At 41.5% G+C, this 135,577-nt stretch overlaps 9 protein-coding genes and 2 long non-coding RNA genes across 15 annotated transcripts; 6 read left to right on the top strand and 5 right to left on the bottom strand.

Moving 5' to 3' along the window:
- Positions 1-1,740: 1,740 nt before the first annotated feature.
- LOC132959696 (glycophorin-C-like) lies at positions 1,741-5,151 on the bottom strand. The gene is made up of 4 exons (XM_061032880.1): positions 5,022-5,151; positions 4,155-4,257; positions 2,745-2,789; positions 1,741-2,400 (listed from the first exon to the last, which is right to left on the bottom strand). The coding sequence occupies exons 2-4, from the start codon at positions 4,243-4,245 to the stop codon at positions 2,201-2,203; spliced, it is 336 nt and encodes a 111-aa protein (XP_060888863.1). The 5' UTR covers positions 4,246-4,257; positions 5,022-5,151; the 3' UTR covers positions 1,741-2,200.
- Positions 5,152-5,802: 651 nt separating this feature from the next.
- Positions 5,803-29,379, bottom strand: s100b (S100 calcium binding protein, beta (neural)). Of its 3 annotated transcripts, none has more exons than XM_061032620.1 (3): positions 29,367-29,379; positions 8,491-8,648; positions 5,803-7,859 (listed from the first exon to the last, which is right to left on the bottom strand). In XM_061032620.1, the coding sequence occupies exons 2-3, from the start codon at positions 8,626-8,628 to the stop codon at positions 7,713-7,715; spliced, it is 285 nt and encodes a 94-aa protein (XP_060888603.1). In that variant the 5' UTR covers positions 8,629-8,648; positions 29,367-29,379; the 3' UTR covers positions 5,803-7,712. The 3 variants fall into 3 exon arrangements, with proteins under 3 accessions (XP_060888603.1, XP_060888601.1, XP_060888602.1); XM_061032618.1 differs by lacking the exon at positions 29,367-29,379 and adding an exon at positions 9,058-9,205 and having other exon boundaries at positions 8,491-8,653; XM_061032619.1 differs by lacking the exon at positions 29,367-29,379 and adding an exon at positions 9,058-9,185.
- Positions 25,597-44,792, top strand: LOC132959527 (SH3 domain-binding protein 4-A-like). The gene is made up of 5 exons (XM_061032617.1): positions 25,597-25,799; positions 31,928-32,094; positions 32,785-35,135; positions 42,542-42,730; positions 43,249-44,792. The coding sequence occupies exons 2-5, from the start codon at positions 31,971-31,973 to the stop codon at positions 43,471-43,473; spliced, it is 2,889 nt and encodes a 962-aa protein (XP_060888600.1). The 5' UTR covers positions 25,597-25,799; positions 31,928-31,970; the 3' UTR covers positions 43,474-44,792.
- A 4,752-nt stretch (positions 44,793-49,544) lies between these two features.
- LOC132959704 (ADP-ribosylation factor-like protein 4C) lies at positions 49,545-52,636 on the top strand. Its single transcript, XM_061032886.1, has one exon. The coding sequence runs from the start codon at positions 50,091-50,093 to the stop codon at positions 50,673-50,675; it is 585 nt and encodes a 194-aa protein (XP_060888869.1). The 5' UTR covers positions 49,545-50,090; the 3' UTR covers positions 50,676-52,636.
- Positions 52,637-57,882: 5,246 nt separating this feature from the next.
- aox6 (aldehyde oxidase 6) lies at positions 57,883-71,125 on the top strand. Of its 2 annotated transcripts, XM_061032846.1 has the most exons (35): positions 57,883-57,978; positions 59,566-59,623; positions 59,736-59,832; positions 60,979-61,087; positions 61,570-61,696; positions 61,843-61,904; positions 62,060-62,137; positions 62,286-62,366; positions 62,463-62,607; positions 62,734-62,826; positions 63,048-63,199; positions 63,406-63,499; positions 63,589-63,698; positions 64,009-64,193; positions 64,265-64,427; positions 64,524-64,601; positions 64,726-64,895; positions 64,976-65,102; positions 65,458-65,580; positions 65,730-65,826; positions 65,938-66,062; positions 66,489-66,622; positions 66,697-66,784; positions 66,863-66,949; positions 67,039-67,230; positions 67,400-67,627; positions 68,282-68,377; positions 68,820-68,948; positions 69,034-69,108; positions 69,188-69,240; positions 69,322-69,436; positions 69,510-69,575; positions 70,174-70,362; positions 70,465-70,632; positions 70,812-71,125. In XM_061032846.1, the coding sequence occupies exons 1-35, from the start codon at positions 57,925-57,927 to the stop codon at positions 70,860-70,862; spliced, it is 3,999 nt and encodes a 1,332-aa protein (XP_060888829.1). In that variant the 5' UTR covers positions 57,883-57,924; the 3' UTR covers positions 70,863-71,125. The 2 variants fall into 2 exon arrangements, with proteins under 2 accessions (XP_060888829.1, XP_060888828.1); XM_061032845.1 differs by having other exon boundaries at positions 65,730-66,062.
- Positions 71,126-72,235: 1,110 nt separating this feature from the next.
- On the top strand, positions 72,236-79,457 carry LOC132959457 (eIF5-mimic protein 2-A-like). Its single transcript, XM_061032465.1, has 12 exons — positions 72,236-72,374; positions 73,570-73,643; positions 73,728-73,904; positions 74,683-74,777; positions 74,893-74,958; positions 75,266-75,401; positions 75,573-75,682; positions 75,797-75,967; positions 76,424-76,570; positions 77,497-77,635; positions 78,054-78,176; positions 78,715-79,457. Exons 2-12 carry the CDS (start codon positions 73,580-73,582, stop codon positions 78,744-78,746), a joined length of 1,260 nt encoding a protein of 419 aa, XP_060888448.1. The 5' UTR covers positions 72,236-72,374; positions 73,570-73,579; the 3' UTR covers positions 78,747-79,457.
- Positions 79,458-81,488: 2,031 nt separating this feature from the next.
- On the bottom strand, positions 81,489-83,764 carry si:ch211-246m6.4 (basic helix-loop-helix transcription factor scleraxis). The gene is made up of 2 exons (XM_061032891.1): positions 83,022-83,764; positions 81,489-81,920 (listed from the first exon to the last, which is right to left on the bottom strand). Exons 1-2 carry the CDS (start codon positions 83,703-83,705, stop codon positions 81,885-81,887), a joined length of 720 nt encoding a protein of 239 aa, XP_060888874.1. The 5' UTR covers positions 83,706-83,764; the 3' UTR covers positions 81,489-81,884.
- A 1,937-nt stretch (positions 83,765-85,701) lies between these two features.
- On the bottom strand, positions 85,702-113,881 carry si:ch211-246m6.5 (von Willebrand factor D and EGF domain-containing protein). Its single transcript, XM_061032791.1, has 33 exons — positions 113,610-113,881; positions 109,320-109,504; positions 108,912-109,140; positions 108,732-108,797; positions 108,092-108,324; positions 105,585-105,674; positions 105,335-105,476; positions 104,369-104,586; positions 103,110-103,183; positions 102,002-102,278; positions 101,695-101,897; positions 100,677-101,587; positions 100,365-100,501; positions 100,117-100,278; positions 99,925-100,029; positions 98,367-98,481; positions 96,268-96,530; positions 95,959-96,178; positions 95,688-95,825; positions 92,905-93,390; positions 92,556-92,726; positions 91,469-91,824; positions 90,878-91,388; positions 89,588-89,683; positions 89,398-89,493; positions 89,133-89,228; positions 88,922-89,017; positions 88,749-88,844; positions 88,549-88,644; positions 88,187-88,282; positions 87,371-87,466; positions 87,137-87,234; positions 85,702-86,563 (listed from the first exon to the last, which is right to left on the bottom strand). The coding sequence occupies exons 1-33, from the start codon at positions 113,740-113,742 to the stop codon at positions 86,543-86,545; spliced, it is 6,312 nt and encodes a 2,103-aa protein (XP_060888774.1). The 5' UTR covers positions 113,743-113,881; the 3' UTR covers positions 85,702-86,542.
- LOC132959631 (uncharacterized) lies at positions 96,814-113,401 on the top strand. The gene is made up of 5 exons (XR_009667051.1): positions 96,814-96,935; positions 97,317-97,454; positions 98,379-98,502; positions 105,328-105,508; positions 113,319-113,401. It is a non-coding gene; the product is annotated as an uncharacterized LOC132959631 (long non-coding RNA).
- Positions 113,882-117,409: 3,528 nt separating the features above from the next.
- On the top strand, positions 117,410-122,556 carry kynu (kynureninase). 2 transcript variants are annotated; one of them, XM_061032687.1, is made up of 15 exons: positions 117,410-117,565; positions 118,270-118,349; positions 118,595-118,789; positions 118,878-119,004; positions 119,079-119,161; positions 119,531-119,592; positions 119,688-119,759; positions 120,347-120,421; positions 120,508-120,654; positions 120,742-120,840; positions 120,921-120,994; positions 121,160-121,212; positions 121,574-121,659; positions 121,782-122,012; positions 122,092-122,556. In XM_061032687.1, exons 3-15 carry the CDS (start codon positions 118,621-118,623, stop codon positions 122,212-122,214), a joined length of 1,401 nt encoding a protein of 466 aa, XP_060888670.1. In that variant the 5' UTR covers positions 117,410-117,565; positions 118,270-118,349; positions 118,595-118,620; the 3' UTR covers positions 122,215-122,556. The 2 variants fall into 2 exon arrangements, with proteins under 2 accessions (XP_060888670.1, XP_060888669.1); XM_061032686.1 differs by lacking the exon at positions 118,270-118,349 and having other exon boundaries at positions 117,411-117,565.
- A 3,174-nt stretch (positions 122,557-125,730) lies between these two features.
- On the bottom strand, positions 125,731-131,174 carry LOC132959394 (uncharacterized). The gene is made up of 4 exons (XR_009666985.1): positions 131,157-131,174; positions 130,799-130,898; positions 127,798-128,800; positions 125,731-127,115 (listed from the first exon to the last, which is right to left on the bottom strand). It is a non-coding gene; the product is annotated as an uncharacterized LOC132959394 (long non-coding RNA).
- Positions 131,175-135,577: the final 4,403 nt, after the last annotated feature.

Below are 135,577 nucleotides of genomic sequence, written 5' to 3'. Positions count from 1 at the left end.
CCCATTGAGATCAGGATCTCTTTCACAAGGGTGACCTGGCCAAGAGGTCAGCAGCAGGTCATGTCAAAAGAAAAGTTACAATTATGCCGGAAAGGTGCCACAGGTCAGATACGAACCCGGGTCGCCTGCTTGAAGCCTCTGTGGCGCCACCACTGGGCTACCGGCGTCCCTACCTGCCTGCTTTTAATGCAAACAAATGTAAATGTTCGTATGCTGGTTTAGAATCAATATCTTCATCTCCACACATACACATAAAAGTCATCGTAACTGTCATCCAGGCAGTTTACTTTGTCAAACAGCCAAGCTATGAATCATTTTATTATGTAAAATTGTATGTTTCTGCATTTAACTATCATAAAAGTTGTTGCGCGATTACAGTTAACTTTAGTGCTGATAAATTTAAGGGTTAAGTTAAGTAAATACAGTTAAGAAGTCGTTTCTTGTCACCGCATTTCACATCACGCTCACACAGATTATAAAACAGTTTGTTTACCGGTTTTATATAATATCCAAATATCCTCTGCGTACATAATGCACAACAACTTTAAATTCCCTTACCAGAAATTTGAAATATCTTCCCGTGCTAACAGCTAAAGTTGTTGCTTATTTTCTTACATAAAAATAATCTTATTCATATTTTAAATCCTTTGTTATGATGGAAATAATTGCTGCTACAGGTGAGCTGCTGCTTAGCAGGGATGCAGCATGCTAAGCTAATGTTTGCTCTTTCACTGTTGATTCTGAAGGAAAACCTCCTGCAGTTAATTTTCTGCCCACTAAGCAGTTAGACGGCTGCTGTGGTGTGTGTTTGGGTGTGTGTGTGTGTGTTTAGTTTAAAGGCAGTTCATTAACAAGCATCACACGGTTTTAATTTGCAGCTTTAATAAGCCGATTAACACACACACACACACACACACACACACACACACACACGCAGACACATGCAGCCGGGTTATATTTACCCTGCTGCTCGGCTGTGAACGTGTTTAAATATTTAATGAAGTAAGGAGAGCTCGCTGCTGTTCCCATAACAAACACGATTAGATAATACTGTCACTAAGATCAAATTACTTTCTCTTTCTCTGCATTAACTCTTTATTTCTCCTCTTTGTATCACTTTTCTTTCACTTTACTTTATCCTCTGCCTTTACTCTCATGGTTTCTCTTATTTTTGTTGAAATCATCTTAAATTTAATGGATTTGTTTTATTTTTTTATCACTTTATTGTTTTCTAATAAGTCTCTGCTGTTTGTAGTGAAGTTCCGTTTTGGTCCAACAGCACCATCTGGCGGCCACTTGTGGTATTACATCAAGCTTCACTGTCAGGCACTGAGACATGAAATTTAGTAGATTTATGTTTAAGTTCATGTCCTAGTTGTTCCTGTTTCACATTTATACGTTAATTGAGTTAATAAATAAATGTTATGCATAAAAAAATACTTAAAGTAGGTGGAAAACAGAAGAGAAACAACAAAAATAGAGAAAAACAACAGAGAAATTGTTTGAGAAAGTGAAAGGATAAAACTCTCAGTAATTAAAGTTTTGTATGTCAGGAGAAACAGATAAAAGTAAGTAGAGTAAAATAGAAACATTTTGTAAATTAGAAATGTGTAAATTAGATTCTCAAACGAGCAAACACAATCCCATTTCTGATACCTGTAGTATATTTTTCAACCACTAGATGGAGCCATTAAAAACTTTTACTCACTGAGCCCTCAAAATCATACAAAAAGAAATGGATGTCTTTAAAAAAGTGTCAACTTTATTCTTAAAAATTGTTTGTAAAAGCTACACAAGAAGAGATTGTTTATAAAACCAAAGTTTTCACAGAGATATAACAAGACAGTAAAAATTATAAATGTAGGAAACAATTATGTAAGTGCTTTTTTTTCTTTCATCCTTTGTGTTTTTGCATGTTTTATTTAATCTAATTGTGTATTTTTTCTGACAAATGGTCACATTTTCCTCAAAATGAAAACTGACATTAAAAATGTGTAAAGCCAGAAAATCTGAAGATCTGATGTAGTCATATTCCATCTAACTGCTACTGAATTAAAAACTCAACATCAAAAGGTTTGTCTTGCTGCTGTTCGGCTGCAGCAATGTGCAAAGTTGCTTCGTGCAGCTTGAGGAAATTGCTTAAAAAAATAAAAGATTGAAAGCTTCTTTAAGTCCATAATTGACCAGTGTCCTCATGTCTCTATTCTTCTTCTTTGGTCTTCAGAGGTTCTTTGATTTGGAGCGCCGTATCAGAACCGACAAACTCCTCATCCTCGTCCTCATCGAAATCCTCGTCTTCGTCCATCTCGTTGGTGGCGTACGAGCCTTTGTGTCTGGACAGACACCACAGCAGCACGGCGACCATGCAGATCAGCAGCAGCAGCACCGCAAAGATGACACCTGAGAGAGGAGGACAGACATCAATACAGGTAATCATTAATTCTTCACATACTGTATGGAGTCAAATCCTTCATTTAGTCTTTGGGGTCAGGTGTGTCTCTGTTGTCAGGGTGGATGTTCTAATAAAAAAATTAACATATTCTTATATTAAATTCGCAAGAAGTTTAACAAAATCTGCAGTTTTGGATCCTACTTCCTTCCTCTGTGTTTCAATAAATAATACTTTTTGAAAGGAATAGGTTTTCTTACATATTAGCAAACCACAAATCAAAATATTATATTTCTGAAGATATTTATGCTGCATTAATGAAACGTGGGAGAAAAGAATAACATGAAGTTCTGACCTCCAATTAAAGCTGCAAACTCTCCATCGTCAGTTGTGTTTAGGCCTGTGAAGACAAACATTCATATCATCATTGATATCATTGAGCTCACACAGATGTTATTAAAAGCAGGTGTTATTTCTTTTTAAAGGTAAAAGTCAAAGTGTGCCGGGGGGGGGGGGGATTGCAGATTAAAAACAGACAGAGTTTTATTAACAAACTAGACCGACGCGTTTTGGCTTGTGGCCTTCATCAGGGTCATCAACTCATAAAATAAGTTGTAGTAAAGCTTCACATCGTCACATCGACATTCTCAGCCTGCAGATTATTCCTGCATTGAGCCGACACGCCCGTGTGGAGCTCACAGTTATGTTCACATTATAAAGTGAGACAGCAGCTGAATTCAGACATGTGTGGCATTCAAACACCCTCAGTCTATTTTAAAGACGAGGTGACAGACAGACTCACAGAGGCGGGGTTTAGTTTAGGAGTTTTAGTACTTTTAGTCGCAGCAGGGAGTGTCTTATCAGCCCGATGTCAGCAGAGGACCATGGGAAGGAGTGTGTGTGTGTGTGTGCGACGCCTCCAGGTTCTGTCACCGTGGAGATAAGAGCTGTCACACTGATACCGGCTGGACCTCGTTTCCACAGCGAGGCCAAGACAACAGCCGACTAAAATTTGTTTGTGTAAAAAAAAGCTGTCAGAGCTTTGAGGGTTTCATCGGAGCTCTTCCTGCATTGCCAGTTTTATCAAATCGAGTTAGACGGTTCCCAACCTAAGGCTGGGGTCCTTTGAAAGGGTCACCTGATAAACCTGAGGGGTCGGAAGATGATTCAAGGCAGAATGTTTGAGTCTCTAATCTTTATTATTTTGTGAAATACTGCAGAATTCGACACTTCAAACGATTAAATTTATCTTTTGTTGGGAACTTGAAAATGAAATTAAACATTTTTAAAGAGTTTCTAAAGCCAAAAAGTCTGTGAAGCACATTTTAAACTGGTTATTAATCATATTATTAGAAGTAACATCTGTCAGGTCAATGCAGGGCAGCTGAAAAAGCACAATATTCACTCAGAGAGGCTGTGGAGTGGAAGTTTAAAAATCTAAATCTTAAGTTTTAGAATACTTTGATTAACTACATGTAGTTTCAGCTGCTTATTAAACAGAAATTTAGTGAATGTTTAGTATTTAAAAAACAGAGAAGAGAGAAATCGAAAGACAGCCTCTCTAAGGGATCTGGTCCTGAAACTGAATCTGGAAGATTTATTTCTCTTAAACCTTCAGACAGAAATCAGTGACTTTCATTTATTTTTATTCACTGTCGGCTTCAGGTTGAGTCTCTTGTGTTGATAAAACTTCCTGTGATGGTAATTTAATCCTTTCAATTCAAATAACCTCACAGTTTACTGACTGTATTTCAGTTATTCGTACCGATGGTTACCACGGTCAGGTCTTTGGGAAAAGAAGTCGTGATTTCAGTTAGCGTGCTGATAGGAGGACCGGGGGGCACGGTAACATCCATGATGACGTCAACCTGTGCCCAAAAAGAAAAAGAAAATGAACAAAGTATGACAGGCAATTGATATAACTACAAGGAAGATGTAATAAGAAGTCTGTATTTTTTTACTTTAGTTTAATTTTCCTCCTTTAAATTTGCAGATTTTTGCAGCATCATCTTCAAAACAAACACAGTCCCATTGTTGAGAAGTCTGACTCGTGCAGCAGGTATTCTAAAAATAACTGTACCTGCTCAAAGATAACAAAATAATCTCTAGAATAAAAGCTTTAAGTGATGAACGTTTGCTGGATTTAGAAGTAAATATAAGAGACAGTACACATCATTGAAATCCAACAAGCAGCTGCAGGATTATAATTATTCCACACGTTCTATGTGAAGCATCAAAGTCTGGACTTTATATGAAGGATCTAAAGTTACTGAGTTTGTTTGTGAATCTCCAAAGCTCACCGTCTATAAGCTGCAGAGCTTCAAAATAATTGATATCTGATTTTTATTCTGTTCTAATCAAACCTCCTCAAAGATTATATCGAGTTTTACTCTCATTGCACAACAACTCTAGTCTTAAAGTTTGAAGTTCAGAAATACTGAAATGTAGGCACCACACTGAACACACAGCAGGATGCAAAACTTAACCAGCACGGTGTAGAAGACTATCGACAGATTGCTAAACATGACGGAGGGAAAACAAAGATGCAGCAGCTGCAGATAGTTAAATATCACAGAACGTTCAAAACTGAAATAAAACAAGAATAAAGAAAGAAACGCCCCAAAAAACTCACCAGTTCTCCAAATCTGAAAGCAGCTCTTCATTCACTTAGAACAAGAAGAAGAAGAAGAAGAAGCACAACAGAGCATATGCTGCACACACACACAGACACACACACACACACACACACACACACACACACACACACACACACACTCAGATGGGTGTGGTGTCTGTTCCCCCTCCGGCCAATCAAGAGTCTGACTCCACCTCTCTGATGTTAAACAGCCTGCAGATGTCTGAAAGAGTGCAGCTGACAACGCCTCTTACATCATCTGTTAACACACACGCCCCCCCCCACACACACACACACACACACACACACACACACACACACACACACACACACAACACACACACACACACATTATGATCCCTTGTGTAGGGTGTGTATACACAAGATGTCTTTAATAATTTTTACCTTATCTAAAATCGGTCATGTTCAGCATTTTGCAAGAGCTCTGGCCTCTGTTTGCAGTTTCCTACATTACCCAGAATGCCTCAAAACAAGAAGACAATACTGTTTTAAGATTGTCGTTTAGAGGTTGAACCCTGTAGAGGACTGAAATCCAAAAAACTAATTCTTATCAACAAGTCTGTCTTAGGTCTACTTCCTTCAGATCAGCCAGCAGAGTTGAGGGACTTATTTTCTCACCCTCTGTTCCAAAAGTCAGAGCTGAACTGGGGGAAAAGGCATTTGAGTTTGGAACGAGTTACAAAATGAGCAGAAACTTTACGAGCTGGTCTTGTTGGATGCTGTTAAGAGGATGTTAAAGTTCACTCCGAGTCCTTAAATATATTCATCATTTATTTAATTTCATATCAGCAACATCCAAACAAACCATCATCAACATTTCAAAAGACACTTTTCTGTTCCAACATTTTTAAACCATTTACATTTGTTTTCATCAAGAGGAGAAAGTAGATTTTTAATTCTAGCATTAGTCTACTTTGAATTGTTTGTCCAACTAAACTCGGCTCCCTGTAACGATGTCTACAAAGTCGTTAAACTTCATGATTACTTTAGCAGCTAGCTGGACTCTTAAATGTGTTATTGACAGAAACAGGAAACAAGCTGTCACAGAATCTAAACTCTTTATTAGTCACTTAAAATAAATGCAACATGTCGGAGAAAAAAACCCCACAAAGCTCTCACGACATCTACCAGTCATGTTTTCATTTTACAATACTTCTCAACGTCAGGATTGTTCTACAAAACTAGCAGCTGCAGAGAAAGATAAACTCTTAATTGTACTCGCCAAAGAAATGTCTTATTAGACTTTGAAGTTAGCCGTCAGAATTTTTAATGAAAGAAGATTTCTTCTCAACTTTAAACCCGAGTGTTTCATCTTGAATTGCCAAAACTCACAAGCCAATCAAAAGCAGCCAACTTACAGGTGACATTCAGCATCTGGTAGGTGATAACATGTTTAAACTGAGTAGTTGGTTAACTACCTAAAAGGCCACTGAGGTCAATAAATATGTTAGCTTCGCTCTTGATTCACTGGCCTCCTTACATTTTGAATTCTAAATTTTACAAAGAAGATCGTTACCGGTGATTACGTAACTTGCTGCACTTGAAGTATACGAGTTTTCTAAGCAACAGTTAAAAATATGAGTCTCTTAATGTTTATAACGTGTAGAGAAGACAGAATGTCATTTTGCCGACTTTTGACGCACAAATGAGCCAGATAGTTTATTTTTTTCTTTGCTTATTCTCTTTGTAGTCACACTTGGTCGAGCCGAAACATCAATCCAGTGCACACTTTACAAATTATCCAAACAGATTTACTGACGAACGTTGATTCTGCTAACGAGGCAATTATAAAAGTACAGAAACATCAGCTGTTCCTTTTGTTTTGTGGATTTCTCTGTGGCCAAACTGGCTCACAGAAAAGGCTCAACTCACAAGCCACTTTTGCAACCTTTACTAGCCGTTCAGAATTTGTTGTTAATTTAATTATTTACAAGTCACTTTTACATTTTGGTAGCCAACCAGATTTTTCAAGCCCAGTGCTGATAAGTAGTTTACTTTGATTTGAATTTTAATAACAAGCTTAATAACAAGTAGTCTTGCAGAGACTTTAAAATTAGTGTTAAGGATTAGCTCAAACAAACATGTACCAGCCTCTCCAGTGTTTGATAATCAATCTACAAATCACTTTACATATTTAATAGTCAACACAGCTTTTCAAAGACGGGTGCTAATAAGAGGTTCGATGACTGCCAAAGAGGATATTATTGGTAGCTGCTCGGCTTCTGAAGGGGCTTTGGGATCAGCCTAAACTCATTAGCCCATAAGAAACTTTTATCAGCCAATTTAATGTTTTTAATGAACTACCTCTGAGCCACATCTAAACTATTATATACTATATAAACACATAAAAGAGAATCTCTAAATCGTATCCAGTGCTGACCAATGGGATATTTTTGCCACTACAGAATCTCAAAGCCATTTGGAAGACTTAACAAACCATCTATAAAATCAAACAGAAAGAGAAGATTCTTAAAAGTAGATTGACTCTGAGCTGAAGTTTCTAACACTGAACTCTTTTCCAGCCACTGCTAACATTTTGGCTACAGGCTGGAGTTGTATTTTCCCACGCTGCTACACTCCTCTGAAGGCATCGTCAGCTTGTGCGTTGCTAAGCTTCTTCTTCTTCTTCATCTTAATTTACTGTAGCTCCCCCTCCGTCCCCCTCCTTTACTCGTCCTCGTGCTCGAAGAACTCGTGGCAACAGACGGTAACCACGGAGATGAATGTCATGAACTCCTGGAAGTCGCACTCGGCGTCTCCGTCCGTGTCCAGGCTCTCCATCAGGCTGTCGAGGGTGCTCTGGTCTTTCACATGCTGCAGGGGGGGGGAAAGTTCACATGAGGACGTTTACGGGACGGGATAAATTTAATCAATTTGGATTCATTATCCACTGAAAATATTGACTCAGGACATCCCATAAATATTTGATGGATTTTTGTCTCTGTGGATTAAAGTGCAACTGTTGAACATTTTTAATAAACAATACAAACTTTTGTGTACTCAGATATATGAAACAACCACAGGAGACTGTACTGCTCTCCTTAATATCTATTTATTCATGTTTTTTATATCTGCATCTTATAATATTTTAACGGTATTTTTGTACCTTTTTCTTCTTCTTAAACATTTCCCTTAAAATAAATAAAATTCTACCTAGATCTATCTAAACAACTGATTTCTTGACCTCAGAATAGAAACGCTCAGTATCCTGAATCTTCTCCTGATTGACACCGATATATTTTTTCCTAACTAACATATTTTTAAGTGATGTCAGATGAATGTATTTCAGTAAAAAATGAAATATTTGTTCCTAACTTGTAGTATGAAGTCGTCTGAAAGGGAAATACAAAAAAAAGACTTCAGGTATCTCAAAAAGACTACAGTGCTCTGTGCTCTTTCCATCATTTCTGACCTGTTTTGTGTTTTGTGTTTTTGTGTTTCTCACCGCCATCAGCTCGGGCAGCTCGTCATGGAGCAGATCCTTCAGCTCGCTCTTCTTCAGTTTGTGTTTGTCTCCTTCTCTCTCCGAGTACTTCTGAAACACCGAAATGATGGTCGCCATCGAGGTCTCCAGGTCGGTCATCGTCGTCTCAAACTTTTCACCTTTTCTTTTAAAAACAAAAGATCAAAATGAATCTCTTTTTTTCTCTCCATCACGGTCTGAATGCTGCTGTCAGGATGCAGAGAGAGTAGAAGGACTTTATTTTGTTATAAACTTCTTATAAAATAATTGACTTAAAGTTTTCTCCATCTTTAAGCAACAAGTACACATTAAATTATGACTCGGATGAACAAAAATCTTCAATGTGCTGCTTTAAAAACTCACTAAATGCACATTTTACCAGCATGACAGAGCAAAAAAAAAGATCTGCAATAACTTTAAACTCTGAGATTTAAGTTTTTTTCTTCTGTCATGGTTCTTCTAGACATTTTTAAAGTGTTTTTTTGTCCATAATGCATCCTCAGATTTCTTTGTTTTCTTTTCTAAAATGACGATCTTTGATGGCCTTACCTTGGTGTGAGTTCAGTCAGGAGGTGTGAGAGCAGAGAGTGGAGGCAGAGGATGGACAGCAGCAGGATTTATACTGCAGCAGGGTGCAGGGTGGAGGGCGGTGGGTGCTGATGTGGACGGTGCAGTGCTGAGGTCATCCAGCCTGTCCTTCAAACTGCTGACCAATCAGCTCTGTCCTCCTCCCCTCACTCCACTGAAACACAGAACTGATGGGACTGTCTGACTCTGAATGTCAGGAAGGATTAACTGTTTCAAAGAGAGTCAGAAGGAGGGGAACACATACGCTAAGAAAAGTTATCGTTCAGGAAACTAAACTTTGTTAAATGACCAAAATAAACATTTTACCTATTCCCAGTTTGGAGGTTTCACATGCATGTTTGAATCCACTTCTGTTAGAACATACCAGCTGTTTGTTTATTAAGACAAGCGGAGAGTGGTGCTGTGCTTCAGTCATTTTAACCTTCATCACAAACAAAGATGTTTCTGTCACTTCTTTTTGCACACACTTCTCTCACATCTTGATTTATTCCTGACTGGGTTTCTCTTTTGCACTTTGATTTTATCACTGCAGCAACTCAGCCATGCTTAAATTGATATTTATGGGGGAGCCGGGTGGCCTGGCGGTTGTGTCGCGTGCCCAATGTGCGGAGGCTGTGGTCCTGATTGCTGTGGTGGCCATGGGTCCGGGTCCGGGCTTTGCTGTGTGTCACCCGCCCCCCCCTCCCCTTTCTCCCCCAAACGTCTCCTGTCTCTCTTCGGCTGTCCTATCCAACGAAAGCAAAAATGGCCCCCAAAAAGACCTTTCTATTTTTTGTTATTTTTGCAACATTTAAGCAAAACTTGTGACATTTTTGTTGTTTCAAGACTACTCCCCTTTTTCTCTGATTAAACTATAAATGAAAAGAGGTGGATAGAAACCAGTTGTGATAGATGAGAAGAGATGTGAACATTAGGACTCAAGTTGACTTAAGTTGCTTTTTGTTGGATTCATTAGAGAGGAAAATAGATTTAAACTACAGAAGTTACATTTCTGAACTACTGGTACCTTTAGATTTTTTCAGTGATGGAAGAAGTTTTGCTAAAATCAAACCAAAACTCACAGAGGAGAGGAGTGGAAACCCTCTGGTTAAGCTGAGATGAAAACAGATGTGAACTAGTAAACACAAACAAGAAGAGTAAACTTCTGTATCCTCATACGTCGGTCATAAATCGTACACCATCTATCTGTTCAGCGTTAGATCGGGCTCTGCTACTCCTCGTTGTGTTTCGTGCATCTGCTGGGCGACAAAGGCTCGTTTTAGAGGAAGCGGCTGGCCGTGCATGTTAATGAAGACGTTCTTTTCTCTGTTGAAGTTGGCCAGACGTGTGCCCTCCTGCAGCCTGAGCAGAGCTCACAAACAGTAAATCTGCTGCGGACAGAGAGGCAGGAGTTCAGACGACCCAGAGCCAGATTTTTAATCCACAACGCTGTAAACAAACTTTCCTGAGGGAAAATAAACATTGAATTTAATCTGTGCCTTTACTAAAGAACATTAGAGGCACAGAAGGAGCTGAGTAACGAAAAGAAAGGGATGGGCGATCAGATCAAAAAGTGTAGATGCAGAGTGTCAGGTGCATTTTATGATTGTTATGTCAGTAATCTGCCAAATGTGCTGAATTCCCAGAATGACTTGGCATCCTCCAGCGCCCTCAGAGACCTCTGACATCCCTCCTCTCTGTGTATCTTCAGTCCAAGCAGCGAACAGAGCCGTTTATTAACATGATAAACCGTCTCTTTGTTTGGAGATAAATTCACTCCTCACGAGGAAAACCACAGACGACTCATTGTTGGTTTAAACACTGAAACTTTGTGCGCAGAAACAAGACGAGAGATGACCGAACATACTGGAAACATCCATCAGTCCTCTGGAGGTGTACATGTGCTGAATGATGCATAATACGTTTGTAAGTCAACAATTCAGCAGCAATAAAAGAGATAAAATCAGCCAAATGATCTATTTATTTTTACAATTTAAGTGAAGTTTAATCTGAAGCGGTCCTCATTTTAAAACTTCATAAACAGAGAGAGATGTAAAGAGTCAAAGATCAATATCTTATCTTTAATTTCACCTTCAGATTCAAAACGTCTGCGCTTAAATTCTGACAAATTGAGTCCTTTTTAAAAATGGTATCTCACAGTAGCACATAATTAAAGACCATAAAAAGTCTTAAATGAGATACATTCTTTGTTTGAATGTTTTTTCACATTTTTATTTCTGTCCTGGTTTGCTGCGTATATTTTACTGTTATGTTTTGTATATTTGGTTGAAGTAGTCGTAGATTTCTTTGATTTCAAAGTTTTGTTAATCATATTAAAATAAAGAAACAACTTCTAAACTTCAGAAGTGTTTCAGTTTTGTGATTTTGTTTTACTGAACGGTTTCTATTTGAAGTGACAACCATGAGAGATTTCACACTGCTCACAATCAGCCCCGTCTTTCTCCTCCTCTGTTGTGTCTCCTTTTAGCATTTCGTCTCCAGGGAGATGGCGTCCTCAAACGACCGTGGCGTCCTCGGAGTCCGGCCACTGGGACCCTGAGCTGAGCCGTCGCCTTGGCAACAGGTCAGTGCCCCCTGCCGGGCTTGAAAAGGTTTTGTCAGGGTGCCGAGTCATCACCTGGCAGCCTGTGTTAACCTGAGATTTTGTCTCCGTCTTCTTGTTTTTTAAACTTCTTAGTTTTTCTGCTTTGAAGCCAAAATAAGTTTCCTTTTTTTCACATATTGTGTTTAATATGGTCGACCACGACCAAATTCTCTTTTGGAGGAATAAGAGGCTTCAAAAGTCAAAAGTATTATGTGCATGTCTCCTGGTAGTTCCTGTAACCCACCACTAGAGGGCAGCAATTCATCAACCATTAACTCCCCAACATCCAAAACAAAACTTTCAACCCTTCACAGTGTCATAATTTTACCAATAAATTAGACGTGTCACATTTTATTCAAAATCATTATTAAAACTTAAATGACTTTTCTAACAGGATGGAAAAAGGGGTATCAGTTAAACCTGATTTACAGCATCAATAATTATCATTTCAACTGTGCTCAAAGCCTTAAAATGAGTCTTTGACAATTCGTATTAATCCAGATGTTCAGCTTCAGTCTTTGAAACCTTAAACAGAACATACAACAACAAACTAATGACACCTTGAAATGTACTAAATATTTCCACGGTTTAAGTGTCTCTATGATAAAAAGTCCTGAGATAAATCAAGTCTGAAATCAAGAAAATCCATTTGATTTAGGAAAATACTGAAAAAGCAGGTCAGAGAAATGCAGATGTTTTTACTTTATCTGTGAAAATGTGACTTTAGGGAGACCAAAAGACGAATAAAACATAAACTTAAAACAGATGTTTGCAGAAATTAATTAATTTAGAGCTTTCTGATGTTAAAGATGTGACGTCAAGGTGTCTTTATTTTAAAGAAAACATGACTAAAAACTAAATTAAGTTGTTTGAACCACTATTGATGATTTCACTTTGTTAAAAAAACATGTTGGAATCATAAAAAAAATGTCCAACAGATATTTCTTCCTGCTGCGACAAAAGCTCGGTTGAAATCAGGCCAGGTGGCTTCATGGTGCCCGGCCGGGTTGGAGTCTCCCTCGGCTGGATTACTTCCTGGCATCCGGTCGGTGTGCCTGGCTGCTGATCACAGCGTAATCTCAACACATCCTTAATCTTCCAGTCAGACCATGAATCCCATCTGGCTCTTTTGGTTGTTCACACCGCGGCGGCCGACAATCCGCCATAAACCTGGATATAACTGAGGAGGAAAGTGTTTTCTCGAGGGTCAGGGCGGCTGAGAGCGTTATTGTGGAGGGTATTACCTTGAGTTATGGCCGCAATCGAGACATTCAGGTGGTTTGTGAAGGTCGGCCATTGCTGCCTTGAGCTCAGAGGAGATGAATTCCTGCCTTCCTGTTTCTTGAAAACACTCTCAGGACAAAAACGACCATCTGTACACGTCCTTTTTTCTTGTATTTGCCCTTTGAAGGGGGATAATTCAACTTTTCTCTCCATTCACATACTTTTTATTTCGTCCCTGTGACATTCAGGCAGCGTACTCGTTGTACACACACTAATGTAAACACACTATTTTAAAGATTTAATTTTTTGGTCTTTATTGGAGGGACAGGACAGTGATTAGAGTCTGCAATCGGGGCGAGACAGTGGGGACTGACTTGCGGGGAAAGGAGCCACAGGTCGGATCCTGAGGACTACAGCCTCTGTGCATGGTGCTCACAAACTAACCACTAGGCCACCATCGTCTCAGAGCTGTGCTGCTGCAGAGTGGCCATCTCATGTCATCTCCCCCATCTCTAATCCCATAATCCTTTGCTGTCTCCACTCTCTCCCCCCTCCATTGGATTAGAGGCTCCTGGATCAGAGCGCTCTGTCCCCCCCCCCCCCCACACACACACACACACACACTTACCTGATGGCCTACATATCCACTTCCTGCTTCCAGTACGAGCTAATTGACTGACGGGAAAACACGACAATAAACAGGTTTAGAGGCTGAAACGAACAGACTGTGGACTAAATAAAGGTTTGAGATGAATCATTTAGAGCAACGACAACATCATCAACATCAACAGCATCAACACAGGATGTTTCGCCTCCCACTTATGCTTTAAATAGACACGTTAGTGAAGGACACAGTAAGTCGTTAGGACATTCCCTGCCTTAAAACATTTTCATTCAGGCACGTCATGATACCAGAATTTCAAACTTTGGTATGGTTGTGGTAAAAATCAAGATAGTGATTCCTGTTTCAATACCACGGCAACTAAAACATAGAGACATAGAAGGCGCCCAATACTGATGATGATACTTGATTTCTTGATTTTAATATTCACAAAATAAATATTCTCCTCAGATCTATTTCATGAGAAAGGTACAAAGGCGAGTAATGTTTCCATCAATACGTACCGGTAAACTCCCACACACTCTCTAACTTGCGGTACTAGACCTTCATCAGGTTAAGAGATTGTTAAAACGGGCAGGAAATCTTAGATAGGAAATACTAATAAAGATTGATTGATAATGATTGACTAAATATCTTAAGAGCTAGTTCATCATTAAAGGTCACATTTTAGCTAAAACACACTTCACCATGTTTCTCTAACACTAACATGTGTCTCTAGTCCGTCTACAAACCCCCTAATGATGAGAAAAGTCCATCCTCTCCGTCTTCTGCCTGCTCCACTTTTCAGAAAATGTGTGCTCAAACAGGCCGTTTGGAGATTTTCCCTTCATGACATCACAAAGGGCAGTAGCCCCTCCCCCAGGTGGGTGACACTCCCACAGCTAGGTGAAGCAACAGACACAGAAACAGCCTGTTCTGAGCAGGGCTGAAATAGAGGGGTTTATAGACATGATCAAATACAGGATCAGAGTGGATTTAGAACAAGAAACTTCACACACGTGTTTTGAGGAGCTCTGAGACTTATTTACACTGTTTGAAGAGGAGGAGAATATGTGACCTTTAAATCCTTTAGCATCCAGCATTTGAAGATTGTGAACGCCTCACGCTGTGAACATGTCGTATCATACATGTAGGCCTCTATGATACCAATATCTTTTTCTCTTTTCTCTGCGCTGAAATATAGCAAAAGAAATGAAAAAGAAAAGTCATGGATAAACATTGTAGACTCAGTTTGGTTACTCAGGACACAAATCTGGAGTCGTCTTGAGCTCATTAGCTGCTGTAGATGAGCCAGGTGACGTCACTTTAGGATAAGAGCGTGTGGGCTGAGTTCAAAACCATTTGGACCAGTTATATATCATTCAAACTTGAAAGTACAGTAAAAAATCTCAACATCTAAGTTATAAAATCTTGGCTTTTTGAGACCTTTGTGGACCGTCTTCTTCACAGTAGTTTGTTTTGGAGGATTATTTTGTTTTTTGGTTCAATAAAACAGAAAAAATAAGATGCAGATTCCCTCTAAGAGACCCTCATTAATTTAAAAGAATCCACCGTACCTGCATTAAAGTGAAATAATGAAGGGCTTAAACCAAAACAGAAGTACAATAGTAAGCCTGAGGAATAAAGCATTAAAGCAGAGACCCACCTTAAGGCCCTTATCATCAATTAATTTAAATCTAATTAGCATAAATTGTTGACAGCACAGAGAGCCTGGAGCTTTCCGGACTGAGCTGGTTGGTAATCCAGTCAACTTAAATTTTCAGGCAACAGATAAAACAAACCAACTTTAATAAATCAAGCAGGTATTATTCAAGCATCACAGCAGGAAGAAAACATCAGACACACTCCCTTTACGTTTTTTTTATAGTAAGCCGTGTTCAAGGACGTTGATTCAACAATGCCCATAATCTGCATCAAGCCAATCAATGCCACGCCAAACATCCTTGTTCTGTTTTTACCTTGATGACGACGGACGTCTCCGCCTCCTGCTTGTCTCCGTCAGACAAACAGTGTCTGGGTCATCAGAGCTATTGTGAGCCTGTTAGTCAATTGATTAACTTAATGAGACCACAGAGGGATCACACAGCTGAAGTACAAGCCGTCGGTCCAGGAATGAGACGTTGTGTTTGGACTAGCTCATTGTCTGGCTGAATGCTGAATTCATCTGTCAACTTACCTGATGACGCCCAGGTCAAAGATAAACCTGAGACATACATACTGAAGGTCCTGATATCACAGAAAATGGAGATGGGATTAGACTCATCTTTATTACCCTGACTGAAACTGTGACCATGTCCCGCATTTCCTCCTTGGATTGTCCCTTCAAACCGTTGGGGTTTTCTTTCTTAACTTTTTTAAGAAAAGTTTAACTAAACCGGCTCAAAATATGCAGAAGAACCTCTGAGATATTCCTTATTTTCCTCCCGTGTGTTCTTCTTCCTTGTCAGAACCTGCTGCCTTCATTACCCATAATGCAACTTCAGCACCGACTGCTTCAACAGGGAGTCTTTTGTGTTATGCTAGTAGAGGCTTATGTAGCTTTGAACTGCTAGCCTTAATTGTATATGGTCAAGAGGTCTGTTAAGATGACTTATTTCTAGCTTCATGTACACAGAGTTTAACATTTTTAACCTGAATTAAGTAACTTTCTGAGGCAACAAAATTCTATGTCATGTATGCAGGTACCCAGAAGAGACCCACAAACCCCTCTGCTCCTGTGCTTCACGCCTTGCAAGAGGATATGACATCATGTGGAGGAGAGCGAGTCGTGCGGCCACAGGTCAGTCGAAGCTGCTCCTCCAAGTCCAGAGGAACTATCAACATCCCTGTCACGTCATACTTTCAATCGCCTCCCTGTCTCCCTGCTCGTTCTCTACCCCTTGCACACACTAGCCCACACTCGAAGCGCGTCACCGATGACGGAGTTTATACTGTGTGTTTGTCGTTGGCCGTTGTGAGTAGTAAAATCACGGTGTTAAACCCGGCAGGTAAAAGTTAGAGATCTGCAGAAAACAGACAAAAATGGAACTATCTTTAAATGAGAAAATCTTTGTATTAAATTAAGCAGAATTTGTCATCCTAATGAAGATGCATCTTAAACATATGAGAGTCTGACACCAGGATACACTGAAATGCAGATTTATGTTCTGGCTCTAAACTAAAGGAAACAAAAGACTTCCTCCACAGTGTTTTGACAGTTTTGTATTGAGTTCACAGCGTGACAGCGACCACAGAGCTAATCTTTCCACCCCAAACCACCCCAGCACACACACACACGAACACACACACTCCTGACAAACACCATATGGTGAACACTAAGCTCCCGTCAGGTCGTAACACTTCTCTTCAAACTCTGAGTGAAGTCGGCTCGGGGCTGTCCGGACTCCTCTGAAGCTGCAGAGAGGATTACTGATGTCGAAGAGACCATGAGCTGCTCTTAATCGAGTAACAAATGTGACACAACACAGAGTTAAAATCCTGCTTTTAGGAGTATAAAGAATTTTAAACCCTTTTATTTTTTATCCTCAAAGACAGGATTCCCTCCAATTTAAATCTCTTATTGTTGTGCGTCTTGTTGATGCTGATAAATTCTGCCAAACACGAGCACATCTCCACTTTTTTATGTCGTGTTTTAAGTTTATAATTGAAGGATTTAGCTGATGTGTTTGAGTGTTTAAGCAAGAAGCAGCTCAGAGTCCAAGAGGAAGCAAATTAGATTATTTTGAGGAACACAGCGTTAACTTTAGGTCGACTGTTTGACTTTAACTTCTGTCCTGTCTCTACAATAGAGCCATAAAAAACCCCAAAATAAAAACCTTACATTTTTTTTAAAGCAGGTGAATAATCACAACTCTCAGATCGGACTGTTAAAAAGTCTTTATACGGCGGTGCAGGAATTTGTGCCAACAACACAGAAACAAACTGACTGTGACTCATTACTAAACAGAATATTTTATAGCATGTAAAGGATCTCTACTTTGACTATTTGAGGCTGAAATATAAAAAGCTGCACATTTGGCTGAAGCTTCCTTTCCATGAATGAACACTTGTTGGCGTCTCGCTGAAGGACGCGTTGTTGTAGTCGTCTGTGTTGCTATGTGACCTCTCTAACAGAAAGTGCTCCTCCGTCCTCCTCTGATGAGAGCTCTCAAACAGCTGCTGCAGGCGAGGACTTGAAACAGAAAGCAGACGACTCATTATGATAATAGGAAACTGGCTGAGGGATTAAAAAAGAGCTTGATTAACTCGTCCGTCAGTCAGGCAGCTCGGCCGTGAGCCACTTTGAAATCCTGTGATGGATGTGAGAATCAAAGCGTCCGCAGATAATCAAGTTCATGAAGAAGGTTTCTCCAAAATGTTTTCAATTTCTTCTTTTACTCACACAATCTGACAAGAAGAGCAATGATACCACTCATGGCATTTGCGATTTAACCATCTTGATTTTTTGGAGCCAGAATGGATCAAACTTTGACAGATTTCAACTTTTTGAATTCAAACTCTTAGTCTTTTAAAACCGTCCTTCACTAACAGTTACCTCAACGCAGACGAACCCAAACCACGGGAGTCACATACCTGTTTCAAACCCTCTTAAGCCTTACAGAAAGACAAGCACTCTGGGTCGGGATCCATTGAGGCATCCGTCCGAGCAGGAAAAGATCGTCATAGGGTTGAAAATATATATTTACAGTCTATGGTTTTGACTCTAGACTTGAATCTACAGATTGAGACTATAAACTTATGAGGAAAATCTTAAATGAAGGAATAAACCAAGTGAAAATTAGGCTCATTTTCTGAAATTCTCTGTAATACCGGGCGTCTTTTTGCAACCAGTGGAGTCGCCCCCTGCTGGCCATTAGGAGAAATACAGTTTTGAGTGATTTATCCCTCTGGGAAACCTCCAACTCTGGAAGATTCAGGAGGTTTCTATTTCGAGAATGTCAATTAAGTCGCCATTTCTCACTTGTTTTTGTGAAAACGATGTTTACTCCAGAGGTGAAACCAACATTTAACCTTTTTATGGAGCTTTATTTCTCATCTTGCGGTCCAAAGGCCGTTTTAAGCTTCATGAACTCACCCGGTTGAATCAGATTTATAAGTCTTCAGGAGGCCCCCTAAACTCTTCGACAGGTTTAAAAGCTTCTCAGACTCGTCCGTACTCGAGTTTGGCGACTTCCCGTTCTTGTATTGAAAGTCACCGGCCTCGTAAACCGTGTGTTTTGTTTCCTCGGTGGCTTCATCAATCACTGATGATAATTATGATCGATGGAGGAGGAGCTCGGGCAAGTGAAGGCCGAAAAACATTTAATGGAGGACAGTGAGGAGAGGTGTGAGAATAATGGAGATAAAAGTGAGTGAGGCAGTGTAAATCTTTTCTCAATTCATCCTGAGATTGTCGGGGAAAGTTGGGTAAACATTTAAGGCCATCATGAAGCTCGATCTGAGTTTAATGAGTAAATTAACGACTTTTAAATCAACTCTAATCCAGATCAGTGTAAGTAAGCTCTGCACCAACATCTCAAATTAACTATAAAGTTTAACTTCTCTTTAGAGTCTTTAATATCCAGTTTTATTGTCTTTTTAATGGTTCATTTTAGACAATAAAAAGTGTCCTCACCTGTCCGTCTCCCCGTAATCAAACATTTTAAACGAGACGTTTTAATAATGAACATAAATTATGAAGTACAATAATGCTCACTCCTGCAGAAAGTCGTTTAAATCTCCCCGACCTTTTTCAGCTCTCACACACGACTCAGCCGGACAGCTCAGGTTGCCATGGGAAACCTGCAGACAGAGGGGTTTGTGGGTAATTGGTGTTGGACTGAAGTGAGTGCCGGCGAGGGTTCAGGGATAATGACTGTACAGAAGGAGACCCTGCAGAGAGATGCAGACTAACATTACCTGTGCTCTCTCTCTCTCTCTATTGATCGATCACCCCGCGTCGTTTGTGAAGCTGCAGATGAGATTTAACTCTGCGGCTGTAAAGCTTTAAAGCTGTCTTTACACTGAAGTAATCACCTCCAACCAGAGTGGAAACGGTGAAAGACAAATTTCACCTTTTTATAAATGACTTTGATAAACGTTCTGAAAGCTGCAGCAACTTTTTCTCCAGACATTTTTGTATCCAAATCTTCACATGAAACTGTTTAAAAAGCTTGCAGAAAGACGTGACTGTTGGAGAACTGTTTCACTCTCGCTGCAGGCGTTTCTTTCCGGCGTTTTCTACTAAATTATTTTTAAACAGACTCTTTAAAGCCTCAAAACTAAGAAAATAGTTTGGAGGTCATTGTTTCGACCTTCAGTAGAAATCCTGCACAAAGACATCGGCATGGTGGTGTGGATTAATCTGTGTGTTTACCGTTTAAAACATCAAGAAATCTTTTGATACACAATCAACTCTTTTGAACTCTCTGCAGTTTATTTCTCCTCCTTGTCTTTATTTTCTATCCTTCAAACTTGATATTTTGCAAGCAGCAGCTCAGCTTTCTGTTGTGTTTTTATTTTTGCAGCCTGAAGCAAAGATAAATCTGACATCACTGGCTACTTGAGCTTTTTCGTAAAGTTGTCGAGAAACAGCTTAGAGTGTGTGTTTGTGTTGTGATCATTTCATGCTAGATCTGGAACCCCTGGTCCCATCGCTCCACCCAGGATGTAAAAACCCAGCTTCCTGTTTCACTCTGTGCACATTTGTTTCTTTAGTTCTTTATGTTAGCACCCTCTTCTCCACATCATGCTTTCACACACACCCATACGTTCACCACTGATGATACAGATCGAACAAACACCTCTTATCTGACCTGACCTTATATGCCCTGACCCACGAGCTGGGTTATGACGATACACTTAAAGAAAAGGAGAACCAGAAGAAGCTCTCATAGCATCTTAACTAGCTGTGTGTGACCGTAATATTAAATGAAGACTCCTCAAACTGGCAGTTTCCGAGCTAGCCCGCTTGCTTTGAGGTATTTTTGTCATGCTCGTTATCATTTTCTTTGGATTTGGATTTAGAAAATCTTTATTGTCCCCGAGGGGTAATTTGGTTTGCAACAGAGGTAGTCAATACATCCATAAAAACAGCACAATGACATAAATACATACATAAAACATAACTACCATGTATATCACCATGATGGGTGTGAGTGAGTTAAGAGACAAAGGACCAACAGTCCATAGTATAAGTGCCTACAGCTTATTTAAAAACCCAACAGCTGATGGAACAAACGACCTCAGGTATCTATTTGATTTTGACCTCCTAACATAAGTGAACCTCCGCCTTGTCGGCAGAAGTCTAAACTCTGCATGCAGGGGGTGCTGAGGGTCTTCCAAGATGGCCTTTGCCTTTCGAGTGGCTCTTACTTGAAAAACATGGCCAAGATCATTCAAGTCAACTCCAACTATCTTTCTATTAGGTTGTAAAAGATTGTCACGGGTAGTTAAGTTAAAAACCAAGTTAAGTTAGACCCTCTTTAACCCCGTTCTGAAGTCCTGATTGAGTGAACTTTGAGAAACGAGGATCGTTTAAAGCTTCAGTCGGCATCAGAAACATCCCTCAGAGCAGCTTTTATAAATGCAGAGCAGCACGCGTCCATCCATCAAACACATCATCAACAACTGCTCCGTCTAAAGGTTATTCTGTCTATTTAAAGGGGAACTATTCAAAGTTTGAATTGATGGAGCTATAAAATCTTCGACCCTTTAATAACGCACATCCTTTATTTTCGTCTCACAAGATGAATTTTTGTCATCTGGAGCTGCTGCCAAAACTTTTCACATCCGTTTTATGTGGAAAGACATCATCGGCGTCTGTTGATCGTCCTTTATCTCGTCTGAGTGTCCTTGAGGGGAAACTTTAAATCCCTCCCGCTCGCTCTCTTTGTGAGTTTGTGGGGATAAGAGCGGCAGAAGATGAATGCTGCAGAAACGTGTTTGGGGGCAAAGGATCCCGGCAGTGAAATGGTAATCATTTAGTAACCGGGGATTTGAGGGTTTAAGGATTTAAAGGCCGCCCTTCAGAAAGTAGCATCATTTAGTTTCATCGTGTCTGAGCGGGTTTCTCTGTGTCTTAAGAAGCAGATGTAAGACTCAGATTGTGATGGGATCAGGAGCACGAACAAGCTGCAGAAAAATATCCTAAAAACACAACAAAGCAGCTCAAGCCTTAAACTGACCATTGTCCAAGCCTCTAAAGGATTACTGCGGTGATTCATTGTGTGCATAATTGCAAACTTATTAAATTTATCGCCAGGAATTAACATTTAATCCTCCAAACTGCTGCCGTAGGACAGAAGAAGCTGCCGATTTCAGGTGTGTGTGTGGGTGTGTTTGTGTGTTTGCCTGAAGATACAGGCAGCTAATCCGCGGCCTTTTCCCGCTGCCACAGCCGAGGAAATGATGAATAAGTAATTTCCCGTGAACAGGTTGTGCAGCCTCGAGACGGAGTGAACGGACAGATGGAGGCGAGAGAAAGAGAAATTGGCTTGGGAGAGGAGAGGAGAAAAAAAGAAGCGCATCCTCTTTGGAAACTCAAGATTTTCTGCAATTTTATGGTGAGCGTTATTTTTGCTTTGCTGTACGAGAAGATGCAAGACTTATTGAGTTTGTTTGATCCAAGCTCCGAGGAATGCAGATGACTGTTTTTTTATTTTACTTTTAAATGTTTTTATGTTTCTACTTTTGCACTTGCTTGAACCTAACTTGCATCCGAGTATTTCAACACTGCAGTATCGTTACTTTGACCACTTTTCAACTCAGTCTGACATTTGGATGATTCCCACAGGATATCTGTCTCTGATGTTATCTGGGAACAATGAACATCCTCTCTCTCCACATATTGAGGAATTCTTCTGTTTACATCCAATCAGCATCTAAAATAAACCACATTCCTGCTCTCTCTTCTTCCCATAACCAACCTGGTTGACAAGTGAACGCTCGGTTATTCTGATGCAAAGCGGGCCGGGCTGATATCGAGGCTCCTTGATAAAGAATAGAGGGGCTCTTTTTTCAAACCCCACGGTTCCCATTCAGCCCTCATGAATAGACGCGTCAAATCCAGTCTGAGCCTCCAATAAGAGCTGAACTTTTGGGGCAGCAACGGACAACGCTCTCCAGTGAGTCGTGTTCAGCTGAAAACATTTTACCTCTTTAGACAACCTTCCATTTTTCTGTGCCAAATTCCTCCGGAGGCGTCTGGGTTATGACTCTGTACAAGATTTAAGGGATTACTTTTCTTAAAATGCTGATAGTCTTGGACCCTGCTTCACTTTTAAAACTAAAACTGCTCTAATTAAATTATTTTCTACCATAAATAACATTGCAAATCTCAAGCTTTGCAGGAAAAGGAGGGAGTATATATACAAAAGAAATACTGTATATATACAGACGATTTGCAGAAAACAGTTCTGGTCAAGACAGGTGACGAGCATCAAGCTTCTCGTCACCTGAAATAAACAAGACTTCAGAGGAAACATCCGAGAAATCTTACACGTATAAGTGAAGGTCCAAGGTGACTCCAGCCTGCTGAACGGATATCCGAGCTCTGCGCTGATCCCTTGTCACTTCATAAGTCGTCTCGCTGATATCCATCATATCCCCCTCGGCCCCCTGACTGCGCCGAATGAGAGACCATGTGCAGGGCGATCAGATAAATCAGCCCGCTTTCACTCTCCTAAAGCTGCTGTGGCATTCATCATGAAGCCTGAAAAGAAAGATATAGAAACGTTTGATGCTTTTTTGACTCCTGCAGCTACAGAGTTCAACGCTCAAACACAAGCTGAATGAAATAAGAAGTTCTGAATTAACTGCAAAAAGACAGCAACATGAAAGCTGAAAGTGAGAATGTTTAAACCTGTGTTGTTGCATGAGAACAATCTTTTGACTCTTTGCATTTATTACTCAAAATAAGAGCAGAAAACTGAAGGATGCACGCTAGAAAAATCTACTTGTTAAAAAAGGAAGGAGCTTGAGAATCAAATTGGATCCATTCTGACAACGAGTAGCTGCACTGGCATCTTCTTTTTACATGATTAAGTAGGACGATGCATTTGAATACCGGCTCTCTGTTGTCTTTCTCCAGCTGTTGCTCTAATTAGCCGCGTTGTTGGAAACTTTGGATGCTGCCTTTAAAAGCTCCCGCAGGCATGACTGTGGGGGGGAGAGAGAGAGAGACAACACACAAATGAAGCCTCTCTGCAAAGTGTGAGTCTGATTTTACAACTTCCCTTTGCACAGATCAGAGTGACATTATCCTTCAGCTCTGGTTGCTTTGCAGTTAGATATCTTTAAATATGCGATGGTAGAATTCGTCGGTGGCAGATAGAAGCATTGAAGGCTGTTTTTGGCTGAACTTGCAGGTCAAAGATGTCGAACACTTGATCATCTCTGTCAAACACGTGAAGTAAAGAAAGTACCAGAGGTCAGGGTTACAGCTGCCTTTAAGCGTGACCTCTTCTGCTGCTGTCTCTGCTGTTTGAATACAAATACCTGAAAATAAACCTGCTAACAACGCTAACCCTGACAGAATGGGCATGTTAAAATAGAAAAGTATTTCAATATTCCCTGACGAACGTCACCACACTCGTAAAGGAGGATGACAACTTTAAATTTCAATTGTTTTTCTTTTATTTCAACTTCCAGAAATAAAAATGAAACACCGCCTGTTGACACTGAAAGGAAATAAATCACAGGGTAAGATTTGTATCGCCTTAGTGAGCATCCTTTATTTTTCTCTCCTTGGCTGCATTTATTCATTTTGTCTCATTTCGAGTCATTTTGTCTTCGATTTGTCGTCTTTTGGAGTCGCTGTCAGCCGCAGAACATTTCCCCCCGCTCTGCACTGACAGCAGCGAGGAGGACGAGTTGTCTGAGTGGGTTTTGTCAATGAGATGAAAGAGGACGGTCTATTAGACTGATGAAAGCTGTTTGTCTCGGTGTTGAAGCTTTTTCTGTTGAGTGCAGGGGAAACCTTTTTTTCACAGACACTCATGCAGCCTTTTAAAGTGTTTTATAGATGCTGAGATTTCCATTTAAAGCATAAAAACGTACATTAGAAGCTCTCAACTTTAATGAATTCTGTGACGTTAGGTAACCCTTTCTGACCACTAGAGCGATAAATGAAAACATGACGTGTGTGACAACAGCAGTCGTAGTGCGCCTTATTAACAGATCCCAGTAGGGCTGGTTAAAAATATCGCTTCAGGGAAATCCTGAGATTTATTATTTCTGTTGTAATGACAGCCCTCACCAGTGGGGGCACTGTGGGTGCCGTCGTATTCTCCATACTGTACTTTTAACAAATATCAGAAGGTACTGTGATTGGTTATCTGGTTATTTCTGTCATCTATGCGTATTATTAAATTTGCTATCAAGGCATATTGATCAAAATTGAATCGAATCACGACCGAAAGAATTTAATTTTTATTGAATTGTGAGCTTATGGGAAATACCCAGCTCTAGCTCCAAGCAACTTTATTTTTAAAACCTGTTGTGTTGACTTAAAAGGTTTGTAAATGCCTTTCCTTGTTGTTTTTATGCTCATTTATGTATAAATGGTGACCATTCAGTTTAGTTTACCGCTCCGGGAAACATACGGTAAGTAACAACCGTAGATGTGGAGTTTGATTTATTTCTGTTATTCATTTTAATTTTCTGTTTTTAAATGAACATGAAAGCTTCCAAACGAGTTCAAAACAGCACCAATACAAAAAAAGTTAGTGATTGATTGTTAAATTGATTGATTTGTGTCTATTTTTGGTCATGAAGCAAAGATGAAGGTAGTTTTAGGATCCTTCACAGCTTTTACCAAACACAAAAAAATGCTGTTACGATTAAAAGTGCAGCATTTAATGTTCTAAATGTATTTAATGAAGTTTTAATTTGCTAAATACAAGCAAAATGTATTAGTACAGCTGTTAAAAAGAGAAATACTCAAGCTTAGTATAAACACCACAAATTTGTACGTTTGGCCCCGCCCCTTTCTCTGACGTCACATGCTATGCTTCAGCGGAGCCAGCTCGCCTTCAGTCCTCCCACAGACCGGAGAGGAGACGGACGGTAACCGGACCATCTGCACACCGTTTTAAACTTCTCGGACTGAGAACAACATCTTACTAAAAGCTTAAATTACTTTTTCCCCCTTTTTCTACTTTTTCATCTTTACCACAAATGAGGAGAGAAAACACGAGAAAAAGAAGACGAAGAAGAAGAAAGGGGCTCTCCATCAGCTCACCTTCCCGTCACTTCACACCAACTCTGAGGGTTCAGGCGATCAGCCAGGCGGAGGTCAGTTTACCACGCCGCCTAATAAACTCTGAAGTATGAATAATTATCTTTTAAACTCATTATTTCCTGAATTTATTCGCTGTATTATCAGAAAAATGTTCAGTAATTAATTCGGCTTTATTTAAAATGAAAATCCTCAGTCGTATCTCTGTAATATCACTTTGCTCTTTTTGATTTCTTCCAAGTTTAGCTCATTAATTATGCAAAATGTCCCCACTACGACTCCTAATTATGATGTAAACACATTTCTAACTCATTTTGAAGATCAGAGACTTAGAAAGAAAAATGTCAAAATGTTCCTGTAGTTTTCTGCTCCTCGTGCTCTAGTCATCGCGGCTAAATTTACACTAAAACCACTTTAAATAATCTTTTAAACCAAAAATGTACTAATTGTTTTGGCTAAGATGACAAAAAAATGCATGGATAGAAATTCGGCTTAATTAAAATAGAATAAAAATCCCATGATACACCTTTATTAATTAAGATTTAAGTGCCTCCACGGTCATTTTTAATTGTGTTATGATGTGATTTAGCGGCTTAACAGTGAGTTTGTAGTTTTTTTTAAATGTGCATTTTGACTTTCTAAAAGTATTCTTGGCATGTGTTATTATTCTGAAGTGCTGTCATATTGTTTGAAAGGCTGTTTTGGAGTCAATGTTGCCTAATAGTGAGCTTTATTGTTTTTGTCCAGGGGTTTTATGCTGCTTTATCCCCTTTGATATTGTTGTATACTGACTGTAAACAACTTAAGTTAAAGGCAGATTTCAATCAAACCCCATTTTCTTCTGCATACTTTTTGATATGTATGCATATTCATTCACACATTAGCTTTAAAACAAATCTGATTGGTTGCAGAAAAAATGTTCTGCAGCAGATTGAGATGAAAAAAAAGAAGACTGGAAATGATAAATTGACAAATGAGAGCGTTTTGTCAAGTGTTCGCATGCACGCGCCTGCACGCTCCTCCTCAGCTCGGCCAATAAGGTCATCTGATAAGCTGAAAATCCTCCCTCTCTATCAGCAGCCTGAAGGTTTAAAACACACACACACACACACATTGTCTCACAGCCTGCAGACTCTGTTTAATGAGACAGGGTTCTGCCTCTCCTCCTCTCCATCTTCTCAATCTCCATCATATTTTTTTCTGCTCTCTTGTTTTCCTCTTCCTCCCTCTTGTCCACCTCTGCCCATCACTTCCCCCCTTCTCGTTTTATCTCTTTCTCTTGTCCTCCTCTTTCATCCCTCCCCCTTCTATCTCCTTATTCACATATTCATATATATTTTTTGTGCTCCATTTCCTCTTCTTATTTTGCTCCCACTTCTGTTTACAATCCTTTCTTCTGATTCTTCTTCCCTGTTTCTTTGATTTGTCCTCATTTGTCCTCTCGTCCACACAGTTATCTCTCTCCTCCTCTTCTCTCCCCCGTTAACAAACACACAAACTGATTTGAAAGTGACACTGAAGACCCTCCATGCTCTCTCACACACACACAGCTCCACTAATACCCCCTCCCCCCCTTGAGGCTTAGCCGGAAAACCAGCGTGTCATTGATTTCTGTGTGAAGGTGTTCTTCATTTTGTAATTAAAGGACGCTCAGCAACACGCACAACAAGAGAAGTACTTCTACTTAAGTTAAAGTGTCAAAGCCACGGTGTAGAAATATGTCATACAGTTTAGACAGTAGGTACTGTGCAGAAAAAAGTTTTGACAACTTCCTCTGTGGTGCATTCAAGGACTCCAGAACTCTAAGTTGGGTCTTCTGGGTTTCCCTTTTATCAAACCAATTTTATGCGCTTTATGTAGGCAGAAGACGAGAAAATAAGTAAACAAGCTCAAGTCTATTTACGGTTTGTTAGACTGCATCACTTGTGCACATGAGCTTCATCGGCATTGCATCACTAATTTGTGTTCCCACTTTATATTTCAACATGATTTCAGCATCAGTTAAAAAAAGGTGCTGACATTTTCTTGGACTTATAAATAACGCCTAATGGGACAATTTCCCGCTTTCTCATTTTCCTTGAACTCCTCACATCGGTACATTCACAGCCAGTTTTCTGACATCATCTATAAATGCTCTTTTAACAGCGTCTCGGCTGTTTCCTCTGCCTAAAAGAGAGACATAGGAAGTGAAATATTCCATTTAAAGCACTTATTGTTAAAAACTAAGCTACCTGATGCCCTACGGTTGACCTGAGAGGCGTTCAAAAGCCTCTTCTTCTTTTCTCCCAGCTGAAGAATCTCCTTCAGCGCGCAGGTGGACGTGGCATAAAAAACGGAGCACTTAGCGGGCTCATTTACCTGAAGATTCATCTGGAGGGGAGAGATTGGAATATTTTTTACGGCTGAATTTCTCAGGTGATGAACAGTGGCGGTCAGGACATGGCGCTGCTGCAGACTAATGTACCTGATCACATGCCAAACAGGAACACTTAAAGTCCCTCATATTTCTCCCGGACTTTAGGGCGAGACATAAGATTACTTTCACAGCATGCAGGAGCATCTGACCACGGCATTTGTCTAAAAAATTGGGAAATTCAATTAAAAAATCCTCGAAAGTGGAGAGAATGCAGATTTAAGAAGCTACAGCCACATCTGATGTACAGAGTGAATAAAGCTCGACTTATCTTTGTAACTAGCAGGATTTTTTCTTCAGAGGAGGTTATTAAACTCATGCATGATTACATGAATTAAAAGAAACTTTAGCAGTTTGACAAACTACCAAGGACGTTCCTTCCCTGAAGTCACGTTCATTTCTTCTGTCATTCACGCTGCAGCATTGCACACTTAAAACAGACCAGCCCAGATGCATGCTGAGAGAAAAGCTGCATCACTCCAGGCCACAGCAGAGCGTTCAGTTCTGTACCTGACTCAATTAAACCAAAATGTGTGTTGTTTTGTCCCTGAAGTCGGGACTGAGTTACACCTGCAGAGCTGACCTTAAAGGAGTTTGAAGGAGACGTTTTGATGAATTTTTCATGTTTTCTTTGACTTCTGCTCGACTGAGAGGCCAAAAAAGTAAAAAGTGACGGACTGAGAAAAGCTCAAGAAACCCAACGTGTTTCTGCCCCTGACATGGGGACTGAATCATGCCTGCAGAAATGACCTGTTCAGCAGTTAAACGTCAAACTTTTCACGTTTTCTTTCACTTTCTGTGACTGAAGAAAATTAAAAGTTGAGTGCAGGAGTCAGAGAAGCTGTGATGTGTTATATGGACTGAACAAACTTAATGATCTAGGCAGGAGAAAAAAAATCAGGCAACAAAAAAGAGACCATATTTTAGAGATTTTTTCCACAGATGAATATTTGTGTTGTGAAAACATGAGTAGAGTTTGGCACCTCTTGCATGTTAAGATGCGTAGAATCAGCTTACAAGCCTTTAAAGTCATTTTTCTTTCACTTTATTTCACTAATGGGGAAGAATCTTGACTCAGACTGAGTCGTTGGATAGTTTGATGTTGGGTTGAGGGTCTTTCAGCTCTTTGAATCTCTTCTTTGATCTGGTATTTCTGCCCCTTTAAATGCTTACACAGGAACCTCGTCTATAGATTGAATATAAATGTAACATACTTTTGGTGTGAGGTTTTCACATGCAGGTCACATTCTCCGTCCTGTAATCTGCTCATTTCAAATGATGGAAAAGCGATAAACACTCGGCCAGCATATGGCTGCTGGAAAGGGTTATTATAGCTGCATTCATCCAGGGATTAGGACCGGCCGACTCTCGGCTAATTAAACTTTCGACTCCCCGGCGCCCCCGTCCTGACTGAAATGACTTCATAACACAAAATATTTCACCAGCTCCGATATTGATGCACAAGTGGGGGAGTAAATGTTCCACTAATGCACAAACCCTGCAGCGCTTGTTTTATATCCCCTGAAAGCTTCTTCTTGAAGCATTTCCTCTTCCTCTGTAAAGTTTCTCTGTTAACATGACCTCGATGCTGCACAAACTTTGTCTTTTTCTTCTGTGTCTTTAAATAATCAAGTCTCTAAAAGGTTACATGCAGGGTATCACAGCTTCTGTCAGCTTTCCTCATAAATTCCTGGGATAGTTTAGGAAAACTTAAAGCTTCCTGGAGGCTCAGTTTGCATCCGCAGCTTTCGCTGATCTGCATCTCCTGAAGAGTTTTCGTCCAATCCTGCGTTTTCTTTACTCCCTGCCTTGTTTCTGTCAGATCTGTCCTCACCTCCTGCTGCATTCAGGGACGCTCTCCTCATTTTTATATCAAAGCCGGTGACGCTGTCATTGTATGCCAGCTTGTTGTTGTTCACAGAAACGCTCCAGCTGCCTGCTGAGTGCTCCTCTTTTAGTGAGAGGATGGGATTTATTGATGAGGCGACTCAAGCAGGAAAATTAAATGTCACCTCGGAGGAGTTTGACTTGCTTTCAGCACGAGCTCCCAGGTGAACAGATGCAGCGGTTAGACAAGACTCACTTTGTCCTCGCTGCATGCTCTGCATCCCAGAGTGCACCTCAGGGAGAAGTTTCACAGAAATGCAAACTTTCTCTCCATGAATCTAAGCGTCACTGATGTCTTTTCACCTCTGACTATAAAGAGTAACTCATTGAGTGAAACAAACACCTGCATCTATGTGTCTTGTGAATATTCAGCTACATGTATTAAAGCTCTAATTAAGACACTCACTGAAAGGAATTACCATTACAGCCTCTGCAGCATATGTTGCTTTAATCAGATTAAAATGTCATCATTAGTGTGCAAATGCAAATGTTGCCGCTCTCCACGTCCTGCAGGAATAATAGAGTCTGATGTGACTGAAGGGAACAGAGCGTTTTACTGCAAAACAGCCTCATGCTGCCGCTCTAATCAGATCACAGGCCTCCGCTGACTTTGTCTTTTCACACAAATTGAATCACGGCTAAGATCTCAGGAGGAAATTGGAAACTTGGTTGACACAAGCAGATATGTAAACAGTTAAAACATGCAGGGCAGAGATGCAGATGCAGCCAGAGCAGTAAACAATGATTGGCTCTCTGAAGGCAAACAAGCTAGTTTTTATCTGATGATAGCCAATAGTTTCAAAGATTACATTTCTGTCAGTTCCTCCCCCTCTTTAGCTCTCCATATGGACTCTTTTCCTGCTCAAAATTAAAGCACGCTCATATGTGATTGGTCAGTATGACTTGGACTGCAAACAGAAACAGAAACCATTTCTGATAACACAGTGTGGTCCTGTTTCTTGAGATTCTTCTTCGCATCATAAGATCAGATTCAGAATCCGATTCTGACCACTTTATAAATCCCAGAAGAGCAGTTTCACAGCCTATCGAGTCGTTATAAGAATTCAAGACGATAGAAACAAACAGCTTCAGCAGCAGTCGGACTTCTGAAACGGGTATACAAGTGGACTGCTGGCTGGGTCTCACACTGTGGCAATCTATTGAAAAAAAAAAAGCAATTTGGCAGAAGAAATCTCACCTCAAATTGAACGTGTAATACCAGACTTTACACCCTCTAAAATCACAGCCTATTGCTAAATCAGTGGCCTACCTCACTAATCCGTCTTTTCCTGAATGGGTGCAGAAGCCTGCGGCCAGGTCTCTAAATCTTGTTAAAATCCTAAAACCTGAAGAGCAGATTAACGTCTGTAGTTTGTGAATAACATCTTAAAGAAATGTCCATGTTCAGGTGTTCAACAAATGTTAAATTGATATTTGAGTTATTTTTTGAAGTGTATTGCCTCTTTGTCTCTGTCACTCAGAACTGAAATCTGATTTGCTCTCATTTCTTCCTTCTTTTCGATTCTTCCCCTCCCTACATCATATTTCTCATTGTCTTTCTTTCTCAGCTCAACGCTCATGGTTTTTTCATTGATTTAGAAAAACTCTCCCTCAGTTAGCCGTCATTCTTTTCAAACCACAGCCTTCATATCGACTTCCTTCAAAAATGTAGTGACATTTTATCAACCTTATTTTCCGCTTTAACAGTTTTGACCTTTGTATCTGTTAGTTGTGCTACTGATCTAGAAAATTAAGCTTCCTACTCCGGCGTCGCCGCGTGAAGTCTCTCCAGATTTGATTATCAGTCGAACGCCCGAGTGCAGATGTGTTTAAAAATTGGCTGATCTTTCCAATCCTGAAATCCTTTGTTTGTTCTCCTTCCAGATGAAAAGCTGCCAATGAGAGGATGCTACAGTAAGACCCGGCCATGGCTGCCCATCGAATCATCAGAGTGACGAACAACAACCTCATCCTCCCTCGCTGTAAATCTGAGGGGACGCTCGTAGACCTCAGTGAAGGGGTCACCGGAGCCAGTCTCAGTGATGTCAAAGGTCTGTTCCGCCGTTCATTATTTTTCAACTACAGGAGAAAAACATGTTCTGAAAGGTCTTAAATATTTAATTAAGAATTGATTAATCAAAGTGTTTAACCATTTTTTCCTAAGAGGGAATATATATGTTGATTTAACTTTGTGCTTTTCATCTCTTGCACTTTTATATCACTCATTTATTATTCTTTCTGTGGCTTTTTCGCTTCACTGGTTGCATTCCATTACAGCTTTGCTTACATGCTCCATATACGCTAATGAGGTGAACTAAAAATAGTAAATTATGCATTGGATTATGCAGTCCAACTGCTCAGATATTTACCTTGTGATCTGAAAAAAATGCATTCAGAAGGATAGAAAATATGTTTTTCTCATGTCGCGGGAATATTTTGGCCACTCATTTTTTCCAGTTTTTAATTAAGCTTTGAGGTATTAAACTGAACTATTTTGAGATAAAGCTTTATGTCTGGTCTTTAGTTCCATCAACTCGTTGGTACAATTGGTCCATTATGTCTGAATCTGAAGATGAGATAGGCTCTATCAGTATTTTGAGTAATCAGCCAGTGATTGATTAAGTGCACTTATCTAAAGAAGGGCCATGACAGCCTCAAAGATACTTAACAATCAAGAAAAGAAAAATACCATCATTAATGGTTTATATTGGGATGGTTTCTAATGTCTTTCTCCTTTTCAGTGCCTTCTCCCAGTGCCTTAAGGCTGGACACGTCTGCCTCCTATGGCGCCGCTCAAGAAGTGGTTGCCATAAAGGATTATTGCCCCAGCAGCTTTACAACACTGAAGTTCTCCAAAGGTGATCGCCTCTATGTGCTGGACACGTCAGGTGGAGAGTGGTGGTACGCCCACAACAACACGGAAATGGGCTACATCCCGGCCGCCTACGTCCAGCCGGTCAACTTCAGGAACTCTTGTCTTAGCGACAGTGGGATGATTGACAGTCTTGGGGAAGTGTATGAGGATGGGTCAAGGGAGTTTGGAGGTTTGGGGGAGTGGACTGGGATGATGCCGAAACCCTCCCCTAATTATGTCAACAGTCCTGTCTCTGTGAACCCGTTTAACCATCCGCTAGATCAAAACTGCAAAGATACCGGTGTCAGGAACTCGGATCTTATTCTCTTTGATGCACTGGCATCACCATCATCTTGCTCCAACTTTAACACCAATACAATCATGACCAATGGGTTCAGCAACTGCCACATTAGCAACACTACCCCAACTAGCCCAAACCAAGACATTCTTACAAACCACCCCAGGGATAACTCGTTTTTCAGGAGTAAACGTTCCCACAGTCTCTCAGAACTGTCCGTCCTCCAAGCGCAGTCAAATCCAACCTTACCCTCTTCAGGATTCTTCACAGGCCTTAAGGCTCCCTTACCAGAGCAGTTCCAGAGCAGAGAGGACTTCAGGACTGCTTGGTTGAACCACAGAAAGCTAGCAAGGTCTTGTCATGATCTTGACTCGCTGGGCCAGAGTCTTGGTTGGGGTCAGACTCAACCGGTGGAGACTAACATCGTGTGCAGGCTGGACAGTAACGGAGGAGTTGTTCAACTTCCGGACACCCACATCAGCGCCCACATCCCTGAAGGCCATGTCAGCCATGGAGACCACCAGCAGATCTCAATGAAGGCCTTACTAGACCCTCCTCTGGAGCTCAACACTGACCACTGCTCCACTGTGAGCCCTGTGGTGGAGATTAAGCTCAGCAACATGGAAATAAAGTCCTTTATTACGTTGGAGATGAAGGTATCGGTAAATGTCAAAAAGGAAAGTTGTCGCACTGCAGAGTTGCTTTGTGTTCGGAGTGACTGCAAAGAAGGGCCTTACACACCTATTCCCAATGCATACATATACAAGGATACAGTCCAGGTGCAGTTGGATAGTCTGGAGCCTTGTATTTATGTGGCTGTTGTCGTTCAGTCACAGTATATCAGCCACAATATGACTGTTTGGGACCATGTACAGAGGAAAGTAACTCTCGGCGTCTATGGACCGAAGCACATCCACCCTTCCTTTAAGACAGTTGTGGCCCTGTTTGGGCATGACTGCGCCCCCAAGACCTTGTTGGTAGGTGAGGTTGGCAGGCAGGCAAGCTCTGCTCCACCCGTAGCGCTCCAGCTGTGGGGGAAACACCAGTTTGTGCTGGGGTACCCTCAGGACCTCCAGGTGGGATTGTACTCCAACATGTCCAACTACCAGGTGAAGACAACTGAGAGTGCAGGGGTGATTCAGGGATTTCAGCTCAAACTGGGGAAAGTTAGCAGGCTCCTGTACATGATCACATCACACAACCCCAACAGCATCTCAGACTTTACTCTCAGGGTCCAAGTCAAGGATGCCCTCGACTGTATCCTCACCCAGTTCTGTGTTCAAACTCCACCACCGCCACCAAAAACGGGAGCGAGGATTACAGGTCAGAGGAGGTTTCTGAAAAAGAAAGAGGTGGATAAGATAGTTCTCTCCCCATTGGCTGTCACTTCCAAATACCCAAAATTTCAGGACCGATGCATCACCAACCTTAAATTTGGCAAGCTAATAAAAACGGTGATCAGGCAGCATAAGAGCACCTATCTGTTGGAATACAAAAAGGGGGATGTTATTGCTTTGCTCAGCGAGGAGAAAATCAAACTGCGAGGGCAACTGCGGACCAAAGAGTGGTACATTGGATACTATCAGGGGAAGATGGGTCTCGTCCATGCCAAGAATGTTTTAGTTCTGGGTAAAGTCAAGCCCATCTATTGGTGTGGGCCGGACCTGACAACCACAATGTTGCTTGAGCAGATCCTGAAGCCTTGCAAATTTCTTACTTACATTTACGCAACTGTGAGGACGGTTTTAATGGAGAATGTGGGCAACTGGAGGGCGTTTGCAGATGCCCTGGGGTACGGGAATTTACCACTGAATTATTTTTGCCGGACAGAGCTGGATAATGAGCCGGAGAAGGTGGCATCGGTTCTGGAGAAACTCAAAGAGGAGTGTACGAATATGGAGAATAAGGAGCGGAAATCATTCCAGAGGGAACTCATGATGGTAAGCACAACATTTATTTATTTATATACTCTTTTACTATATTAATTTCTTGTTTTACAAAGTAATGATGCCATGTTAGATACATTAGTAGCTGAAGAAAATTTTAAACCGACCTGGCACAAGGTTGCCTTGAAGTTCGCTGTCATCCCTCTCATATAGTTTTTCCTTGATAAATCAACTTTTCTTGTTGCACCTGTGAGCAAGTGTTAGCATGAATCCTGAACATTTGGATGAAAGCTTTGCTTTTAGCGAAGAAAGGAAAACTAAAGGATTTTGAGGACGCTCTCTCTACTGCTTTAATGTGGCCTTAAGCCTTGTCCTTATTCAGTCACTAACCGTAAAGCTCAACCAAAGGGAGAAACTACTAAAGCCTACCTTTCTTACCCCCGACCAAAGCTTTCTTTTTCAACCTGACAATGCCCAGCTATGAGCACTATAGAGAGCTGAATCAGGTTGCTTTGATACAGAATTCCTGCAGAAGTAAAAATGTCAGCACAAGCCTGAATATTTACTCTGGAAACCTTAAAGGCTAAAGCCTAGACAGGGAAAAATTCCCCTGCTGGTCATTACAGAATACTCACAGGCAATTTCTACTCCTTTTGTTATTGTTCAGTAATCAATTAACCAGATATTTTTTACTCATATGGCACCAAAACTAAAGAAAAACAACACAAACTGTTACCATTTCATGACTATTTTCTCTGATTTCTCAGAAAAGCAGGGCAAGTACACAATCACTACATTGTCCTTGAACAGAATACAGTGTCCAATGGTTGAAATTACACAACTCCCCTCTATATTCCCAAATCATACATTTTTCAGAGAACATTAATGCTCTGCAAAAGGATTTACTGCACAGATAAATGTCAAAGAAAAGTGTCTGCCATTATCAAAACACTGACGCAGAAGCAGCTTTTCAGCCCAAATAATGTGCATTAGAAAGGGAGCATTTTTATCTTTGTCCCCAGATGGTTTCTCCTGTTTGCAAAGCGTTATTTAAGATGAAACAATAACACAAATCTAATTTCCTAAACAGTCAGCTGTCTGATTTGATTCGTGCCTCTCTGCTGCTTTACATCAACATGATTTCTTTCAATATGCGCTCACACACTGTGATGTGTGTTAACTTAGAGGATTTGGGTTCTTATGCTTAGTCACATGAATGGTAAACAACTTGCCTTACAGCCTGGGGTGGTAAGCAGTCATCACATGAAAAATGAAGGAGGGGGAGTTGATGGTTGGAGGAGAAATGCACAGAAATAAAAGTTAACATCTGCAGTTTTAGCAAAAACAACTCTGTCAAGCAAACGCACGCCGCCCTCGATGCTGTGTTTTTCTTCTCTGACAGCGCCGGCACCCTGGGGCCAGCAAAATTGTCCCGAGACACTTTGCTTGCCAGACGCCATTATTCAAAAAGTACTTTAGCAAAGTACTTTCTCCAAACACAGTTTAACCAGGGAGGGCTGACGAAGCGTGCATGCACTGTTGTCGCATGATCAGGGCAATTTCAGCCAGCGGCAATCGGAGCAGCCAGGGGTAAAATGCCCCTTGCTTTGACAGGGCAAAGAAGAGTGCTACTTATTTGGCTGTTCAAGCTTCTCTCCTTGCACTGTTTCCAGAGCAACTCACCTGCAATAGCCTCTTGCTTAATGCTGAAAGTTCTTTGAATTCACCCAAAAAATTCAAGGGAAAAGAGGAATGTTTTAATGCTGTATAGAGGGCTGTTATCCAGTCGGCTACCTTTAACTTCTTCTGAGGCTTGTAGTCGTACTCTGTGCACAAAGAGCCCCTTGGTTTTCTTATCTTTTAACCAGTCTGCATCCTTGACTCCTAAGACCTCTTTTTCATATTTCCAGGCTAATAGATGGAGAACACCCTCGCATGTCCTTCTATTCAGTCCAGTGATGTACTCTTTGAGCGTAGAAAGTCTTTTGTCACTTACAGGGACAAGGAAAGTGTCTTGTTGATCGTTGTGGAAAGAACTGTCCACGTGTACACTGGTTTACGGTGTAGTCTGCTATAATCTGAAATTTCTCTCTATGTTGCAGAAACAAATAAAATACATAATTTTAAACCCAGACAAGAGTTCCCAAGTTAAAGACATAGATGCTAAAACATGATTTCTTCCTACAGCTGCATTATGAGTCATGAAAAATAAAAGATAAACTGTGTTGATTAAAGTAATGGTAATTGTTTCAAGGTCCTCATGAAACAAACATGTTTAAAATTTGCAAGACTTTAACTGGCCTTCACTACAGAACTTAATTGTTTGTGTCATTTCAAGAAGCTTCCAAAAAGAAGAATTTCTATCCTCGTGTAAATTTGCAGACAGGGACCAAGTGCACTGATCAAACATACATTCAGTTTAGTTTTCATGCAGTTGAAGGTCATATCTTGCCATCGAGCTTTGCATTTTAGTTAAACAGCTAAAGAGGATGATCACTGGGCAGGTACAAACAGTTGAAACTTAAAGGTATAATAGTGAGTCATCCACATAAAGAGATACTGAACATTTTATTTTTCAAAGATGCAGCCTAAAGGTAGCATTTGTAGTGACAATAAAAGAGGCCCTAACACTGAACCTTGGGGGATGCCACTTTTAATTGATTCAAGGGGAAAAGGGCACTTTCCATGCCTCCTGAGAAGTCTCTTTCTCCCAGATACGAGGTAAACAGTTTTAACACAGAGCCCTGCAGGCCGACCCCAGCTCCAAGGATGTCACAGAGAACTGTGTCAAATATTGCGCTCAGATCAAGCACGACTAAAGCTGATTTTCTCCTGGATTTTACGTCTAGACATCTAAGACTTGCTGTATCTGCTGCAAGAAGTCGCTGCTCAGTTTGCTGATGCACTTGGGTTGTCAAACCCTCCAAAATGTGTGTGAATGTGTGTTTCACAACATTTCCCTCAGAGAGCAGAAAATTGCCATCAGGCCGCAGGAACAGGGTCCAGTGAGTCACACAGGCTTGAATTACTAAATCTTTTCCTCAAAGGAATAAATAGCTTGGCTTATACAATCGCTAGTCAATAAAACATTCCTACATTCAGAACCTCTGACCTCATTTAGCAAACATTCACTCTTCTATCTAAAATAAGGCTTTTTATCCGGTTATGCCTGGATCTTTTTCAGGAATAAACATTCCCAGATCCACTCTGATCCATGAATAAACACACCAATAAGAGTGTTATCAGGAAACACTGTGTTAGTATTAGGTACAGTTTAACCTTTTAAGTTAACAAACTACAATAATTAGAGTAATTAATACCAAAAATGTGTTAGAAAAGATTTCAAAGAAGTAATCTCAAAAGTGGAAGGATAGAAGGGTTGAATGGGAATCGATGAACCCAGCAAGAGAGTCTCGAGGTGGGGGTGTGCCTGGATGAAGTAGCTCCTTTGTCCCTCCTTCTGTAACGAGAGAGGTGGAGGCGTAGAGGCAGAAAAAATGAAATGGGTTTGTAGGGACGTACGTGAGAACTGATACAAGGAGAGAAAAAAGAGTTCAGACACACCTGTGTAGTGATAGTGCAGAAGCACAAGGTGCAGTCTTTGTTACTTAAACTAAGATACGATATCCTGGATTTTCTCAACTTTTTTTTATTTATACAGTTTCATGCTGATCCTGATGTCTTTAGTCTGGTTAATTATGATAAAAACATGTTTTTTTGTTGTATAGTTTAGATATTTTTTAAGTGAGTAGAAAGTTTGTGCAGCTCTCACAGCAGAGAGATATTTCAACCTTAACCCCGCTGGCTTTAATTGGCTCTCCGTCCTGTCTGATAAAATGAAAGTGTTGCAGCAGAACAAACACTCATGGTTTGTCTTCAGGGGGTGTAGCAGAGCTCATCAGGTCTCCACATCAGCCGACAGGTGTTCTCATGTGAAATGTGAGCTGGCATCGATCAGTAGGAGCTGCAGGCTCTTAGGGGAGCATCCGACACCGCCCCGGCAGATCTGTTAACGCCGGGGCTCGGGTTACGAAGGCAGAGGACAAATGAGAGCCGGTCCTTGTGCTTGTCATGAGAAAGGCTGAAAGGCCAGGAGAGTGTCGTTTAATAATATATCCATGCAGAGAGAGGCGGGGCCAATCACTCCTAAAGGCGACCCAATCAATCCACAGCTTGTAGACTCACAAAACTCAACAGTTAGAAAACAGCACAGCTTGGAAAATTACATTTCCTTAAAACATGCACCCCAACTGACATGACTGCTGCTGCAGGTTTTTGTTAAAGCAGAATTTGCTGTGGCTGAGAAACACAAGATCCTCTACAGCTCCTCCAAAAATCATAACAAGCCACAATGCTTGTAATAGATATACCTTTAATGTCAGGTGCAGAGAGTCCAAACAAATTTAATCCTCCTGTCAATTCCTGCTGTGAAACCTGGACCACAAAGGATGCATATGTGTGTATCTGAAAAACCTGGAAGACTTTGGAAATTTATACTGAGCGTAATCTTTTTCTGGGGACAGATATATGGATTTAATGATTTCTAAAGAGAGGTTAAAGGTTCAAAATAAAGATTAAAAAAAAAGGTTTGGCAAGGATTGTATCGACAAATTATTTACCATATTATAAACTTTACGTGGCTTGTTTTTCGTCTTCTGACTTTGCAAAACTTTAATTAAAAAATGGGACATTGAAGTTCATTTTATAGACTTGTCCTTGACGTGATACTCATCCAAACTTTAAATGTCTAAGCTCTGGCGTCAGAGTCGATGATGTTCGGTGCTTGAGACGTTTTGGAAGAATTACGGGTCAAGTTCAACTTTCTGTGGTCAGAATGAGCCCGAAGCGTTGGGCTCCTGTTTGAGGGAAATAACAATAAAGCTATCAAAGACTTTGTGATCATCAGAGTCTTGAACCGTTTCCTCCTGCCGTGTGAAATATTAGCATTTAAAACCTCCCGTCTTTTTGTGTTATATTTCTTCCTATGCCCCTCTCTCTTTCTCTTTTCCCTTTCCTACCTGTCAGTCTAACCCCCCCCCCCCCCCCCCCTTCCTGTTGAAGCTCATTTCGCTGACAGCCGCTCGCTCAGCTGTCAGCCCCGTCTGTCCGTCTGCTCCGGGGCTCCCTGCAGGTCGTCACGATCTTGTGTTTTTCAGAATTTTTTCCGGTCTCTCACCGAGCAGAATGATGTCTATTTTTAGAACAGAATCATCCTGGTAGTAAATAATGTTGAAACATCAAACACAAACAGGCTGGAAGCTGAGAAATCGATGTAGAGATCTTTATTTTTGTGTAGCGGCAGATTTTAAAAGAGAGGGCATAAAATTAAAAACTCTCCTAAATGTTGCATTGGTTGTCAACCTCCTGACTCGCTTCCTGTTACCTCACCGTGCCTCCTGCTTTAATCCTTTCCGGCTTAAACAACACGTTTAGCTCCTGATTTGCATTTGAACGCATCATGCCCATGTCAAGTGTTGAACCCTGACATGCGTTACTGTGTGTGTGTCTGTGTGTGTGTGTATGTCTATATTTAGAGCCTGTGTGAAGAATGAATCAGCAGAAGGTCAAAATGCTCGTTCACCAGGTGGTGAAGAGACATAAAGACAGACAGGGAGAGAGAGAGGTGTGTGTGTCTGTGTTTGTAAAGAGGTCATCCAGGTTAATTCACTTTATTGCAGCGCTGCGGTTCATTGTTCAAAAGATGAAAGATGAAAAAGAAGTAAAATACAATTTTAAAATGGATGATAGTAATAAATGTAAATGACGTGACCTCAGAATAATGAGGATTTTTCTGTCTTCTCTTTGAGTGAAATCTTAAACGTGCTTTTAACCGACATGCAGGCTGCAAAGTGCCATGTTTGAATCTATATGAATGTACACAGAGATGCTTCACCAGCTCCAGAAAACACAACCAACCAAAGTAACCTCTAAACAGATTTGTGTTAACACGTTTAGTCTCACGTTTATCAGAAGCTTTCTGACGATAATGAAGAAAGGCTTTGATTGGTCTGCTTCAGAAGATGTTTTTAGTTGTTTTAATCCACAAATTCAGCCCCAGACTTCTTTTATTCCATTCATCTTAGTTTGAGTGTTTCAGTCGTGTAATTAGAAGTCAAATACAGATTCTTAATATAAGTACAAGTTTCTCTGAGTGACAGGGAGAGAACTCAGTGGGAAATTTGGTCTTTTTGTTTCAGGTTTGAGTTTTTAGTGGACTCTATACTTTGTGTGTGTGTGTGTGGGTGGGTGTGTGTGTGCTCAGTGTTTCTTTAAAGCTGCAGCTGACTGACAGGTTTAGTGACCTCTTGAGCTCGATTCAGCAAAACTCCAGAATTGAACATATTATATTTTAATTTTTTGTCACACACACTTAAAGTGAAACCCAGTCCTTCAGCGTGAGTGTGTGGGGGTGTTTGTGTGTGTGTGTGTGTGTGTCTGTGTGTGTGTGTGTGTGTGTGTGTGTGTGTGTGTGTGTGTCTGTGTGTGTGAAGGAAGTATGAGTATAAAGGAAGAACTGCTCGGTGGCTGTTGTGCTTCTTTTCAAGAAAATCTTGCCCGCAGTGTGTTTTTCCAGTCAGCTGCTTTTAATGCTCGCTAGTTTTTAACCCTCATTTAACCGGGTCAGCTGAATGAGAGCGTATTAACAGCAGCGGCAGCAGCCTGAGGGACGTGACTGGGATTATACCCTCACATAAAGACGGTTGTTTTTGCTTTAGGAGCAGATTTTTTTTTAGCTTTTATGTTCACAATTCAGCACTGAAAACACAAACAGCAAATCTGAATGGGACTGAGGAGAAAAGCCTTTTCCAACCGGGAATATTTGAGGGATCATGTGAGGATTAACGTAAACTGAAACCACGTTTTCTTCTACACGAGTGTTGACTTTTAAAATCCTCATGTTAGCATTGTGATACAGTGCATATTTTTACCCCATGAAGCCTCTAAAAAGAACCCAAATGAAACCGTTTGAAAGGGAAAGATCTCTTTTTTGGAAGTGCTCGTCGTGAAGAGACATGAGGATTAACATTTTCTGCACAAATCTAAACTTTCATTCTTGTACAAAAGTGATTATAATTAATTCCATTTAGACTCGCTGTTTTTTTGACCTTCTCACCTTTCACAAATATGTGCAGATTAACGAGGCTGGAGGAAACTCTAAACACAATATATTCCTCCAAGCTTGCCTTCTATAATCTTCATGTTGATTCTTGTACCATGGGGGTTATTTTTTCCCCGATAAGCCACAAAAAAAAACAATCAAATTGAAACCATCTGATTCCACCAAGCCAGTTCCAGTGCCTAATCTAGCACCAGGTCTTTGTGTTTAGACAGCCAAAGATCTCGCTCTGACCCAGGGAAACCGGTTCTACTGTAGCACCAAGTCCCTGCTGGTCTACAGGACAGAACCGCTTAGGTAAATGCTAAATGGACTTGAGCTTGTTTATTCCTTCTCCTTTCAGGCGTTGCTGAAGATGGATTGCCAAGGTTTGGTTGCCAGACTGGTCCTGGATTTCGTCTTGTTGACAACAGCGGTGGAGGTGGCGTCTCGGTGGAGGGAACTGGCCGAGAAACTCGCTCGAGTGTCCCGACAGCAGATGGAGGCTTACGAGGCTCCGCACCGCGACAAGAACGGGCTGTTGGATAACGAGGTGAGAGAACGTGGAAAATACTGCAGAGAGTTTTAAAAGTCTGGAACAATCGGACGCAGGTCAGACAAACGCAAATGACTCCACAAACAGGAAAAAGACTAAAAAGTGATCAAATGTTTTAATGCAAATGTTTTAGTTTCAATGAGTTAGCTTCAGGGTACAACCATTAGGTTTTTGGGTTTTAGCCTTTTTATGTTTGAATTTTCTTCCTTTAATGTAAAAACAACAAAAACTGGAAAACTTAAAATGTGCAGTGTTCAAGGTGTATTTGTCTTTAGACATTATGAACACTTTATCTGAGACTTAATGTCATACTTGGGGTGTTGAAGTCCTACGTCTCTGTGCTGAGATTTGACTGAGCTGTGACGAGGATCAGAACTACAGCGACGCTTCAAATAATCTTATTTGGTCTATCAGTGGTGAAGAACCTCCTGAATTAAAACAATAAAAAGTTTGTCCAATCTGTTGCATGTTAAAACCTGTTTCTTTTCTCTGTCTCCGACCTCCATCCCCTTCAGTCCATGTGGAAGCCAGCCTACGACTTCCTCCTGACGTGGGCGGCCCACGTGGGCGACAGCTACCGAGACGTGATCCAGGAGCTCCACCTGGGCCTGGACAAGATGAGGAACCCCATCACTAAGAGGTGGAAACACCTGACCGGTACGATAATCCTCGTCAACTGCCTCGATATACTCAGAAGTTCTGCCTTTTGTCCAACCGGATACGGAGATTTTGCCGTTTGAGTGTTTTCATCCGACTTGGGGGAACCTTTTAAAGATTTGTCTTTGCCAGATCGTCATGACGATATTGGATTTATTACGTCTCGGTCCTCGGATTCTTCTGGGGAGTTTGGCTGACGCTGGAACATTCGTTTGACAGGAAACAACATTTTCTGTCAATCAAACCTTTGACCGGCTGATTGAGAATATCCGGAAATTCTCTGCGCTTTTCCTCCGCTGTGGACCTTCAGGTCATAATCATACGGCCTGTTTCCATGTTTGCTTCCCTCTTCCTTCTCTCTTTTCTACCTCGCCCTTTATCCGTCTCATTTCTCTTTGTCTTTCTTTTGTTATCTTTTTGTTATCCTTTAGTATTATTGTCTGAAGCTGTTTTTCTTTTCTTTTTAAACTTGCTCCGATTATTTCCATTTCTTCTAACACATCTCCCTCAGGACAACATCAGAAACCTCAACCGCTGCGGTACACAACCACACAAACTGTGAACTTTAAACACTTACACACCTGAGACTCAGCCGGGCGAGCTCACAAACTTGGCCTGTGTTTGCTGGCTACATTTTTACATTAGCGTCTTCTCTCTCCACTTCTGACATGCATGTTTTCACTGCCTATCCCTGGAGTATTTCTGCAACAAAGACACAGCAGACGTCTTTAAAACATCTGCAATGAAAACAGTAGTTTCATACAGTCAGAGCATTCTGTCAGTAATTAGCTTGCCAAAAACTATTAGCTGAAAGCTAACTTTTCATGTGACTCAGTGAAGTCCATGCAGTAAAGGTACAGTGTTTGTAGACGATATAGTTCTATTTTTTATACTTTCAATACGATACAGATGTTGATTAACCAACAGTGTTATTGTTGCCTACGTTTGGTTTGGATTGTCTTTGTGTGCAACTCGTTTCCATCGTGTTTCAGCCGCTCAATAGACAGAATTAGCCAGCCAGCTAGTTAGCATGCTAATGCTAAGGATTTCTTGCATTAATTTGTGCAGAAAGTGCACACCTCCACAGTGACGAGCTTACTTTATTTTCTTTTTTTTTTAAGGTGTATTTTTGGGCGATTGTTGCCTTTACTAGATCAGACCGCTGAAGAGAGACAGGAAACGTGGGGAGGAGAGAGTGGGGATGGGATTCAAACCCAAGGCTGCTGGAACGAGGGCTACAGCCTCTGTACATGAGGCGCACAAGATAACCGCTCGGCTATCTGGCGCCCCATGACGGGCTAACTTCCTAAGATTCTTTTCTTCTCTTGTAGAGACAGGACAGTGGATAGAGTCAGAAATCTGGACAGTGAGAGTGGGGAGTGACATGCGGGAAAAGGAGGCACAGGTCAGATTTGAACCTGGGTTGTCTGTATCCAGGACAACAGTCTCTGTATATGGAGCGAGCCCTCTAACCACTAGGCCACAGACGCCCCAACAAATTTAGAATTTTCTTAACTCTCTGACATCTCAGAGCCTAACTTTAAAAATGTCTCTGGGTTGATTACACATGGGAGATATTGATCAGGTGTTTGAGTTTAAATAAAGACACACTGTTCACGTCTTCAGAAAAGGAAGAAGTATCACAAAGTTTTCAGTTTTCGGTATTTAAAGACGTCTTTTCTTTGGTTCATGGGTTCAAATGTTTTGTCTTTCTTTGTGACCTCTGCAGGTTTAATCATTCAGCTTTGTTGTGTTTCTTGGTCTTGTTTTGTCTGCTGCGGTGTTCTTGTATCTGTTTGGAGTTCGGACAGAAAACATGCGAGGAGTTTCTTTATATTTGTACTGAACGCCGTGACGCAGTGACGTCGCACACCTGAAATCTGTTCAGAGAGTTTCAATAAACCTGAAACGTGAAAGCAAAGTGTCGTAACAATCCTTTTCTTTGTGTTTTTATTTTTTATTTTTTAATTGAATCATTATAATCATTCAGCGTATTTCAGGTCTGCTTCTTTTCTAGCCACCGTGAATCCACCGTCACTCCGCCTCTGCAGCCCAGACCGTCGATAAACCTGCAGCTACGATGACTTCAAACTCTTCTTCTGCTGTGGTAAGACGACACATTTGATTGTCTCCGTCCTCCTGGGTGACACTCGGCATCTCCTCGGAGTCCGAGTGAGACAGAAAACACACGTTAGCACGGGGTCGACCAATGATTTCCACCTCCATGAGGTGCAAATCACGTCTGGACTGGGATTCTTTCTGCACAAGAGCGTTCATTAAATGTTTTCCACTGCAGATTCCTTTGTGTAAACACACACACACACACACACACACACACACACACACAAAGAGAGAGAAAATATCCAAATATCACACATGAATGCACAAACGATCGTATGTGCTAATGCATGCACAAACATCACACATGACTGCACAGAAAAAATCCCTCTCTCCGTTTTGCTCTCTTTGCTCCCAGCAAGTCCTTCACACACACACACACACACACACACACACACACACACACACACACACACACACACTTCAATGTGCTTTAATTAAAGCAGATAATTATTCAGCCTCAGAGGACAGGCCACCTTGACAGAGTCGTCCTTTGCTTCTCGATGAGTAACCCTCCACATTCCTGCTCGTCTCTGGGAAACGACACCAAACTAGGACTTAAAGCTGAATGTTTCACAGTGAACGAGGCGATAAAACTCTCTCTTTAGTGAGGTTTTAATAACGTGCTTTTTAAAGGCGAGTGTGTAAATCGCCTCACACTGAGAGAAATAATCACAGGGAGATGAAAAAAGGTATCAAAGCCGTCTAACCTGGCATCTCTACAGGGATGCTGGAGCAGATCAGAGTGTTCTCATCGCCTCAAACAACTCCTCAAGAGCGTTGAAATCACCAAATTCTCCAGATGCATCCTGTTCCCATATCTAAGTGCACAGTCTTAACAGATTGAACGTGTCAGTTTGAGGCAATCTGGCCTGCCATCGCAGCATCACAGGTGTCATTGTGCTCCTCGTCTCTGAAATCAGACAAATGAGAGGAAATCGTTGATGCCGCACGCTTCTCTTTCCTGCGTGAATTCAGATCAAATTGGCCCGTCCTCGTCGTGCTTTTTGAAAAATGCGAGGCAGGTGGTGAGATGAAAAGCTTCTGGGCGAGCCGTCGGGTCCGTTTCATCTGCTGAGGATGAGCAGAGAGAGAGAGGCCAGGCGGGGCGGGCTTCACCTGGTGAATCTGCAGAATGTGAAAAGCTTTTCAAAGATGAAACGGCCCAACAATAAAACTCCAATATCTGCTTTTGTTTAATCACATCTCACACTGCTTCTTTTTCTTCTATTTCATTACACGTCGAAGTAACTCCATCACATGATCTGGCACATTGTTTACCTTTGAGATGTAATTTATTCAAACTATGGATCTCCAGGTTTGGTGGTTTTTAATGTTTATGATGATGTAAAGTTAGGATTAAAGGTTCCTCATAGGGTTCATGAAGTCGCCTCTCTTCTTGGGTTTAGTAATAAAAAGTGAAACCTTGGATCCTTCAGGAAAACCCTTCCCCATTTGTTCTGCAGTTCGATCATTAACCTCGCTGTGTTTTGCCTCTTTTTTTTTTACAGAAAGCTTCATTTAGTCCTCCCCTCACCTCCGTGTGGACGCTGTCTGCTTCATATACTACACTTCTGCAGTTGAAGTGGGACGTCTCTGAGGGCCGAGCAGATTGTTAAAGAACACATTTTGTTTCCTTTAACCTTCGTCCACATCTGTTAGCGTCTGTCGTCTGTTACCTGAGGAACAGAGGAATACATTAGAGGAGAATCAGTGAAGGAGCCTCGTGTTTTATGGATGAGGAGACACTCAGGTGACTCAGCCTGGTTAGAGAGAGAGAGGTGTGTGAAGTGTGTGTGCGCATGTTTACAGCCTGTTTAGAATGTATTGATCTCACACAGTCATTAGAGAGGCGATCGATGGAGGAGGAGGACGGAGGGAACAATTAGAGCGCTTTGATGACTCAGGTTGTGTCGTCGCCTGTTTGTGTGTGTTTAGAGGCCACTCTCCCCTTTGTCTTGTCTTGTTACTGCTAATGCTTCTTCATTTATTCTGCTGATTAGGGCCCATCACAGGTTTCATTTGTGTGCAGTTTGCTGAGGTCAACAAAGTAAAGCTACTAATAAAAACGCAGCTGCAGAGACTGTGAGACATGCAGGAGGTGAACAAGACTCAAGTAGAAAAAGGTAAAAAAAAAAACAAGAAGGAGCTAAATTCACTTTGTTCCTTTGGTTTTATGTTCACTTAGAGATTGGTGCATGCTGTCTTTGCCGTTCAAAAGGCAAAAGAAAGGAGGATTAAAATGAGGTCTGAATGGTGAATTTGTTAAGCCAGCTGTGAAATCTTCATCTGAAGTCATTGAAACAGTTTTTCCTGCAAATTTGAGGATGCAAGTTTCACCAAGCAAAGAAGAAGTTCACTGTCTGAAGTCGATGTTAACATACTGATTGAGACAAACATCTGTTCTAACCACATCAAGTGATGCAACAAAAAAGAAAGTTTAGGAGAAAATATCCATAAAGTGTCTTATTGAGAGGATGTTGATCGACAGTGTTGTCAGTGATATTTGGGTTCCAGCAGTAGCAGGACATATTTTCTTGTCGTCTTTTTGGTCCTTTATTTGTTTTCTTTCCCCGTCCACCCAGCCATCGATCCAGTTAAGGCATTAGAGGCTATTTGTCCGTCAGAGTGAAACAAACCAGACGCGTTAATTGGCTCTGCGTCGTGTCTGAAAGTGTGTTGCAAATCGATTTGAAGTACCAAACTAAATCAGGATATAAGTGGTTAAAAACGTGCGCACACACACACACACACACACACACACACACACACACACACACACACACACACACACACACACACACACACACACACACACACACACACACACACAGCGGAGCAGTACGAATGCCTGAATGTTCAACATGCTGATGATGCAGACTCTGCCAGGCAGAAAATGGAGGGAGATGATGAAAAAGCTCCATGAACTTATGAAATTATCTGTTTTTCTACTGCAGAGAAATCATTACACTGTGTCACCTGTAAGAAAACATTCACGTTTTGTTCTTTTGTTTTAAAGACAATATGTGTGATTCTGATGTAACAGGTGCAATAAAAGCAACAAGCAGCTGTCAATCAAACCTGGTGTGACCACGCCCACAACATGCCTGATCAGGGTAAGTTCACATTTATTACTTTATTTATGTAAACCTTTTTATCTCTTTCTAAACCTTTAAGACGTATTGCATCATTCTGATTCCTCGCTCACACATCTTGTTTTGCAAAATGTAGAAATCCTTAGAAACCGGTCCCCTTGGTGCAGAGGATTCTGGGTTAGATGATAGTATGCACATCAGCATCTTCATGAACAGACTCAGAGTCTTTTTCAAACAGATAAAAACAAACACTGTGGAAACTTGACTACCATGTATATGCAGCTTGATCTCTGTGGCATGTTAGATGAGATGAAACTTTAGATATGAGCCGCAGATATAAAGAATTATAAATCAATGCAATACAGTTTAAGACTCTCTGGGACACTTGGATAAGGAGTAAGGAGGGAGAGAAACATCTTCCAGGATGCAAAGACTAGCAGTAGCTTCTCTTTGTACCAAAATAATTCATTATGTAGTTTTTGTTCCTGATTCACCAAAGTCGCCTCAAAAACTGTAAATGTTTGAAACTCTAAACCACTACAACTTTCCTCGGACTGATGTGAAATGTTTTGCTGCCATCTAGTGGAAGAAATGAGAAACGTTGCATGAGCATGAGTGCTATGATTAAGCACCATGCAGCTACTTTAGAGCTGGGCTTATTATCTGGGCTGTGCACAGGCAGCATAAATTAATGTGAAATCCAAAGAAGAGAAGAAGAGAGACGCATATCAAATAAAAAATAATAATACAATCAATCCTAGCATCCTCTGTATTTATAAGAACCTAAATCTTTATAATATATTTACTATAGTAGCTTCTCTTATCTTATTGTGATGAAATCAGTGACCTACAGTTATTGTGTTAGTTCTCATATTTCACCACTAGGTGTCAGACTTTCTGCAGCTCCGACAGCTCGTGGCTCAGTGCGCAGAGGAAACTCTAAAACCACACACTGAATAACCTTCCTTCAGAATAAGACTCTCCTCTACTTTACTGCGGGTTTATTTGATAGAAGAGGCTTTCATTTTGTGGCTAAACCGGAAGTCTTATTTTGTATCGTCTACTTGAGCTTGATGCATTTTTCATGGAGGCGTTTGGAGGCTGATCCCCGCGTCACACTCCATCACGCTGTGTGTTACTACATGAAGGAGACACACACACACACACACACACACACACACACACACAGATGCAGAGGCATGATGTGACATTCAGCCGTGCGTAATTTGCGCGTTTGGACAGCTCTGCGCGCGGTAAAAGCTGTTTGTGGACACTCGGTGCTGCTGGAGTGAGTCCAGGAGGAGGATGATGATGCTGCGGCGTGTCTGGCTGCCGGAGTGCCTCCGCGCAACGAGGGGCTGCGCCCTGCCCAGCTGCTGAGGAGCGGATCAGAGGTGTCTGCGCGTTTATGGATCCCTCCTGGGACATTTAAGCGTCTCGTGCGGTGATATCAGGGCAGTGGGAGTCCCTCCTTCACGAGCTGCAAGATGGGGAACAGTTTCACCAATCTGGGTGCCTTTCAGTCTTTGCACATAGTCATGCTCGGTTTGGACTCTGCGGGGAAAACCACCGTGCTCTACCGGCTCAAATTTAACGAGTTTGTCAACACTGTGCCAACCATCGGCTTCAACACGGAGCGGATCCGGCTCGGCGGCGCGGGGGCCTCCCGGGGCATCAGCTGTCACTTCTGGGACGTGGGGGGCCAGGAGAAGCTGCGGCCCCTGTGGAAGCCCTACAGCCGCTGCACGGACGGGATCGTGTACGTGGTGGACTCCGTGGACGCAGAGAGGCTGGAGGAGGCCCGGACCGAGCTGCACAAGATCACGCGCTTCTCGGAGAACCAGGGGACCCCCCTGCTGGTCATCGCCAACAAACAGGACCTGCCGCGCGCGCTGGATGTGGAGGAGATCGAGAGGCAGCTGGCTCTGGCCGAGCTGAGCCCCTCCACCCCGTACCACGTCCAACCAGCCTGCGCCATCATCGGAGAGGGGCTGCACGAGGGCATGGACAAACTGTATGAGATGATCGTGAAGAGGAGGAAGAGCCTGAAACAGAAGAAAAAGAGGCAGTGATGGACTTATCTCTACAGACACTCTGCAAGTCTCCATATATATATTTATAGTGCTGCTACATGAGATCAAAACACAAATATTATCATTAGATTCTATATATGAATGTTAAAGGACAGAAAACTGCCCTGAACTCCATTTACAAACATCTTTTCTGCAGTGGAAGTAATCCTAAAATATAAATATGAATGAAAGCAATCATAGGGTAAAGGTTTGGCCTGAGTGTTCAGACTGTTTATTAGACGAGATGTCTTTAAAGAGCAGATCTCCATGAAGCTGCGTGTTGATGTGCTGTGCACACTGTTGACTGTAAATGTGATTAGAGATGCACCGGAGCGCAGGCTGCTGTGTAGAGCTGTGAGACGGTGTTACACCAAAGATGATTCCCCCGGGATGACACCTCCATCTCCTCCGTCCTGTTATTGTTTCGTTCTTCTCTGTTTTTGATTGATTTAGCAGGATTTGGAATAATATATGACGTGATGCTGTTTTTAGAAACAAGTAATTATACAGGGAAACTTTCTGTGGTCTAAGATGACGCATGTTCAGATTGCACTTTGAGATTCAGAGAAACCATCTTTGATCAAACCTCATTGGAGGGTTCGAGCTGTGCGGGCGACTGAATTTCTGCCTGATTGTGACTGTTACACTTTATCTATTTCAGCCTTAAATGTTCATGTAGCTCTCTGTTTGAAGCCTCGGTTCTCACAACAAGTTGCCAAAATATTTCTCAGCTTTAGTTTGTAGCTGCAGAATGCTTTTAAAGAGTTTTTCCATAGTTTTAACCCCGAGAGAGAGATTTATATGTTTATTGTAGTTACAGGATCGTTACAAAGTTAAATCATCATACAAACAGAAGAGGGAGACTAGAAGTTGCTGCTTTAGCGTCTTCAAAATAACTCTTTGTTCTAACAACAGCGTCATTTTGTAGTTTTATCTCATTATAAGACTTTATAGCAAATGAAGGAACAAAAATTGTGTTTTTCCTCGCTAACTTCCAAAAGAATAACACGTAGTCATCGGCGTAGAGAGAGATCGAACACAAAGCCCTGAAAAAAATCAAACTCAATACAATATTAAGCTTGCAGAAAAGTTCAGAAAAAGTGTCAGACTTTAGCATTTAGTCTTGAACGAGCGTACTGTTGATTGTTTTATGGACTGTTGTTAAATGTCAAAACAGAAAAAGAAAAACAGGATTGACTTCAGCTTCTTCAGCTCAGATTTTCTGGATTTGAAATGAAAACTGTTTTGTTTTTTTAGATTAATTTTAAGATCATTCAACATCTCAGAATGCAACGTGCCATACATATAATAACCACAAGGGGGCCGACCTGAGTTCAAGTTTTGTGGTCTAAATATAATATTCCGCACATGAACATGGCGACCTCTTCCTGCAGAAATCAGTCGAGCTGTGTTCAACGTTGCATGTCAGCCTCTACATCAGACGATGTAAATTATACCGTGTGGAGTTACAGCCAAGATACAGCGAGACCAAACAATGTACAACAAGCTGGAATGAAAAAAAAGACACAAGTATTTTTGGGATTAAACTCTTTGTAACTGAATTTGTGTGTTGTCTGGTTTCTGAAGCTCTAATGTGAGAGGGAGATTCCTAAAACATGTCAAACAAAGTTTAGTGTGATTTATTTTATTACTAACAACATGAAGTGAAACTAACTTAGACTTTAGTCAGATATCTGCAAACTAATCAGCCAACAGCGTGCTTATTTATATCTTTCCAAACAGTGTCTCTTTAAGATGTTTGAACCCTGGGTACATTTGATACAACTTTTTAATCCATCAATCTTTATTTGTTTAGATTACATTCATAACAAATGTTATCTCTTTGTTAAATTACAAAGACCCAACGTTAATCCAACATTCAGCAAAGTTACAGTGGTAAGAAAAACGTCTTTTTAAGAGGCAGAAATCTTTAACCCGAGTAACAGAGACTCTGGAAGACTTAATAAAATGAAAAATGCAATAATTTGATTTTACTTTTAGGCATATTAAAATATAATTAGACAAAGTTTTTCACATTCAAACTCATAATTTTGTTGATTTTTTCTGTAAATGTTTGCTTATTCTGGATCTATCTTCTGCAGGGTTAGATGAAACTCTTTTCAAACTTTATGATTGACGGTTTAAAAAGAGTTTCTAACATAAACTATAATCATGCAGTGAAATCTTGACAGTGTTTTTATTCTTCTGTAAATTAAGTTGGCTAAAATACATCTTTCCAGGACACAAATACATCTAAAGTAGAAGTTTCCCCTGCGTGTTGTTTACATGTCGTCTCCGTCTGCAGTCTTTGTGTTCACAGATAAATTATAATGACAGTTTGTGTAACTCCGAGTGGCTGTTGAGTAATCTCTGATGGAGAAACTGTTTTCTGTGTTTTGTGTTCCTGAAATAAGATTTCATCTCTCCTCTGGGATGACGTTGTTTGCTGCTATAAATCAAAACTTCTGCTTCTGTAGCTCGTAGACAAAAGGTCGCCGAGTCGAGTTCTGCCAGCATGAGAATCAAGTTTAAACAAACACAGAAACATTTGCAGCTTTGATTGGATCTCTGAGTGCTCAAGAAACGTCTGATAAGATCACAAATTACTCCCGTTTCTACAAGTAGCAAAGATTTAGATTTTCACATCAGGCCGCTAAAAGAGCCTCGTCATAACGTCACTGTGTGGTTTTGTGTGGTTTTATTTTGGGCACGATAACCCCGCTCCAGCCCCCGATGTAAGCGGTTCTTTCTTGTAGACCAGCGAGGGTCACCGGCTCCAAACCAGCACCGGTTTAAAGCAGACTTTAAGAAAACTTCCATCAAGTTCTTGATCTTGACCTTGAGGAGCTAAACTTCAGAGTCACCTCTCAGATTTAATGCTTCACTCATTTTCAGTTTAGAAAGCATTTAAAAAAGTTTTCCTTCAAATACAACCTCCATGTTTGTGAAGCAGAAACTTTAGACCTCAGCAGCTGCTGAAGAAATCACTGAGTTGTGGTTTAATTGATCTACAGCCGAAGATGTTCTCTGATGTGATCATTTTGTGGGCTTGTTTTTACAGTTTCTCCTCCGCACAGTCGAGTTTTTGTTCCCAGTTTAATCTCAGAGCTTCAGTGAAACAGAGGAAGACGGTTACCTTCCTCCTTTTCAAACCGCTGACGGAGCACACAGGTTTCTGCTCTGTCTTTGTCTCTTTACCTCCGTCGTCTCTGTGTGGGAGGCGTGAATGGGATTTTGTGTTTTTCATCTGTGTGTTTCTCCTTCACACTTTCAGCCTCACGTTCCTGCTGATGCTGCAGGAGCTTTGAAAACCAAAGAATGAGAGCGACGTTGACATGCTTTAAATCCGTTTGGCTGTTTGGACGGAGCTGAATGTGCACGACAGAGATTGTTTTATGTTTTTTTAAGGAAGTTTGGGAAATGCATATCGATAATTCTGCTGCGTAGAAAAACTTCTGTCCAATATCTGTTCTGCAAAAAGTTTTTATAATTGAGAACAAATCCACAGATTCACAAATATCTGAGAGCTCTGTATCGGCCTACAGATTTATAAATCAGTGGATTTCAGACTCTGAATGTCTCTTTACTTTGCAAAGACCTCTTCACATTAAAATGTAAATTCCTCATGTGTGCCACAGCTCCAGTTGGCTCTCAATCCTCCCTGGACTCCACACACACACACACACACACACACACTCTCTCGGGGCGGAGTGTGTTTGGGGGGTTTTGCAGCGCTGCGAGTCGGTTCAGGCGGAGGCTAATCCAGCTGTGTTTCCCACAGCGTCGAGGTGAACCGAGAGTCAGCTCTGACGTCACGACCGAAGCTTCATCTCATTATCATTTTAATTACAGAGAGAGAGAAACGAGAAACAGACGTCAAATCAAATCAAAGGTTACAAGCTGAAATCTTCTTTTCGTGGATGTAAAGATTCTTAATGTGATCAGATGGTTTGGGTTGAAGTAACAGGAGATGCTTCAAAATACCTCAATTTTATAAAACACCAAAAGCTGCTCTCAGTTTTCAACAGCCGTCTTCAAACCGACTCTTTCCGATCCCTCAGAACATTTCCCCTCGTGTTCTAAGTCTTTAATCGCAGAGTAAAGTGACTGTAAGTGGTACTTTCCTCACTTGGCATGTGTGAACCTGTAATCGCTCTGCTGGGTTACAGTTTGACTAACTTTCCAAATTCAATCAGAAGAGTCTGATGTGATTCTTTGAGGCCTCGTTCACAGCAGGAGATTTCATTCTGAGTTTCAGCACCGAGCTTTTTAAATCCGTAGAGACGTAGAGAGAAGTCAGAAAGGCAACGTGTCGTCTGCAAAAGATTTGATGAGGAGGGAGTCAAATCTGAGGTAAGGGAAATAAAGAAAGAGGAGGAGGAGATGTATCCGTCTTCTTCTTCTTCTTCTTCTGACGATGATGATGATGTCAGCAGATAGTCGACTGAGTCAGGAAACGATGGATTTATGTGACAGAGAAAAACAAACTCCCACATGTTCTCCTCGATCAGTGGACATGACACGTCTGGGTTTGTGTTTTGGTTAAGCTCGAGCAGCGCCACAGTTTCAACATTTTCACTGATGGATGTGACTCATTTGTTTGTGCTTTGATTTGTGCACAGATAGAAGCCGAGCCGCAGGACGATACAGACACCGTCTCCTTAAAGAGCACGTGAGAAACTCTCCCATGTTGTTGATTTCTGGAACTAAAATGTTGTTTTTGTGTTTAAAGTGTAAAATAACAGTTATTTGCATGTTTAAAGAAATGACTCCAAACAAAACCTTTCAGTAATGACTTACATTTAAAGGATAAGAAGAAGTTTAATGTCAGACTTCTTCTTAAATGTATTAAAGAATAACTCAAACATGATTCACAGTTCTTGATTCTTGATAATAAAGATCTCTTCATTTTCACTCCAAATGTCTCCTCTGATCTGCAGACCCTCCAGTGAAATGTTTACATCTGAGTCTGGAAACTGTTTGACCTGCAGCAGCCTCAATGTGTGTGTGTTTTGGTGCTTTGACCTTTGACCTGTCTGCTCTTTCATGAGCTGCAAACACGCAGCGATCCGTTCCAACACATCGACTTTCCCAGAGAAGAAAATCAACCTAAAATAAATCTCCTCTGTCCCTGAAATGATCATCCATGAGGCACAAAAAAAAAAAAAAGTGAAAATGTTTAAAAGTCGGACATGTTTGTTTTGTCTTTGAAGGTCTTTAAGGAATTATACCTGTGATGAGTTAAAGGAACCTGATACGGTGGGAAAAAGTAGAACAATTTCTGTTTAACCTGGAAGAGAAGCAGAGTAAATAAACATGAGTGTCATGCTGCTGTTTCCCACGCTGTGCAGCTTCATCTGGTTTCATATCAACACTGAAACTCTTTATTAAATGCCGATCTGCTGCAGCGGGATATTTTAAACACCCAGCTTTGTGTCTAAACTTTGATTTATTGGCAGGAATGACGCTAAATCCTCCTTTTGCATCACATTTATTGAAGCTTTAAGTGGAATAGATCAGATTTTGTAGCCTGAAGTGTTGTGGATTTAATTTACTCTGTGTTTTTTCATACTACAAATTATTTTTTAAAGCCTTTTTTGGACAGGACAGCTGAAGAGAAACAAGAAATGTTGGGAGGAGAGAGAGGGGGATGACATGCAGCAAAGGGCAAAGGTTGGATTTGAACCAACGGCTGATGCGATGAGGACCACAGCCTGTGTACATAAGGTAGGCTATCATGCACCCCATACTGAAAGTTATTATGATATTCTAGAAAAAGGAAAAAAATGATGTTATGTAGATGAAGAGAAGACCACAAACTGTGACTGTTTGCATTTATCATTTATATTTATTTATCTTGACAAAAGAAGGCTGAGTTTTCACCCAGCATGTTTGTGCCTCTTATATGATTTATGGAAGTAGCTCATTAACAGCTTTGAACTAAAATAAACGAACAAAAATGCTTTAAACTGAAGGAAATAAGTCATAAAGTCGCTGTTAGGTGGCGCTTCTTCTCTGCAGTCCTCGCCTTTGGCTCCATCTGGTGGTCAGGCTTATGTACTGCACCCTCAGTCTGACTTCTACAGTTACAGGATTAAGGATAATTATTATTAATATGAGGATTTAACGCCATCTGGTGGTTAGACTTATGTACTGCACCCCCAGTCTGACTTCTACAGTTACAGGATTAAGGATAATTATTATTAATATGAGGATTTAACGCCATCTGGTGGTTAGACTTATGTACTGCACCCTCAGTCTGACTTCTACAGTTACAGGATTAAGGATAATTATTATTAATATGAGGATTTGGCGCCATCTAGTGGTCAGACGTTTGTACTGCACCCTCAGTCTGACTTATTCTACAGTTACATGAAACCTTACATTTATATCTATTTTCTTTTTCTCCCCGGGGGGTAAATTGTTTGTTTCATTGATTTTTTATTGATTTCATATGTTGTGATGTGTCCGTTTTCTAAGAAATAAGACCAATACACCTGAACACAAACTGATCAGAGTTCAGGTTAATTATTATTGAATACACCTTGATGGCTGCACTGAGCGATATCAGCAGCATAAAAGTGAAGTTCTGTTTGTGATGTGTGTTGTTTACAGAGTGGGAGTCATTGACTTTTATAACAGCAGAAGACGTAAAAGGTTGAATTTAAGGACATGTAATCAGTTTTTTGCATTGAGAGTTAATGGAATTTGCACTTTGACTCAAACCTTTTTAAAATGTAGATTGTTTGTTTTAAACCTTAAACAGGTCACGTCGGGTTGAAGGTGGGCGGTTTTCTTCTTTTTTTATTTATGAAGTTAAACAGCGGCAACAGTGTGGGACAGGATGTATCAAAACATGAAAGCATTTTCACTTTTAAATGGTAAAGACCTCAATTTGAAAAGGTCACCAGAAAGCTTAAAAAATAAGCCTTGACAGCATGAAACTTTTTCTAATAAATCTTATTCTAAATAAAGAAACTTAAAACCCAAGTCACAGATTATTTTACTTATTTAAATATGTTTAAAAAGCAATATTCAAATCACTAAATGCAAATTCTCGTAATTTGAGAAGTGAAAAAAAAAATAACATCAATGTAATTAATAAAAAACAAATCATGTTTCTTTCCTTTGTTTTTGTCTTTCAAACGTCTAGGAAATGTCTTATTTTGAAAGTCTCAAACGGAAGTGCTACAGAATTATTCCGACTTTATTTTTTTTTTGTGCAAAAACTTTCACTGACATATGAAACATGTCGTCAAGAAGGGAAGGAGATACTTTGTGCTTCTTTATTAACGGGAAAAAGGTATATTTAACACATTGTTAAGTTTAAGTTAAGTTAACCGCTAGTCGTTTTGAAGCTGTTTTTTTTATCGCTAACCTCCGTCAATAATGAAAGTTTTCAAACTGTTGTCATCACTGTTACTGCTGTCAAAGTTATTCTTATGGTTGACGAAACGTTTTCAGTTTGTTTGGAAATTTAAAACGTTAAAAAAGTTCCTTAAAATTGATCGAAAAAAGTCGTAACGTAAGTGAGAGGTGTTACACAGAATTTTGTTACCTGTCAGATTTTGTGACAGGAAGACACTGATGATTGAAAACAATAAGAGTTTTTAATTTTACGAATCATATTTTTGGTAAAATCTGAAAAATACATTGTATGACGCAGTTTTATAAACTTTTTAAACTTAGGCAAATTATTCTGACAGTAAATTATTTGGGGGATAAAACGAATCAACCTCCTTTAACCTTAAATGAGATGTAAGTTTGATCTCTTATTTTGTCACTCAACTGTTCGTTTGTTTGTTTGTTTGTTTGTTTGTTTGTTTGTTTGTTTGTTTGTTTGTTTTTTTGTCAAAACCCGTATAATCCTATGGTTTAATTATGTAAATACTGTATTATTATTATTATCATCTTAATCTAATATAAATATATGCACACTGCTTCATGTAAATACTGTAGAGTTTTTGTCATTTTTGGAACATTACAGATGTGCTTTATAATGTGGACAAATATCTTGAGTCAATTGTGTTGTTCTTTTGAGAAAATAGTAGGTTGTATTTGCCTTAACTTCCAAAAGCCCTCGAGAAAACAAGGCAGAGTAACTTCACTCATCAGGGTCTTTGTCTTTGTACTGCAGCGTTCAGGAATGCTCAAACTGAGTTAAGGTCTTCTGCCTTTGTTTTGCTGCGGATCAAAGTGAAGTTACTGTTTTACTGCAGTGGAGTTAAGGTGTTATGCTTTTGTTTTAATATCTGTCATCAAGCACTTAATTGTGCCATGATCACTAGATTTCATGTATGTTATCATTATTTATCATATACTGATTTAATATAGTGATCAGCAACCAAGGGAGCTAACAAATGGAAGTTACTGCCTTTTGCCTTGGCATGACCTCTTATTATTGTACAGGCAATGCAACGGCAGAGTACCTTAACTTCCAAATAAGGGTCAAAGGTCATGTTTAAGCTCAACATTTTTATAAACATTAATAACCTCATTAAAAAGACAAAGAATTTCCACATTTCCAAGATTCTGCCTGCAACTCATTTGGCCGGACAACAAAAAGACTTTAAAGTCATTTTTCTCAGTTCTACACTCTGGCGACTTACGGTCTTTTGCCTTTGTAGGGCAGTATAATACATTATTATAATTAATTAATTAATTTAGCACTTTTTAAAACACTAAAAGACACTTTACAGAGTTACATTCAGACAAAACAAGTTGAAGGAAACAAAAAGATTAGCGATTAAAAGTCTGAAAAGGTGTGTTTGGATCAGGGATTTGAATCTCAGCAGGTCAGCACAGTCACAGGAATGTTTGGGGAGACAGTTCCTGTAAAGTGCTGTGAGGTATTTGAGTAACACATATTTTCGCTCTCTTTAAAAAACAGGTAACAGAGAAGCATGCCGACCCTGAGACCATGCTGTTGTCCTTCCTCAGAGAAAAGTGTATCCTTCAGATCTATTTTTTAAAAACTGATTTATTATCATATTGATGTGAGTGAGCATGAGCAGGTTTCAACCCTCCCTGCTTTTTTGATCTCCTTGACTGTGACTTCAGTGAGGTTAACCGGGACAAAGTCGGGCTGCGGTGGTGGAGGATGCGGGGCGTGCACGGTGATGGTGTCCCGATACCAACCTGCTACCAAAACCATCAAGTATCCTTCATTTGTTCTAAATACGAAACCAAACGGCAAAACACACTTCTGCTGCTTCTGTTTCTGAACCTGCAGCCACACTGTGTTTAAAAAGTGCCAAAGTTAGTATTTGTAAGAAATGGGTGCAACATAGACAAAAAAAATTGTTAATTTTTGTTATTAAAGAACAAAAGCCAAACACTGACATCACTGACACAGAGAGGGAGTTACCAGATGCAACACGAGAACAACATTTCTGTGGGTGCTGATGGAGAATTTTCCCTCCTGGCTCCAAACCAGCTCAACATCTGTCTCTTTTCTTTACTGTGCGGAGGAGGAGGAGGAGGAGGAGGAGGAGCAACAGGAGACAATCAACCCCGAACACACACAGCCAAATGAAAAACAGCTGCTGCATACAGACTACAAACTAAACTCTGAAAGTCTCTCTGCAGATCTCAACAGTATCAAACATAACCTTATAGATGTTCAATTCATGATAATCATAAGAACTAGGGCCCGACCGATATAAGATGTTTGGGGCCGATGCCGATATCGATGTTGGGGAGACAAAAAATCAGATACAGATATATCAGCCTATATATATTTCTTCGATCCCTCAAACACAGTTATCAAAAAACACTTGTGGAAAAGATTTATAATGAAGAGAAGATGGTCACTCAACTGGAAAATAACTGCGCATGTACGTGCATCACCGCTCGACAGGAGAGAGTGATGATTCTTGTTGTAATCCATACAGCGCCCTCTGCTGGTGACAGGGAACTGCTAGTGTAATACAATGAAACTCAAATGAAATGCTGTTTATCTGGTGGATAAATCGAGTCATATTGGTGCATATCTAAATGCATAAATGATAAACAGAGAAGTAACTGTTAACATGTCTTCTTTGAAAGCCACAGAGCAGCAGAATGGATTATTAAAAGAAGAGACGCACGACTCTTATTAGAGCGACCTGAATGACGACAGAGTTACAAAAAGTGATTCCAGAGGAGGCAGACAAACAACACAAAGACACTGACGTCGACAGTGACGCAAAGAAAAAGTCAAATAAACACACGACAACCATAACCAGACCCACGGAGACAGAATCACTGCGCGGTAACGCAGTGACAACAACGCTGTGACACGTTTCCTTCACCTCACCGACAGTCATTTCTCCGCCAACGCCTGCCTGCTGCCGCTCTGCCAGCTTCACGGAGCCGCCATCACCACGGTGGAGGGCATCGGCAGCACCAAGACACAAATCCACCCTGTGCAGGTGAGAACGCACCATCACCATCCAAAAAGCGTTTTTAGACTTTCAGGTCGTTTTATTTTGAGTAAGTTTGAAGATATGCTGAGGAATGACTTAAACAGGCTAAATAAATAAAGCATGTGGATCAAATCAGCTTATTAAATCACCTATAATCAACCTTTTTAAATGTTTTGTTCAGTGAGGAAATTAAAATCACAAAACTTTAATCTTCTCTCTGTAGCAGCTTGAAATCCTTCACTGGTTCTCCCTATCTGCACGCCTGATTTATCAAATAATTTGACATATTTTTCCTTCAAAGAAAGAAAGATTTCTCTTCCTAAGAAGTCTGAGTATTATTTATTATGATTTATTACATCTATCTGTGATCATGAGCACGCATTCAGAACAAAAACAGCATCAAGAATCCTTTTAATGCAGATTTCAAAACTCCTCAACAAAACGTTTTGTTCATGCAATAAAGGAAATGTTTGGTTCTGTGTTTGAAGGAGCGGATAGCGAAGGCTCACGGCTCTCAGTGCGGCTTCTGCACGCCGGGGATGGTGATGGCGATGTACACGCTGCTGAGGAACAAACCTCAACCCAACATGGACGACATCACAGAGGCTCTGGCTGGTTTGTTCACCTGAAATCTGTCGTACACATAATGACAACAAAGATAAATGAGCATTAATTCATACACTTGATGTTTTTGCAAACTGTCCTGACTCAAATGCTCGCTGCACTCAGCCTCGTCCTCATCGTCTGTGTTTGCTTTTCAGGGAATCTGTGTCGCTGTACTGGATATCGACCGATCGTAGACGGCTGCAGGACTTTCTGTCAGGTACAAAGATCACCTGGGCAACAAGTTCAACAATTTAAAGAACACCACAGCTGAATCTTTGTGACTGTTTCTGACACAAATCACGCGTTGTAGAAGGTTTTATGTCACATAAAGATGTGAAAATGTGATGATCGCTTTGCTGTGAATCCAATCAGGAGACAAACTGCTGCAAAGTGAGCGGAAACGGAAACTGCTGCCTGGATGGAGGAAATCAAACTGATGAAACTGAGCGAGTGAGTCTTCTTTTCTCTTTTTTTTATCTTTGAGATTTATTTTAAATTATGTTTGTCTTTTAGGGCTTTCACACTTTCAAATCTCCTGATATTTGCCAAATCATAGTGTTTGTTTTCTTCTTCTTCACGTTCTCATAATCTGCCTCAGGAGCCGCCACAGCTGTTTGACAAAGACAAGTTTCTTCCCCTGGACCCGACGCAGGAGCTGATCTTCCCTCCTGAACTGATCGTAAGTCATCGGACGTTGTTAACAACTTTCAGCTGCTGACGTTTGTCATTAGTGAAACACATGACGAAGACCTTTAATCTGAGTTTCTATCCACAGCTGATGGCAGAAAAAGGAACCCCACAGACCCTCACCTTTGACGGGGAGAGGATCCGCTGGGTGTCCCCCGTCTCTCTGGAGGAGCTGGTGCAGCTGAAGACGGAGAACCCCAAAGCTCCGCTGGTTGTGGGAAACACCAACATAGGTGAGCGGAGGGAAAAAACAGTTTCTGATGTTTCCTTTAAGGTTTGATGCAGCTGGTATTATTTGACGAGAAAAGAACTAAACAAGCTCAAGTCCATTTACCATCAAACTCCACTTTGTGTTAAAGGTCCAGATATAAAGTTCAAAGGCGTCTTCCATCCTCTGATAATCTCTCCGACCCGAGTTCTGGAGCTGTTTGAGGTCTCTCACACACCAACAGGTGAGTAAACTATCTTTAGAATTTACTTTTGATCATGATTTTTGATTTTAGGGACAATGACTCTGCTTTAAAGTTTAAAAAAAGACGCGTTTAAAACCTGATTTTTAAGACTCCTCTGCTTTTTTATGTCCCAGAGGTTCATGAATCTCAGCAGAAATTTACAAGAATAAAAAATATGCAGCCCTAAACTCACAGTCTTGTTCGTTCTGCGCTCTCTGCAGGAGTTTGGGTTGGAGCCGGCTGTACTCTGGCTGAGCTTCGGTCCCTCCTGGAGAAACTAGTTCCTCAGTTTCCGGAGGAGAAAACCGAACTGTTCCGAGCTCTGATCCAACAGCTGGGGAACCTGGGAAGTGTCCAGATAAGAAATGTAGCTGTACGTATTTTCAACTCCAGCTTTTCTGATATTTATGTAATCGAATGTGTTTTTAACTCCTTGACTTCCTCACTGATATTTTCTCGTTTCTTCTCCTAAAAAAAACATTTTGTAGAGAAATAAACCTCCACATGCTTTAGTTTTTTGACTGATTCACATTGAACTGACTTGTTATTGTAGAAAACTTTGATCTTTTTCTTATTTAGTCTCTTGGGGGTCAAGTCATCAGTGCGTATCCAAACTCCGACCTGAACCCTGTTTTGGCTGCCGGGAGATGCAAAGTGAGCGTCATTTCAAACGGTGAGTTCAGAGTTTAGTCTTCCTCTCAGAGAGAAGTACATTTAATTCAGTCCTCCTAACAATCAAATCTGTGTTTCTGATTCCTGCAGGAGGAAGACGAGAGGTTCCTCTGGGTCAAGATTTCTTTGCGAGCTTTTGCAAAACCATCCTGAAGCCGGAGGAGATCATCGTCTCCGTTTTCATCCCCTTCACCAGAAAGGTGAAAACTAATATTCTGTCTGGAAGTGCTCACATGTCAAGTTTATGATTCAAAATCAGCTCACATCACTCCTTTAAAAAACATTAAAAAAGGAAACATATGCATCAACAATCCTGAACATTTGACCTGATAACTGGTCTCATATCTGGCAAACTGAGGGGCCTCCAAAACGGCCATGTGGGGTTGCCTGAAAACTGACCAAACAAGGCAAAAAAGACAAATGTACTTTTCCTGAAAAGCCTATAAAGGAAATAAATAAAACGTATATGCAGTGAAAATGTTTTGGATGATACTGTCGTCTGTCCTGCAGGGGGAGTTTGTTCGAGTCTTCCGCCAGGCTCCGAGGAAGGAGATGTCCTTCGCCACGGTGACGTCGGGGATGCGAGTGTTTTTCTCGGAGGGCTCCAGAGTCGTTCAGGACGTCAGTATTTACTACGGAGGGATGGGAGCGACCACCTTGAGCGCTTCCAAAACCTGCGCAGCCATCGCCACAAGGTCAGAGTCCTTCTCTCTAAATATATTTTGAACTCCAAAGAGCCACTTAAAGGATCCTGTTTCTCCTTCAGGCCGTGGGACGATGAGACCCTCAGCCGGGCCTACGACGTCCTCCTGGACGAGCTGGTCCTCCATCCGTCGGCTCCAGGAGGAAAAGTGGAGTTTCGTCGCTCGTTGTCGCTCAGCTTCCTTTTCAAGTTCAACCTGGAGGTCCTGCAGGAGCTCAGAGAGATGGTAGGTCAGGGCAATCTCAGACATAATGCATGATGTAAGACGATAAATCCTGTCAAATATCAACACCAGAGGCTTACAAAGAGTTTAAATTTACAGAATGTCATTAAAGAAGAGCTCCCAGAGAAGATCCAGCCGTTACCCCGAGACATCCAGCCCGGGCTGCAGGAGTTCCAGGTCAGAAATCTGCTGTGAAAAAGTTAAAAAGATTTTAACTTTTAATAATAATAATTTTGATAATAAGATTTGACACCTCAAAGATGAAAAAACCTGACTGCTTCATCTTTTTCTTCTTCCTCAGCACGTGTCAAAGGGTCAGAGCGAGCAGGACCCAGTGGGACGTCCCATCATGCATCGCTCTGCCATCAGCCAGGCGACGGGCGAGGCCGTTTACTGCGACGACATGCCGCACACAGACGGGGAGCTCTTCCTGTCTCTGGTCACCAGCGCTCGAGCACACGCTAAAATCATGTAGGCAGAAAATGAACAAAGTAACAAAGATGTCCGACACGTTTTCTAAATGTTAATCCAAAACGTTTCATTTCAAACAGCGGGCTGGACGTGAGCGAGGCTCTGAGGCTGCCCGGTGTCGTCGACGTCATCACGGCCGAAGACATTCCCGGGGTAAAAGTGCGGGAGTCGTTTGGCTATCAGGAGGAGCTGCTGGCTCAGAGCGAGGTGAGCGAGTGTGTGCGCTGCTTTATGTTTGTGTGTGTGATCCACTCTGAGCTTTTTTTAGACATCTAGAGCTTCAAAAATAAACAAAATACAAAGAAATAAAAGACTGATCGCCCCAAAAAGACAGGACAGTGGATAGTCAGAAATCAAGGTGCCACCCAGTGACGATGAATAGAATCCTCACTTCTTCTTTTTTTGTGAATTTTGAAAACACACAAACAATAAAAAAATAAACAAAATGTGAAAAAGTTTTAAATTTGGTTCGGTCGTTTCATCATTTTCATTCATACTCGTTACATTAGCTGTGAGTAAATATCTAAACTTCAATTTTCTCTCTTGATGTTTTTGCGTGCAGGTGTCGTGTGTCGGTCAGATTGTGTGTGCGGTGGTCGCTGATACGAGGGAGCACGCCAAACGAGGAGCTTACGCCGTGAAGATCAGCTATGAAGACCTGCCCGACCCGGTGTTCACTATAGAGGTCTGTGGTTTAAATAAACACACACACGACTCACCATCAGCTCACAGGCACTCTGATACCCTAAAGGTGTGTGTGTGTGTGTGTGTGTGTGTGTGTGTGTGTGTGTGTGTGTGTGTGTGTGTGTGTGTGTATGTGTGTGTGTGTGACAGGAGGCCGTGGAGAAGTCGTCTTTCTACGAGCCTCGGAGGAAACTCGAGAGAGGAAACGTGACTGAAGCGTTTAAAACTGTCGATCACATTTATGAAGGTCAAATCTTCTGTAACCTTCAAATAAACGTCAGTGATTACAGGAAGCTTTACCTTTGGATCTCATGCAGTTTACCCGTTTGTCCGTCGTTGTTTGTGATTGTTTCCTCAGGTGAGGTCAAACTGGGCGGTCAGGAACATTTCTACATGGAGACGCAGAGCATGCTGGTCGTTCCTGTCGGCGAGGAGACAGAGTTCAGCGTTTACGTCTCCACTCAGTGGCCCTCGTTAATGCAGGTACACACACATTTCTTTTATTCCTCACTTCAACAGGGACACATGAAATCAACTTTGCTTCACAGGAAATGTTTTTCTATTGGTTAAAACAGCAGCAGCGTCGACTGATTGATTTAAAAAGACGTTGCAAGAATGTTGCATGTTGCGTGAAACTGGAGACAGGGACTGTTCAAAACCAGGAAGTGTTTGTTGTGTCTTTTTTGGACTCAGGACATGTAGCAGATGGTCACCCTGTTCATATGTAGACGCCATGCACTCTGGTGGTTAGCCGTGGCTAAAGGTTTGCAGAATAGCAGAAACCGCCGTCTTTGCTTTTTTTTTTTTTTTGACAGTTTGAGGACTCATCTGTGAAAACTTCTTCTCTCAGCTTTACCTTTGCTGTAGCTTCTAGTTCATAGCATTAAGGTGGACTGATGTTTACTGCAGGAGACAGTCGCAGAGACGCTGGGCATCCCGTCCAACAGAGTCACCTGTCACGTCAAAAGGTTGGGCGGAGCTTTTGGAGGGAAGGTCACCAAAACAGCCATACTCGCCGGTATCACGTCCGTGGCCGCGTGGAAGTGAGTCGTAGAAACGAGAAATAAATGAATCCATTTAATGAATGTGATTTTCATGTCTTAATGTTTCTCCTCAGGACCAATCATGCGGTGCGCTGCGTCCTGGAGCGAGGAGAGGACATGTTGATCACAGGAGCTCGCCACCCGGTCCTGGGAAAATACAAAGTACAAAAACACACTTTTTATTTCAGCGAGGTTTGGGTCGTTTTGATGATCCTGACAGGTTGGTGCTGTTTGTTTCAGGTGGGTTTCATGAAGGATGGAAGGATCGTGGCTGCAGATTTCCAGTGCTACACCAACGCCGGCAACGCGGTCGATGAGTCTCTTCTGGTCGGCAATAATCTGCCGTTTTTCATGTTTAACTTTGAAATGTAAAAAACTGAACGAAGAAAAAAATATGAATTGTCTTCTTTTTGCAGGTTGCAGAGAAAATTGTTCTCCACGTGGACAACGCCTACAACATTCCCAACCTGCGAGGCAGCGGCGCCGCCTGCAGGACCAACCTTCCCTCCAACACGGCCTTCAGAGGTTTCGGCGTCCCGCAATGCCTCTTAGTCGTAGAGAGCATGATTAACGACGTGGCCATGGTGCTGGGACGCCCTGCAGACCAGGTTTAAGTTTCTATCCATTCAAAACTCCCATTCCTGTTACCACATGTTTTAAAACGACCTATTTTGGTTGCAGTGATATCCAAACAGGTATGGATATCATTTGCTTTTTTCTCGTATCAGATGCTTTAATTTCTGGTCCCTACTCTCTTATTTTGAAATTCCTCCTCAGATTCGGGAGATCAACATGTACAAGGGGCCGTCAGTCACCCACTACAAGTTTGAGTTCAGTCCGGAGAACATGCTGCGCTGCTGGGAGGAGTGTAAGGTCAAGTCTGAGTACAGCGCCCGCCGCAGAGCCGCCGACCAGTTTAACCAGCAGAACCGCTGGAAGAAGAGAGGGATGTCCATCATCCCCATTAAATACGGGATCGCATTCTCAGAGAGCTTCTTAAATCAGGTCAGAACTTTGAAGACATAAATTAACACAATTTAAGAAGATTTGTGTTTTTTAATTTCTGCATGCTGGTTGTGTGTGTGTGTGTCTGTGTGTGTGTGTGTGTGTGTGTGTGTGTGTGTGTGTGTGTGTGTGTGTGTGTGTGTGTGTGTGTGTGTCTGTGTGTGTGTGTGTGTGTGTGTGTGTGTGTGTCTGTGTGTGTTTGTGTGTCTGTGTGTGTGTCTGTGTCTGTGTGTGTTTGTGTGTGTGTGTGTGTGTGTGTGTGTGTGTGTCTGTGTGTGTGTGTTTGTGTGTGTGTGTGTGTGTGTGTGTGTGTGTGTCTGTGTGTGTGTGTGTGTGTGTGTGTGTGTGTGTGTGTGTGTGTTTGTGTGTGTCTGTGTGTGTGTCTGTGTGTGTGTGTGTGTGTCTGTGTGTGTGTTTGTGTGTGTCTGTGTGTGTTTGTGTGTGTGTGTGTGTGTGTGTGTGTGTGTTTGTGTGTGTGTCTGTGTGTGTTTGTGTGTCTGTGTGTGTGTCTGTGTCTGTGTGTGTTTGTGTGTGTGTGTGTGTGTGTGTGTGTGTGTGTGTGTGTGTCTGTGTGTGTTTGTGTGTGTCTGTGTCTGTGTGTGTGTGTGTGTGTGTGTGTGTGTGTGTGTGTGTGTGTGTGTGTGTGCGTTACAGGCTGCAGCTCTGGTTCACATCTACAAAGACGGCTCTGTTCTCGTCACTCATGGAGGGACGGAGATGGGTCAGGGGATCCACACCAAAATGCAGCAGGTAAAGTTTAGCATCAAATATCGATTCATCCGCCGCTGAAAATAGTCCCCAACGCATTTCCTCATGCTTCTTTCAATCCTGGCTGTGGGTTTGTTGCTCCTAAAGGGAAGAACCAAACGCTACAGAAACTCTTTTGTACCTGCAGCTAAAGCACCACTCAACAAAACTAACTCAAGATCAGGATGTTTAACACTTTTGAGTGGGTGTCTGCGTAAGGACTTTGCCATGACCTGACGTATGTTTGTTTGTCTGCCCAGCACATTTACCTTTCTAGGTATCAATAAAGAAACTTAGAACCTTAAAAACGACATTAAGTTGCTTATTTACAAAACAACTGAGCCTCTTTTACAAGATGAAATCATGAATTTGTGATTTTTCTTTTGGTGACTTGAACCAAATGATAACAGATTCATTTTTTAACTCTTCTGTTTTTTTCTGTCAGGTTGCGAGTCGGGAGCTTCACATCCCGCCCTCGAAGATCTACATCAGTGAAACCAGCACCAACACGGTCCCCAACACCTGCCCGTCTGCGGCCTCCTTCGGCACCGACGCCAACGGCAGGGCTGTCCAGGTAAAGTCTCATTTTTCCTCTTTTACGCCCGGTTTAAACATTTTGAAATGTTAAAACTGAATTATTCAAATTTTCTTTCCCTCAGAATGCCTGCCAGACTCTGTACCAGAGACTTAAGCCAATCAGGGAGAAGAAGCCCAAAGGATCATGGGAGAGCTGGGTACGACTTCACGAGAAAAGGAAACATAAACTCTAATGAATGAAACAGTAAAAAATATGTTTTTATATTTTCTTCTCAGGTCAATGATGCATTTTTTGAGAAGATCAGTTTATCAGCCACTGGATTCTACAGGTAAAAAAAGAAAACACACACATTTGATTTATTTTTTATGTATCTATGGAGTTACGATGGTCGTCTCCTGTGCGTCCTCAGAGGTCCAGACCTGTACATGGACTGGGAGAAGATGGAGGGTCAGCCCTACTCGTACTTCACGTTCGGAGCGTGCTGCAGCGAGGTGGAGCTGGACTGTCTGACAGGAGACTACAGGGTCAGAAACCTCTCATCGCTCACATCATTTAATCTGCGAAATTATCCCGATATTCAACATCTTTGTCTTGCAGACGGTGAGGACGGACATTGTGGTGGACATCGGGAGAAGTGTGAACCCCTCGGTGGACATCGGACAGGTCAGTCCAGTCGCTTTTAAACTCTAAAGCCCGGATGAAAAAATGTTTTCAAGAACGGAAATGCAGAAGCAAGAGTGAGGAAGCGTCTCTAAAGGTCATTTTATTTACCTGTTTGGAGGCACACTTGGTAACATTTCTTGAAGTCAGTGCATAATAAGTGATCTGAAAAGGTTACATGTATCACCTTCTCCAGTTCTAGATGTAAAGAAAGCAAAAGAAAGTGAGCTTAGTGACTGATTGACCTTTATTGTCGGACAAAGTCTGGCATCACAGCGGCTTTTAAAACATAAAAATTAAACACAAACACAACATTCAGAGGCCTTCAGCGTGCTTTGATCTAAGATGGAGCTCCAGATTCATTTTAAACATAAGAGTGCTTCAGTCTGACCTTATTAAAATGTTGGACGCTGTCTCTCCAGTTTGATGGTCATAGTTCAGGGCGAGGTCAGAGACGATGCAGTTAGCCAGCCTGAACATGTTTTTTTTTTTTAAGGCTGATTCAGGACTGCTCCAGATCGAGTCGTTTTGTCATTGTGTGTTTCCAGAACACATTATTTTTGTCTCTTCCATTTTTTTGCGACCTCTGTCCCTCTCTCAGATTGAAGGAGCGTTCATGCAGGGTTTGGGTCTCTACACGTTGGAGGAGCTGAAGTTTTCCCCCTCCGGCGTCCTGTACACTCGAGGTCCGTCTCAGTATAAGATCCCCGCCGTGTGCGACGTGCCGCTTCAATTCAACGTTTCCCTTCTGTCAGACACGCACAACCCGCGCGCCATCTACTCCTCCAAGGTCAGATCCACACCTTTATCTTTAAATCCTTTTAAAATTTGTACTCTCCTCCTTTAAATGTATTTAAAAATACTTTTTCCTGATGATTTTCCGGTTCTGCAGGGTATTGGAGAACCCGTCCTCTTCCTCGGCAGTTCAGTCTTCTTCGCCATCAAAGACGCGGCGGCTGCAGCGCGCTCGGAGTCCGGTTTAGTCGGCCCGTTTACTCTGAACAGCCCGGCAACACCAGAGAAGGCCTGCATGGCCTGTGCATCCCCGTTCACTCAGAAGGTAAAAATACTGAGCCGGAAAAGAAATCAAAAAACCTCTAAAGTGTTGTTTTTTAAATCCTGTAGCGAGGAAAAAAGAAGCAACATTGTGATTTCAATCTGTTGTAAATTTATGATATTTCAGTCGTTCTTTATGTTCCTTTTAACGTGTTTTCTTTTCATGATGTTCTATTGTTACAGATTCCAGCCAGTAAACCGGGATCTTTCAAACCGTGGGCCCTAAACATCTAAACTTTACCGTGTTTTTACTTTTCTGTTTCTTCAAAATAAAGCTCGACTGAATGAAACTGACAATAACAACACAAATAAAAACACCTTTAGAAAATGTCTTTGAAGGAAGAATGTGCAGACAAACGTCTCCTTAGATCGATCTGCGATCACCTGTGTCATGTGATGTAAAAACTTTATTGGCACCTTAATTCACAGCTTGAGTCGCTTTAACTCTTCACCTTCTGATTCAATCACAGAATAAATGACTGAACATGTAAGATAAACTGTCTCTCTGTTTATTCAGTGGCAGTGCCTAACCTCTGAAAGATCATACCGAGAATCTAACAGCACAGCCAAACTAAATAGTCAGTTACTGTTTTTGAACTAACACAGATTTTTGTTTTTGTTGGCCGAGGATGATCGCTCATCGATACATCGCAGGGGTCACAGTCCCGTCCGTCAGAGAGGAGGCCTGAAGAAGAGAGGAGTTAGGGAGGAGAGTGACAAGAGAAGGTTAGGAGATGCAGGGAAGCAGGGAGGGCTGGTTAAATATAACAGGTCTTACATTTAGAAGAGGTGTTCTACAAATAGCATAACTGCTTAAGTAAAGAAATAACAAGAGGACGCCCTTCGGTTTACTGACGCTTCAGTGTCCATGACATGGCAGCCTGCATGAGCATCGACTCTAAAGAGGACGAGGCAGGGGGAGAGCGGTCTCAAATGTTTTGAATTTGGACTGCAGTACCCATTTTAAACAGTAGGTGTCAGAGTGACATATTGCTCCTTTAAAGTATCAGACAAAATATATTGATTTCAATTTTGTAAATTAAAAATGTAGCGTAAGTTATTGTTGTATTTTTAAATTACCTCATTGAATGTTTCTGTTAAATTAACCACATTAACCAAGGAGGTTTACACCAGACCAACCCCTTTTAAATATTTGTGAATATTTTGCATGTGGTCCTGTTATCTATGGCACCAATAAGGGGCTTGTCAGTCCATAACATGAAAATATTTTAGGACAACATGGATGCATGAATTGTATTCTTCATTTTTGTTGTTGTTTTTTATTTTATTTATTATTTTTATTGTTATTATTGATTGGGAACTTGCATGCAGGCTTGGGAACATATAGCCTCTGAATAATTTATGTTTAGAGTTTTTCCTTGTATTTTTTTTCCCATTGCCTGTTTCTGTTTTAATTTAAAAAAAAAACATTAAATAAAAAGAGAATAAAAAAAAAAATTAACCACATACATCACTTCCAATAAATACAGAAACAATAAAATTAGATTTTGTGCGCACAATATATTGTTTTTAACATTTTGAGACTTCAAGGGCTCCGTAGATACAAAAAATCATTTGTTTTTCCTATTTTGTGGAACGGAAATCCCCCCCTCGAATTGCGCATGCGCAGTGGGCGGAGCCTGCGGAAGTCCTGACGGGCAGGTCTTTTTGTTTGGACCGCTGAGAGAATCGTCACTTGTACTGATTCCCCTGGTTCACTACCGTTTTTTATCTGCATTAATTTCGGTGAGTACTTGTTTTTTCTCCATCTTTATGATATCTTACACCGCAGTCGAATCACAAAAACGTTAAAATGTCGTGTTTAACAGTTTACATTGATGTTTTAACCGCTGGAATTAGTTTTTTCTCTGCTTAAGCTTTGGCTAAACTTAGCTTTAGCCATACTCTCGCTCAAATACTTAAAGGCGGTGTCGTTATTACGTTAACGTTTTTAATGACACGTCGACAGGAGGCTGAGTTTTTAAGAAGTCAACACCTCATGTTTGTAATTAAAGTCTAAGCAGTTGTTTATCTTGTAATATAACCGATATTGGTTGGTAGTTAGCAGGCCCGGCTAACGAACACAGCTCGACGCATGGTGAGGCCCGGAGTTAGCATGCTGTGCTAACCCACAATTAGCGAGCTGTAGTTTGGAAAACCAGCGTGTTTTTCAAGCCAATACTTTTAATATACTGACTAATCTTACTCTTAAACATGTCTACGTTGAATACACATCCATTATGAGGCATTAACTGTTAATTTTTCCTGGTAAATCTCAGTAATCGTGTAAATCTATTGTTCCACCTTTTGTTTGATTTTTATCCTTTTGCTCTTTTGTCGGTTTAATTAAAATGTATTTTTGTATGTTTGAACGGATAATAGCTTTAAAATGTAGTGATTCCTTATTAAGAGTATAATACTGTTTAGTTTTGACTTAATTCTGTATGATGAAACATACTTTATATTTGATTTAAATGTTTAATAAAGATAATATATTTTATTTTTATTTGTAACCCTCAGGCATCAGATTAATTTACTACACTCTTAAATCATTAAAAACAATTTATTATTATAGATATTCTGCTTTTTTCTGCAAATATCTCAAAACTAGTAAAAATTCAATCATTTTGAGGATTTTAACCCTTTGAATGCCAGTTTGATTACATAATGCTGATGTATAAAAACTGAATCAGATTATTTTATTTTCCTTGGTTTAATGCTGCTGAAACAGAAAGGTACACCTTTGTCTTAAAACTGAATTGTCATACTTGGGTTATGCAAGGATAATTTATGATGACATGGTCGTGGATCTCACCCAAGTTACACCCAAACCCTGGAACAACAAAACCTAATGAAAGTGCACTCTGTGTACTCTTCTCTCAAGTGTCAACGTGCCGTCTGCTCAACTTCAGTTAACGCTAACTTTGTGTTCCTTTTTCAGGGTGTCTTTTATGAATAATCAAAAGCAGCAGAAGCCAACGCTTACCGGCCAGCGTTTCAAAACGAGGAAAAGAGGTTTGTATTTGCCTTTGTCCTTGATATTAAGAAAACACACTTTGCATTCTTCTTTCTTTTAACTCCTGTTTTCTTCTCCCACAGATGAAAAGGAGAGATTTGAACCTTCTCAGTTTCAAGAAAGTATCGTACAAGGCTTGAATCAAACTGGCTCTGATTTGGAAGCGGTCGCGAAGTTCCTTGATGCCTCTGGCTCCAAGCTTGACTACCGCCGATATGCAGAGACACTCTTTGACATCCTGGTGGCCGGCGGGATGCTGGGTGAGTTGTTCTCAAGAAATTTAAGCATTTTAATCTCGAGGGGGAAAAACAATACATGACATGAAAGGGATAGGGTGCAAACTTTTGAAGAGTGTTATTGTGACGAGCAGGTAAAATGTCTATAAAATGAACGAGTGCAAGATTTACATTTCTTTGCATTTATTTTGAACGGGCATTGTTGGGTACATGTCTACCTAACTATTTTTTTGGTGGCAGAAAAGCGCTGGCTGTGCGCTCGGGAGGGTTTGCATGAAGCGTTTGTACGCTGAGAAGAAAAGCGCTGCACGTCGATCCCGTCTCTATGACAGTCTGTTGACAAGGGCAGCTGTATAACCAACTTAAAAAAAAAAAAAAAATTGAGATCGTTTATTCCCCGATCAGACACAGAGCAGCAGTGAATGTGCGTACATACAGGATCCATAGGCTGCAAAACTACGGGGAATATCTTTTTTTTTAGCGCCGGTGCTAAAAAGACACTGGGCGCTGTGATTTTCCCCCAGGCGTGCGCTTTCTGCTGTGAACGCTCTCTCTTTGTTGAAAACAATTGAAAAAAAGACAAGGGCGCTCAGAAAAACCCGCCTCAGCTCCAGCTCTCAGCCTGTCATTAGGTTGACTGAAAGTTAGGGTGAGACAGCATTTCCAGCATGGCGGCTGCTGCCGATGAGCCTCCGTAGCCCCTTGCGGTAACAGATGGCCGAGGTTACTCAGTCTATGTTTTGTTATGAAAGCGTATATCTCATGTTCTGACTCATTGGTGTTTTTTTTTTATCTTGTGCAGCCCCAGGCGGGACTCTATCTGAGGACATGACCCGCACTGAGTTCTGCCTCTTTACGGCACAAGAAGACCTGGAGACCATGCAAGCCTACGCTCAGGTACAAATCATGGCCCGCTGCTTTCCAACAATCACTGAAAAACCACCACAGAGTATTCTATTTTGAGATTGTTTAATCATTAAGAGAACTTATTGGTGATTTTTCTCCCTTGTAGGTTTTTAACAAGCTGATCAGGCGTTACAAGTACCTGGAGAAGGGTTTCGAAGAGGAGATCAAGAAGGTGAGTGTTTGAAACAGAGACGTGCTGAACTTGTTGTGAACGTTGCGGTCTAAATATTTATTTTATCTGAGCTAAAAACTTGTTGTGCTGGTTTGACATGTTCAGCAACAACAGGCAGTGAAGCGAACAACAACCTGAACTTGATGGCGATAAAATTCAGCATGTTATTCTTTTAGGGGACAGACGAAACAGGTTTTCAGAAATTTCACCTGTGATCAACATGATCAGAATCTATAATGTTCAATCAAAGCGAAGATGTTGTGTTAACACACTCGTGTAAAATCTGGGCCCGTTTGTCTCTCTGTAGTTGCTGCTGTTTCTGAAAGGATTCACCGAGTCTGAGCGCAACAAGCTGGCCATGTTGACCGGCATCCTGCTCGGCAACGGCAACATATCAGCCTCCATCCTGAACAGCCTCTTCAACGAGAACCTCGTCAAAGAAGGTGAGCAGAAACTCGACGGAAAGACTTTGTTCAGCTATAATCTGCCTTCAGATAATTAAAAAAACAGCTCTTGTACTATCTTAGAAAAAAATGGGATTTCAAAGCGATTTATTTCTACATCAGGATTTTTTCCCCGTAATTTAACATCAACCTGTTTTGTCTTGTTTTTAGGAGTATCTGCAACCTTTGCGGTCAAGCTGTTCTCAACTTGGATCGCTGAGAAGGACATCAACTCAGTCGCTGGCAGTCTCCGCAAAGTCGGAATGGACAACAGACTGATGGTATAAAAAAACTGTTGTAATCTGAAATGGCAGAAAAATAAAGTTTTGGAGTTTTGTCCTGCTGATTCTGATTTTCTATCAGATATTTGAACTCTGACTATCTCTGCCCATCAGGAGCTCTTTCCTGCCAACAAACGGAGCTGCGAGCATTTTTCTAAGTACTTCACCGACGCCGGGCTGAAGGAGCTGTCCGACTTTGCCCGCAACCAGCAATCCATCGGTGCCCGCAAGGAGCTGCAGAAGGAGCTCCAGGAACAGATGGCCCGTGGTGATCCTCAGAAGGAGGTGAGGCTGCAGCTTCAACAACACCTACAGGACTGCAAATTAACATCAAACAGTCTTTTTATTTTCATCTCATTCTTCCACACAAGTTGCTGGTTTTGCATCTGCAGGATTTGGACTTTATGGGCTTTAATTCAGCTGTTAGACTTGATTCAGTTGCAGGGTTTAGGGTTATGTTGTTCCTCTTTGGCTGCAGATTTTGGCACCCTCATTGACGTAATTTCACTTGTTGCAATGTTACATAATTATTGTGTATGTGGCTGACGCACAGCAGCTCATGTTGTAAGTACCTAAGCGTCCAGTAACAAAGGAGGCCAAACAATGAGTCACTCAGCTGATTAACAACACTTCAGAACCATTTTAGCCACGTTGAAAACTACCTGCAGATGCTTGGTTGTTACTACCTGACATGATTTGGCTGCTGATGATTCAACCCTGCTTTCCGTTTTTGTTTTTTAGATTATCGTCTTCACCAAAGAGGAGATGAAAAAGTCCAACCTCTCAGAGCAGGCCATGATCAGCATCATCTGGACCAGCGTGATGAGCTGCGTGGAGTGGAACAAGAAGGAGGAGCTGGTGACCGAACAAGCCATCAAACACTTGAAGGTAAGAGTGACTGTAAAGCTGCAACAAGTTTCAAGACCTTCAAGGCACTTTAAAAAACAAAAAAGGACTCTTAATCCTCTTGTAATGGATCAACAGTGATTGGGCAATAATTGTGAGCCTTCCTGCAGGTCCTGACAGGTTTTAAAAAATGTTAAAGTATGACATCGTCAGAGCAGGATTGATGTTTATATAAAAAAAAAACAAGTTCAGATTGATTTACGAGGGCGGAGACGAGTATTCAAGATGTAAAAAAAATAAACTTTTAAATCAAATACAGGATACTTAGAGAGGGTTTGACTTCAATGAATTGCATTTCATACAAATTTAATTCAAAAACTGTCCTATAATACGTCTTTAATGTAATAGTTTTTAATGCGGAGGTTCCTGCACCAAAGTCATGGCATGCATCTCACAAAACAATGTAACCATACTCTGCAGCGAGGTAGACTCAAAGTTACAGAGGTGCTTAGTTGTCGCCAGCTGCAGCAGCATGTGACCTCCAACATGAGGCTAAAGTGTGATTTTAATTATCATCAGTTGCAACTTCTAAATGCAAACTGTGTGCAGACCTTTTTGCACTGCAGTAATTCTAACAAAACCTGCACAGTTTACGCCTCCAATTGACTTTCAAACTTAATAGAAGTTGATGATTGACCTGCCTGCCAACCGGGGTTTTAGTGATGCAACACAGAATTTTGTCAGCGCTATTATCACAAACATGAAGATTATTCAGGTCAGTTCTGTTCTAGGTGCAGCAGAGCTCAGAGCCGAGTGTTTCATGTTGCAGTTTTCACACTGCAAAACTGTTAATGTGGTGTTATGCAAGGTGTGAAAGTAGACACGGACATGAGCGAGAACAAAAAAAACAGAATACAACTTTTCAACAGGACCACAAACATAGCTTCCTGTTGTTTTTGTTTCTGCAGCAATACAGCCTCCTGCTGAAAGCCTTCACCTCCCAGGGTCTCTCCGAGCTCAGCCTGATGCTGAAGATCCAGGAGTACTGCTACGACAACATCCACTTCATGAAGACCTTTCCGAAGATCGTGGTGCTGCTCTACAAAGGTCAGTGTCACATCGGTCCATACCCACTAATCTAACAAACCACAACTTCCCGTTTAGGTTTTTTTTTTTGTGTCAATGACACCCTGTAGCATCTGATGCTAAGAAGTATCAGCATTTCCCTGATCTGATATTAAAATGTTGTTCTCATGCTCGGTGTCATTTAAAACAAAAACACATTTTCAGCCTCTTGTTTTTGCACAGAATGATTTGTAAGCTTTTAAAAAGGAAGTGCAGCGTTTGTTTGAAGGACTTAAAAATGCTTCGAACTTATTAACGTCTTAAAAAACCAGATCCAGAAGCAGAACTTCACACAGAGCTGTTACTGCTTTTTAACTGAGGCATATTTTAAGTCTCTCTAGCACATGTTGAAAATAACGTTTGCCGAGCTCTAACTCTCTCCTGCTCTCTCATCAAACAGCGGATGTGTTAAGTGAAGAGGCCATACTGAAGTGGTACAACGAGGCCCACCTTGCCAAGGGGAAGAGCTTCTTCCTCGAGCAGATGAAGAAATTTGTCGAGTGGCTGAAAAACGCGGAGGAAGGTAAAAAAAAGAAACACAAAACACCCACATATCTGTTTGACGTTCTCCCTGAGGCGCTAAATGTTTCCCACTGCAGATATTCTGACATGTCAAAGCAGGAACATCTGTGATCGCTCCCTCTCCGTGAGCAGCGATGAGGGAGTGCCTTTATAAGAGCGTCACCTGTGTGTTCAAATATGCTAATGTTACTCTGTTTAAAATTGCATTTAAAGAGACCAAAACGGAGCTTTCTGAGAGAGCTGGTTTATACAGGGTCACAAACCTACTCTGGTGCTTGATTCATGTTATATTTTGACCACAGCACAGATGTTTCATTTAGACCACAGGGGACTGTTTGGTAAATGGAAATATATCCTCTCCTTTTCCACCTTTTCAAAGGAGCCACAGGTCGCCCTGTGGACTATAGCCTCCCTTAGGGGCGTGCACACTAACCACTGGGCACCCGGCGCCCCAATATCTGATTCTTATTGTTTTCTGCAGAAGTCTCCAGTCATGACCTGATCTTAAATGTCTACTGCTTTGTTTTTCTCTCCTGCAGAGTCTGAATCAGAGGAGGAGGAGACAGACTAAACGCCTCCAACGCCAGACGAGCTTTCTTTTCTTTACTTTTTATTTTATTTTTTATAAGTAGCAGCAGGAGCAGTAAAATGTCTTTCCCCTTCTTTCTATTCTACCTCCTGTTACTTATTCTTTATCCCCTAAACACACATTGTTCCTCCTCTCAAACAGATTTAAGTGTTATTTTTAACTCCAGACAAAAGGGCTCGGTCCTGATTCGTCACCTGTTACAGGTCGATGCGATAAATCCTCCCCTCTTTATTATTTTGATATTATTTTATTATTATTGTCGTAATTGAGAGATGAAACATTCCATGTGATCTCGACGGCTGCCTCAACAAATCTGAACCCAGATTTGTTTAAAAGTTGCGTCTTTGTCGTGCGACTTCAAGGCCGATGGAAAAAAAATACACATTTTTTTTTTGCCAACGTTTTTTTTTCTTCATTTTAAATCCACCCCCACCCCCTTTTTTTTGTTTTTATGATTTTCGCCCAGCTCATGTTTCGGCTCCTATCGGGTCTTACACTTCGCCTTCTCTCTTGACTTTTCGGGTAAACCTGTACCGCGTGTCGAGGTGGCTCTGGTCGCGCCGTCAGAAGACACGCCCCCTCCTCCCTCTGTGAGATGCCTCGCCAGCTAATGGATTATTATTGGTTTCTACTTTCTTTAATCTGATACAAACCAATTGACTTTTTTATGAAATAAAGATTATTGAAATGTTACCACCCCTGTGTTCTCTGCGTCTTTATTAAATATTGTTTCTCTACGACGTGCTGCAGCTGCACCAAAATAAAACAGTTTGTTCTTTTATCTGTTTCAAACACGGCTTCTTTATCAGAAGTACAGAACGAGTGAATAAAGCTATTCTGAAGATCTATTTGCTAGTATTGTAGAAGTTGAGATCGGTCTGGTCTTTGGATTTGTCTCGGTCTCAGAGTGGGTGACTCCGGATCAAGACCAACACTGACCAGCTGTTTTTCAGAGGTATTTATGGTCTTGGTTGTGTCTCGACCTCGTCCTGCCTTGGTCTTGACTTTCTCGATCCCTAAATGTCTTGTTCTGGTCTAGGGTATGTCCCGGTCTGGGACTGTGGTCTTGACTACAACACAAAAATTTGCTGCAAGATAGAAAAATTGGAACAAAACTGAACTTGTCTTTGAAACAAAAACTCAAAAAGGTTTAATTTTGGTCCAGCTTTGAAACAAAGTTTGATGAAATCATGCTCATAAATGATCTCTCAAAGTAATCCAGTACAATTTCTGAATCAGATGATTGACTAAAAGTTACATCACTTAATGTATCCTTCCCCAGGACCTGATCTCCGCTGTCAAGACTTGGCCCCCCCTCCGACACCTTTGAGGACCGTCAGACTTCTTAAACGCCCCTTGAGGAGATAGAGCGGCTTCAAGAGAAGGTTAGAGCGAGAAAAGAAAACTGAGCGTCAGGGGGAATGAATGAAGAGAGGACGGTTACATGTTTTCATTTTTATTGTACAAAAATACATTTTTCTTCAAGCAGCTTCTCAGTTTTTTGTGATGTGCAAAGGACACAGTTGTCGGATATTCAAGTTTAAACAGTCGTGTCACACTTTAGATTTCGAGGTAGGCCTTCGTATTCAGAGCAGGTTTGAGGTAGTGTGCAACATTTTCCAGTGAGAGTTTTCATCTTTACCTGCTGCATCCATAGATGTCAAACGATCTGCGTGAATAACTGGTTTAGATATTCTCCTTTTTGTGCCGGGGAATCTCTCGTTCTTGTGCTCTCCAGACTTTATAAATATATTTTAAAGTGATACAGAGATTGTGCAAGATTGCAAATGTAAACATTTCACCACACCGTTGATGTTTATCATCATATTTCATCAGGCAAAAATCAAATCATCAGGAAACAGCTAAAAGATGAAAAATTAATCAATTTAAAGTAGCGTCCCAGTCAGTTTTTGGTTTCTGAATTCTGAACTTAATTGCTTATTTCTGGGGAAGTTTCAGCTTCAAAACTGGCTAAATACCCAATTGGTAAATTATATATTCCTGTTTTCCAGGTACATAAAAGCCTTGTTCACACCTGCACAAAACTCCTGAGGTTTTCACCGTGGAGCTGCATGTGTGAACGCAAAAAGACGTATTTCTCACTCAGATTTTATCCAGAGTTTCTACTGCCAGACGACTTCTGCAGAAAGTCAGAGTGAACTGATGTGAGAACGCCCCTGATCATGCATCTTCTCCCCAGAAAGCTTTTCTGCACACCATTTTCAAACGTAAACTCAATACTTCCTCTCATTCCATTAATTGGCTTTCAGAGCGTTTAAAAGTATTCACAGCTCTTTGCAAGTCCGTGTGGCGTCCTGAAAAGTAAAGTAAGGACTCAAGGATGCACCATCTGAATGTAAAGCTACGTCAAATCTTCCCCTGAGTTCGTCTTAAATTACTCGATTAAGCAAACCAAACAAAAAAAACATCCTCATGTAATATCCTCTGCTTAGTTCTGAGATTTAAAAAGGAAAGGGAATGGCGTTGTAATTATCGCTCATATGGCTGCGTAATTCTTCGATTTGAACGGTTGTTGCATCTTAAACATCGCAAACGTTACAGAAGTGCAGTTTGAGTAGTCGTGTAAGTAGAATAAGCGGCTGTGAAAAATAAGTTCACGAAACAGTTTCTGTGTGCGTTGCTGTGTCAGCTGTTCACCACCGGGGGCGATAGAGAAGTTAACAAACCGTTAAAGTGCTCCTGCATGATGCTGATATCTCTGACAGCACCTGAAGGCAGCGTTCATGTCCCTAAACTGACAGCGACCGCTGCAGGAGCTGCTCTTCAGTTTCCTTCATGGGACTGAAGGTGGCAAAGCTTCTTTTTTTTTAGGCGTTGGACATGAGGTCGGGGTGGGGGGTGGGGGGGTAGTTTATACTATTGGTGGGACTGAAATAGCCCCCCCATCAGGTGCAACTTTACACATGGGCTCAGGTTACAGCTCAACCAAAACACAAGAGGTTCAGAGGCACACGGACGGATGTGAACAGAAAGTGCTTCTCAGTGTTCAATCTGATTTCTACTCTAATCCAAAAATAAATAATTTATGTTTATGTACAAAGTCCTTCAGGTGTAAACAACACGGAGGTGGAGTCCTCGTCTGACCGCAGCAGCCTCACCTCACACCGCAGCCGAGTGCTTCCCTCCATCTCTGAGCTGTGGACGCAGAGAAACGGTCAGTTTTACCACAAAACACGGTTCAGTGAAAGCACCAAAGCATACATCCCAACAACAAACTTTATGATCTTAATTTAGCACCTTTCATCCATTTTTTCCTATCTTTATTTTATTGATTTATTGTTTTAAATAATTAACCGTTCATTGTTTTTACACCTTGCCTTTAAATACATCAGAAATTAATAATTAAGTCAAAGTTTTGATGCATAGCAGGGTCTAACAGTCCCTTAAAAACAACACACCTCACATGTTTTTTAGATGTAAAAGTATCCCTCATTCAGCTACCTGATTTACATCTTTTGTTTACATGCAGATACATCAGATTTCCGCTCCTTATATTTGACAAATAAAAGTTTGCAGAGCCGTGAAAGCAGTCAAGTTCAGCTGCTGTAAAATTGTAAATACAGTTGCTGCTTTGTAAAATGTCATTGTGACATAATATTTCTGATCTTGTGACAGTTTCTGTTCTATTAATAACTCAGAGGCGACGGCCAAACACCATCAACGACTGTAAACACGTCTGATCCACTTCTACACAGCTGTACTTAGGATTAAAAACGACCCTTAACTGGAAGTTTAGTCGTAAACATCACGTCAACGGATTTGTCCTCCCCTGTTATTATTTCAATTCCTTTTCCCTCTCTCTGTTTTTCTGTTTTAATAAATCAGATTTGCCATTCGTCTCTGAATTCACTGTGGAAGATTTGACCTAAAACTGCTAAAAAAACTTTTTAAATGTAGGTCCAATCAGTGTGAGGCGTGTGTCTGTTAGACTTATTTTAAACCTTTGAACCTCCACTGCATGTTTTCCTTTGGTGTTGTCAATCACTGAACCAACAGGTGCAGCTTTGGTCAAACACAAATCACTTCAAACTCTCCCAACTCTGCACCTGAACTTGTAATTCAAACATAAAGGGGAATCGTCCTGCACAGCTGGAGTGATATGTTCTACTTTCAATACAGATGGAGCAGATTTTTTATCTCTCCTTCTCTATTAAAAACATTGTTTGCACTCTACATGACAGTAAGAAGGGCTGAGTCGTATGTTGCATGCCGCTGCAGGTGTAAAATCCGTCTCACCAGTTTCCTCTGGTTGCTGAGGCAGAAAGTGCAGATGGGTCTGAGCGCGGCGGGGCCGTGCAGGATGCTCTGGTAGCGGAGGCAGGGCTGTCCGTCCAGGCAGTCCTCCCCCAGCAGCAGCACGTTGGCCAGGTGGGAGATGTAGCTGGAGGCCAGGCGGAGGGTCTCTATCTTGGACAGCTTCCTGTCCGCGGGCTCGGTGGGGATGAGCGTGCGGAGCGCCGTGAAGGCGGTGTTCACGCTGTGTGTCCGGTCCCGCTCCCGCGCGTTTGCCGCCTGCCTCTGATGGCTCACTCCGGGGAGACGCACGTCCCCACCGTCACTCCTGCGCCTCCGCCTTCTCCTCCGCCTCGTTACTCCGGCACGGGAACCGCCTCCGCTCACCTCCCCCGGTTCTGCGCGCGGGCTGCAGCCTCCGGTGGACTTTCCGTCGGAGCTGTCGCTATCCATATCGTCCAGGTCTGAGGTGAATCCGTCGGGCTGCGCCGGTCTCTCGCTCCCGGTCGACTTCATCCTGGCTCTGTTCGGCTCGGACTGGAGTAGCTGGGACCGTGCGGGCGCGCCGCGGCTGCACATCACTTTATCCTGAGGGTGAAAATAGCACCGGGGGGCCGAGCAGCTGCCGCCGATCCGGTGACCGAGGGGGTTTGTGCCGCCCGGCCCCCCGGCGGATCCGCATACCATTTCTAATGAATGACGGCTGCTTTCTGGGTCGGCAGCCCGCTGCGGAGAAGAGAGGACAGGTGGAGCCTAAAGGGAGGGAGGAGGAGGGTGTAGGGAGGGGGGGCACCTGTTGTGGTCTGCAGGTTTAAATTAGGCCTCCACTGATCTGAGGCTTCAAGGTCGATACTGACAACTTCAGGTCCAACATGCAGATGTTTACTTACAAGACAAAACATGTGCATGAATCATTTCGATTTTTTTTTTTTTTTTTCCATGATTTTTTTTTAACATAATTTTTTTTTGTTTGAAAATAAAGGAAAATCAGATTCAGATATTATTATTTCTGTAGTGATCAATATAATTTTCCTTTCATTCAAAACATGCAAAGAAAATTAAATCATTTTTTCTTTTTCAACAATAAAACGTGCTCCTCAGAATTAAAAATTCCATATTGCTAAGACTCAAATGATCTGTTTTATGTTTTTATGACAAATCTCCCTGGGGTCAGTTAAGGTTTTCTGTCAATCACACGAGAAAATTATCTCATTAATGATTATTTAAGACAATATTTCATAACCGTTTGTGAAAGATACAAATATTTTCAATAACATTTGAATATAATCCTTAAGTTTCCCACATGAGCTCCACCTCTGCAGCTGCAAAGTTAAAATTACGAGCCAATTTTGTACCATTTCATAGTTTTAAGTTTATTTTAGTTTTACATTTCTGCACTTTTTCTGTTAAAAGAAAACACACACACAGACACACACACACACACGTGGATGTTGTGGGTTACTAATAACTTGTGTGTGTATGTTTGTTTCCCGTGTGTTGGCGTCCAGTAAAGATGGAGGATAACCTTGTTGCTTTGGCCGGCGGCTCTGATCTTTCACTGAGTGAACAGTCCAGGTGTAGCCGCCTGTCCTGTCTCTGTGTGTGCCCATCAAGATACACACACATACACAGACGCACGCACGCACACACACACACGCTCCCCTCCTCCTCCACCTTGCCCAGTGCCATCTTTGGGGAGGGTTATAAATATCTCATGCGTGTTCATGTTCGTGTTGCATGAAAACTTGGAGCGACGTTAAAGCCAGGCTGCAGATTTCATTCAAATCAAATCCAGAATTTTAAATTAATTAAAACCAGCCAATCATGAAGATCAGAGATTTATACTTGTTGAGCTTTTAATTTCATCAACACGTCCTGTGCTGACATTTCTATTGTTGCCACTAGAGGGCGGTAAATCCTAACTGATCATTTTCAGAGCTTTCTTGCTAAATATTTTTCAGCCTCCAGCAACAAAAATATGTAAGACTGGTGATTCAAATGTTGCCTGCATGCCGGATAAAGCATGCAAAAGGTCAAAATAATATAGTTTGAGTTTGATTCATGCAATTTTTCTTGCTTAATTTAGAAATATCCTGCCCTTATTGAACTCTAAAAGACCTGATTTTAATTTATTTACTTGCAAACTGACAAAGGCTTGTAAAGAAATCTGAACAAGTATCAACAAAGGGCCGTTCCTGTTGCTCCAGCGTCACCGCTTATCGGTAGTAAAATAGTGAAACAGCTCAGTCGTTTTTGGCCCGTGCAGATGCAGGAGTCAGCGAAAGGCTGGAATCCTAATTGGTGCAGAGCTAATGCGGCCTCATTAATCTTTTAATCCCCGTTTCCTTGCCCTGAGGACCCCCGTGGCCCCGACCCGCTGGCCATGAACTTGTCTGGCCCCTGAAGCAAAGTCAAACATCAACAACCCAAAAAGCATGACCTAAACAAACTCTGTGTCAAAAATACAAACTTAGTGCAACTTCATCATCTTTTATTGAATCTTTGCTTTCAGGAGTTAGGAGACGACAACTGGTGGTCATGTTGGAGATCTTTGGCTACATGAACAGCTGTTAACAAAGGATTATGGGTACTAGAGGACTTCATCACAAGTGGAAAAACAAAAGGTAAGACTCTATATATGTGTTGTTGTTCAGAGATAAGAAGTCAGAAAAGAAACAGCACCTTAAAGAGGATATTTATTTGTTTTCTTACAAAAAAACCAGTAAACAAAGATTGAATAAGAAATAACAAAGATAATACAGTGATTAAGAAATATACAACAAGAAATATGCGACAATATAAAACAACCAAATAAATAAATACTCGTACAGAGGTTTGTGTTTGTGGTGTTGGAGCCTGAACAGGAAGTCATCTATAGTAAATATCACAACAGCTGCTTGTAAAGTTCGGATCATGAACCTTTTTTCTAATTTCATTTAGGAAGTCTTTGGTTGGAAAGAAGACATCCAAAGCGGTTTTAAAGTAGCTGCTTCGATGTGGTCAAACTTTGAGCACTTATCAATAAGACGTCGATGTTTTTGGTTTAGGTAAGCGTGACACTTTTGCAGACAGTATTGCATAATGTCTTTCGTACTTTGGAAGGTTGTAATCTCCTGCAGAGTGTGTGTGTGTGCAGCAGTGGAATCAGCGTCTCATTAGCTTAGCTTAGCACAAAGACTGGAAGCAAAGGGAAACTGTTAGCCTAAATCTGTCAAGCTCATCAGCTGCCTTGTACACTTTAATTTTTATCAGATAAACACACAGACCTTTGTTTTCAAGATTTACATTAAAAGATCTTTTGATGCTTTTCACTTTTATTCCCCCTTGATTCCAGATTTTTGTTGCTGCTGTTGCACAGATGGACTCATTTGTGGATACACAGACGATTCTAAATTTCACAGTAAAGAGAGTTCAGAGAGTTGTCTTTGGATGATGTTTTGTGCTGACGGTTGAAGGTCATCAGGAGGTTTGATTGAGGCTTTTTGAAATCCAGATCGTTGGTGTTTGCTGGTTTTATCAGAGAATCAGCCTTGGGAAATCGGGAGCTGCAAAAACACAAGAATATGAGGAGTTAAAATCACAGATAGACTGAAAATGCTTCACTTATAGATTGCTGCATCTCGCTATAACCGCTATCAAAGTCCCCATCGTAATACAGATGTAAAGTTTGTATCCTTTTCCTCCTTCCAGATACAAACACAACACGTTTGTTTGCACAGATTGGTTTTCTTTGAAGCTTCGCAGACTCTCAGTCCAAATGTATTTTGCACAGCTTTAGTTCGCCGCGCCTCCATACGTCCTCATCTGTAAGCCGTCAGTTCATGAGAGGGGATGCATTTTGCACGTGTTTCCAGTTTTCTTTGTATGCAAGTATGCAAGACTCACACATGCAACCCCAACCCAGGCCAGCTGGGGAAAATGAAGCAGTGAAAATAACTGAAATGTTTGTGTTTTTGCTTTCTGTAAGTTAAGACTCACAACTTGTATGAGTCCTTAATCTGAACGTCGAGAGTCAAACTGACTAAAAGTTTGCAGGATTTCTCGTTTGCATTGTGTCTTTAAGGTTTTGACTAACTCCGTTAAACTTTCAGAAAGGCTGCACGTTTAAGGATTGTTACCCTTTTTGAACAAAGTGAGCCTGAGAATCCGCTCCGGCAGGCGCAGACGTTTGGTCGGACACATCGGCTGCCGTAGAGACACTTCTGTTCACAGATGGCTGAGAAACGACACAAATAGAAAAGAACACGGTCAACAACAAACCAGTCCTGAGCAAAGCTGACATCAGAGGGATGTCCAGATATTTGTGTCATTTTTCATCAATGTGTTGCTGTGCATTTTGTCGGGATACTCACGGATCTGACACAGCGTGCCCTGCCATCCCGCGGCGCAGTGGCAGGCGTTTGCACCCACACACTCCCCGCCATTCAGACACTTCTGCAGACAGCTGCCTGAAAGACAAAAACCCTCGACATCAGAGCCAATCTCAAGGCACACGACTCAAAACATAAACCTAAACCCGCCCTGCAAAGTCAGAAACTTTGCATATACACTTTGAATACACTATAAACTTTGCACTACAAAATGTTCTGCATTCAAAAGACGTACGTTCATTGATTTGCTGCAGTCAGGACGGAGAGACTCTAAACCTTTCAGAAAAGTTGTTCCTTCATTTGTTTCTGAAGAACTCAAGAGTCATATTTTTGAATCCACCACAAACCTCTCCACAGCTCATGTTTCATACAGTTTACGTGCTAATTTGAGTGCTGAAATATGAGTTAACTGTAAATATCTCACTGGATGATGATCTGCTAAATGTTCTGTTTTTGGAGGTTTAAAGATGTGTCCTTGTCTCATGGTGGGCTTTCCAATATTTTTAGATTGCTTATAGATTAAATGATCTAACATGGGAAGGATAAATGTTTGCCTAAAACTCCCTTTAAGGATTTTATGGCTTACTTTATAAGTGTGTTTGTCTCCAGAGAGTTTCTGCACAGATAGATTTTTTTGTACATTTTGGACTTTTCCCTCTGAGAGGCCGTTGAAAGGCAGTTATGCAGGTGTTCACCCTGATGCATTATGGGATCTGACAGGTTGGCAGGGAGAACGACGAGGCAGTGAATGTAAAAATAAAATCTGTTCTGATCCGATTCTTGTATCTTGGCACTTACGTTTATCGCATCTCTTTCCTCGCCAACCCGACGGACAATCGCAAACATCTGGGCCGACACACCTGCCGCCATTCATGCACATGGGCTCACACACACCTGCAGGGAGGAAGGAAGAGAGATTTGCTTTAATAGTAGGAATTTAAAGCGTATTGAAGAAAGTTCAGAACCGTTAAGAGGACAAAAAAAATATGGCAGAGTTAAAGAGCGATGGCCGACGATGAAGACGGACATCAGGATGGAGGCTTAAGAAAGGAGTGAACATTCTAGATTCAAGAATCAAAAGACTTCGACAGTGTGAGATAATAAGGTGACAATGAAGAGAAACATGAAGTGGTCGAAGGAGGAGGAGGAGGAAGACTGACTTTTCTCGCATCTCCTGCCGGTGTATCCCTGCAGGCAGGAGCAGACGTTGTTCCTCATGCACAGACCGCCGTTCTTACAGGGAGGACTGCAGACAGCTGGAAGAGGAACACATAAAGATTCAGACTTCCTTATATGTCCCTGACTTAGGAACAACTCAATGATAGCTCAAATTACTCATTGACTTGTATGTAACATTTACCATTCTGACACTGTGCTCCGTAGAAGCCTTGAGGACAATCGCAGAGATTCGGCCGGACGCAAGAACCTCCGTTCATACACAAGGGAGAGCACAGAGCTGGAGACGGATGAGAGCATCAGTGTTACGAGGTTAGAAGCTCACAAATACAAACAGAAACAGAAGAACACACTCACCAGTCTCACATGAAGGTCCGGTCCACCCTGCAGAACATCTGCACTCGTCTGGAGAAACGCACTGGCCTCCGTTGTGACAGTGGCGGCTACAAACCACTAAAAATAACACAGAACACTCATTGTATCAAGCACAGCTAAATAAGGAAAAAATGATATTTAGAAAACAGTATATTTTTGGAAAAACAAGAAATTAAAGTAGCTGTGAACTCACTGGTCTCACATCGAGGTCCGACAAAGCCGTAAGGACAGGAACAAGTTTGCAGTCCCACGCAGGTGCCTCCATGTTCACATGGTAACCTGCACAGAGCTGCACAGACGCAAAGCTCATTCATGATATCCTTTACAAACATTTAAGAAAACTATCATTTACTTCCCCATGCTAAGAGATGATGCATAGATCTCTGATTAAACCACTGTGTCAAAAAACATCAAAAGCATCTACGATTGGATAAAACCGGGATAAAGGTGAAATATACCTTCCTCACAGGTCTCTCCATGAAATCCTCCGGGACACTGACACACACCCGGAGCGACGCAAACACCTCCGTTCTTACAGGCCGGCTCACAGATCGCTAAGAACAATGAATCAAAACATACAAAGGAAATCAAATGAAAATGTAAACCTGATAGACGTGCAGAGCGGAATAACAGCTGGTAGTTATTTACCTGTCTGACAGTCGGATCCAGTGTAGCCTGGTTTGCAGCGGCATGTATTTGGTGCGGCACACTCCATGTTCCTCCCACACATGTGTCTGCAAACAGCTGGAAACACAGAGGTCAGCTGATTTATGAGTCTGAGGGAACATTTACATCAGGATAATCATTTGCAAATAATCAAACCATAAATTGTTGCATAATGAACTCCCACCTACACAGAGTGGTCTAAGTTTGGTCTAAGGAGGAAGAGGAGGAGGAAGAGGAAGAGGAGAGGAGGAAGATGAGAGGAGGGGAAGAGGAGGAGGAAGAGGAGAGGAGGAAGAGGCGGAGGAAGGAGGGGAAGAGGTGGAGGATGATGAGGAGAGGAGAGGAAGAGGAAGGAGGAAGAGGAGGAGGATGATGAGGAAGAGGGGAGGAGGAAGGGAGGAGGAAGAGGAGAAGAAGAAGGAGGAAGAGGTGGAGGATAAGGAGGAAGAGGTGGAGGATGATGAGGATGAGGAAGAGGAGAGGAGGGGAAGGAGGAAGAGGAGGAGGAGGGAAGGAGGTGGAGGAGGAAGAGGAGAGGAGGGGAAGAGGAGGAGGAGGGGAAGAGGAAGAGGTGGAGGATGATGAGGAAGAGGAGGGGAAGAGGAAGGAGGAAGAGGAGGAGGAGGAAGGCAGGAGGAGGAGGAGGGAAGGAGGTGGAGGAGGAAGAGGAGAGGAGGGGAAGAGGAGGAGGAGGAAGGGAAGAGGAAGGAGGAAGAGGTGGAGGAGGCAGGGAGGAGGAAGGGAGGAGGAGGAAGGCAGGAGGAGGAGGGAAGGAGGTAGAGGAGAGGAGGGGAAGAGGAGGAGCAGGAAGGGAAGAGGAAGGAGGAAGAGGTGGAGGAGGAAGGGAGGAGGAGGAAGGCAGGAGGAGGAGGAGGGAAGGAGGTGGAGGAGGAAGAGGAGAGGAGGGGAAGAGGAGGAGGGGAAGAGGAAGAGGTGGAGGAGGAAGGGAGGATGAAGGGAGGAGGAGGAAGAGGAGAGGAGGGGAAGAAGAAGGAGGAAGAGGTGGAGGATGATGAGGAGAGGAGGGGAAAAGGAAGGAGGAAGAGGAGGAGGAGGAAGGGAGGAGGAAGGGAGGAGGAGGAAGAGGAGAGGAGGGGAAGAAGAAGGTGGAAGAGGTGGAGGATGATGAGGAGAGGAGGGGAAGAGGAGGAGGAGGAAGGGAGGAAGAGGAGGAGGAGGAGAAAGAGGAGGTTGATAGTTTTGTTGAAATTTTAGATGCTTTTTGTCTCCTGAATTCCTGATAAACATCAAACTGAAGACGTGCAGCCTTACCTCGGCAGAGTCGTCCATCTCCGATGTATCCTGCAGGGCACCTCCCACATGTGAAACCTCCATCCATCGCTGGGTCACACTGAACCCCAGGAAAACACGGTCTATTAGTGCAGGTGGTCAGCTGTTTGCCCGCTGTCGTAGCACTCCTAACCCCCGGAGGGTTGGAGGTGGCTCTTTGCGGCTGGGAGCTGCTATAGACCGTCTTTCCTGGCGATGTAAAGGTCAAAGCCGGGAATATGTGCAGCATCTCTGGACCGTCAGATCCAGGCTCAGCTTCATCTCCATCTGCAGAGAACTCCGACTCAGACAGCGAGTAGGACAAAGCAGTGAGGGCCGCCGTTAGTGGGAGGACTGGTTTTTGAGGAGTCCAGGGTTTGGCCTGGGCCGGAGACAGATGGTTGAGCTGGGGTGGGGTTGTCTGTTTGGACTGCGGACTTTTCCCCGACTGAGTTGACAAACGAGGAATGGGCGCTGTAACTCTGGATGAATCACCAGTCAAAGCTTCATGGGACTGCAGAAAATCAAAGCATAAAGATGTTTTTAAACGCTTATATAAAGACACTACTCTTGGAAGAGAAAAGGTCAACTCACCCTGGAGACTGTCACACGGGGAACCATCATATCCTTGGAGCTGGCGTTTGTCCTTGCGTCCAATCTGATGTCGGTGCTGTGGCGGGTGGTGTGAGTATTTGCAGTGACATGGAAGGCGCTAACATCTCTTGAAGCAGTGACCGCCTCTCTCCTTCCTGTCCCACCTCCCCTGCCGGAGGCGGGAACCTGCCTCGGAGAATTATCTCGGCTCGCTCTGGTGCCGGACAAGGACAGGTGTCTGATGCCGTGTCGGGAGGGCAAGTTCGGCAAGTGGAGCTGGGAGACTTTGCTGCTGCCTCCATACGGGGATCGGTTAGTCTTGCCTAATGTCTGCTGCTGAGGAAGGTGGTTGGATGCTGAGGAAAGACAGAAGGTGACGACAGTGAGGGCATCATCAGATTAGTAGCTCAACAGGCTAAGTCACAGTCGCACGGTTGGGGATGTGGTAAGGGCAACTCCAAGTGCCAAATTTGGAATATGTCTCATATGTGTTAAGTTTAAGAATAGCCCAAAGATGGGCTTTGGCCTTCAATAATGGCATATTGCTGAAAAAAGAGAATGCATTAGGATGTAAGGAAACAGGTTGCAACATGAACTCTTCATAATGTTATTGCAAACTGCTTTAAGTGATTCATGTCTTGTTTTAGACGGACTGACTCATCTGCAAAAACACTTTGTTCTGCCTTGTGACTTTCCAGGCAAACCAGTCAACAGTAAAGGGATTTAAGCTGGAATGAAACTGTCTCCTCTGAGCTGTTAGCAACCGTCTCAGTCTCAAAGAGGAAATAACCTTAGGTACATTTCTTTTAAAACTTTATGTTCAGGCAATGACTCAAAAGGCAAAAAGTACAAACAGTGCAGACGGCTCCCCAGCAGCCTTTAACCACTGTAGCTGATTTATCTCCTGCAGGAAGTGATGTTATTTCTAAACAAGACAAACATTTAGAAATGCATCAAGGAAACCAGAGAATCATAAGAACAAGTAGAAACAAGCGCCACAACAAAACTATAGAGTGGAGTCCAGGGAAAGGGCAGCTAGTCATCAGAGCTGCAGGTCCATTGGTAACAAAACTGAAAGATCCCTTACCCGCCTTGGCATTCTTCATGCAGACGCGTCCGTTGCCATGGAGGCCAGGAGGGCATCTCCCGCACACGTACCCAACGTGTGGCGGCCTGCGGTTGATGCATTGAACGCCGGGGAAGCAAGGCCTGCTGGCACACGTAGCCGACACATTCACGACCGGTGACTGAGCCGGTCCTGAGAGACACAAAGTAGGGATTATTTTTGTGTGTGCATAAATCCCAGTTAGTTTCTTCTGCATTGCTATGTTTCCAACAATGCAACTAAAACCAAAACTGTTCTTCTGTTATGTTTTCTCCTCATGTTTTCCTCAACTGTGCTGTTACAACGTCTTCACATTTCAAACATTGCTTACCTGAAGGTTGCCTGCCATTCACAGAAGGCTGGGCTACAGCGGATGTCTTGGTGATTGTGTTGCTGATTTTTGGTTGATCAGGCTCGGCTTGGTTTGGCGTCATCCCCGAGATGTTCTTGAAAGTGTCGGTGGTGGACGTGTACGGGTTAAATTGGATTCCTTTGGTTTGTCTCAAAGCACTGGTCTTTGTCTGCGGCACGATCGGGGTAACTGCTGCGATGCTTCTGTCAGATTCAGCTCTGGTCTGCGCCGGGTTCAGGCTTCTTCCTGGAATCTGCCTCCCAGTTGTGGTCTTAGTTTGTGGTTGTTTTGGGTCACTTTGTAGGCTCGACTTCCTTGAGTCATCCCTCGTCTGTTGGGAAATACCACTTGAGGTTTTCCGGAAAGTGTGTGTCTTTATTTTGTGTGGTTGGAGCAGAACATCTGGTATCTTGTAGACTGTGGTTCTCGAAGCAGATGTGGGGGAGACGGCGACAGGCCTGACAGCTGTTGAAGGAGGAAAGACGCAGATTATTTGGATGAGGATTGCCTTCATAATGCCTTTATCTACATCACCCACATGGCAGTGAACCAACAGCAAAGAGGTCAACAATTGAAGGCTGACTTTAACCATGAAAGTTCAAAAGGTTTCTCTTGATAAGACGGACGCCCAGCGAGAGATAAGACTTAGAAAACGACTTCTCATTGAAGCACGATTACCACTCACGGCCTGTCGACACATCTTAAAGCCAGAATCACAGCAGGAAACACTCATGATGACGACAGGCTGCAGACATGGCAGCCAGTCAAACCTGACTCTGATTTATCTTCGAGTTTCCACAGCCAACATTTCTACATGATACTAATTCAACAGACGCAGATTACATCGTCGTAAAACGTTTAAGTCCAGTGACTCTGAGTTATTGACTCTTGTGACTTTTTTTATATACTCAGACTAAATGTTTTCTGCCAAGCTGATTTGTCTTACACTTGTTTATTAGATGACGAAGAGTTATTCTCTTGTTCTTTAAGTAAAAGTTTCAGCTGTATTTGTAGATTCTCACAGACATTTGCCGTGTATCGCATGCTTTGCAAATCATATCAAACAGCAATGGTTAGCATATGTCTTGTATTCGATTTAAAGAATCTGCTCCGAGTTTGCTGTCTCTTTTCTGTGTTCAGTTTGAGATCCTTGTCTTTGATTTCAGGCTAAACTGGAAATAAATAAAGTTTCCTTGATTCCTTTGGGCCAAGCCTTAGCTTGAAGTTTAAATTTATCACTGTTGGGGGTATTTTCTTTTGACAGCTGTTGGCAGATGTAATGATACTAAGAAAAACAGATTTGCATTCAGAGCACTTAGATTAAATAACTTGCTCCTGATGCATAAAGTTAAGACAAGCCAACATCTTTTGCATGAGAGGATTAAGGAGTAGGCGGTTAAACAAGGGGGATGAGGAAATCCAAGGATTTGTCCTCATGAGTCTAAAGCTCAAAAGTGACAGTGACAATAAGTCATCATGTGAATACTTCAAAGCCTGCAGATAGTCACTAACCTTTAGCTGAAAACAAACGTGTAGAGAAACCTACAAATGTTGCAGCGCTGCACCGGTTGTCTACAGATCTATTGAGAGGTGTTTACTGCAGGTGTTTAACAGCTACCACCTTTCTGAATCACAGACGGTTAGATGTGTTTCCTCTGTGACTTTCTGCACACGTCTGCAAACAAACATTATCAAGCCATTAAGGTAATCTGTGAGCAGCTGGAGAAAACATTCCCTTGAATGCAAGTACTTTCAAAGAATGCTGGAACCAACATTGCAGCCTCCCACAGAAACATGCGATCAGGAAGTGACGGGAACTGGATCAGTTCATAGAAATGTTCACTTTTGGACGCCACAGGTTGGCTGCAGAATCTCAAAGAGCTGCAGGATCAGATACATGTCTGATGTGTGTTCAGGAGATTCTGTGTTTTGGGTTAGAAGTTATTTCACTTTGCACATCAGGATAAAATGTATGCACTAAAATAAGTTCCTTGTAAATTAAGTTGTTGCAGTTGACTGAATAAAAACGTTCCTTAAACATGTCAAACGTTTGAAAATGTTCTTGCGTCAGAGTTTCTGACTGTTCATCAGACGATTTTATGATTAAATACGAGGTGGAATTTTTGGCTCGGACTGAACTTCTTCGCTGACATCTGTTTGTTATTCTTCTTCCAAGAAAACCTGCAGAGAGTTTTTACGTTTTCAATTGATTCACATGATGTTATGATCAGAGTGTTTTATGTTCTCCGACTATCAGATCTTACAACTGGAGACCAGATTGTGAGTATCTCTTCAAACTTGTTAAAAATCAATTCCTTTTAGATATTCAAAGGAAGAATGTGCAACTTTTTGATCCAGTAGATGTCACCCTTGAGCACCAGCATGAAACCAAAACAAACTTCTGTTTGGCCAAACCTCCTCCATACTGAAGCCTCCGCTCTCCTCCAGAAACACACCTCCAACCCCTCTCCCCTCGTGTTCACATGAAGGAGTTATGAATTAGAACGCAACATGATTAAACACCATTCGGCACAAGCGGCAAAATTGTACTTTGCTCGAGCTGCTGCCTGTGCCACAAGTTTAGGTCAGTTTATTAATTAAACATAAATTTAAATATTTCATATTGCATACAAAATACAAAACCTAAAAACTTAACAAGAAAACTAAGTGTTTTCAGATAAACATTTTCTTTACTTGCCCATAGAGTACAAAAACATAAAGATAGACAACATTACCTAAAACATGTGTTTTCTTATGCTTACCTGTACATGTTGTCCCATTTCCCAGCATGCCTTTGGGGCACTGTCCACAGGTGTATGAGCCAAAGTTATTGAAGCATTGGACTGCTGGGAAACACAGCTTCCTTTCACATTCGTTGATGTCTTCCAGGCATGTTTTACCTGCAAAAATACACAAACGTGTGCAATCAAAGGCATCACTTTTTTAAATTTTACATTCCTGCAAATAAAGCTTTTAAAGAAGTAAACAGAACCGCTTTTTAGTTTAGTTTGAGGTATTGATCAGTCTGTTCACCTCTCAGCCCTGCAGGACATTCACATCTGAACCCGCTGGCTGTGTTGACGCACTTTCCGACTGCACACGGGGATGACAAACATTCGTCCACATCCTCGTCGCAGAGGTCGCCCTGCTTCCCTTCAGGACAAACACACAGGTACTTCCCGCTTCCAGCTGGGAAATTAACGTCGGTCACGCATGAACCTCCGTTCTGACACCCGCATGGCACCACATCGATCTGTTGTGTTGTAAAGAGAGAAACTGCTGAGTCATACTTTTCTTTTTTATAATGTTTCTTTTGTATTTTTATTTCTGCTCCAGCTGTACCTCCACGTTGAAGGTGCTCTGGGCGTTGCACTCGTCCGACAGCGTGAATCGGATGGAGCGCCTCAATCCCTCCTCGGGATGTGTTGGGACCCTCCAGATGAGGAGGCCGGCAGGGGAGAGGACCGCCCCGTTAGGCCCAGCCTCCAACTGGAAGAGGAGTTCCGAGCCCTCGGGGTCCGACGCAGCAAACTGGAAGACGAAATTCTCTCCTGCAAACGTCCGCAGGTTGCTTTGAGGTCGGTGGAAGGTCGGCGGCTCGTTCACTGAAGACGGGGGGGGTTTAGAAACGGACCCACACAAGGTGTTTTAAAATAATTATAATGCAATTTAAGTGCTAGTATGTTAGCATTGAGTCTCTGGGTATGAATAAATTGTTGTTGGTTTTTCTTTGGGGGGGGTTAAGGGGGGTGACTAATTTACACCAACACTAGTAGCTCTTTCATCATTCCCACCTTCAAATTTACTTCTACAGCTACAAGTGTTTGTGTTTTCATGTCCTCAGTTAAACTCTTTCTCTCCAGGCTGCTCCCGTAAGACTCGGGAGGGGGTGGGGGGTTTGTTTCCACCTTTTCTCTCCAAGCTCAGCCCTCAACGGCCGCTTCAACACGACCGCAATCGCATCCAATTGTGACGTCGCACTCTCCTGACAGATGTTGAAAAGTAAGGAGGTGACGGTAATCTCAGGAAACACCTGCTCAGCATGACGGTAACATGTTAAGAAACCGACCAGAGAATGCTCGCTGATTAATGGGATTATTACTGCGGCTGAATTCCTAACATAACCTGAGTAGAAATTAGAAGAAGAAAAAAAAGTGTGGTGAGAAAATTCCACCTGAATGCAACATGAATCAGTTTGAAGAAAAAGATGCATCCTCTCCAAATGGCCTTATTGTGATAAAAGTGGAAGAACAAGAAGGCTCAACTTATCATTTATTCCAGCCTTACCTTTCCACTCTCTAAGTTTTTTAAAGTGTTAGTTAGGATGATTGTTAGTCTGTGTAGCTGTGCTAATCATCCATGTGATCTTCTCCCTCCCTTCTCTCTCTCAGACCGGTTAAGCGACAGGTCAGGGCTTGCTGAGAACCTGGAACCTCGGCTCCTTTGATCTGCTCCCGGTGACAAACAGGACCACAGTTGGACAGCTGAAACTGACAGACCATCAGGAGGACTGCCACCGTGCTAATAGAGTAAGATAAATACTGTTGTCCATGTAAGTCATCATTAGTGGGCTGCAAGCTGAGGCAAGATCACGTCCACTCCCTCACTCAGTGTGGGAGTTAATCAATGAACCCTAAAACACCAAGTGATAACTCCAGATTTAGATCCTGCTGTCAAACCTCAGCAGCCTACACTCTTCTGATTGTCCCCTTTTGACCAGATATTGGAGCCTTTCTGCAGAGATTCACTCCCATTATCCACAAATATGACGTTAACCACCAGTTGACATCGTCCCAAAGATTTGGTGAGTAGAGATCTTCCACACCACATGTTGAACGCTACCTTCTTATGAACCTGTTTTTGTGCACCAGGGCGTTGCATTGTTCACAAATTTAGGAAAATCTGAAAGAATATCTCGGTCAAAATATCTCTGTAATCTTAAACCTTAAGATTTTTCTTTTTGAAACTAGTCCAAACTAGGGTCTGGCGTTGATGCAAATCTTGCAACATGTTACATATGATGAAACAGTAGATGACTCAAGACGCTGCATATTGCAAAACTCTAATCACTACTTATTAAAATCTGCGTTCAGAAACTTTCACATGATTTTAGTGAATCTTTGAATAAAATCTATTATTTCAAAAGTGTTTTTAAAGATAGTTCCAGGATCAGGAAACATAAAATCGAATTGTATGTTATGTCATCGTGTCGTACCACATGGTTGTACTGCGTCGCCGTATCGCCTTGTATCTCATGGTATCTTATATCGTATGCAATAGCATTGTAGTGCAATGATATTTATTGAGCCCAAAGCCAACAACCATGAAAACAGACCTCTGTCTTCATTTTGGGCCAAATAGTTCAAGAAAATGTGTAGAACTTTGTGTTTTCAAATGTCTGTTTTCTGTATTATCTGGGAACCTGATAGGTGTGTTTGTACCTTGATTCACAGACCAGGTGAATCTGGAGGTGTCCGGGTCACAGAGGAGGCAGGGGCTGCTGGGATTGGAGTCTCCTTCTTTGAAACACATCCCGTCGACGTTGCACGTCTTCTCCTGGCAAGAAACAGCATCAAGGTTTGGCAAAAAAGTTTGTTTGTGTGCTGATATTTACAATGTTGTTTTCAGAAGTCTTTGCAGCTTCCAGAAATATAAACATCATAATAAAACAGTTTGGGTTTTAGTTTTGTTTCCTTTGGAGAAGCCAGGTAAGTAAGAGGAAATCGGTTCTTAATATACATCATCTGCTTCTCCTCTCCTGAAGATAATTCAATTTAGTTCTGTTTGGCTAGCACATGCAAATCTCTTGGTGTCTGTGTGTGTGTGTGAAGGTTGTTTTTAAGGTTACAAGTTGTCCTGTCTCTGCTCCCATAAAAAGCAGTTCCAGTAACAACAGGACACCGTCTGTGCCTTGTTTTTTTTAATGGTTTGGTTTTTAAAATACCCAGCTGCTGCTTGCTGAGACGATGGGAACAGACACATGTTTCTGGTTTACTCATTCAACCAGATAATAGTTACTAAGAGAGCAGATTCTGCAGCCTTAACAGAGTGTGAAAACACACTTTAGCAAGTTCACATGTCTGCTAAGTTTGTTTTCCGTACCCACATAAACAAAACAAGAGAGTCCAAGTTTGTTCAATAAGAGCTGCTGTTATAACGTCCTTTAAGAAAGCTAAATGTTGTGCAGACTGATCGCCTAATCAAACTGCATCGCTCGTCTGAACAGGTGTGATTCTCAACCTTTAATGGCACCAGATCCAGAAACGTTCCCATGTGGGTCAATTAAAAATACGATACGATACACTTAACTGTCCCCTTGGACTCCAAACATTCAGCTGCTTCCACTAGATCATCATTTAACATTACCCATAATGCACTAGATCTCCAGGAGTCCAGGTCACAAGCAGGGTACAATAACATATAAATATAAACACCACTATTTTTACATAATTAAGGCACTGGGACTAGTTGGTTTGGCTTTTTTATTGCCTGTGCATAATGAGTGGAAGTAGCCACTGTGACGCCAACAATTAGTTTGTGACTATCGTTTTGAAGCCTTAAGCTTTCTATTTTCTCTGTTGTGTTTTTTTTGTCTTTAGGAGCCAGAATTGACCGTAGAGTATTTGAATACGATGGTGGAACAAGAGAGGAGCAGAGGATAAGGATAACAAACATCAGAGCTAGTACAGCATGTTCACTTTGGATGCTAAAACAGGCTTTAGTCTTCCTAACCTGCAGGAAAAATGTAAAAGCCGACTCCTAATGACTTCTTTTAGAGCAACCAGACACTGATCTTGAAATTTTACAGATTCCTGTCGTAGCTCCTCGTCAATCACAGGCTCTTAAACATCTCGCTTTGTCGTCTATTTGTTGTCTAAATTGGAACAAAGTTTACAAAATGAAAATCCTGCTGTGTTGAAGAAGTCGTGAAACTATGGATGGGGACTCTTAGAAAAAGATACAAATCATGTGAGATGTTCACTTTAGCACGTGAGTTACCTTTAACTTACAGAGTCCTGAGCGCGACGCCTCGCAGACTTGGCAAACGCCATCGTAGATAGTCAGCACCTTAGCCTGGCTGTACTGGGAGCCATCGTTGGTAACCTGAGGCAGGAATGAGATGAGAATTCTTTAAAAAAAAATACAGAACAGAACAGCAAACAGAAGAAAAGGTTCTTCATCAGACATTACTTTAATCTCCCAGCGTGCGTATGGTTTGTCGTCCATCATGAAGTCCTCCGTGTTGACCGCCGTGTTGCTCAGAGACGGTACAGCACAGTCTAAAGCCTTGGAGCTGAGGAAGGTGGCTTTGGTTCTCTGTTTCTCCCCTGGAACCCAAACTCCATTCATGTACTGCGGAGGCAGAGCAATGACATTCAGAGGAAATGTTTTTGAAAGCAACAGACTTTTATCTGACCTTAGCGATCGCTTTTCCTAACCTTCAGTCTGGTGGCGTGACAGCTGAGGTCCGGAGAGTCGATGAAGCCGAGCCCGAAGACTCGAATGTTTCGACAGTTGACGGCTCGTATGTCACAAAGTCCACTGTTCTCCAAATCTGTTATCTCTACTGGCTGGCCTGTCAGGAGAAATCGTTTTTTCAACACTACAGAAATTCCTTACTATGCAGATTTTTGTCAGGACAGTTTCTGCAATGTGGATATTTAACAAGTATTCATCTGCATATTTATAATATTTTGGTGCTCTGTTAGAGTTTAAATGCACAAAGGAATGGAGTGACTCTGGATACTCACTGATTGCGAGGCTGCAGTCGTAGAAGCTGTGGCTGGAATAACATTGGCAGCCCCACTCTGTGCACTCTCCGTTTCCGTTGCAGAGGTTTGGGCAGCGCAGCGCTGTCACCACTTCCCTGGCTGCTCCAGGCGGACCATCCACCTCCATGGCTCTCTGGGTCCGGTTTTCCAACAGCCTCCTCTCACACTCATTCTCCAGGTAGGGCAGCAGTGCCTCCTCCCAGTCCAGGTCGTCCTTGAGCTGCAGATCCAGAATGCATAGATCAACCGCCTCATCCAGACGGCGTCCCAGCAGCGCACGGCACACTGTACCAACAGTAGAGTTGGCCAAAGCTATCTGACACACCTCGAGGGCTTTTGCGGAGGTCAGGCCACTTGGTGTTGGCCATTGAGGCTGCACCTCCGGTCGTGTTTCTGCTAAGTGATCCTCAGGGAAGAAGTAGGCCAAGTTATCCAGATCAGCCTGGCTGAGACTCTGAGCAGCAAAGACCGGCTTGAATTCAAAGGAAGCTTGTCTCTTACGTCTATCAACTGAGAGAAGATTATCCTTTCTGAACTCGCCTTCAAGCTCAAGATGGCCATCACTGTTTTCATTATCCTCACCGTCAAACCAAAGGTGCCTCCTCTCCAAAGGATGACTGTCAAACTCAGACATATCCAGGATGCTCTCCTCTTTCTCTGGACTCTTGATATATTCCACTGTGGTGTCCATCGAGGGGAACACAGATGTGTAATCCACGTTATCATATGCTATGCACTCGGAGTGAGCGGAAGGAGCATACAAGTTCCTCATCCCTCTGCTGGCCTGATGAGAAGTGCGATATCCTTTTTGGCAGATGCAGAAAGGCCTCCTGAAGTCCTGCGTCATCCCAGGAGGCGTGTTGTCAAATAAACTCTCACCAGGGCCTATCCTAGCAAACACACAATAGAAGGGGAAACCACAGACACAAAACAGCTCTTTAGAGAATCTATTTCAGACATATGAGGTCTAAAAAGCTAATTGCATTTCCCGACTGACCTCCAGTCTTCTATGAAGCGATGCAAGTCATCAGGGCCATAGGAGCCACCACTGGAACCTTGGAAATCGTTGTTGCCATTACGGTCGAAGGTGCCGCATAGGCCTTGTGTGTTGCTGTAGTCAACGCTGGGAGCACGGACAGATAAACTCATCCCCCAGTCGTCCACATCAGCCCTAATAAAGGCCCCGGAGGGAAAAATCAACTACAAGAGGAGAGCCACATTCAACAAGTTAACATTAATTCGTTATACAGGAGAAAATGTCCAAAAAAAAATCTGCCCCATTGTCAAAATGTTCGGATACCTACGGTGACCTTCTTCCCCTGGTGGGACTCCATCACCCTGACTCTACTGCCCTCCCCGTCACCGAGGTTCTTCAGGGTCAGCTGTGGCCTGGACTCCTGGGGTTGGCCGTTGCACATGTCGAAGACTGCGACCTCATTCCCCTCTCGTGCCGCAACGCCGCAGTTACATGCGACGGCGTAGTGTCTGCTGCCGCAGTCCCACTGGCGAGAGTGGACCTCAAACTTCCTGACGAGGCTCCGGTAAAGGACAAAGGTACCGGTCTGGTGGTTTTCATAACGCCTGCAGATGGTAGATTGTCAGAATCTGAGTTATCTGATGATTTAAAATTGAACGTTAAATTACCTTATGTTGTGTCTTTGAAACAGATCTTTAGCATCTGATTCTACAATTCTACAATTCTACAATTCACTTAGCAGACGCTTTTATCCAAAGCGACGTACATCAGAGAGTAAGAACAACACAAGCAAGGATCTAGAAAAAAGGGAACAATGTCAGTAAGAGCAAACGATCAGCTTTGAGTCTGATTGGACACACAGGTGCTGACAGGAAGTGACCAGAGGCAAAGCACAACATTGAGGGCAGTTCTTGAGAGCTCTAATCAGTATAGAAACCATCTTATAAGTCGTCGTTATCAAACAAAAACCATCGTCATTACCATCATCATCATCAATAATATGGAGACCATCATCATTAAGTTAGTAGGTATTCATGAAAGAGCTGGGTCTTTAGCTTTTTCTTAAAGGTGCAGAGGGATTCAGACGCCCAAGGTAAGGTGTTACTAAAATACAAATGGACGCCCTGATTTTATTCCTCTCTACAACACTGTTCATCTTCGACAGTCTGTTTGGTTAGGGAAACACAATAGGTCATAGGTTAACGATAATGGCTTTTCACATGGTACTCAATCCTCTGTCTCCTGGCGGGAGGTCCTGTGTTCTTTTGCTACAAACCTCCAACCTGGCGGACTTTCTCCGTCCCTGTTCTGTATCATAAGGAGCTTCTCTGAGCAAGTGTTGGTATTTGACACCTTGGAAACTGGAACAGGCTGTTCAAACTGAATCTATAATAATCACTTAACGCCTACTGATGAACGATTAGGAGGTAATTTACCTGCCGTCCAGGGTAATGACATGTGGGTCAGTCAGGGAGTAGCAGATGGAAGTTGGGATGTCCTGGACCGTGACCTGGGGGCAAAGATCAGGAGAACAAAGATTAGTGGGGCTCCACCCGGTGACCCTCTGACCTGAGGCTTTGATGTTTCAACTAAACACAGATGGGAATCTCCTCTGTGACAAGCTCCTCAGAGACACTTTGTCTGGAGGGCTGACATCACGTCTTACATAATGTAATAGCTATTGTGGAAACAGGTAATGGCAGTATTGAGCAGAGCTCTTTCAGTATCATGTCAAGTCATCAAACAGGCACACCTTTGGCCCTGAACCCCCACCGTACCCTCCAATCTCATGAGGCACTGTACAACTGTGTGTATACATAAACATTACAACACAGAAGCCTGAAATTACACTTGACGTTGTAATGCCCTATAATTAAAGTAATTATACCACACTGCTGTTACTCTATTATTTATTTATTTCTGAACCCTGGAATCCCCAAAGGCCACGTGTACCTCCTCAGAAACTGCGCTCAAGAGTCCAGCTACCGCCTGTAAGGACCATGTCTGATGCATCCTGCATACCAGATCACCATAAAGTCAAGAATGGCACAACATGCTTCTGAAACATCCAAAAGGACCCCCTGTGCAGAAAAGACTGTTTTTATTTACCCAATGACCCTGAAGGACCTCTATAACCTGCTCAAGGATCTCGGAATAATCTCCTATTCCACCAAAACATGGAGGACAATTAGGATCCATAAGAAGCTCTGCAAAAGACACCAAACATTAAGACTGGGACAAAATATTGATACTGCAATATACCATCACCCTGACTTGTTTAAAACAGTTTTATCAAAGCTGGCTCCAGATATTGGTATTGGTGGAAGAAGAGAACAGAACAAATGTATATTCTTCAGCTGATCAGATATAGAATTATTTTCAATGATTCCAGGGTTGTCATCAGTGAAGGAGTGAGGAGAATCTCCTGAGTGCCTTGTGGTCTACTGGACCTGTTCAAGATCCCTCAATGACCTTAAACACTTGAGACTGAGGTGAACTATTTCATGCATCCCTTGGAATCCCTCAAGGATCTCTTGAGTCGCTTCAAGGGAGAGCTGAAGTTTTTCTACGATTTAGAAGTCTACAGATTATCCATGGAACTTACGTTTACTTTAAATCAATGTAATCAGTATGAAGATGTGGACATGAACCAGAAAACAGCAGAGAATGTGTTTATTGTTAGACTTTAACTCACTTTCAGGGACGTTGGGTTGTAGTTTCTCCAAAGCCGTGGTGCACTGGTTCCTGGCAGAACACCGACCAAACTCGGTCGGTTCCCGTCTCGTGTGAAATCGGTGACCGCAGTGACATAGAAGGTTGCCCGGCCACAGCTGCCGTCGCGGCAGGCGTTGGGCTGAAGCTCCACCTGGCAGGCGGACAGCGCCACATTCGAGGCCTCGTGTCCGAGACTGTCTGTGGACGTCAACACAGCGGTGAGTTAGTGTTAAAGGACGACACACAGCTGCTTACAGGACTGTAATAATGTCTTCATGGGCTGGCTTTGATGTGGTGATGGACCGGGCAAGTCGGAGCAAAACAGAAGAAGAACTGAAGACAAGATCATGAAATGTTTACACGTCTTCATCACCAACTGGAGTTCCTTCAGATCTTATCGAAGATGCTTCTGACATCTTTAATGGATGGCAGCCCTCTTTTAAAGCATTCTGAAGGCATGAGTAAGAAGTTAGCGTCTCCAATAGCTACTCACAGTGCCTGTAATTGGTGTTTTTGTCTCATAATCGTCCCATTAAGGGGACTCTTTAGGGTGCTGGAGCTTTGCTTTTTGGCATCCAAACATTAAAAAAAAGATACTAGACCTCAGAAATATACTGCTTTGTCAGAGTATTTGTAACCTCTGTCCATTATATCTATCTTGACTTCTAAACATTGTGGTGCTTATTGGCTGATTTAGCATTTAATTGTCTTCTTGCTTTGTTCCTTTGTTTTATAAGTACTTGAAAAGTTATACATTGGTCTAAAGGATAGTTTGATCTGCTCTAATGGCTCCATTCCATCTCTTCAAGTTTGGATTTTCTGCCCTCTAACAACTTGACTTAATGATGACCTTTTCCAGTTATCACAATCTGCAATCTTCAAAACAAAACAGTAGGAGGTAAGAGTGACAATAAACAAAGTCTCTTTATTTTCCTGCAGGTCTGACCTGGATCATGAACGCTCAGAGACAGCGGGACTGCACACTGGAGACTGTGGTCGGGGCTGAAGCAGGGGATGGGCACCGTGCTGTGGACGGTCACCTCGTGCTCTTTACTGTTCTCTGCGATGTGGAGCGAGTCCAGAGAAAACTGGAGAGAAAGACGACATTAAAAGACATCCGGTGAGTCTGCAAGGTTTCTTTTTCCATTTCTTGATTACTAGTCCTTCTTATCTGGGTGTAGAAGATGAATGTTTACCTTCAGTCCTGCGTAGAAACTCTCACTTTCTTTTGGAGTTGATCTGCCGTGGCTGGAGTTGGCTCTGAAAGTCGAAACGCTGCAGGAAAACTGCAAAGAACACATAATGCACGTCTCAATCCAAAAAAAATCCACATATTCAAAAGAAGTATTGCTTTATCAGGGTGAGAATCCTTCAAAAACATGCCTCAGATCTCTGTGTGTTTTGAACAAAGTAAAACGATGATGCATTTTTGCAAGGCTGCTTTTTCTTTAATTTCAATGCAATCACTTTAAAAACGCAACAGACAGTGAAACTATGTGTTTGACTCTATTTACAACAGAGAGAGAGCCTTACATCTTCTCTATAACGTATGTTTGTTAGGCTTGAAGAAGACTAACAATGTGCGGCTGACACAGTATTTGTGATTCATCCAAACATTTCCCGCTGTAGCTCTCAGTCCAGCGCTCCTCTCATGCCGTCCCCATCATCTAACAGCCGTCCCCCCTCTCATGGTTTAAAAAAATGAAGATCACCTTTGACTCAACTCAGCTGCTGCATCAACATGTGTTTAAGACGACGCTCTGCAACACAAACCAGACACAACTAACACAACCCAGGGGTCCAAATATGGAGACACAATGCTGCTCCACAGCTGTCAGAGGGTTAAAAGTACCCTCACATCACCTCGGGTTCAAAACGCATCATGGTTAACATCTAATGACTTAATGTTTCTTGGAAGACAGAGCAGTCTGCAGCCTCTGGGTTTAACTATCTGAAAATGAAGCTGGGCAGCAGACTGTGGAAGAAAAGCAAAATTTAATCCTGACAATGATTACCCCGAGAGCAATCAAAGTTTCACGTCTGTTCAGCTGTAAGAAAGATAAACGTTTTAATGAGAAGCCAAAGAGCGAGGAAACTTTGCCAAGCTGTCGACTCTCGACAAGCTTTTCATTTCATTCAGCTGCCACCTTTCATCAACGCTCAGATTACGGATATTTCTTTGGATTTTCTACCTCTTCCCCTGCTAAGTGGAATTACTTTCACGAGCAAGCAACTCAACCTGACAAGCTCCAACGTCTTAAAATCACCAAAGTCTTAAAATCAGCAGCAAAAGGACGCATGTATTGTTTTGTTTGTGAAAACAAGTTTCAATCCAAACTGTGGAAAATCCCAGCTGGAAGAAAGATGCAGTTCTTCTCCTCACTCCGACATCTCTGGCCGACAGACGAAACCAGACTCAGAGAGGTTTCAAAGATGCTCCCTCTCCCTCTCTCTGTCTCTGATCAAACTCTCTGCATCACCTCACGTCTTCTGCTAAAGGAATACAGATGATGGACATCTGACCACCAGCATGCACATGCAAGTGTTGGCTGAGGAGGAAAAGCTGCTTTAAAGTCAAAAACACATCTTTTATTAAAAGTAAAACACAGACGCCACAGGACTAGTCAACATGTGGTTAGAGCCTTCAGGAGACGATTTGCTGTAAAATGTGGACACGTAAACATTACAGACGAGGGCAGAGGGTCATTAGTGAAACTTTAAGAAGAGTCAACATGCCCAAACTCCAAATCTGACGATGCATTCATTTGGATTCAGGTGGACATTCATGGGAACGACAGATGTTTTAGAAGACCAAAGCAGGTCAGGGAATAGAAACAGTTTGGATGTATTACCTTGTGTTTGAAATGTCAGATATTTGCAAATGCAAGATTTCTGCCTTTGCATTGAAAAGTCAACGATAAAGTGTTTTCTAATCTATTCTAAATAAGGCCAGAGAACTTGAAAAAGGGCATCCAGAGTTTAAAATAAGGTGACTTTTTTGCAGTCTTATGTGACAATATAGGCTAATCATTTAGGTGCATCAACAAGTTTTGAGTCAACATAAACACAGGATCTTTAACTTCCCCTGTCAGAGCTGGATGAATGACCTTTAACCTTTAACTTCAGAGGGAAGTTCTTTGTGTGCATTCAAATATAAAGAGAAGGTTGCATTTTGAAATATCGACATGAAACAACTAATTATTCAATAAACTGCATGACACTCTTTGTGAAACTTTAATGCTTAACTTTACAAATAAAACATTTGTAAAATCGCACGTGAAATTTGCACAAAATTGAAAGCACAACACTTAATGTTTCAGAACTTCTCTCAACAGCTGATTCTGCTGTTGAAAATAATGTGAAACATGTGAGCAGCAGCTTTATCTTTATCTTACAGCGAAGGCTCGGCCAGTGTCGAGATAACATCCCTAGAAACCACTGTGAGGATTTGAGGGGAGCAGATTAAATAGGAAGCATGTGGAGCGCCGCTTTGCCAACCTGCAACTCGTTTAACTTCCCCACCCTCCTCTTGCCTTCTCTTAACGGGATGTGACACGCGTTGCTTCTCCGCCTGCACGTTTTTACGTCTGAACTCCGGCGAAAAGAGGTCAGAGTGATCCGTGGCTTACTGCGTCTGGAGGGGTCAAACCCCCTCCACATGTGCACCCCCCAATAACTTTCAGCACCGTCTGGCAGGAATTACCGTTTCTCCGAGCCTGAAGTGAACGCCATCCATCTCCACCAGAGAGAAGGGCTTCAGCGTGGATTCCTGCCTGATCTCAGCTTTCATGCTGAGGCCGATGTGTCTCGCCCAAACCACCTGGAAGCCCAGCCGCTGGCTCCACGGCGGGGGGACGAAGGAGCACCTCAGGTGGACACTGTGGCCGACGAGCTCTGGAGTGATCACCGGCCGGGACGGCAGGGACGGGACGGCGGCTGAAAACACAGACAGAGGATTAAATTATCTGAAACAACCCTGATTTTAGGATTTTAGTTTTGAATTTGGAGCTAATTTTCTCCGTGCAATTTAGATATTTTGGCTTTTTGGTAAACAAATAAAATATTTTGAAGATGTTGCATCAGGCGTTTTTTTTACTTTTGTCTTATTTTCTTAAATTTTATAGGCAAAGAATTTATCAAAATATAAAGGACAGATTTAGTGCATCAAATCAGAAGTAACATCTAGCTGATCTTGTAAGTTATGTTTATGCCGTTACTAAGCAACAGAACAGCTTGTAAATATCCAGAGATTGGTCTGCTTCCACATAAAAAGTACAGTGCTTTTTGATGCTTATCAAACACAGAGAGGGGAGGGTACAGTAGAAGAAAGCAACCACGCTCACCTTTGCATCGACCGTTGACTTCTACCTCACCTGGTGGGCACAGTCTGGGTCCCAAATCTGGAGCCACTGGAACATGAGATTGAACAAAGCTCTTAGTTAAAACTTCAAAATCAAAGTGTTGTCTAATCTTTGACCCTTAGGATTTGAGTGTTGAAGTCAGCTGAGATTCTGCATGCTCACCTTTAGCGCAGTATCCCATGCACCCCTGCGTGGGCTGCAGGTAGTAGATCATGAACTCGCCGCAGTTCCTCACGGTGACGGGGATCTTGAAGAGGCAGCAGTCTTTGGTGCTGCCGTGGAAGAACTGCCAGGTGGCGCAGGCGGAGAGCTGACGGACCTCGCCGGGTCGAGGCAGGGAGGTGTCCTTCAGGGAGAGCCACACCGGAGCCTGAGTGCCACAACGGTTCATCTGCACAGAGGACGACAGAAACAGTTATTACCTGCAGCGAGGGGGTTATTACACCCTGCACCTGGACTGAAGGTGCTGATTAAACACTGCTGTTCCATTTGGGTTGGCAGAAGAGGTGTGAGATGTTTCTGCGGATTATGACAATCAAAATGTCAACACAGAGTGCAAAGATGTCCCACCTCAACGCAGGTGGTCGGCATCTCGGCCGGCTTGTTGTTGATCCTGAATCTGTACCATCCCCGGGACAGCGAGTGGTCACAGATCAGGTCCTGGATGGCCGTGTTCTGGATCTCGGTGGAGTCAAAGCCTACGCTGCGATACGGATCATGCAAAATCTGGTGTCCTCCTGGGTAACACTCTGGAGCTGAAACAGAAAAAACAAGACAGGTGTCAAACTTTCATCTGGACAGAGGACGTTTTTGATGCCTTTCAGATCAGGAAACGAGAGGATTGTTCCGGACTTTAAACCTGCTTAAGTGTGTTTTTTTTTATGTGCTTGGCTCTGCCTCAGCCTCAAAGATCAATGTTCTCCTCGGCTAAAATCCCCTCCTCTCATCGTCTTCTCCAGTTCCAGATGTGTCAATTTAATCAGGAGGAAATGAAAAGGGGAGATGGGATGAGGGGTTTTACCCCGGAGTAAAACTGCTGTCGGCCGTGTACAAGACAGACGAGTCAAAGTTAAGACTAAACAAAAATCAACTCCAGCTGTCCTGGCGATCACTACAAATAAGTCGCACTGTTCTTGACCTGACTGAGAAGTTTTCTTCCTTTAATGTACTCTGGCGATAGAGAATTGTTTAAAAACCAAAATGTCTTTATTGATCTTTGAAACATTTTGCTCTACAAAGTGTAATTTCAAATCTAGATGTTATTCCTGATCCTTCAACGTTACAAAGTCAGGCAGATGTTTACTCCATCTCAAACAAAAATAAACATTTAGAAGGCAGGATTCAAAAACCTGCATGTTGAATTTTAGGAGAATCTCACTGTTACATCAACCACATTTTCATTCAACTGAATCTTTTCTAGTTCCTGTACAGTTGCTCAACTCTGACTCCAATTTACTTTGATTGATCGCTCATTTGAAAACTGGAGAAGACAAACTCACAGATGAAGATAACTAATGACCACCTGACTCTGTTAGCAGAGCAGATGAGAAGAACTAGGACTTAAACGGTGTTAGAATTACGACTTGAATTGGCTCTTTAAACTGTCAGTCTGCGATGTGGAGGTGAGCATCGGGGATCGTTTTACCCACAGAGGTTATCTAAATTTCTAAGAATAACAGACATTCCTTTGAGCCTGTCGCCTCTCTAAACTCGCCGCGGGAAAAAGCCAACGGGCCATGACGGGACCTCTGCAGCTGGAGGCTAAAACAACCGGGGAAGATTATTTGAGGAGAACCTGCAGCTTTCCACACGAGCACATTTTCAAAAGCTTCCAAATTCTGTGAAGTGAAACAGGTCAACAGTGGCTGACACAAGAAAGAACGAGCTTTTCTTTCTGTTGACGCGCACAAAACGTGTTTCCTTTCCCTTGTTTGAGTGAAGTCACGTCAGGGAAAACAAACACTCGGGGTATTTATGGTCTTAAGGGAGTCAAAGCTGTGAATGGACGGGGGGCGAGGTTACAGCCTAAACAAGGACGAGCAGGCAGGTCTGCATGTTGAAAAGCAAACTCTTGTTGTTGACATCGCCGCCTGTCTGCGTGTGCTTCTCGTCTGGAAGCTCCTCTGACGAGATTCCAGGTCACAGGTCGTCCAAACAAGCAGGTTTTAAGGCAGGAGGACACTCGTCCAATCGTCGGCTTAATGAGTTTACAGAGCCGGAGGGGAGGCTGAGCTAATGAAGCGGCCCCCGAGGGGAGGGGGGGATCCCACTCAGAGGGAGGTCTGAGGCAGCCCAGATGTGCAGGGACTCTGCAGAGATTTCTCAGGAAAGGAGGTGAATTTAGGAAAAACGTGGTGTTAAAGACGACGGCGTCTTAGGGGCGTTTTTCCCAGAAGGCTTATCACCCAGCGTGAAATCACAAAGAGTTATGGGTCTGGACGAGGTCGCAGGACGCTAAGAGCTCATTATCACTGATTATTACTGCAGACAACACGTTGGAGGGTCTTCATCGACGAGTTAGAGAATTCAGTGATAGAAAAAAGGATTTAATCGAACGTCTTGATAGCTTACTAACTCAAGTTCCTTCTTCGATACGATGGAAAAGAAGCACGCAACCCTTAAATGAAATCTTGCACAAGAGAGAAAATGTCGACAGAAGATGATAAAATGACAAAGAAGATGTCGAATAATCTTTTAAAGTCACAGGTTTTTATCAGAGTCGAGCGTGTCAGCAGCATCTCTGGACGTAGCGCTGGTAGCTAGCTGATCCAGATGTATAAAAAAGCATTAGATGGATTACCGAGAAATTCAGACCAGACGTTTGGTTTCCCAAGAGAGTGACCACTTGACCTCTCTTCTCACCTCCTCTAACCCAACCGTCAGGCCAACCTTTTCAGTTTAGCACAAAAAAAAAATGGGAATTGTGACACTTTGCAGCGCAGTGGCGTGAGCACTGTCAGATCGGGCCCTCTTAGGGAAGTTTCCTACATTTTGGGCGACTGCTTTGGTTATTAGTTACGCTGCAGGGCTGCCAGGGGAGGGCTCCTCTCCAGTGCTGGGAGAAGAGAGTCTATGTAAGAGGTTTCACCGGCTTATTTAGAGGACTGAAGCCGCCAATTCTTGGTTTCATATTGGGGAACTAACACATGATTTGCAGAACAACCCGGTTAGCAGCCTCTGCAGAAGTCGAGTATTGATTTACAAAACCCTTTTAATGTGTTCTTTAAAGTCTGATTAATCCCTTCTTCAGTTCTGCAGAGTTATTTTGCATCTTATTCAAACATATTCAGACAAATCTTTGATGCCTTTTTGTTTCAGTTGCACGATGACATGAAAAGTCAAATCAGTGCTGACCTGTGAACTGTTGTCAACACTTTGAATCTTTTCAGTCGTAACTGATTTAAATGAAGTTCAGAACAAAGTTTGAAGGCTCCACATGATGTTTTATTGGTGACGTCCTGAAGGGGTCAGCGGGGTTAAGTACCAGGGGGGGGTCTCTACGTGACTGTGTGTTGTTTAAATACGTCTCTTTCAGAACACTGGACCTCGACTGTGTGTTGTTTTTGGGTCAGCTGGACTGAGTGTGTGTCCTGGAGTTACAGGATTCCTTGTAGACTTTGTTTTGGCTCAGAAATGTCTGGTATTCTTTTTGCAAAGCTCCGTGAGGACCCTCAGCGCTTATTTTTTACGACGGCCGGCCTTAAAGTTTTACGACTGCGAGCTTTGATGTGCTGCTGGACGTCCTGGAGACGATGAGCGAGAGGGAAGGCTGACCAACACAACATCTTTACGTTAAAGGAGACACTTTTTTTGATCACATTTCTTACAGGATGTCAAACGTGATCAAAGTTTTTCCTCTTTTCCGATGTGTCAATTATTTAATTTTGTGCATTTATTGGATGAAAAATGACATTTAGAAGTTATAAAAACACAGAGTCAGCTTTTATTTCAACACTTTTAGCTTCCTTTCATCCTGAATCAAGAAGGACTTGATCGATCTTTGTGTTTGAGTTTGTCCAACTCATCTCAAAGCTTGAACGTTTACATCCAGTCTGAACAGAGATACGGAGCAGCTGTAACAATAAAATACATCTGACAGTTTTGTCTTTTTGTGCTTCTTCTAAAATCCTCGTTTAAAAGTTTGGATTCCAGATTATCCAGATAAAAGAAATCTGACAGAAACACAGAAAACGAGGAGCAGAGAGCTGCTGATTGTTTACGTCCGCCTTTTTATGAGGACTGCGCTCAGTTTGTGTTTATAAGTCTGCAGTTTTATTTCTGCTCATGTTGTTTTACAGCTTTTTTTAAAAGGTTTTTTTTAAGTCATTGCTAATTGAAGTTTAATTTAACAGAACCAGAACTTTGTGTCTTTAGAAGGACTTGTTTGTAGAAGTGATAAAGTATTGACAAGAAAAACTTTTTTGGATGCAAATAAAGAGGGGCACATATGTGAGGAAGATTTGAACAACCACTGAGGAGACAAATGTTTTTGTGTTTTTGTCTCTTTTACTCTTCTGTGTTTGACCTTTGACCTGAGGTTTGCTCTTGTCTCTGTTTTGGCCTCTGAAGGTACTTCTAACCTGTGGACATGCTGAGTGACAGGAATGCAGCCTCACGAGCCAAGTGTGCACAATCTTCTGATTCAAACAGGCAAGAAGCTTCTTTGTTTCTGCGCTTTATTTGCCTTCATATGATGAAAAACTTGAGCCTGCATGTGAGACTCGGGGTTGCATTAGAAAGCTTTTTATTTGGTATCATGTCGATGGAAAGTCTGGCAGCTTATGACTGCTTGAAAACGGTTAATCGAGGTGTACAAATGCACTTAACAAGTCGGAATCAAAGTTTTTTTCATGCACCTACCATGTTGCGCGAACGCTCCTGATTGCGCGATCAAAAGCAGCGCGATGTGTAGAAAAAGGTGCAGCGATCCACATGCAAATGAGTCCATGGCTGCGGCTCCGGGTCGTAGACAGAAGAGGGATGAATCAGTCATCGGGTCCCATTGAAAGTTCCAGAAAATGGTTCGAAAGTGGCGAAAATGAAACTTTTTCCCGCTGCAGGAGAGAGGCTGTAATTTGCGCTGCGCTCGCTGCAGACTGCGACGGATCTGTGCAGAGAGCGCAAGATGACAGAGAGAGAGAGAGAGAGGGAGAGAGAGAGAGGGAGAGAGGGAGGGGGGGCAGGCTGCTCGTGTAAGTGGTTCCTCTGTTATCCTCGAAACAGACGCTCAAAAATCCCCGACATGATCCAAACGCACCAGAAGTCCTCACAGCAGCGTCTCTAGAGCTTCCTCGCGCTCCATCACGGTGTCAACACGTCGTGCTCGATGTGAATCTACACTTCGAGACGTGTTAGGACTCTCTGCCGCGAACTTAAAGGACGCAGATCTGTGCGTAAAACTGAAAAAAAAAAAAAAAATATGCGAACAATTAGAGAACACGTGCTGCGGCCACATGATGAACATCTCATGTTTCCATAACAAACAGAACATCTCATTTCTGCAGCTTTAGTGACTCACTGACTCTGGACGTATCGTGCATTTCACTGATGGATGACAGTAATCACCAGCTGGAGGAATAAACATGAATTTAGTGTAAAAATCACCATGGAAACAAGCTGGTGGTGCAGCAGACTTTACACGAACATAAATACAGGCAGACTTCTGCAGCTTCATAACATAAATGACATGAACTCACTACATTTTTCAATGAGGCTGACTTCAAATCTTTTTAATTTGTATTTTTTACTTAATTAATTTAGCTTTTCACTTTGACTATGACCGTGTTTGACTTCAGTATGCTTCTTTTCTGTCGGCTGTGATCCGGTTTGTGGAAACTGCAGAAGAGGCCTCATGTGCCTCGGCTCATTATCTCTTCATGTGACTGAAAACATTTGAGATTGGGAGGTTGTGACTGAGAGGATTTCTCAGCGTGTGGAGGTGAGAACCTGCAGAGCTGAAAGGGAGAAGGTGGTCCTCCTGAGTTTGGAGTAAACATCAGGTGCACGAGGCTGCAGAGACAAAGACAGCATACCTTTCCACTAAATCAAAGAGCTGAGCGGAGCAAGCAGCAGGTGTTACCCGCTCGCCTTGTCATTCCCTCTCTGCTGCGAAACTGTGAGAACGTCTCAGACTCAGACTTGATGGATGACACGTTAGGGGATCATTTGCTTCACAGTCGTTTTATTTTTTTTTAAACTGTAACATTTTAATTTGGTTGTAAATCTCTGCTTACAGATGTATCTCAAAGTCGCCCTCAGCATGTTGAAATATAACATTAAATCTGTTTCTGGAACAGCTTTCAGGCCAAAAACTTATTCTCTGGTCGTCTTGACTATGGTCAAATCAGAGTTCATTATTGTTTTGATCGACAGCCCCCTGGTGGTTGAATTGACATCATGCTCCTTTAATCACCTTTAAACCGTTGAATGCAAAATAACAGCACTCATGTTAAAGTGGAAGTATTTTCCTCCTTATGTCATGTTTTATTCTCAAAAGCCAAATTTTAAAGTTGATGTGAACTTCCTGCAGTTTCTCAGACGGCTTTGTACGTTGATCTTAAAATCAGAGTTTGAGTCAAATAACTTCTTCACCTTGTTTGCTACGTTTAGCTTTCACTCGCTCGGCGGCTAATAGAGTGTCCTTACACTTGACAACAAGGTTATAAAAACATGAAACAACCCCCGACATGACCCCGATACACTCAGAGAGATGTAAAGTTTTCTTTGGGTATTGCATTTCTTTGTTTTCCTCACGTCTGTTGCAGTTTTTGAAACTCTAGAAGTCTCCTGTCGGACGAATCAGAATCAGGCGTCACAACTTTTTCCCTTTGTTCACAATCCCCCTCTCATCGTCCCGTCTCTTCTGCACTAAGACCCCAATTTGTCCTCCTCACACCTGTCCTGCATGTGTTCAAAAAGTGCAGACTCATGCAGATTAGAGTCCCGAGAACCTCCTGAAAGCCCCCCCACACCCTCCGGTATGAGAGCGCGGGGCTGGTGGCTCCTTGCTGGAGAAGAGAAAACATTATCTGCCACCTCCTTTGATGTCTGTGCCCTGAGAAACGACATGAGAGGGGGTCGGTCCTGCCTCCTGAGCGCTTCCAGATGTCACACATCCTCATTTACTGTGAGAACAACAAGCAGAGAACATACAAGAGGCATGTCGGCCGCCGTGATGCCCCACAAACATCTTGCAACCATCTTGTTTCTGCTCTCTTAAAAGAATGTGACTCATTTTTAACACGTCTGCATCCTGACCACGCGCTCGTGTTTCCCCAGTTTCCATGTTTGAACATGCCATAAAAGCGTGTTTAAAAGGTCCTAAGATTGCGTTGTAAGTTTATTTTTAAAGTGACGAGTGAAGAGTGTAGTCGGAGTGGAGACATATTTACTGGCTGCTTTGGATGTGCTTCAACAGGCTGATTTGCAGTTTTTCTGAGAAAGATCATGAAGCGTGGGGTGAACTCCGGGGAGGGTGGACGAGGGCAGAAGTCAACCAGCATGACCCCAAAGGTCATCGTTAGTCATACTGAAGGTCACGGCTGAGGGGAGCTGCTGTGAGGATCTCAAATCGGGTTTATCTCTAATCTTGATTTACAGATTCTTTATAGAAACGTAGAATGTAGATTTTTTTTTTTTGGGGTGTGTTCGGGGTTTCCGTTTGTAGTCCGAGATGAATTCACAAATTAGGTATCAGCTTTGGTGTGTGCAGGAGGAACAGGTGCTTCTCAAGTCTTTTTTTTAGTTTCCTCCCTTGAACTTTCCTCGCAGGAATGTGTTCAGTGCCGCCATGTTGATAGATGTCTGAAGCCGACAACCCATGAGTTTTATGAGCTTACAAAATAATCACCAAATACATTCAAGATGAAAAAAATGTTTGTCTATCACATAGTGAGGCTCAAGAACATAAAAACAATCACACCCATTACACACACATGAAATCACCCAAAAGTTCCAGAAATAGATAACGGCACACGTGCAAAGAAAGTGTTTATCTCGCCGTATTTCAAATACGTTTTGCAGTCGGTATAAAGGAGTTTTCTTTTTAGCTAATGGTTCTCTGTAACAGCCATGACATCTGGCTCCTGATAGATTCTTTGTCCATTGAATCTTTTTCAGTTTGAGTCAGAACTCTGCTGCCCTCTAGTGGAGAGAGGTGGTAAACCAGGCAGTACAGGAGAAACATTTTCTTTACAAAGATGTTTGATTACAGGCTTCACAAGAACATGAGTAATAATCAGGGGCCACGCAGAACATCTTTACATTTATAAAATTAAATAATAGGTAAAGCAAAACTATTTGTGAGATCCTCTCAGAGCTGGGATATCTATCTATCTATTTCTACATATTTCATAGATCTCACAGTGATATCGGCCGAGATGTCAGTATCTGCTTTTCTCTCTCACCAGTATCCACATCTGTCAGGCCCTTACATTAAACTCTCTTTCTGCTCATCAAAAGCTTTTAGATTCAGAAAACAATAAAAGCATTTTTGATTTAAAAAATGGTTAATCATGACTCATGCTGCAGGAAGTACAGTTTGTAGTTTTTTAACAACATGTTGAACTTCACGCTGCACGACCTGAAAGTGAAACAAAACAAAAAAAGGGAACTGATGGTCGTGTCTTTGTTTCACAGCCTGACGGGCGTTTGGTGACAGGAATCTGATCCAGAAAGAGTCAGGTTGATTCATGAGAACAATGATTAACCTGAAGCGGCACACACACACAAACACACACAGGGGGGTCAAAGAGTGTGTGCAGAGCAGAGATTGAGTCAGTGTGTCGGCTGTGTGTGAAGACGAAGATCATCTGAAGGTAACTCAGGTTTCTCTGTGTGACAGCGAATGATTCAGGCGTCCTGCTGCGAGGATTTTCAGAGTAAAATCAGTGATTATGAATTTAAAGTAAAATAATCTTTAGTGTAGAAAAGCATGAACTTTGTGTTGTTTCTATGTGTCTAAAGTCGACTTCACTGCGCTCTAAATGTCAGCGTTTGAAAGTCATTTAGAGGTAAAGCAGCGACTTTAAAGAGCAGAATGAAGGATTTAGATTCATCTAGAAAAACTCTTTCTGCAGAGGCTCGGTCGTGTTTGTCCATTCAGGGCTTCTGTAGGTCCACGGGAATGCAACATGGCAGACTTTGTAGAAGAGGAGCTGCTGATTGAGCAGATTTAAAGAGTTCAGTGTGAGCTGATAAAGACACAAAACATTTTATTATTCAAACAAAAACTCAACAAAAAATTCAGTGTTGATTCATTAAAGTTGTTCAAAAAACAGCGACTTCTGCGACTCATTCAGGGAGTTTAGTTTGTATATTTCCTTCTTGTTGATATTGAATGTTATTTTGATCCCTTTCTTTGTCAATGTAACATTTGATTGTTTTTGTAAAAGTGCTTTGAGTAGTCAGGATTAGAAAAAATGTGTTCATGTTATCTATTTACAAAAACAGTAAGTCTGCCTTGATGGCTTATTAGGTTTGTCTTATTGTGTGTCCTGGGTGTTTAAATCTGTTTCTTCAGATCCATCATAAGATTTGTGTAACGCACAATAAGACAGAAAATGTTCGAGCAGCAGAGCAGCTTCTCCTGAGCTCTGTGAGGTAACATGAATGTTTGGTGGTTTTTAAGAGAGGGATGTTACGGCTGCTCTGTCTCTGCAGGGATCCTTTCTGTGATGTTCTCACACAGAGAAGAAGAAGATGAGCGTCCACCTTTAGGAGATGTACTTTGACAGGGTGCAGACCATAACGTGGCCTGAAGCAGCATGAAACCTTCATGGTTATTTAAAGTGAGAGAGCAGGTTTAGAAGTACTTGTTTTAAAATAGTTCCCCGTCCTCTCTGCAGGCCGGCAGTCTCCTGATCTCTCAGCGATGGAGCAGTTTGAAGGCTTAACTCCGACAGAAACCCTCCAGCGAGTTTCTGCGTCTCTGGGCTGCAGCGCGACGTCTGCAGAAGTCGCCGTGTTCCTCGACAAACACGACGACCTGAAACATCTGCGGGAGTGTTTCCACTTTCCTAAAATATCCGACTTACCTCCCTGTGAGTCACAAACGTTCTGCACGTCTCATTTTGAATTTCTCTCACTTACTGTATCTTATCATGTGAAACTGAATCTGATGTGTTTTAGCGGCAGCCGATGTGAAGCAGGTCCACGGCGCTGAAGAGTGCATGTACTTAGTGGGAAACTCGTTGGGTCTTCAGCCCAAAAGGGCGAGGACATACCTGGAGGAGGAGCTGGAGATGTGGGCCAAGGCGTACGTTACTCTTCTTTTCTTTAAAAAAACAGAAATAAATGCTGAGCTGCAGGGTTAAAGAATCTCTCTTACAGGGGAGTGCACGGTCACACAGTGGGGTCCAGGCCGTGGGCGTGGGCTGAAAACAAGATCGAGGACATGATGGCTGAAGTCGTCGGTGAGAGATGCACACACACCTTCATGATCCTGACATTACTATAACACAGAGCAGAGTCATTCAAGCTGTTGTTCACTGCTCCATGAGGTCACTGCACCTTTAGTAGGTTTCAAAGTTCACATGAAGGTCTTTAAACCAGCGAGCAGCGACAGACAGCTCGTATATGTTGAAAGGCTGCTGCAGAGTGACTTTATCACCTTCTTGATAAGTGCTGATCATCGCACAGTTGACCTTCAGTAGAGCACGATGAAGTGATAAACGCTGTAAATATCTCGGCTTCTGCTTTGATTGAGTGAAGTGTCAGGACTTTATGTTGGAAGTGTTTGAATGACGTGTGAGAAAAGTTAAAGGTGTCTGTGTCTGTTTCAGGAGCTGAACCTGAGGAAGTGGCTCTGATGAACGGCCTGACGGTGAATTTACACCTTCTTCTGGTACGATGCTCTCTCTCTCTCTCTCTCTCGCTCTCTCTCATGTAGACGTCGTGTATGGAGTGGAAGCTTAAACATATTTATGTTTTTTTCTGCAGCTTTCCTTCTACAAACCGACTGCAGCGCGGCACAAAATCCTCCTGGAGGACAAAGCCTTTCCTTCAGACCATGTGAGTAAAATGCTTCCAAAAGCTGCAGCGTCGCTCGTCACCGACGTGTTGGAGCTTGCGTCCTCCGTCAGGCGTCGTCCTGATGGAGGACACAAGCACCTCATGACCTCTTCATGCACTTTGGTAGTTGTTTGAAAAGCTTCCTCTGCTTCGACATGTGAGTCAAATCAAAGGTGCTGTTTTCTGTGAAGGTCAGGTCAGGGTTAGGGTTTATAAAATCCTCTCTAAGACAGTTTTTTTTTTTACTGCCTGGTTGTTTTTCTGCTGAACTTTGACTCCTTTTCAATGAAACCTGAGAGAGAGAGAGAGAGAGAGAGACTTAGAAACAGTTCATACATCTACAAACAAACACACAAACTTCAGGTGACCCCTGGACAAGTCAGAGCCCCAGTGGAGGTGCTCGTTGCCCCCTGGTGGTTACAAAGATAACTACACACAAAAACAAAATAAGGAATAATAATGGATGAAAGAGCTTCATGACTTTATTTAGCAACTTATCAATAAGATATCGGAGCGAAGTACGAGCGGGTATTTTGTTATCAGTGCAGCAAAGATAAAAGACAAAACGTGTTTCTTTGTGTCCTCAGTACGCCGTCGAGTCTCAGATCAGACTGCGAGGATTGGACCCTCAGGAGAGCATGCTGCTGCTGTCAGCCCGACCGGTACCTGAGCTCCTCTCCATGTTTCATTTTTGTGCACAATGATGTTTCAAACAGTCCCACTGATAAAGATCGTTCCTGTCGCTCAGGGAGAAGAAACGCTGAGGACCCAGGACATCCTGGACGTGATCGAGAAGGAGGGAGACTCCATCGCCGTGGTGATGTTCAGCGGAGTTCAGTACTACACGGGACAGCTGTTCAATATGGCCGCCATCACTGAGGCCGGACACAAGAAGGTGAGAAACACACGTTGAACTCTGGGTCTCCTCATCCCAATCAGACGCCTGAACCACAAAAACAAAAATCCTTTGCGTCTCCTTCAGGGATGTTACGTCGGGTTCGATTGCGCTCACGCTGCAGGAAACGTGGAGCTGAAGCTGCACGCCTGGGGGGTCGACTTCGCCTGTTGGTGCTCCTATAAGGTAAGCTGACGGGAGCTGCTTTCTAAAAGTATGACGTCATCATGACAGGACATATATATGTAACGACTGTTTTCTGTCAGTACATAAACTCAGGCGCTGGAGGGATCGCCGGAGCGTTTATCCACAAGAAGCATAAAGACACCATCAAACCTGCGTGAGTGATCGCAATAAAGTGACTTTTATCCTCATTATTAACTTCTGTCAGACGCTGTTTGATAAAGGATGTTATATTTAAGCATCATAATTTAATAATAAACACAGTTTGAAGTTAATGTCCTGCAGTCAAAGTCTACATTTAAAGTTTTTCTGCGTCCTGCAGGCTGACGGGCTGGTGGGGACATGACCTGAACACTCGCTTCCAGATGACTAACAGTAAAAAAAAAACAATAATTGTTTTTATTATCCACCTGAATATTTATGTTTTAATTACTGCACACACACACATTAACAATAAACACATAACACAGATTAAAAAAAAACATTAATGTGTTTAAAAAGCAGTTTAAAGCCCTGTGTTGTTTTTGTGGTTGCTCTCTGCTGCCATCTTGTGGTTTCTTTTGGTATTACAGCTCACCTACATTAATAAATGCTGAATAAACGCTGATGTTTCCCCACGTTGTCCTGTTGTTAGGGGAATATTTACAGATAAATGTAGTTTAAGAAAAGATGGATCCTTGAAGATCCAGAATTATAAAAAAGTGTTTTACTGTTTAAATGTTTTGTGTGTTCTCAGTGATGGATCTGCAGCCCGGTATAAGCGGCTTCAGGCTCTCCAACCAGCCCATCCTGCTGGTCTGCCCTCTACAGGCCAGTTTGGAGGTACTACAGTTTTCAAAGTTCCCAAAAATTGAAAGCAATGGGTTTCCTTTCAAGGCACAAATTGGGAAAATGCAGCCAGTGTTGTTTTATTAACTCTGCTGACGCTCTCTTTATGTCTTCAGGTTTTTAAAATGACCAGCATGCAGGCTCTGCGTAAGAAGTCTCTCCTGTTGACGGGCTACCTGGAGTTTCTGATCCGCCATTATTACACCAAAGACCCCGCCCGGCCTCAAAAGCCTCACGTATACATCATCACGCCGTCCGACCCCGAGCAGAGAGGATGTCAGCTCTCGCTGTCGTTCTCCGTCCCCATCAGGGAGGTGTTTGACGAGCTGGAGAGGAGGGGCGTCGTTGTGAGTGTCCAACTAATCTGTTTGTCTCGATCATCACACAGCAGAGTTAAAAACATGGATTTCTTGTTGTTTTTATCAGTGCGACATGAGGGAGCCCAGCGTGCTGCGCATCGCTCCCGTTCCGATGTACAACTCCTTCACTGACGTGCATCGCTTTGTGGAGACGCTCGGAGGAGCTCTCACTGCCACCAGCCAAAAATGAATGTTTATAGTTTCAGCTCAGAATGCATTTCACTGCAAAGTCCTCAAAGTATGCGTTTTGATTCTGAGATATGTTCACTTTAAGGACCACCAGTGCTGTCGCAGCACAATCAGTGTTTACAGATATTTAACATGAACAATAATGAAGGTTCACATCAATAATGTACAGTAAAGAGAAATGTACACGTTTCAAGTTTTGAGAAGATTTGTGCTGCTTGAAATGAACTCAATCTGTAAAAAAGAGTTTCAGCATCAAACTGCTGAAGTATCCTATAAAGTCAGCGTCCGAGTTAAATCTCACTCGCGCTGTCAAACCTTTTGTAATCAATAAAAGATTTTTATATCTCCTCATCCTTCCTGCTTAACTTATTTCACCCAAGTGTCTCCTGCTACTGCCTTTACTTACACACAAAATAAAACATGTAGTGAACGCCACATAGTTGACTAATTCTGTAACTTCTGCATCTTACTGTTATTGAAATCTCTCTATGTAGTGATCATAGTAGTAAAGTGAATGGAGAGGCCTGTTATTAACAGTCGAAATGGGATTACTAAATTACTCCACTTATTGTACTTTACCTCGAGTATTTTCTGCTCCATTTATTTATGTGATAAAGTTCCCCATGATTATATAATGTAATCGGCTACATATCGGCTTTACTTACACGAAAAATGCTGCATACACACACATTCATTATGCATAGGTGATGGCTAAAAATAAAGGCAGCTAAGTGTTTTAAAGTATATATTTTATAATAATTAAATACTTTGTTGTGCTTCAAATGATCTACATGATATTTAAGGTTTTTAACTCTTTGTGGCTTTAATGTAACTTCTACACTTTACAACCACAGACTGTAAATATTACAACATAGCTCACCTGGAGGTTAACAGCCTCGTCAGGTCTAATTAACCGCTGCATCATGCATTCATGTTACACTGCTGCCCTCTGCTGGCGATGGGTTGTAATTACATCCAACAGTCACTATAACAGAAATGTATCCTCTTATTAATCTTTTTTTCCACCACATAAATGTCTGGATAAATATAAATAGTGCAGTTTATACTTATTTAAGAAGATGTTAAAACAAACTAAATGAAAAGACTGAATATTTTTTAAATGGTTGGTAATTAAAGTGACTACACCTATAACTACTACAAGATGTGTTTGTAATGTCAGTAAAATATTAGTGTTTTCTTGAGTGTTTGGATTATTTCACTAATAGACAAATCATTTAAACAACAGTATCTATCCACATTTATAGATTATAAATCTAAAAATTAACGTTTTCATTGATTTTCGGTGTTTTACTTAATTTTGTTATTGTGTCTCCTAATTCACAATGAGTTCTCTACATCGATACGACCTTTACCTGGGAATGACACGACCAACGTCACTTCCGCTGGACCGCTGCTGCGCATCACGCTCAGGTGTGCTCCTCAGGTGTCTGCTAATGTTAGTGCTAACTGAACCATAGCAACATCGTCTGTCTTTATATTTAGTCTCATTAGTCACATTACATAGTGCTCGTTAAAATCGGATATGTCGTTTTAGTTGAAAGTTGTTGGTTGAACTCAAAATTCTGTATTTTCTTCTTGTTTCTTTGTACAGGTGTGTGCAGGTGTTTCCTCGCTCTGTGCTGCAGCTCAGAGGTAAAATGATTTTCTAAACATTACTGTTCACAGAGCTCAGAGATTAAATGTTCATCTTACTCAAAGTAATATGAATAAACTTCATTTATTTTATTTAAAAGTAAAAGCTCTTAATCCAGCCTTCTGTGTTTAATTTACTCAAAGAAACAGCAGTCTGATTAATTTATTATTTAAGTGCAATAACCAACAAAATAAAACTAAACAACAGCTAAAAGGTAAATAAAACTAAACAACAGCTAAAAGGTAAATAAAACTAAACAACAGCTAAAAGGTAAATAAAACTAAACAACAGGTAAAAGGTAAATAAAACTAAACAACAGGTAAATAAGACAACAAGCCTTCTGTGTTTAATTTAGTCAAAGAAACAGCAGTCTGATTAATTTATTATTTAAGTGCAGTAACCAACAACTAACCACTAGAGGGCGCCCTCTCTATATAAAGTGATTTATAAAAGATAAAATACATTTATTTTCAACCTATAACTTTAATTAGAGTCTTACATCATTGTTTGGTAAATTATTTATATTAAAGCTGCATTTTTACCTTAAACCTTTTCTTCTTAGGTTTAATTTTACTTTTCAAACTTACCTTTTAATCAATTTAATTAGTTTATTGTCGTTTGGTTTTCTTAATGAAAATACCACAAACCTTTTTATTGATTTAATTGAAATGATCATTCTGATTAAAACTGCTTTTTTGATTAGGATTAAAATATTTGATATGAGTACATCTTACAACTCATTGAGATAATTTAGATTAAACATAAATTAAAAGGAAACATTTACAAGTTAAAAAGGTTGTTTTAAAATTCTTCTTCCTTGCCTTGATTTTATTAACTTTCATATGCTCATAACTCTTCTTCATCTACTTTATGTTCTCCATTATATTAAGTTCATTGATAATATCACAGATTAATTACAACTCTGAATATATATTATATATATGTATTCAGCATTTTCTTTCCCCCAAAAGCTTGCACAAGTTAAAGGTAAACAAACTTGTAGAATTATTGTAAAACTTATAATATAAGATAAATCTGTTTAGATGTTTCTTCAGACCTTATACTTAATGTTTCTATATTATATTCTACATTTAAACTTTGAATTGAAGTTTGCTTCATCCAAAAGCCTTAAAGTGAAGTTAAACACAGATAATTTACAGTGAATGATAAAACTCAGGTTTATTCCAATCATCATGATGTTGTATAATCACAAACATTTTCTGTGTTTTATTAACTTGATGAACTAAAATTAGTTTTTCTTCTCCAACAGGAACTCTGTCGACGTCTTCCAGGAGGATCCCCCGTCGGTGGCCGTCTTCCTGCTCAGGTAGGAGACTCAATGCTTTCTTAATGTTGTTTTATTATGTTCCAGGTTTTAGGTCTTATAGATGTTTAGACTCAGTTATTTTATTCATTTCATCCTTTTTGGAGTGGAGGAACATCAGGTGTTTAATGAAATACATTTTTATAATCCTTATTTCATTAAACACCTGATGTTCCTCCACTCCAAAAAGGATCAAATGATTAAAATAACTAAACTTCTATAAGACCTGGAACATAATAAAACATTAAGAAAGCTTTGAGCTCCTACCCAATGGGGCTGGAGACTGGCTGGATGTAACACCCCCCCCCCCCCCTCACCTGTGACACCTTATTGTATTGTGCTGATGTAACAATGTACAAAACAGAGGTCATCATGTCTGTTCAATATTTTATTGTAATAAAACTACTGCTGTGTCCATTTAGAGTGCTACTCACGTTTAGCTGTGTTGATCCTTACAAGTTACACCTCGTTGTAAAGGTGACTCATCAGGCTTTCCAACGATATAAAATACAACACCAATTAGTATTAAAGGGGCCAAATAATGGACCAAAATAATGTTTCCAACAGTTATCAAAGCCACAGAAATCCTTCAGAATCAGCTTTATTGGTCAGGTATTCTTAAACACACGAGGAGTTTAACTTTTATAAACTGTGCTCTCTTTGTACAAAAGTATAATATTAAATATCAACAATAATCAAAGACTAATATGTACAAGGCTAAACAGGATAATAGTGGAGAGATGCTGAAGTAAACATGAGGTAGTTTGAGGTAGTACTGTCTGCCAAGCCAGGAAGCCAAACAGATGCAGGACGTCCCCCCCCCCCCCCCAATAAATCATTTATTTAACATATATTTAAAAGAAATCTGAGACTTGAACAAAACAACAAACAGATCCAGCATGAGACACAGAGTCTGTATCTGTCTCTGTGGCTCAGGAGATAGAAGGAGGACTTGGAGTCTGGAGGTCGTGGGTTCGAATCTTATCAGGACTCAGTGAATTTTAAAGGTGTCGGTCCTAAATGAAAGACTCAAGAGGAACATAGTGAAGCAACCTGCCAGTATGGATCCACAGGAAACACTCAAAGACAGAGTTTCTCAGACGACCACACACACACCATTATCTTAAAGGTGTTGGTCCAAAGGAAAGACTCAAGAGATCTGAGAATCAGAGTCAAGTATCTGTCTCTGTGGCTCAGGAGATAGAACGAGGACTTGGAGTCTGGAGGTCGTGGGTTTGAATCTCATCGGGGTAAATTTTAAAGTCTAACATCTGAAATGACGATGATAAATACGCCCGGAGCTCATGACATAGAGTGAAGTTATCAGTAGTGTAGTGGATAAGATTGAGGATTCCAAGATCTGTAAGTGGTGAGCCTGGGTTTGAATCCCGCTGTGTCTGGAGATGGAGGGTTCAAATCTTATAATTTACTCACTAACTTTTTTTTTTTAAACAACATACTAACCTAAATTCATTAATGGTCCATTGTTCCCACCATGACATCAGATTTGATTTATTATATATGTTAACACCAAGAACACCTCTCCTCTCTCTGGATCATTCAGGAAACAGGAAGTTATAAAGGGAACAGGAAGTTATAAAGGAAACAGGAAGTTATAAAGGAAACAGGAAGTTATAAAGGGAACAGGAAGTTATAAAGGAAACAGGAAGTTGAGGGTTCTTTCTTTAATCTTCAAGCAGGCAGCAACAGAGATGTAAGTTTAGCTTAGCATGTAGCTTAGCATTAGCATGTAGCTTAGCATTAGTTTATTGTTTGAATTTATCTAGAACTTTGGTAATGACTAAACTAAATGTTCTTGTGTTTTGTAGTTTTCACTCCTTCTTCAATCTGGTGAATAAATCAACAGAGTCACTGATTGGCTGACGGACTCGGACCATCTCTTTGCTCCCTTCAGGTGCAGCTCCTGCAATTCAAAGACAAAGAGGTTCTTTAAAATGTTGGGGAACACGGAGCAAAGCATGCACATGTGAGTATGTAGAACTGAGGTTTAAAGGTCTGATATCATCGATCTGTAGAGAGAATGTTCAAATGTTTCATTTGTATTTTAAATACGGGAATAAATTCAAAATAAAAACTGTTTTTTTTAAGTTTGTTCAAGCTGTTTCAATCGTCTTCTTTCTGTTTAACGCCTTGTGTTAAGAAATAAAAACGTGTATTTCCACTGGTGTGTGTGCGTGTGTGTGTGTGCGCGTGTGTGTGTGTGTGTGTGTGTCTGGATTATTAAACTCTGTTAATCCAACATCACCAAACAGACAAAGTTCCTGCAGTGAGACTCTCAGAATACTGAAGGTGCAGAGGATTAAAGTACAGCTGCAGATAGACGACTATCTGGCGGCTACATGCTAATGCTAAGCCACATGCTAATGCTAAGCCACATGTTAATGCTAAGCCACATGCTATGCTACATCAGATGCAAACAAATTATAACAATGCTAATGCTAAGCTACATGCTAATGCTAAGCCACATGTTAATGCTAAGCCACATGCTATGCTACATCAGATACAAACAAACAAATTATAACAAGGCTAATGCTAAGGTACATGCTAATGCTAAACCTTAACTTCAGTACAGTAAAGGAACTTACATCTCTGTTGCTGCCTTGAAGATTAAAGAAAGAAAGAACCCTCAACTTCCTCTTGATAAATCCAGAGCACTTCCTGTTGCACTCCAGAGCACTTCCTGTTGATAAATCCAGAGCACTTCCTGTTGCACTCCAGAGCACTTCCTGTTGATAAATCCAGAGCACTTCCTGTTGCATATCCAGAGCACTTCCTGTTGATAAATCCAGAGTTACAGATTGACAGATATAAGAAGACCGATGAGAGAAACAGACAGGTGATCAAACAACATTCATTCTTTTACTGAGATCTGTTGGTTTGGTAACCTCAGCATTGTTAACAGAAACAATAAGAAGGGCCAATCAGAAGTCCTGGAACACCCTCATGTGCTCCTTGAGACTCCTTGAGACTCCTTGAAGGTCTCGGTCTGGGACTAGAAGGAAAAAACAAGAAATAACTTCAAACTCCATTTGTAGTTCGATTTTTATCCCCCGGTTACGACCACAACCTTCCCGGTGTTAAAACCTGCACACACAGATATTTGTGGTCTTGGTCTTAGTGTAGTCATGACTACAACACTACCCTCTTTAGACACTTTAAATGGTGTTCGAGTGCCGCTGCGGCCGGTACCTGGATCTGCCTTGTTGGTTAAGCTGAATGATTGAATGTTTGGTTTTCCCTCTGATCATTCAGCAGTCTGGACAGAACATGTGGTGTGATGTGTTAGCTGTGAGTTAATGTTCATGTCTGCTTCAGTGTATCAAATCTGACTCTTCTAACTGAAGTAGTTTCTCAGCTGTGTTGACGTCACTGCTGATGATGATGATGCAGAAGTCAAGATGCAGACTTTAAACACTTTCTCCTGAAACATATCTGTACCGTCTCGTGCTGCAGGTTGGTCTGATCTCTCCCCTCCACCTCTTGCCTCTTCTGCTCGTAGTTGACGGCGAGCTCCTCCAGCGCCTGCAGCACCTCCTTCACCTCCTCCTTGGCCAGCTGGTTCTCCGTTTGCAGCCGGCACAGCTCCTCCTGGGAGGGACGTGGGGTCACAGTGAGTTCAAGCAAAAATGATCATCCTCATGAAATCCATGTTTCAATGAAAATACTTGATATTTCTTTTGTATTTCATTGGCTGAGAGACAAACCTCTTCATCTGCTCCTTGAGTTTGTCAGCCAGCTGACTGTGTTGGTTGATCTCATCATCCTGTCAATTATTACAAGAAAAGGACATCAAGTAATAATAATAATTGAGAAAATGAAAGTATTTGTATTTAGTTTGAATCTTTAAGCAGGTTGTCTTCAAACTGTTCTTCTAATGTTGTGTCTTGTCTTTGACTTTAGTCTATTCTTCATCCAGATGTTTGTACAGGTTGCTGATGTCCTCCTCGTATTTGCTCCACTCATGGCAACAATATTATTTGACTTTTCTTTCACAAAAGGTAAGAAGTATTTTCAGTTAGTTAATTTAAAATAAGTAATGTATCATAATGGCCCATTTACTTTTCACGTATTGTTCAATCCTAGCTGTAAATTAGATTCACACGTTTGAGTGCTCCTAAACTAAAAGTCTGTGAAATTCTGTGATCACAGACTGATATTATTAATTGTTAATCGAGAACATAAAGTAGGTGAAGAAGAGTTATGAGCATATGAAAGTTAATAAAATCAAGGCAAGGAAGAAGAATTTTAAAACAACCTTTTTAACTTGTAAATGTTTCCTTTTAATTTATGTTTAATCTAAATTATCTCAATGAGCTGTAAGATTTACTCATCAAATATTTTAATCCTAATCAAAAACGCAGTTTTAATCAAATTGATCATTTCAATTAAATCAATAAAAAGGTTTGTGGTATTTTCATTAAGAAAACCAAACGACAATAAACTAATTAAACTGATTAAAAGGTAAGTTTGAAAAGTAAAATTAAACCTAAGAAGAAAAGATTTAAGGTAAAAATGCAGCTTTAATATAAATAATTTACCAAACAATGATGTAAGACTCTAATTAAAAGTTATAGGTTGAAAATAAATGTATTTTATCTTTTATAAATGACTTTATATAGAGAGGGCGCCCTCTGGTGGTTAGTTGTTGGTTACTGCACTTAAATAATAAATTAATCAGACTGCTGTTTCTTTGACTAAATTAAACACAGAAGGCTTGTTGTCTTAGTTTACCTGTTGTTTAGTTTTATTTACCTTTTAGTTGTTGTTTAGTTTTATTTACCTTTTAGCTGTTGTTTAGTTTTATTTACCTTTTAGCTGTTGTTTAGTTTTATTTACCTTTTAGCTGTTGTTTAGTTTTATTTACTTTTTAGCTGTTGTTTAGTTTTATTTACCTTTTAGTTGTTGTTTAGTTTTATTTACCTGTTAGCTGTTGTTTAGTTTTATTTACCTTTTAGTTGTTGTTTAGTTTTATTTACCTTTTAGCTGTTGTTTAGTTTTATTTACCTTTTAGCTGTTGTTTTATTTACCTTTTAGCTGTTGTTTAGTTTTATTTACCTTTTAGCTGTTGTTTTATTTACTTTTTAGTTGTTGTTTAGTTTTATTTACCTGTTAGCTGTTGTTTAGTTTTATTTACCTTTTAGCTGTTGTTTAGTTTTATTTACCTTTTAGTTGTTGTTTAGTTTTATTTACCTTTTAGCTGTTGTTTTATTTACCTTTTAGTTGTTGTTTAGTTTTATTTACCTGTTAGCTGTTGTTTAGTTTTATTTACCTTTTAGCTGTTGTTTAGTTTTATTTACCTTTTAGTTGTTGTTTAGTTTTATTTACCTTTTAGCTGTTGTTTAGTTTTATTTACCTTTTAGTTGTTGTTTAGTTTTATTTACTTGTTAGCTGTTGTTTAGTTTTATTTACTTGTTAGCTGTTGTCTTGTAGCTTTTCTGTGCAGTTTTCTTTCAGTCGTAGTTTGTCTTCTTAGTCTTTAATGTTTGTTTGTTTTTATCTTTCAGCTGTGTTGGATGAAACTTACTTAATATAATGTACTATAATGATATTCATTTTAAAGGCTGCAGGTTAGAGTCTGAACTGTACCTGTAGGTCTGTCTTCATGAGCGAGGCTCCTGCTTCAACCAGATAATGACAGATAGTTCTTTGACACAGGGACGCAGCTCGGTGAAGGACCGTCTCCCCCCTGGTCAACAGAAGAGAGAGAGAGAGAGACAACATCACCCGAGGAACAGACATCAACCCCCTTGCTGCTTCTTTTGGTGTCTTGTGTTTATGATGGCACATATATCATCACATATAGACTGAACAGAGATCAGAGCACAGATACAGCATCATCATCTACACTCTGTTAACATTTAAATAAAGTGTTTAACATTTTAAAAACCTCATGGTTTCAGTTCAATGTTAGATGTTTTCAAGCACAAATATAATCTGTACTTACTGCAGTTTTTCTGTAACGACTAAAAACTAGTTAAAGGCAGGGTTGGTGATTTTCTCCAGATCCACTTTTTAAGATTCTGGTTGAAATTGTCTTTTGGTCCTGACAATGAAAGCAATGAGCTGAGGTCTGCTTCTGGGGTGGGTGCAGACGGAGCACTGAGGGAATGCTACTTTTAGAAAATGATCAACCCTGCCTTTAACCCAGACAAGACTCTCTCTTACCTGCTGTTTGTAAAGTGTCTTCAGATAACATCTGTATTGAGTTGGCGCTCTACAAAATAAAGATTGATTGAACTGACTTATTGTTTTACAAGCCTGTCATTGAAAGTTTCCCATTTATTCAAACACTAGAATACAGAAAGAAAAAAACTACATATTCCTATTTTGAATAAAACTACATACATACCTATGATGAAAAGAATCCACATACATTCATTAATGGTAAAAAAAAACAACAACTAAGGATTATTCTAATGAGCTACACCTGGTTATTTGGTATACTCTTAAAGGTACAGGTACAGGTACTGCTACAGGAAGTGACTGTTCAAACAGGAAGTGCCCGCCTATAAAGGAAGCAGGAAGTTGAGGGTTCCTTCTTTAATCTTCAAGACTGCACACAGCAGGCAGCAACAGAAATGTAAGTTCCTTCACTTTACTGAAGTTAAGGTTTAGCATGTAGCTTAACATTAGCTTGTTATAATTTGTTGCGTATTGCATCTGATTGATGTAGCATAACATGTGGCTTAGCATTAGCATGTAGCTTAGCATTAGCAACAACTAAGCTTTCTTTTGTCCTGTATTAGTTTATTGTAGAACTTTGGTAATGACTCAACTAAATGTTCTTGTGTTTTGTAGTTTTCACTCCTTCTTCAATCTGGTGAGTAAATCAAAAGAGTAACTAACATCCTGACTCATTCATTGTTGAATGGAGTTTGTCTGACTGTTAACCTACATGCACCAAACAGGTGGAGGACTGTACACACACCTGTGGAGGATGTAGAGGACCATCTCTTTGCTTCCTGCACTGGCAGCGTGATGACGTCACCTGCAGCCGGACGAGTGGAGTGACGTGAGGCCGGCTCCCTTCAGGTGCAGCTCCTGCAGCTGATGATTCAATTCAAAGACACATGTGAGTATGTAGAAATGAGGTGCAAAGGTCTGTAGTGAGAGATGAAACTGTCACTCACCTTCTTTAAGTCTTTGTTCTTCACACACTCAACCAGCAGCTCTACAGAGAGAATGTTACAAATGTTTGATTTACATTTTAAATAAAACAGTTTTTAAAGTTTGTTCAAGCTGTTTCAATCGTCTTCTTTAATGTAAATGATTTTCTATTAGGAAACATGCTTATTGCTGAATGTTAACTTTCATTCATCAGTCCATTTTTATTCACTTATCTCCAAATCAGAAGAAAAGTTATCTCCAGACACTTTACAATAACAAACATTTTGAAGTTTAAACTAATTGTTATGTTTTTTTAACACTTTTAGGGGCAGCCTGAACAAAACAAAGAGCTGTGAACATGTCTGCTACACCACGCTGCCTCGCCTGCTTCATTCAACATGTTGAGTATTTTAACTGTTTAAGTCACATATAGTCATATTCTTGATGCTAAGTAGGTGCAGATAAAACTACAAACATCCGTTTTAAGACATCACTGCTACATATTTAAAACACTATAAATGTTGATCTGTGATCACTTTTTATACATTTGAAAGATGTGTAAACATGTCTTATCTCAAATTAACCACCATTTTAGTTTTGCCGTGCTTTTACATGATGCTCCAAACTTTTAAATTTTAATCTTAACTCTCTCTTTGATGTAATTAAATGATTAAAAATTAGTTATGTATCAGAATGGCCCATTTTACTTTTCATGTTTTGTACAATCCTAACTGTAAACTGATGTCTTTGTTTCTTGTGTCTGATATTCCAGGTGTTTCCTCGCTCTCTGAAGAGTAGATCTGTGCTGCAGCTGGAAGGATTTTCTTTGGATTAAAGTTTACCTGTTAACTTACTTGTTGTAGCTTTTCTTTTGTCTTCGAGCTAGTTTAAAGTTTTATTGTCTGTTTTCTCTTTGCCACTTTCATAATAAATAAAATGTTAAACTCTAAATTTGTCTCATGTTTGTTGTCAGCATGTTTAATTCCTGATGTTTTGTAGTTGTTTCCTTCTTTGTCACACAGCTGTGAACTTGAGGTGTTAGATTTGTTTTCATTTGAAGTACAGTTTAACTATTTATTGGTCGCTCCTTTGGGTGACAGATATTAACTAACAATAAACATGTTTCCTCAAAATGACAATGAAAGCTGTAAACTAGTAAATGAAACACAGCTGGCAGATAACCAACATTAAGCATTATGAAAGAGACAAAGCTGAGCCTGATCACTGATGCAGAATGAAGACAGCAGTAGTTTTATTACAATAAAATATTTAACAGACATGATACATCAGCACATTAAAATAAGGCACCCCATTGGATAGGAGCTCAAAGCTTTCTTAATGTTGTTTTATTATGTTTTAGGTCTTATAAATGTTTAGACTCAGTTATTTTAATCAGCTACTAAGAAGTCGATTTAGAGTTCAGGAACATCAGGTGTTTAATGAAATACTACAGTTTTATAATCCTTAGTTATCGTTAGTCAACAGCTTAGCTACATAGAGTTATCAGTATGTTGATGTTAAAGCTGATTTAAGGGAGTAAGCGCTGTATCAAGGTCTAAACTAAAAGGAGGTCATAACTCCCCTTAAATCAGCTTTAACATCAACATACTGATAACTCTATGTAGCTAAGGATTATAAAACTGTAGTATTTCATTAAACACCTGATGTTCCTGAACTCTAAATCGACTTCTTAGTAGCTTTTTAAAAAGGATGAAGTCAAAACATCTATAAGACCTAAAACATAATAAAACAACATTAAGAAAGCATTGAGTCTCCTACCTGAGCTGGAAGACGGCCACCGACGGGGGATCCTCCTGGAAGACGTCGACAGAGTTCCTGTTGAAGAAAAACTAATTTTAGTTCATCAAGTTAATAAAACACAGAAAATGTTTGTGATTATACAACATCATGATGATTGGAATAAACCTGGGTTTTATCATTCACTGTAAATTATCTGTGTTTAACTTCACTTTAAGGGTTTTGGATGAGACCGAAAACAAACTTAATTAAAAAGTTTAAATGTAGAATATAATATAGAAACATCTTTACCATACATTAACTGTCACAAGAACAAAGACTCTAAAGTTATAGGTTTATCGTTTATAAATCACTTTATATAGAAAGGGCGCCCTCTGGTGGTTAGTTGGTTACTGCACTTAAATAATAAATTAAACAGTTTGAATTAAACAGAAAACTGGATTAAGAGCTTTTACTTTTTAAATTAAATAAATGAAGTCTATTCATATTACTTAAACAAGATGAACATTTAATTTCTGAGCTCTGTGAACAGTAATGTTTAGAAATTCTTTTTTTTTTTGTGCAATAAATAAATAAAAAATAAATAATTTTACCTCGGATTAACTAATTTACACATTAGTCAATAAACTTAAATTTAGGTTATTGTTTCATTTCAACTCTTAAATGTAATATTAGCTTAAATTATAAGTTTAGTTTTTAAAGTGTCTTTACTTTTACCTGGTGTTGTGAAGGTAAATAATTAGTTTAACAGGAGAAAAGAAGTTTAAAAGTTACCTTCATAATATTGATAAACGTTATCATCATCTTTGACTTTGACGATGTTTCCTCTTAACAGACATTTGTAATGACGTCAACATTAGCCCAGGTGTTAGCATTAGCATAAAGACGCAGGTATTTCTATTTTGTGGCTTTTCACACAAAACGGGACTTTCAATGACTCACTGCGTATCTAGACTTCATCTTTCCTTCTTCTTCCACCTCTTTCATCGACAGCCAGGCTGCCCGCGGTCCGCACCGCTTACCTGGTCGAAACGATGATATACACACCTGAGAACACCTGAACACACCTGAGAACACTTGGGCGTGATTACCGGAAGCTTCAACCGGAAGTGACGCTGAAAGTTTCTATCGAAGAAATGAAAAAGTTATAAATAAGAGGACACATAAACAAGACTAAGTCAAAAATCAAATGTTTTATTGATAAAAAATATTTATTAATGTAATTTACTTGTTTTTTATGTTTTTTTTTAAACTCTTGGTAACCTAGCAACAAGAGAAAGTCAAACTCGGGTCACCATGGTAACATTAACCGCCCCACTAACTGCGTTCGTTAGCATAGCTCTTAGCAGGGGACGACGCTAACCTGTTTTCCGGTCTTTAGGACTCTGACTGAATTCTTACCCACAGATAAATTCACTGTTAATGATGTTTACCTTCAGTTTCTCTCTTCCTTTCCCTGTCGTTCTCCAAAGTGTCCAAGAAGCAGATAAATTAGTTAGT

The sequence above is a fragment of the Labrus mixtus genome, chromosome 24 (genome assembly GCF_963584025.1).
Source record: "Labrus mixtus chromosome 24, fLabMix1.1, whole genome shotgun sequence".
Lineage (NCBI taxonomy): Eukaryota > Metazoa > Chordata > Actinopteri > Labriformes > Labridae > Labrus > Labrus mixtus.
This window is presented reverse-complemented; position numbering and strand designations above follow the sequence as displayed.

What these genes read in the sequence shown, in the direction of transcription:
- LOC132959696 (XM_061032880.1), bottom strand. Translation starts at nt 4,245, where the DNA reads ATGGATGTTACCGTGCCCCCCGGTCCTCCTATCAGCACGCTAACTGAA. An exon ending in CCTGACCGTGGTAACCATCG is followed by an intron (nt 2,790 to 4,154) that starts GTACGAATAACT and finishes TTGTCTTCACAG; the next exon opens with GCCTAAACACAACTGACGAT. An exon ending in GTTTGCAGCTTTAATTGGAG is followed by an intron (nt 2,401 to 2,744) that starts GTCAGAACTTCA and finishes CTCCTCTCTCAG; the next exon opens with GTGTCATCTTTGCGGTGCTG.
- s100b (XM_061032620.1), bottom strand. Translation starts at nt 8,628, where the DNA reads ATGACCGACCTGGAGACCTCGATGGCGACCATCATTTCGGTGTTTCAG. An exon ending in AGCTGCCCGAGCTGATGGCG is followed by an intron (nt 7,860 to 8,490) that starts GTGAGAAACACA and finishes CCCCCCCTGCAG; the next exon opens with CATGTGAAAGACCAGAGCAC.
- LOC132959527 (XM_061032617.1), top strand. Translation starts at nt 31,971, where the DNA reads ATGGCTGCCCATCGAATCATCAGAGTGACGAACAACAACCTCATCCTC. An exon ending in TCCAGAGGGAACTCATGATG is followed by an intron (nt 35,136 to 42,541) that starts GTAAGCACAACA and finishes TTCTCCTTTCAG; the next exon opens with GCGTTGCTGAAGATGGATTG. An exon ending in ACGGGCTGTTGGATAACGAG is followed by an intron (nt 42,731 to 43,248) that starts GTGAGAGAACGT and finishes CATCCCCTTCAG; the next exon opens with TCCATGTGGAAGCCAGCCTA.
- LOC132959704 (XM_061032886.1), top strand. Translation starts at nt 50,091, where the DNA reads ATGGGGAACAGTTTCACCAATCTGGGTGCCTTTCAGTCTTTGCACATA.
- aox6 (XM_061032845.1), top strand. Translation starts at nt 57,925, where the DNA reads ATGTCGTCAAGAAGGGAAGGAGATACTTTGTGCTTCTTTATTAACGGG. An exon ending in GTCTGACAGGAGACTACAGG is followed by an intron (nt 69,437 to 69,509) that starts GTCAGAAACCTC and finishes TTTGTCTTGCAG; the next exon opens with ACGGTGAGGACGGACATTGT. An exon ending in CCTCGGTGGACATCGGACAG is followed by an intron (nt 69,576 to 70,173) that starts GTCAGTCCAGTC and finishes TCCCTCTCTCAG; the next exon opens with ATTGAAGGAGCGTTCATGCA.
- LOC132959457 (XM_061032465.1), top strand. Translation starts at nt 73,580, where the DNA reads ATGAATAATCAAAAGCAGCAGAAGCCAACGCTTACCGGCCAGCGTTTC. An exon ending in TTTCAAAACGAGGAAAAGAG is followed by an intron (nt 73,644 to 73,727) that starts GTTTGTATTTGC and finishes CTTCTCCCACAG; the next exon opens with ATGAAAAGGAGAGATTTGAA. An exon ending in CGAGAACCTCGTCAAAGAAG is followed by an intron (nt 75,402 to 75,572) that starts GTGAGCAGAAAC and finishes TCTTGTTTTTAG; the next exon opens with GAGTATCTGCAACCTTTGCG.
- si:ch211-246m6.4 (XM_061032891.1), bottom strand. Translation starts at nt 83,705, where the DNA reads ATGGTATGCGGATCCGCCGGGGGGCCGGGCGGCACAAACCCCCTCGGT. An exon ending in TCAGCAACCAGAGGAAACTG is followed by an intron (nt 81,921 to 83,021) that starts GTGAGACGGATT and finishes CTGCGTCCACAG; the next exon opens with CTCAGAGATGGAGGGAAGCA.
- si:ch211-246m6.5 (XM_061032791.1), bottom strand. Translation starts at nt 113,742, where the DNA reads ATGACTGATTCATCCCTCTTCTGTCTACGACCCGGAGCCGCAGCCATG. An exon ending in CGGCAGGAGATGCGAGAAAA is followed by an intron (nt 88,283 to 88,548) that starts GTCAGTCTTCCT and finishes TCCTCCCTGCAG; the next exon opens with GTGTGTGTGAGCCCATGTGC. An exon ending in GCTCACTTTGTTCAAAAAGG is followed by an intron (nt 86,564 to 87,136) that starts GTAACAATCCTT and finishes GTGTTTTTGCAG; the next exon opens with CTCCCGATTTCCCAAGGCTG.
- kynu (XM_061032687.1), top strand. Translation starts at nt 118,621, where the DNA reads ATGGAGCAGTTTGAAGGCTTAACTCCGACAGAAACCCTCCAGCGAGTT. An exon ending in CTGGAGATGTGGGCCAAGGC is followed by an intron (nt 119,005 to 119,078) that starts GTACGTTACTCT and finishes TCTCTCTTACAG; the next exon opens with GGGAGTGCACGGTCACACAG. An exon ending in CCTGTTGGTGCTCCTATAAG is followed by an intron (nt 120,841 to 120,920) that starts GTAAGCTGACGG and finishes GTTTTCTGTCAG; the next exon opens with TACATAAACTCAGGCGCTGG.